The sequence below is a fragment of the Poromitra crassiceps genome (assembly GCF_964638095.1).
Source record: "Poromitra crassiceps genome assembly, chromosome: 20".
Taxonomy (NCBI): domain Eukaryota; kingdom Metazoa; phylum Chordata; class Actinopteri; order Beryciformes; family Melamphaidae; genus Poromitra; species Poromitra crassiceps.
In genome coordinates this window covers 16,601,220-16,745,398 of record NC_139637.1, presented here as the reverse complement: position 1 = coordinate 16,745,398, position 144,179 = coordinate 16,601,220, and the positions used below count along the sequence as shown (strand labels likewise).

The following is a 144,179-nucleotide window of genomic DNA, read 5'->3' as shown; positions in this document are numbered from 1 at the left end:
CAATGTCCCAACACTGCCCACCAGGGTGAGTGTCCACAGGCTCTGAGGCCGTGTCAATGTCCCAACACTGCCCACCATGGTGAGTGTCCACACAGGCCCTGAGGCTGTGTCAATGTCCCAACACCGCCCACCATGGTGAGTGTCCACAGGCCCTGAGGCTGTGTCAATGTCCCAACACCGCCCACCATGGTGAGTGTCCACACAGGCCCTGAGGCTGTGTCAATGTCCCAACACCTGCCCACCATGGTGAGTGTCCACAGGCCCTGAGGCTGTGTCAATGTCCCAACACTGCCCACCATGGTGAGTGTCCACAGGCCCTGAGGCTGTGTCAATGTCCCAACACTGCCCACCATGGTGAGTGTCCACAGGCTCTGAGGCCGTGTCAATGTCCCAACACTGCCCACCATGGTGAGTGTCCACAGGCTCTGAGGCCGTGTCAATGTCCCAACACTGCCCACCATGGTGAGTGTCCACAGGCCCTGAGGCTGTGTCAATGTCCCAACACTGCCCACCATGGTGAGTGTCCACAGGCCCAGCAGCCACAGCTGATGTCATCATAGAGGCCCGCTGAAGAATCAGTGCTCAGATAATACCTCAATATAACAACCAGGATAGAAAAAACAGATAGAACTGAATGAACAAGTAGTAGGCGGGGATGCAGTTGAAATGGCAATGCAGCAGTGTAATAGCTCCACCTACTGGGGATAATGTAAACGACAACAGATAGTGTGGCAGAGGCCCTCCCAACGTAATTTAGTACCAGAGGTGGAAAGCACTCAAGTACAAGTACCCATGTGGTTTTTGTTTGTTTGTTGAGGATTTGTACTTTTAAAGATTTTTTTTTCCATAACGCTATATTTTTATTTTACTCTTGACTTGAGTAATTTATTTAAATAATAAATATTCTACTTGAGTACTTACTCTGCAACGTTTTCAAATGAACTGACATCTTCAAATTTAGGTTGGAAAATGTTGGTTAATTTGAAATCTTGATATCCAACGTATTTTTTGGTTCACAAACGTTGGATTGTCACGTATCTGCGGTTTGCAGAAACGTAAAGCGCAGACATTTTTTTCTGGCGCGTGGGTTTGAGTATAGCTCTGCTTGCGGCTGAATAAGGTTCGGGAAGCCCTCCTACACAGTGATGATGATAGCAAACCAGTCTTCAATAAGAACACGTCCATGTTGTTATTCAGCAGGAGCCGCTGTCGGAGCAGAACCTGGACAGCTACGTGGAAACCCTGACCCACATGTTCACCAACAAAGACTGCTACCAGAACCCGGAGAACCGCGCCCTGCTGGAGTCCATCAACCAGGCGGTGAAGGGCATCGAGGTGTGACCCACCATCCCCTTCGTTCCAAACCCTTTAGATATGTGATTAATTCTTATCATTTGGAAGCAAATTTGTCATCTGTTCTTTGCGTTTGTTTCCTGTTTGCATGTTGCTTTATGAAGGTATGGACATGGACAGACACTAGAGTATGGATGTAAACGGTGTGCCCCCTAGTGCACTGGAATAAAACTGTGTTGATGTAAGCAAGGGTATCTTAAGGTACAGTATACAGAGCAAAGCACCACTTATTACAAGGGTACAGAACAAAGTTACAATGCTGTATACTGACTCATATAGCCCAAGATGACCAGATTCTCTTAGTTAGTGAACATATCCCATCTCCACTGAGTAATGTTGATAGTAACTATGAGCATAGTGATGTTGCACTACCAGGACTAGTTTGTAGATTCATTCTTACTATAAATTGCTGTGTAACTATTTGAGTCCTTCGACAATGTTGGTTTATTAATATCTTATTTATTCATGTCTGCTGTATTTATTTTTTGTTTTGGCCTATTTATTATCTATTTATGTTATTTAATTGTTGGGTTTTTTTTTTAAGAAGAAGAATGAATTAATGCTATTTGAGACGTTTTTAAAATGGCAACCAAGAGAAGGGAATCATTTCCTCTGCATTGTTGAACAAGGGGGAAATATTTTAAGATATCAACTATGAATTGTTTTATATATCTTATTATTTATTTGAAATACTGGAATCTTTTGTGCAAATATTTTGTAACTGAAACTTTTTAAATAATTTTCTAAAGATTTTTTGTTTTGTTTTTGCCTTTGTTCATATGATTTTCCTTTTTATTTCCACAAACTATTTTGAGACACCTGCAATGAACTGGGAATAATGTGCTGTACATAATTTAGTATTTATTTGGTGATGAAGAACAAAGTGATGGTGTATATTTATTTTGTATTGTCTATGTGTTAACGATGGATGGATTAGTCTTTAAGTTGCTCTTCAAATAAAGGATAACCCACAGTGAAATGGTACTGCACTGTAGTTTTACCTGTTTTTTTGTTGTTGTTTTTTTGTATTGACGGTGACACTTTTAAAGGTACACACAATTTAGAGTAGTTACTGGGGAACTAATGAGGAACTATTAGTTAATGGTCAGTTGTTGAGTAAATCCTAAATCAAATGTCATAGAGTAGCTAATCAGTAGGCTAGTTAATGATTCAGTACTAATTGACTACTCAGTATGATGCACCACTTTACACAAAAAGGGTAACTAATGTTCATGCGTGTTGTGTTGAGGGAAGGATGGACCCCTGCCTGCAAAACGGAACTTTGGTGGATTACTGCAATGGAGCCCTCGAACCCAGACAGACTGAGCTGTTTGTGAGATCATCTGGGCTGTAACAAGACAACTGGCCAGTGACCCTGATGGTCCATAAACAATGCTGCTCTCAGAGCAGATTATACTATATACAACAACAGTAATTTGCTGTTCCTAGGGAACTTTTCCTGCACCCAGGTCAAGCAATGCTGCATGCTCTCAGAGCAGATTATACTATATACAACAACAGTAATTTGCTGTTCCTAGTGTGACACTTGCCCAATAGTACTTCCCCGCAAGGAAGACAGAGACTAGTTACTTTTCTCAATAGAACAAGGTTTATTTTCACACAGGCATATCATTATGCCCTAGAGTTCAAAGTTGGCAATTCAGCTTTACAGTGTAATCAGTTTAATCGTTCTAAAAACAGTGGCATAGACTTCCTACACACACACAAGAAAACAGAACACAAAGCACAGCATTAATAAAACACATCCTATTCCTATACCTGTATTCCCAATAGTAACTGAGACCAGGGGACCTCAAAGCTAAGCTAACATACCGTTTTCCTTCATGAACCTACAGTACAGGCACAGCTCCAGCAGATACATACAGCAAGGACAGGACGGACAATGTAGACACAGCCGTGCCCTACCAGCAACACAGAATAATACAGGTTTAATACATTAATATACACAATTGCCACAGTCCCCCAAAACGTCAGAAGCAAGAAACCAAAATACATTTAATGCACATAATCCTAACCTACCAGTGCACCCGCCAACACCGCGCTGTCCCACGGCTAGCGTCCACACACTGGCAGCCAATACACCCACGATCTCCTGCTAAGACAAATTGCACCGGTTTAAATCATATCATCAACACAGCTAAAACACTATTTACTAAAACAACTAAAACAGCTACTTACATTCCGTTATGGGCGCAGGCTCACACTGATGCCAGACGACGACACGTAGTCGGCTGGCCACGCACAAACAAATTAGAGCCGGCTGCCCTGCAAGCCTGTGCTTTAAACGCTTCCTGCCTGCGTAGCCCAACGTGCTGACGCAACCCCAGGAGACACGCCCCCTGGCACGTTACACTCACCCTCCCTGAGCAAAAAATCATCGTCCCGATGATTTAACAAGCTAAACTATAAAGTGCTTACAGGTAGAAATAATATCATTCAGCGCCATTACCCACAAATGATTAGTGTGTGCCACTACCTGAGCCACAGCCCCTCTTTCCCGACCCTGGACGGTAGATTGCGGGAGGTGAAAGGGGTTGGAATGGTGACCCGCTGTCCGCCTGCTGGACCGACGCAGGGGTACCACCGATGGATCCTGACTCCCCGCTTCTGAACTAGATGCCCCACTCAGCTCATGGTCACTTAACTCCTCTTCTGGCCCACTGTCATCCATGTCACCTGGCTCCCGGGCAGCAATAGGTGACTGCCAACCGGAACTCTCTTCTGAGGGTACTGGCTCCACCTGTGGGGTCCGGCGGGCCCTTCTTCGAGTCCCTACTCCCTCCAGCACAGACTCCTCTTCCCCAGTGTCAGAGTCACTCCTGTCTGCTCGGGCTACCTTTGACTGTATCCCGCCCCTTACCGTTCCCTGATTCGAGACGCAGGGCCGGAGCTCCAAGCGGTGGACATTCTTTGGAGGCTGCGATCCATCCACGGGCACAACCGTATACACCACCCCTTCAGAACCTGGACATGCTATGACTTTATATGGGACCGGCATCCACAGATCCTGAATCTTATGTCGTCCTTTGAAGCCATGATTTCTTCGGTATACCAGCTGGCCCACTTGTAAAGCACTTTGCCCTGACGAAGGGCCATGATACTTTCTCCTAGCCTCTGCCTGCTGCTCCATCTGAATTCTGGCATTCTGGTAGGCAGCTTGCAGCCGCAACTGGTGGTCTTGAACCCACTCATCGACTGTCCCGAGAAAGTCTTCGTCGCCTGCCCCAAGCAAGATGTCGATCGGCAGGTGTGGAGTCTGCCCGAACATCAAAAAATATGGTGTGTACCCGGTGCTAGAATGTTCAGAGGTGTTATAGGCGAAGACGACCTCAGGCAGATGCTCTACCCACCTCCTCTTCTTCTCAGGAGACAGGGTTCTCAGTAAGTTGTGGAGCGATCTATTGAATCGCTCACACTGCCCATTGCCTTGCGGATGATACGGGGTTGTCCGGCTCTGCCGAATGCTGTACAGAGCACAGAGGTTCTTGATTATCTCCGCCTCAAAGCACCTCCCTTGGTCGGAGTGGATCTTCTGCGGAACACCATACCTCTGAATCCACTCCTTGACGAGAACCTTGGCCACAGTCACCGCCCTCTGATCTCTTGTGGGAACTGCCACTGTGAACTTTGTAAAAACATCTGTGAGGACGAGTACGTTTTCACGCCCATCACTAGAGGGTTCGAGCACAGTGAAATCCATCGCTACAACCTCCAAAGGACGGGAAGCGAGCAGACTTCCCCACTCTGTATTCACCTTGGGCAGGGGAGCCTTGGCGACGGTGCAGCGTTCACATTGCTTGCAGTATTCCTCTATGTCTCGGTGTATACCAGGCCAATAACATCTGGCCCTCGTCAACTGGAATGTCCGCTCCACTCCCTGATGCCCATGGTCATCATGCATCCGGCGGAGGACTTCTCTCTGCAAGCTGCTGGGCAACAGTATCTGCCTCACTTGTCCCCGTCTGGTGTCAGAGAACTGGCGGTAGAGTAGACCATCCTCCTCCACAATCTTCTCCCACTGGCGCAGCAACTCCAGAGCTCGGTCTCCCTCTGCTGCCCTCTCACCTCGAGTCGGTTTCTGGCCCCGCCTCCAGTACTTCAGGAGACACTTAATTACTGGGTCTGACTGCTGCTGTGCTGCCAAATAGCCTCCGGGATACACTGGGAAACTGGAGGAAATACTCAGTTCGTTTATTGCTGCCGGTTGCTCCCCCGCCACCCCGGCAGACAATGAGGCCCTCACCTCCCCCACTGTTCGCATTACGTCTGGGGGTAGCGGCTGCTCCCTGGGACGAGTGTATTGCCTGGACAAGCCGTCCGCATTGCCGTTCTGCCGCCCCGGCCGGTACCGCAGCTCGAAATCGAACCTGGCAAGCTCCGACACCCAGCGCTGCTCGATCGCTCCCAGCTTGGCTGTCGCCAGGTGACTCAGGGGGTTGTTGTCGGTGTAAATGATAAACTTGTGCCCCAGCAGATACTCACGGAGTTTATCTGTGACCGCCCACTTCAGTGCCAGCAACTCCAGCTTCATGGCACTGTAGTTCTCCATATTTCGTTCCGAGGGTCTCAGCCCTCTGCTTGCATAGGCGACTGGCCGCCTGCCCCTTTCACTGTCCTGGGACAACACCGCCCCCAGTCCTTGGTGACTAGCATCGACCTCCAGATAGAATGGTTTCGAGAAATCAGCATACGCTAGAACAGGGGCAGAGATGAGCAGGTCCTTTAAGGTCTGAAAGGCAGTCTCGCATTCCACACCCCAGAGATTTCTGAAAGGAACACTCCCTGACTTTGGCTTCCCGGCCCGGTGAGAAGTCAGTGAGCGCAGGGCATGCAGGGGGGCTGCAATCCGTGAAAAGTTCTTAACAAATCTTCTATAATAACCGGCAAAGCCCATAAAAGATTCAAGCTCTGTGAAGTTTTCGGGTTGTCGCCACTCCGCCACTGCACGAACCTTGTCCGGGTCGGTAGCCACTCCCTCAGATGAGATCACATGGCCCAGGTAGGAGACCTCCTGCTGGAAGAGGGAGCACTTACTCCATTTCACTTTCAACCCACTCTCTCGGAAGCGGGCAAACACCATCTGGAGACGAAAAAGATGTTGGTCAAAAGAAGAAGAGAAAACCACCACATCGTCTAGATATAACAGCAGAGATTGGAAATGTTCATCTCCTAGAATCCTCTCCATCAAACGCTGAAAGGTGCCTGGTGCATTGCACAAACCAAACGGCATGCGGTTAAATTCGTACAGTCCAAATGGAGTGCAAAAAGCAGTCTTATGTCGATCTTTCTCTGCCATAACAACCTGGTTGTACCCACTGGCCAAATCAAGAGTTGAAAACCACTGGGCCCCGCACAGGACGTCCAGTGACTCCTCAATCCTTGGTATGGGGTACGCGTCTTTCCTTGTCTTCATGTTCAGTTGTCGATAATCCACACAGAGTCTCACCGTTCCATCTTTCTTCCTCACAATTACCAAGGGTGAAGAATAGGGGCTGCAGCTCTCCCTTATGACACCCTGCTGCAGGAGCTGCCTAATATGGGCTTTTACTTCCTCATACTGACTGGGCGGCAACCTACGATATCGCTGTTTTATTGGGATATCATCAGACACTGGAATCTCGTGCTCGATTATGTTAGTACAGCCTAGATCCCCATCACTGAAAGCAAAAACATCCTCATTTTGACTTAAGACTTCCCTCACCTGAGCCAACTGCTGTTCTGTCAAGTGGGGGCATTGGAACTCAAAAGGAAAAGCGTTAGCGCCTGAGACCGTGTTGTCCCCTACTGCAGCCTCATGCAAACAAATAGATACCTCCACTTCCTGTGGCCCCACCTCCAGAAACTGGACTGATTCCCCGCCCCCCGCCACTACTTCGGCTATTGTTAACCGTGCAATGCGAGTGTGGGGGCTCAAACAGGTGTCAATGGTGCCAACATTAAGTACAGGAATCATTAGCTGCCCGCCTTCCATCCGGACGTATGCTGCTGACACCAGTAAACTGCCCGGAAGCACCCCTTCATCTATCTCCAGTGCTTCAACTAACACTGATTGACTGGCGGGGTTATGATTTTGAAGCCCTGATGCGGGGATGAAAGACATTGAGCCTGCCGGCACGATGACCGGACTGGATGTTAACACTTTTGCAAAACCCTGAATGGGACCAGATTGAGGGGGTTCACAGGGAAGACCAGGTGGGTAAGATGCATACTGTTTACATTTCTTTATTATATTCATGCCCACTATGCCTGGGACTTGTTGTCTTTTCATTTTGGTGACAGGATCTGAGGGGTCTTTCACAATCAAAATACCACATTGCGGGTGCACTGTTCCATTAATGTCAACATCCATTCTCAAATACCCAACATAAGGCATGGGGACCCCATTCGCCCCCTTTAAACTAAGCCACCCACAGGCTTGCAATGCAGTTTGCCCCATGCCTTCAAAATGTTTTTTGAAAAAACTTTCAGTTATGACAGAAACATTTGATCCAGTGTCCCACAAACAAGATAGATGGACCCCCCCCATAACAGCATTAATTACAGGTATGGGACCCACTAAAGCTTCCACCACCTCATCCCGCTCCAAATGAATGTCCTCTGAGCCTAGCTGGCCCCCATCTGCAGTTTGGCTCCTTACTGCAGAGGGGAAAAGTTTCCCTGTGGGCGTTGCCCTTGATTCTGAGTCCCCTCCTCCCTTGACTGCCCTTGTGGTGTATCAGAATTAGCATAGGGCGCTGGTACCCCTCTACAAACCCTTGCAATGTGTCCCACCCCCTGGCATTTAAAACAGATCGGTCTGCCATCAGGATCATACCTGGGTTGTTGTCTGTTGCCCCGCTGAGGCCTCCCCACCTGCATCTGCAGCTGTGACAGCTCCTTAGCCATGGCCTCCATCTTGCCATCCTGTCTCCTTATGGCTTCTCTCAGCTCAACTAATATGGGGTCAGGTTGATTAGTGACATTAATCCCACCACATTCAGCAGCTGTCTCACGTGTGTATGTGACTTTACCTCTGCCACTATCATCCTCGGTGAGTAAAATGGCTTCCTGGCAGAGGGTTCTGAGATCAATGTCAGGTTCCTGTCTTAAGAGTTTTTTTAGCTCCCTTCGGAGTGAGGGGTCTCTAACGTTTTCCGCAAATTGATGTCTAACAGCCTCATTCGTGCCCAGACCCTTCCCTCCCTTACAACGGTTCACCCCCGTCGCTAAAGATATTAACTCGTGACAGTACTCTCTCAAATTCTCTCCCTCTTTCTGTTTCCTATCAAAAAAGCATTTTTGTGCTTTTGTCAATGATAAAGGGTGGCCATAAGTTTCTCTCAACACCTGCAACATTTGATCTGGGTCCTGCCTTATCCCACTGACAGAATGTCTTATTTCCTGATGCGCTTCCCCCTCGAGATGATCATAAATGTACGCAGCTTTCTCCCTCCCCTTGTATCGATTAAAGCTAAGTGAATTCTCAATCTCATCCAGCCAGTCATAAAAGGGTATAGAACCAATTTTACCAGAAAACATACAGCATTTCTTTTCTTTAGGTAGGTAAACAATCTCCAGTGGGGGAGGTGGATCGGTTGTCTCATCGAGTGGGCTACTGTTTGGAGCTTCTGCTCCGATCTGACCTGTCAAATGTTCATTTTGGTTGCGTAGACCGTCATTTTCCTTTCTTTCTTTATCCAGCCTCTCCTCAAGGGCTTTAAGCTGCTCTTGCAGCTCCTGGACAGACATCCTGAGACAGCAGAAGACTGGTGGCCGCTCCCCGCAGTGCTGTTCTCAAAATGGCTGATGTCTTCTTTCTATGCCACTGTTTTTCTAGTGTAGCTGAACTGCCAACTATCCTGTTCGTAGACGCCAAATGTGACACTTGCCCAATAGTACTTCCCCGCAAGGAAGACAGAGACTAGTTACTTTTCTCAATAGAACAAGGTTTATTTTCACACAGGCATATCATTATGCCCTAGAGTTCAAAGTTGGCAATTCAGCTTTACAGTGTAATCAGTTTAATCGTTCTAAAAACAGTGGCATAGACTTCCTACACACACACAAGAAAACAGAACACAAAGCACAGCATTAATAAAACACATCCTATTCCTATACCTGTATTCCCAATAGTAACTGAGACCAGGGGACCTCAAAGCTAAGCTAACATACCGTTTTCCTTCATGAACCTACAGTACAGGCACAGCTCCAGCAGATACATACAGCAAGGACAGGACGGACAATGTAGACACAGCCGTGCCCTACCAGCAACACAGAATAATACAGGTTTAATACATTAATATACACAATTGCCACAGTCCCCCAAAACGTCAGAAGCAAGAAACCAAAATACATTTAATGCACATAATCCTAACCTACCAGTGCACCCGCCAACACCGCGCTGTCCCACGGCTAGCGTCCACACACTGGCAGCCAATACACCCACGATCTCCTGCTAAGACAAATTGCACCGGTTTAAATCATATCATCAACACAGCTAAAACACTATTTACTAAAACAACTAAAACAGCTACTTACATTCCGTTATGGGCGCAGGCTCACACTGATGCCAGACGACGACACGTAGTCGGCTGGCCACGCACAAACAAATTAGAGCCGGCTGCCCTGCAAGCCTGTGCTTTAAACGCTTCCTGCCTGCGTAGCCCAACGTGCTGACGCAACCCCAGGAGACACGCCCCCTGGCACGTTACACTAGGGAACTTTTCCTGCACCCAGGTCAAGCAATGCTGCATGCTCTCAGAGCAGATTATACTATATACAACAACAGTAATTTGCTGTTCCTAGGGAACTTTTCCTGCACCCAGGTCAAGCAATGCTGCATGCTCTCAGAGCAGATTATACTATATACAACAACAGTAATTTGCTGTTCCTAGGGAACTTTTCCTGCACCCAGGTCAAGCAATGCTGCATGCTCTCAGAGCAGATTATACTATATACAACAACAGTAATTTGCTGTTCCTAGGGAACTTTTCCTGCACCCAGGTCAAGCAATGCTGCATGCTCTCAGAGCAGATTATACTATATACAACAACAGTAATTTGCTGTTCCTAGGGAACTTTTCCTGCACCCAGGTCAAGCAATGCTGCATGCTCTCAGAGCAGATTATACTATATACAACAACAGTAATTTGCTGTTCCTAGGGAACTTTTCCTGCACCCAGGTCAAGCAATGCTGCATGCTCTCAGAGCAGATTATACTATATACAACAACAGTAATTTGCTGTTCCCAGGGCACTTTTCCTGCACCCAGGTCAAGCAATGCTGCATGCTCTCAGAGCAGATTATACTATATACATGCAACAACAGTAATTTACTGTTCCCATGGCACTTTTCCTACACCCAGAGGGTCCATAAACAATGCTGCTCTCAGAGCAGATTATACTATATACATGCAACAGTTGCTGTTCCCAGGGCACTTTTCCTGCACACAGGTCAAGCAATGCTGCTCTCAGAGCAGATTATACTACTATATACATGCAACAACAGTAATTTGCTGTTCCAAGGGCACTTTTCCTACACCCAGGTGGTCCAGAAACAATGCTGCTCTCAGAGCAGATTATACTATATAGATTATACTGTTGTTGCAATGTTGTCCAAATAACTCTCTGGAAGTCTGGCAAGCGAGACTGCAAATTCCATGACTTTTCCAGGCCTGGAAAAGGAGATTTTGAAATGCCACGAGTTTTCCAGGTTTTCCATGGATGTGGGTATCCAGTCCATGTCCCAGACCACTAATGGATTTTATTTTGAAGGTCCCATGTGAATGCTTCCTGTTGTAATTAGTCTAAATACAAATAGGCAACATAATCAACTCGCGGACCCATTGTGGCAAGAATAAACCGAAAAACACATTGGAAATCTAAAGAATGATTTATTGTGTATTGCTTTATGTTCTCACAACAATTAGAAAACAAGACAACTCTTTATTTTCTCTTCATCTTCTTCTAATCTATCGGGTGATAATACAAACACCTAAAGCAAAATGGATCTAATTCAACAAAGTCAAAAGTGGTGCGACCTGCATCTTAGTGGTTCTCAGAGCCAACATGAATGCAGGCGACACAACGACAGCATTGAATTATCATCTGGTAAATTGATGGGTAGAATAACTAGCCTGGCATCTCATCCAATCCTCTGCCCTGCACAGCTGCTCTGGTGTGTTCAGTCTGGAATGCGTTCCAACATCAGCATAGTGTCGTCACAGACAGTCAGTGGCTGGCTGCTCACAAACTAATGATCGGTGTGTTTGATGGCTTCCTTTATAACCATGTGGTCAGGGATGCAGTAAAATCAGGCAAATACCAGTCATGTGGTCAGGGATGCAGTAAAATCAGGCAAATACCAGTCTGTAACAGGGGTATCGGCATTCCTGACTCAGGGTCACTGAAATCAAACGACCGAAAATAACTGATGCAGGCAAGTAGCCGATCATTCCCAACTATGTACACCGCATCACTCGACGTGTGAACTCCCTGGACCAATTCAAAACCAGTTCCCTCCCTCCAATCAGGAATTTGCGATTCATTAATTTGACATAAAAGATACGGACAGAGAATTGTCGGCCGATAGGCCCGTGGCTGAATGTCGCCACGTCCTTAGTTGGGCTTACTGAAAGTTGCTGGTCTGCCATGCTTCCACGTGACACACTACACGTCACCGAGGCTGCCGCCAATCACTGTGGGAATATCAATTCGGAATGCGTTGCAACTTTTATTGGACACTAGATCCAAGAACCGAAGTTCTCGATTCCAGTCCTCGAGGTCCGGTGTCATGCAGGTTTTTGTTCCTCCCTGGTTTTTAATGAGCCACACTTGGTCTGCATCTACCGCACATGGTGCCGCTCGTTAACTAGAAGGGAGGAACAAAACCTTGGAATTGAGGACCCGGGTCCACGAGCGTATAGTCCACTCTCAATGATCTACCGTTTCAAATTATTCTGAAAATCTCTAGAGTCTAGACCATTGTCATAAATTTCGGAAGAAAAATCTATTTTTATCTTAATTAATTTTGTCCTGTCGGGGTAAAAAGTCGGTGCTTGGTATTTATGCCAGGTTTAGTGCTCAGAGTCATATCGGCAGTGACAAAGTGGTATCTGTGCATTCGAACATGCAATTGTGGAATTCTTTCCAATTGAAGTTAAGATCAGTAAACAAAGTAGCTAAACATTCCAGACTGAAAAGATGCGTACATTACGAGAATAAGAGCAAATGCAAGGTGGATTGCCAGGCAACATGGTACTTTCTTGTGCTAAAAATCATTTTGCTCTAAGCTAACCTCAATAAAAAACTATGGAGCTACAAAGTACATGTGCTTGTTCACTGACAAAAATAAAACTCTATACAGACATCTTCTCTGTAGTTAGGTGGAGAGTAACCTGTCGCTCTTCTCTGAGGTAGTAAACAAGTAGAAAAATCATCAAAGGCATGTATCGACAACAATATCTGACTCTAGCATACACTATTAGGAATTGAGTGCATACCCACAGTCCTCCAAAGTTGAAATTCTTTAACACATCTCCGTATCGTCAACAGCAGTTTAAAAACTGCAGAACTGTTAAATGTTAAAACAATTTCCGATGATTTTTTTTTTGCAGAAGAAAAATTATGAAAAGATAGAGGTAGAAAGTTTGAGTGAATTACAATGTCAATGTCTGTTTCTAAATAAAGAGTTTAGATTCATAAAATCTACTTTTATAGTTTCAATCTAATGGCACAAGAGCCAAAAATAACTAGAAGCAAATAAAAACAAACCCACAGTTCTGCATGTTTGATGAGGTACATAGCATTTCAAGAGATCAAATTCGTCCTTTTTCTTTTTTGAAATGTCATAAGTGCTTAAACCCAGTCAAGAGATGAGATACTCTTAGAGAGGCACAACAGTAGCATTTTAAGACATCGGTGCAACACTTCAAGGCTTGGGGACAATGCTAGTGAGGAAAGTCCTTCAAAATACAGCAAATGCTAAGTAAGGCAGAAGAGTGAAAGCAACCATTTCAGTAACAATCTCTCAAAAGATCTTCTCTCCAACATCACATCAATCACACTCAACATCCAACTGGAGGTTTCCTCCAGCTCCACTTGAACCGACCGACTTCGTGAAGGGAAGAGGCCTTTTTCTCGCTCTTTTTCTTTTGTTTTAGAAGGATGCTTGTTAGGATCCTTAACTCATGCTATGTTGCGGTGTGACTCCGTCACAGGAGCCTTGGAAATGCAGCTCACCGGCTTGGATCTCAACAGACTTAACGTTCATTCATCCAATGCCTCCCTGCTCTTGCCTTTGCCCGGTCTTGGCAGCAGAGTGGGGGCAAGGCCAAGAGGAGGGACGCAGCCTTCAGTCGGGCGTTAACGTTAGAAAAACCTGGAGATCCGACAACATCCCAACCGCGTGGGAATGCATGTTAATCAGAACAGTGAAATGGTTGTGGAGCTTGCGACGTGTTCTGGAACACCCTGGTGAATCTTATGCTGCGTTCCAAGTCGGACGTCAGAAAGTCCCGGCTTGCAGGTCGTAACTACATCCAATGGGGCAGCTTGGATTAAAAAACAAAAAACAGGAGGAACAAGGGCGCCCAGGACGTCCCGTTTCCCATGCAACATCTTATGTTATGTCAATATTTTCCAATGTTAGCTCGCTAGTTAGCGTAGAACATTAACAACTGCAAGTGCAACTTCACATTTCATATATGTATGTATATATGTATATACCGTATATATATATATATATATATATATATATATGATTAATCATTTACTACACATGTATTTTGCTAGATTTAAGGATATGCAATGCATAAAATGAAACTTAAGTGTATTTTGAGGATTATAAACATGTTAAAAGTAACGCTAAAATGCAATGTTAAAAATGCAATCTAGTGTTTACAGTGTATGCCACTGAACAGAACTGCATCTTGGAAACCTCTGGGTTGAGAAATCTTAACAGAGTTTCCCGACTTGGAATTCTGACGGCCGTCGCACTACATTTTTCCTGGTAAGATGCCGGACTGTAACTTTCTGACACCTCTGGAACGCAGCATAACATCTGAAATGATTTTTTTTTCTTCGTATATAGCAGCAATAAAATTCCAACAACTGTGCGTTATAGGTTTGATCGATCACTCGTTCGGTTGACTAGCCGGTAGTCTTGGGTAGTAATGGATTACATGCAATGGGATTACGGTAGACTGATGACCAAAAAAGTGGTAACTAACTGTAACCCAGCTTCACAGTTAATGTTAACAGTAATAAGATAGCAGACACTTAAAAATAGGTGACTACTTTTTGAATGATGTAAAAAGTTTTAAAAGCCAACAATTTTTCACCACTTAAAATAATGGTATGGTAAAGGAAAACGGTAAAATAAACCAAAAATGTAAACCTAATCAGTTTGTCGAGTCGGTATATTCCAGTAGTATATTACGGATTATATATATTTTTTAGCAGGTACTCACTAATCTGTGACTGATTACATTTTGAAACCAACTTTCCCCACAATGCTAGTCCTTTATTACTGATAAATGAGTGTCCACTGACTTGAGATTTAACTTTAGAAGACCAAATCCACAGTAGATTTCGACACAATCTGCAGTAGGATGAAGTTTTGTTTTGTTTTGCTGGAAAATCTAATAATTTTCCAGAGCAATGATCTGAAACTGTACGACTCAATGGCATTGTACTGCACCTGTGTCCACTTTAAGTGCATCCACTGCTGGTAACAGGTTTGACTGAAAGAAGTACTCTATTTTGGTTGCACTGAGATCATCTAGGTTCTCCTCCATCTTTCAAGCTTACTTTTTAAATAATGAGGTAATACTGATGAGGTGATTTGTTGTGTTCAACAAAAGGTAACTACGATTAGCATCGTTAGCATCAACAGGCTAAATTAGCATATTTCTTCTTTTTTTCCAATGGAAGACACCATTCCCATTTTTTGCCCTTTTCAGAAAGTGTCCGTGAGCATGTGTGAAGCCAACGTCTGTGGATGCTAGATCTTCAGGGATAGAGCTGCTCACTGCTGGAAGGCCTGGTAGTAGCGAGGTAGGGAGCTCGAAGTGCTCATAGCAGGACTGCTGTACCCCTGAGGTAGCTGGCTGTGGTTGTGGGCTCCGGGGCCCTGGGGTACATGCGCCTGGGGGGGCTGGAGGAGGGTGAAGGGCCCCGGGGCCTGGGAGGACAGGCCAGTGGAAGAGGATGGGGAGGAGGCAGCGGTGGAGGTAGACGGGTAGCCCATCACTAACCCTCCCATCCCCATGTGGGCGCTGTAGGGCGGCAGGCTGAAGGGCAGGAAGCCCAGCAAGGGCCCCAGGTCCATGTTAGCGGTGCAGGACAGCTCGGCCGCGGAGAGGGCGGGGCTCCTGGACAGCAGGTGGGGGTCGCCGGCTCCCACGCCTTCGGCCAGCACCTCCCTCTGGGGGGAGGCAGCGGCGGAGGTAGAGGAGGTGGCCGTGCTCAGGTGGGGGGGGAGGCCACTCTGCAGGTCCAGGAGGAAACTGTCCACGTCGGCGCGGGGATATGAGGTAGATCCATGCTGGTACCTGGCCATGTTGCTGTAGGGCTGCTGCTGCTGCTGCGCTGGCTGCAAGTGATGGTGGTGGGGTTGAGGAGACGGGGGCGGCATGTGGCGACCCACACCCATGGCGGAGGACAAGGAGCCCTGCATGAGGCCATGATGGTGGCCCATCCCTGCGACAGCATTGGCCATGGGGTAGGAGTTGTACATGGAGAAGGTCTCCATGGGCTCCTTGGAGGCCGAGCCCATGTCACAGGTCACTGGGCTCGGCTCTTCCTTCACTGGACACGGGGTGGCAGGGGTTGGTGTGGCCACGGGGGTGCTGGGCGTGCCGGTGGGGGTCAACCCCGACTCCTGAGCGTGGCTCTTCTTCAAGTGGCGGGTCAGGTGGTCCCGGCGGCCGAAGCGCTGCGCGCATCGCGGGCACAGGAAGTCGCGGCGGCCGGTGTGCACCACGGCGTGGCGACGCACATCCTTGCGCGTGTAGAAGCGCCGGTCGCAGCGCTCGCACGAGTACTTCCGCTCTCGCACCGGCACGGCGGCGCTGTTGGCGTTGCCCTCCGGCGGCGGGGGCCTGTCAATGTGGCTGCCCAGGTGCTCCAGCAGAGAGGGCGCCGCCCCTTCCGGACAGGGCAGGCCCGCCGCAGCGCTGTGCGCCGCCACCAGGTGGCGCCTGTAACCCAGCTGCGTGTTGTACTGCTTTCCACACTCCTGGCAGTGGAAGAGCTGCCTGCCGGCCGGGTGGCTCTCCTGCAGCTGGCTCTTCAGATGGTCCTGCTGGTGGAACATGGTCTAGCAGAAGGAACCGCGCTGGCTGTGCTGGTGCACAGGGACTCTGGCCAGGAGCCTGAGCAGACACAGACAAGACTCATGGGGATTTTCCAAGGAGCTGACCATCAGACAGGAGACCTCTTGCTAGTCGTGTTAATTCAGAGTGCTGGGATTAATAGTAAGTGCTGTTTGTTGAGTGTTCGATGGTCTCTTACGGCGATGACTAGTGGTCTGTCCTGCTATACTGGGGCAAGCTTGTGTCCAGCACTTGGTTTCTGTGACAGCAGCTGCCATAGCAACCCCAAAAGGGCTGCGGTGATGAGGAGCTTTGGAAGCTCTGACTGGCTCTGTGTTTCCTGAGAAGAGCTCTTGTGTTGGCCCACAAGTCTATTTTAGTATTCAGGCAGTCCCAAACACCAGAGATGCAGCAGCTGAATCAAATCGGCAGCTATGCATTTTTATAGTCCTGTAAAAAAAAACAGAGAGAAAGAAACAATGTCACTCTGATTTGATGATCACTGCAGAACACATCCAGACAGACAGAAATGTTTCAAATCAAGTCAATGATTAAAAAAGAAGAAGAAGAATAAGCAGAAATCAAATGTGTTGTTGATCACTTAGTTGCGTGCACATCTTTTTTTTTTAATAGGTCAGGGGGTATTGACCCAGGTTGTCAGATAACTGTTTAAATGAATTAGATGTCGAATATTTTAGGATTCTATATTTGTCCAGACTCCAGAGATATTCGATTGGGGATGTCTGCTGCTCTGCAACTTGTCTGGAATCAAATCCCATCGCAGCTTTCTCAACTCTGTATCCCTCTCTGCTTTCCAGCTGACTGACGGACGGACGGACGAATCAGAACAGGTGAGGTGAGCGAGTGGACTGCAGGGTCAGAAAGTAAGGGGGCTGCTTTCTGGGTGGAGCCTTTTTGATCAGAAAACATCTGCCCACTTGAATGAATTGTTACTCTGAATTGTTATGTAATATAGTATTAGTATTTTTGATTCATTTCAAATCAAATAAATCTTAGCTGTGTCATTTTGAACACACAGCAAATAAGCAATGCAAAGAAATGTGTCATTTTCTTATTTTATACAAAACATCCCCCCAAGTGGCCTGGCTTTCTAAAAAAAAACAAAAAAAAACACTTAAACAAAAAAATTAATTAAATAATAATAAAAAAAAAAAAATGATATGACAAACAATGTCCTGATCATCAATCTTTTGTCAGAGTGTGTGTGTGTTAATGTACACTCACCGAGCACTTTATTAGCAACAGAACACCATTATAATATATTAGGGACACCATAATACTGGGTAGGTAGGTATTAGCTTTCAGCTCAGTGTCCACCGGCTACCAAAGTGCCATCCACCTCCAGGATCCATGTGTTGCATTCTGAGATGCTTTCCTGCTCTCCACACTTATCTGAATTACTGTTGCCTTTCTGTCAGCTCCAACCAGTCTGCCCATTCTCCTCTGACCTCTGACCTCTCTCATCAACAAGGCATTTCTGTCTGCAGAACTATACCGCACACTGGATGCTGTTAGTTTTTCCGCACCTTTCTGTAATAACATCTAGAGACTGTTGTGCATCAAAATCCCAGGAGATCAGCAGTTTCATATTGAAAAATACTAGGGGTGTCACGATACACTCAGTTCACGATACGATACGATACACGATATTGGGTTCACGATAACGATACGATATTTTAACAATATCTTTTTGCGATCGATTTGTAAGTTGAGGGGGCATCCTCCACGCTAATTTGAGTCATTTCACCATTTTCATCCTCCGTGTCTGTAACGTCCCTCGTCTGTTCAAGCAAAGCAATGAAAAGGAGAGCGAGCATGCAATCAGATGCAGATCGGTGCCACCATGTTCAGCTTCTTTTTCTCGCGATATGAGATTTCATCTCAACGATGCATATTGTCACGTTTTGATATCGCGATATATCGTGGGACGATATATTGTGTGACATCCCTAAAAAATACTCAAACCAGGCCAGCCACGGTGAAAGTGACCTTCTGGTTGTTAGTTTGATGTGAAGCGGCTGACCTGTATCTGCACCATCTTATCTTATGCATTGGACTCCAGCCACATGATTGTGTGAATAGAATGGATGATGAGGGAATAAGCAGGTGTACAGATGTTCTTAATAAAAGTGTTTGGTGAGTGTACATTATGTCAGACCTACTTTGGCCAGCATTTATCTGGCTACCTATGTACACTGAGCTCCACAGGGCTTTCCACAGCAGCATGCAGTTTTTCAGTCTGGGTTCCACACACTCATGACTGGGATGTGAAATTCCAAAATAACTATTAGGTTAAGGTTCAGCCAGCATTCATTTCAGGCACGGGTCAGATACTAAAAGTTATCTAGATTTTAATTGTACCAGGCAGAGTCTCAGAAGTAAAACTGGCATGAGAAACGTATTTTGTAAAACTATTCTTACGAAAATTAGCTGGAAGAAGAAACCTGATGCAATTCATGTCCATCTTGTTGACACCTTGTTGCAGTTGTAATGATCCGAAGCTCATGCGATATCAGTCTGTGGTTGTGAACTGTATTACAATGTTAAAATGTTCATTTGTTATGATCTGTGAGAGATACAGGACAGGTCTCTTGCCAACAGACTAGCATTTGTATGAAATGTCGTGGTTTAGATGTTAGTTTATGATTGTTTGAAGTTAAGTTAAGTTATCCTTTATTTATCCCCTTGGGGGGAAATTCATCCTCTGCATTTGACCCATCCTCTACTAGGAACCTTCCTAGAACTAGGAGCAGTGGGCAGCCACTGTGCAGCGCCCGGGGACCAACTCCAGTTATTTTGCCAGTACCTTGGTCAGGGGCACTGACAGGAGTATTAACCCTAACATACATGTCTTTCTTTGATGGTGGGAGGAAACCGGAGCACCCGGAGAAAACCCACATGGACACAGGGAGAACATGCAAACTCCACACAGAAAGGACCTGGGACGGACCGGGGTTCGAACCCGGGACCTTCTTGCTGTGAGGCAACAGTGTTAACCACTGAGCCACCGTGCCGTTTTAATTTTGGCTTTTTTAGTACCTTTTTCTGAACTGTCTACCCACGTTTTGTACATAAGCAATGGTACCCGATTTTCATATAAAAACATTGTAATTACTAAAGGTATGAAAAAATGTGCAGCATTTTAACTCATAACTCCGATTGTGTCACATATTAAAACGGTCATTCAAAGATCTATATCTCATAATACTCATTTGTTTCTACATGTAAGAAATTGGATATTTAGCATCACCTGCTATTCCATCTAATGTAATGAATGTGTGAAATAAGTTGGAAAATGAATATTCTTGTAAAATTCCCTGACTTGCCCTGATAATTTATAAATCAATTTCAACACCTGTCTAAGTAACAATTGTAAGTCAATCCATACGTTAGTAATCCATACTCTTCCCCATACTTACCAATACCACTGTTGACATGTGTTGGAATTCTCGTCAGCAGCACATGTTTATATAACCGATACCGATGCATGTTTATAGCTCTCTTTTTTTAACCTTTTTGTTGTGGGGGGTCATCAAATTTGGTCTACTCTATGATATCCCCTGACTGTCCCTGTATGGAGCCTATGGTATTCCAGAACTGCCACGAGCAGTGAGAAACCTGATAAAGTGCTAAATGTCGAGTTGCCTCATTCCCAGTAAAGGTGATGGGACGTGGTAGTGCCATCTTGTGGGTCCCAGTAAGGGGCTGCCATGAAGCCTGTGGACGTCCTTACTTTCCCCTGCTAAACTGAACCCACACGGCTAGGTTTAGGCTAACGGCTACACTCGCCCTCCTGCGGGATGGCCTGGAAAGCAGAGGGGACCTTCACGGGCTGGCTGCATGGCGGCCCTGGATGGAAGTGATGAAGTCTCAACTGGTGGGAACTGGTGGCACTGGGACGTTACCAGACACAGCGGCTAAATTAGCTAGCATGGCTGCATTCAGGAGATTACGCTACAGAGATGAAATGTTAGTTGAATGGTCAGATGTTAGCTGGTTACACAGATTGTGTCTCGACCCAACGCTGGTGTGTGAAGTTAAGAGAGTTAGCCGATCCAGTTCTAAGTTGGCTAGTTAAAACACAAAAGATGTGCGGCTTCTTCTCTAAGTTGTATTGGAGTTTGTCTCGGTGCGGGCTCCTCTCTGTGCTTTGCCCCCGCGGCGTTAAACTCCCGCCCCGGGTCAACCGACACAACAACACGCCGCTACTCACCGCTGCCCGCTTCAGCCCAGCTCGCTGTGCAGCCTGCGCTTCATCTCCACATCGACATTTTGAGCTGGTTTGTTCAGATACTGTTTATTACAGTCCGCTCCGCTCCGGGCCTGGACTGCAAGGCGCCGCGCTGAGAGCCATGCATTCTGGGAGAGTGACGTCACACCCCGGGCTCAGAGGAACTACAGCAGGAAACCGCTAGTATCTACTGGAATAATAATCATCATCATCATCATCATCATCATCATCATGATAACAACAACAACTACAACAACTATAATAACAACAACAACAATAATAACAGTAGTAGCAGTAGTAGTAGTAGTAATAATGTAGTAATAATAATGATGATTAAAATAATTAAAATAACTTTTTAAGAACCACACTGTGTTATTCTGTTATTCTGATTTTTCCCAGTTTACAAATGAGATGACCCTTGAAGAATCCTCATTTCCCAAGATGTACCGTTACAGCAGATGTAAAATAACAGAGGATATCAGTGTTATCTGAATGAAAACATGGCCGAACATCTATTTATTTCTCCAATCTCCACACAAATATTCGTTTGTGTGTGCCGATTGCAAGCCTGAACAAGAGTATCAGTCTATAGACTTAAAATGCAAAGGTATTGCAGCAATCAGAACAATAATTATGTGATGTAATGTAATAATTACAATTGTATGCATGTTTGGTAATATTGGCTGTCATAATCTCCAGACAGCTGAATCCATTTCCATCTGGCTTGGAGAATCTTCCCTTTTATTTCACTATAGGATCAAACTTCATAATATAGAAAGAGAGAAGAAAGTCACAATGTGTAGCTGACCATTCAATAAGTGTATAATTTGTGTGAATATTGAGGAGGAATTTATTAGTGACATTGCCATAATGAAGATTATGTGATATATATGTATATTAATGTATTTAGCCTCACGAGTTTACTCATTCATGTAATAGATGTGAAATAGATAATTCATTAATAAATTATAAATGCTTACAGTCTTTTTTCTGTTTTTTGTTTATCCATTAGCTTTCCTGGCTGAATGTGTTCTTGAATTCAAGAACACAGAAGCAGCTTTTTCTAATTTGATCATCCCATCAATTTTAATTGTGAATTTTGACTATTCATTGATTCTATCATAACATGCAAGTATTCTGTGATGTGAAATTGCAAAAAAAAAGATTTTCCCATTCTCAAAGTGCAGGGAGGAGTGGGTAGAGAGAACATCCAACCACAGGACCGGGTTCAAACCCCCATCCAGCTAAAGTGTCCTTGAGCAACACACTGAACCCCTCAGTTCCCAGTAGGGATGTTAATGATTAATCAACAATTGATTAATCACCATTAAGAATTTGATTGATCAATCTATTAACTGATTAATTGACATATAGGCGATGTGATATTCCTCATATTTTGCTGAAATAATTTACCACCACGAGGGTGCAATTAAACTTCACCGGGTGGGGGAAAAGTCTAGTGTAGGAGAAGTAGTAGTTATTGAAAACATTGTTGAAATATGCCTGCAAGCACAAACAGGGAATGCACAAAGATCTTTAAGACAGGTGTAGGAACATGCATTTTGTATTTGTATTTTCTATGTCAAAAGCATAAAAAAGAAAATCATGATTAATCGATTAATTGGTCGTGAACGTGACTGATGGTCAGTTAAGGAAATTGTTTGAAATTTGCAGTATTCACAGTATTGTGAATGTTGTGGTTTGATGTTTCTACATGCTTCCCATTATTTGGAGGCTTATGCTCCATTATCCTGTCAGCTGATGCTATATTATAGATTTGAATTTTATTTATGGATCTATGCTTTTATTGTTGGATAGGCTCAGTGTTGTATAAATAAAAGGAAGATAATGGTCACCGGTGGTCATCATGAAGCAACGAACCACCATTCATATTACCTTTATTTACTTGCCTGTAATGCTATATGAATAGCCTAGTAATGGCTAGTATGCCTAGTGACCAGATCCCAGCAAACCAAATGTGGGACAAAGAGTATGTTTGTGTGGGACAATATGGCACATGTTACCAATGTTGACTAGGGCTGCAGCTAACATTATTTTCATTATCGATTAATCTGTTATTTTAGACTAATCGATTAATCGTTTGGTCTATAAAATGTCACAAAAATGGCGATCATTTCCCCCCCAAAGCCCAAGATGACATCCTCAAATGCTTTCTTTTGTCCTAAGAGGGGGAAAAAATCTTTAAAATGTGTCTCTGTCTCTCTCTCTCTGTGGTTTGGCTTTTGAAAACTAGAGCCAATCAAAATGGGGACATCATCTCAATATGTGGTGACATGGGAAAAGGCATGAAAATGCTGTGCAGTCCCACACAAACTGGGACATCTGGTCACCCTAAGTAGGCCTACTTTAAAACATAGCCTACCAGACGTAGAGCCTATGTGTGCAGAAAAAAAGGGAACGCTGTAGTCAGACTAATATTTAGCTTAATATTATCATACCTAATATTTCCATGTTAAGGGATGGCAGAGTCATTCAGAGGAAGATCACATTTCTGATTTACCGTATATGTAAAGGTGGGTCATGATGTGTCCATATACTGAGGTATGGACAGAATAATTCTGACGTGGACAATAATGACATATGACAATTTTCATTTTCCATGCAGCAGTGGGTAATATTTACTATTTGCATGCAGAGGGCGGGCCTGGGTTGTTTTGTTGCATTCCTGCAGAGAGTTTGACCTTTGACCTGGTTGTTGCATTCCAGAGAGGCTTGTCCTGCAGCACCACACAGCCAGCCAGCCTGCCTGCCCTGCCTGTGCCTGCATTCACACTACACCCATGCTGGAGAGAGAGACGATGTGTGCTGGACTAGTTTAAGACAAGGCGCTGGACACAGAATATAACGGAGATCATCACGGAGACTAGCAGCAGAGACTAGCGCATCGTCCACAGCAGAGGGAACAGCTTGTTTAGTGGCTAGTTAGTTAGTTAGCCATTTTTGCTAAGCCGTATTGAGGTTGCTTTGTAGACAGACAGGACAGCAGGCTAGCAGCAGACACCAGCGCAGAGGGAAATGAAGGACAAACAAAAGAGAAAGAAGGAGCGGACCTGGGCTGAGGCAGCTCGCATGGTAAATTGCTCATTTTGAACATAATAATGTATGTATGGATTAATGTGAAGTGACGGACTCCAGATGCCTTGTTGTGTGTCGGGCATTCTCACACGACAACAGCCTGGGCTTTGCTAAGATAGCAGCTATTAGCAGTGCTAGGCTAGCTAGCAGGAGGCTGTGTGTTTGACTTAGATTGAATTGCGATGGAACATTTTACATTTGCAGTGTGCCTTTCTGACTGCTGATATGACGAGGGAGCTAGGCAACGCTAGCTGCTAAAGTAAGCTAACTGGCTAACATATGCGCTTCCGTTTTGAGCCCTTTGTTTGCTAGGCAGCAAGCTAGCTAACGTAACACTAATTACCATCTGAGCAACCCGACCAACAAGCCCGGCTACTAAACGGTTAAACAGTTTGTTTCAGTGAAAATTAACTGAGTAGTAAGAGGCAATCAAACCAGCTATCCTTAAACTCGTACGGTTGTTGACCATAACACAGTAGCTAGGCTAACTAGGCTAATAACCAAAAGTAACTCAAGTATTCTCTAGCATTGAATGGGCTAAACTGGGATCATTTGGGATAGGAAATAAAAAAATAAAACCTTCTGTTATATCTCTGCTCTACCGATTATCAATCGATGGACTAGATTGGGGGGGGGGGGGGTCACTGAATTAAAAATAGTGTATTAGCTAAGCGTTTGTGAGCTAGCAACCAATTATGTCCAGGCCAAGATTTGATTGCTAACCTTTATTATTGTGTGTAAAAATGGCATTCATTTATTAAATAATGTAGCATCAAGTATGGCACGCGGTCAGGGGCTGGTCTGTGTACACCTGCGGTCAGCTGTGGTTTTCCATACTGTTTTCATTCTCAATGAGAGGCGTTACTTACTGTGTTTTGATGGTTAGATAGCCCAGTTTTCTACAAATATAGTTTAACAAGAGCTCTTATCGGTATCAGTCACTATGTACAATATTTTTGCACCAGTGTCCTGGATAGATGTTTCCCCTGTTCTGTTTTATGTTTACACCAATCAAGGGTGAAGGGTTCTTTTCCCTTGGTAGTCATGAATGAACTGCCCCTTCCTATTCTATTTTTGGCAAAACCACACATCATGTAATTTCATTCAGATGACCTGTCACTTCGTTGTTTTTTTTATTATGTATATATTTTGTTTTCTTCAAAATTAGCATATTGGCCCATTTGACTTAAATGCATCAAAGACCCCTGCCACCCAAACCTGTTAAATATGGCTGTGAAAATAACCAAAATGCACAGGGATTCAGTTGAGGGTGTGGCTGGGTTCTTGTGCCAAACCCTTTTTTTTTACAGGACCCGGCATATCGGTGTCAGACAGCATCCATGCATTGCAGTGCCACAAAGCCATGCGCCACTTTCAAGTTGACTGGGAATGCACACGCCTGTGTATTTATAAATCAAGCCCACATGTCACTGCGGAGCTGTGGTGAGGATGTGGGGGGGTTTACGAGAGTCTAACACAGTTTGGAACGTCCAGAACTACCAGCTAACCTCGCTCTGATCACAAAGCCCAAACCAGTCTGCTAGTTTGTAGTTTCACTGACATGTTTAAAGGTACAATTAGTCAGGTTTTTCCCTGCCCCATAGCATCAAATGTCCATAATATGTATAGAGCCACTATCCTTTTCTACCCTGCACAATGTTTTGGAGAAAAAACTCCCCACCCATTGGAGTTTCAAAACACACTCGATGCCCACAGGCCACCGTAAGCTGTGCTAGAGGGCTCGCAATGTCGTTGTAATTCCTGCTGGTCACAGATAGATCGCATTGAGTCATTGACTACGTTTACATCATGGACTGCAATAATCAGACAATTGGCCTTAATCTAAATAAAATATTTCGATCAAGGTGTTTACATGAGCTGCATTCGAATATTCCTTTCATATTCCCGTTTACATGGTACAGCAGAGCATGACTGAAGATGCACGCCCACATGACCTGAAACCCTTCCTGTCACATGACCCTGAAACCCTTCCTGTCATGTTGGAAGGAAGGTGGCTGGAAGATGTCTGCTAGAGGTCTTTGTTGAGAGACCATCAATGCATGCAGCTACTTTCCACCAGCCAGCCAGCCTATTTGTTGCGGAGGACAACATATTTACAGTCTTTGCATGTGAAGTTTAAAACCCACCACTCGTCTCGCAACAGATGCTCCAAGCTGCGACAGAAGTGAGGATATGCTGCTAACCGAGCTGGCTTGTTGGCATGTCAAAGCCAGCTGGTAAAGCATGCATCCTCAAGCAGTTTGACTGCTGTACGCACATTGCAAAATGCTGCGAAACTCCGATCGATAGTACATCATTAAAGACCGGTGTTTACATCTCTACAACGCACTTCAATAATGCGACTAAGATCGGAATACTCCACGTCTTAATTTGACGATTGCTTACTCAAACTATGACCGTATTCCGGTTAAGGTAATCATCAGAAAATGCTGTTTCCATGGCAGTGCCTTATTTAGTCGGGTTAAGATGCCATTATCAGCACGCATGTTGGTAAACGTAGTACTGAGTGATTACTTAAAGGAGAATTTTGGTATTTCTCAACCTGCACCCTATTTTCATATTTGTTTATGTGTAACTTGAGTCATGTGTTCAGACATTTTTGAAATCGGTGCAGTATTGACCAAGATCGCTTCTGTCGCTCTCCCACATGCCCCTCTGTGCTTACGTGCACTAAACAAGCATGTTCTTGCCAGGGATACAGGCTCAGAGTGTTATTGTAAAAGAGAGAAAATGAACACTTAGGGTGCTTTCTCACTGGTGCCCCGGTACCGTTCCCGAGCACACTTGTCCCCAAATTGACCCCAGTTTCAGAACATTTGACGAGTGTGAAGTGAACGTTGCGCTCCGTTCTGTTCCGTACCCGGAATATATCTGCCGTGCATATGGCTATATTTCCTATTTTAAAAAAATCACTGAAACGTAGCTGCCCTTGCTACGCATATTATGGGGAATAGCCTACAATTTCAATCCAATGGCTCTCACCAGCACCGGGTGAAAAAAATAAAAGACCAAACAGGGATTTGAGTTGAGCTACTGTATATGTAGCTGCTGGATGGAGCTAATGCTAGCTACTGGACAGAGCCATGGTCTGTTTGGAGACTAATAATAAGGAAAACATCAAAAGAAATCCGCAAATCTACATAAAAACACTAGTCAACATACATAATGTCACATCACATAATGTCTTTTCTTTAATCAGGTGGAAGCATTTTTCAATCAAAAGTGAGACGACACAGATATGAGGTTTATAGTGGGACTTTCCACGCCTGCCCCGCTTCAATAGAACTGGCCCCAATGCAAAACTCAAACCCAGGTTTAGTTGCCAGTAACATGACATTAAGAGTCTAAATGACTATGCCTTTTTGTCATTGTGTTTTATCGTCAGACTAAGCAGCCATAGGCTTTCGGTTCTATAAAAGCCTTTATTTTTTTTGTATCGAGTGATACACTCGACTAAAACACTCATATCAGAAGTGATCCTCCCACGCGCTGCATCCTGCTGGTGAAACTCCTCGCTGTCAGACGAAAAGAAGCGGCTGGCGACTGCACATGTATCGGAGGAAGCATGTGCTAGTGTACACGGCTCTCCGCAGATCGGCAGAGGGGGCGGAGCAATGCCCGGGGCAGCAGGGGGAATTGGCTAAGAACATAAATGTTGTTTTGTTGGCCATCATTCTTTGTGTTCTCTGCAGAGACTGCTTTCCAAACCTCGGCATCAGTGATTTGGTATCAAACCTCTGTTGCTCTTTGGCGAGAAGAGGAACACACTCTACTGCAAAGGCTCAGCAGCACCGGAAGAGAGAGTATTTTATGTGAAAGAGTGTCTTGGCTTCGGAAGGTTTACTTGTGATATCTATAGAAAATAATGACAGAAGTCAACAGCGTATAACAGTTTTGTCGTCCTTACTATCTTTGTGCCGTTAGGTTGTCGGAGCTTCTATCCACCATGTGTTGGCCCTGCTCACAACCTGCTTATACAGTACAGTAGCTTTCTGCCATATCACCGTCATCGTTGGTTGTGGTGTTCTGGGCACATTTGAGCTATGGATGTACATTGCAGTGAATAACTTTCCACACCAGTGTTTCCCCTAGAAACATTTTCAGGCCTGGAGGGATTTCGAAACGTACCCCGACCGCAACGGCGGGGGCCATCACTGGCGACCCTAAACCTTTAGCTAACCTGTTCGCATCTATGTTGGCAATGGCATCCCAAGTATCATCATACTGTTATGGGATGCGATGCGAACAGTTGTATTATGGGATGTGTGTTTTCCAGGAAACGACACATGTTGACACGTTTTGGAACAGCTGGCACAATGCTCCTAAAAGCAAAATGCTTAGTGTTTTGAATGATTTGGCATCTTCTATTACTGTCAACATTGTCAACCCCAGTATTGTTGTATTGTAATAATATGCTATAAAGGTTTATTGAAATTTTGGGGAGAGCAGATTTTATTATTATTATTATTTTTTAGGGGAAAGGGGAAACACTGCACACTTATAATTGAATTTAATATAAGGCATGATTATTTTATGGGGGGCAGGGGGGGTTATGGCTGTGAACACCAACGGATATTTCCTTTAGACTTCAATTTATTCATGGGATTATCTAAACATTTTACAGATTTTTTTTATTTATCATTGATCAATCGTTTAGACTAACTTTTATGAAGAAAATAAAAAGGTTCTCTTGCTCCAGCGCAGTATCTTTTGGCTTCTTTAATGTGCTATGACAGTAAACTGGTTCTCTTTGGGTGGTGGACTGTTGGTCAGGACAAAAGAAGACATTTGAGGATGTCATCTTGAACTTTGTGGGGGAAAAGTGATCACCATTTTCTCACCATTTTGTGACATTCTATAGAATAGAGTTAGACCAAATGAGTAATAGATTAGTTGGGATCAAGCCTAGTTCTAGACTAAAGAAAAAAATCAATGGAGATAGGCCTTTCCATTGAAAGAAATCCTTTGTCTAGGCCGAGGCTTAATCCTTGTCCAGGAAACCAGCCCTGTAACAAAAAAGTGAACACAACACTTCTCCCATCGAAATGTCACGTGTCACCGTAGAAATACAACTGTGACTAAACCAGCCTAATAACTTTACAATATCTAAACCAGCGGAATAACTTTACAATATCTAAACCACCGTAATAACTTTACAATATCTAAACCACCGTAATAACTTTACAATATCTAAACCAGCCTAATAACTTTACAATATCTAAACCAGCGGAATAACTTTACAATATCTAAACCACCGTAATAACTTTACAATATCTAAACCAGCGGAATAACTTTACAATATCTAAACCACCGTAATAACTTTACAATATCTAAACCAGTGTAATAACCGTACAATATCTAAACCAGTGTAATAACCGTACAATATCTAAACCAGCATAATAACTCTACCATATCTAAACCAGCGGAATAACCGTACAATATCTAAACCAGTGTAATAACCATACAATATCTAAACCAGTGTAATAACCGTACAATATCTAAACCACCGTAATAACTTTACAATATCTGAACCAGTGTAATAACCGTACAATATCTAAACCAGCGTAATAACATTACCATATCTAAACCAGTGTAATAACTTTACCATATCTAAACCAGTGTAATAACTCTACCATATCTAAACCAGCGTAATAACTTTACAATAATTATCTGCCAGGGAGGAAATCTAAAGTGTAATAATCAAATGAAGGATATAAATTAAATAAGCGCTTCCAGTTGCACACATCAGGCCTACATGTTTATTAAGAGATCAACAACATTACACACTGAATGCTTTCTGTTGCTGATTTGTCATGGTACTCAGTCATACTGGTGGCACCTCATGTCTTTTCCTGTAATGACCCCAGCACCACAGAGTCCCGTAGTTTCATTTTTCACAGTGTGGTGATTCCCCCAATAGAGTGGCAAATTCACACCCTCTTCCGGGTTCGGCACGGGGCCTAAGAGATTTCATTCCCCATTAAAGAGTTTTAATTGGTCAAACCAAGCGATTCAGCTATATTCAGAATCAGGAGAGACCATAGAACATTTCACTCCGAGAGAGAGAGAGAGAGAGAGAGAGAGAGAAAAAGCCGATTGAAAGGTCTTTGGAAAAATGAATGGGGAATAAATTCCCTTATTAGGCCCCATGCCGAACGCGGAAGAGGGTGTGAATTTGGCACTCTATAAAGCCCCTTTTCGATTAATCCAAAAACTACTGGCTTTTAGTTACAAAGTTACAAAGGCTTTAGTGACAGCCGATGAGACAGACCAACAAACACGCGATATAAAGAACACACCAGCTGAAAATGGTACATTTTCATTTGTATCTTGATAATGACGCTGTCACACCAGTGCTTCCCAGAGGCTGGAATCTGACTGACTTTATTTTTTTATATATTTTTTTCTGATTTCCCCCCCATTTTCTCCCCAATTGTACTTGGCCAAGTCCCCCTTGCTGCTCCGGTTGCTGCACCCCGTCTGCCGATCTGGGGAGAGCCGTAGACTAGCACCATGCTTCCTCCGACACAGCACAGTTGCCAGCCACTTCTTTTCACCTGACAGCTGGGAGCTTCACCGGCAGGACATAGCACATGGGAGGTTCGCGGCGTGAACTTCACGCTAGTCCCACCAGTTCCCTTACGCCCCAAAGAGGCGTCCCGACCGACCAGAGGAGGCGCTAGTGCGGCGACCAGAATACACATCCCTAATCCGGCTTCCCACCCGCAGACACAGCCAATCGTGCCCGTATGGACGCCCGACCGAGCCGGAGGTAACGCGGGGGCGCGAACCTGCGACCCTCGTGTTGGTAGGCAGGGAATCTACCGCTACACTACCTGCTAGAAATAAGGTGACACCAATTTCTGCCCCGATGAGCGACGAGAAATCAGAGTGAATTCAGATATCCTTGGTCTAAGTCATTGTCAAGCTGTATGGTAAAGACAATGGGGATGTTTTTACAGGTTTTAGAGAACTTCTCTGATGCCCCAATGACTCCCAAGCAAATCCTCCACGTCATCCAGACCAAGGGGCTCAAGGAAATGAGGTCAGATGAACGCATGCACTAGGGATGGGCATCGAATTTCGAATTTTCGAATAATCGTTGTTATTATCAAGGTCGACTTTTATTATTGAAATTCGAAATTCGTTTATTGATTTTTTTTTTTGTTTTTTTGTGAGTGAAATGTTGCATTGTCTCCCCTGATTCTAAGTATAGTCGAATCGCTTGGTTTGAGCAAGTAAAACAATTTTTATAAGCAACCTCTCCCTCTTCATGGGATTTCATCCGCCATTCATTTTTCCATAAACCTTGCTTAAAATGCTTATAAAAATTGTTTTACTTGCTCAAACCAAGCGATTCGACTATACTTAGAATCAGGGGAGACAATGCAACATTTTACTCACAAAAAATAAAAAATAAATTTTACATTTTTAATTTTTTTTTACATTTTATTTTTATTTTCGAATTTCAATTAAAAGTCGACTTTGGCCAGCGAATTTCGAATAGTGTTTTTGCTAGAAATGCCCATCCCTAGCATGCACACACACACGCGCACGCACACACACACACACACACACACACACACACACACACCCACTCTCGGCACGTTGTAGTTTACTGCCTATTTAATTTATCGAATACCTTTAGTTGTCACTGAAATTTCTACCAATAAATCAAACAATCAATTTGTTATTATAATGAATTTAATTGATCTAATACCTTTAGTTGTCACTGAATTTTCTATCAACAAATCAAATAATCAATTTGTTATTACAGTGAATCACTGCTAAAGTGAACACAGCACACACCTGAACTCGACCATGAATCTCTGTGATTTCATTGAGGTTTTTCTTATTTCCCCCTACATCCGATGCTGGGCTGCCGGACCACGCTGCTGATCTAAACAGGAGGTAAGTTGGAGGACCTCGGGCCTTTGTCGGCTCCACTTAACGCCGGGATCAAACCACACGAATTCAGCCCGATATGAACACGATTTGGTCGCCGGCGCCGCCACATTTCCAGCGTCGGGAACGATGAACGTCGGGAACGATGATGAACGACAGTCTGGGACGCCCCACGACACCCCGAGGGAAAGTCTAGCATCCCAGTCTTTTTGGTATTTTCTCGCCTAGTTCGACATCAAACTAACGAGGCGTTCCAAGGCTGCTTCTTGACTGGAGCTTGGAGTGCGTCTTGTTTTCGGGGGCAGAGAGACGGAGCGTCCTCGCCCCGCGTAACCATAGCAACTCGCTAGTAACTCAGAGCCGCTGACCGAGCAGCATGCACGGGAAGTGAGAAATATAGGCTACAAAATCATTTTACATTTTGTAGGCTACAATACACATCATAGATTTTGTAGCCTATTCACCTTATGTTCAGACGCGGGGGTGGGCCCAATTCTTCCGGGTCGTGTTAACACTTCCGGCGGTCACGGCGCGAAATACAAATGAACGTCATGAAGAAGAGAGTTGTTTTTGCAGGGGGTAAAACAAAGAACGTAGCCTACTACTTTGAGCTCGGTACACAGCAAGCAAGTGAGTATCCACTGTTAGCCAGGTCAGATAACGTTATCATCGACAACGACGAGCACTTTCTTGTAAAACATACCTGGACTCCGACAAAGAAAGCTTCAGGTGGTTTTCTCTCCTCCGAGCAGCAGCTCGAGCCACTTACGTCTATAAGACCCGCAGACGTTACCGTAATTCCCTGGAATGTTTTGCTTTTATTTGGTATGTTACATACAATTGGCTAAATTATTAGTTAATTCAGAGTTAGATGATATTGGAGCAGCCGGCCATTTTCTTTTTCTTCTTTTTTTGCCGGAAGTCGTCTCACGACCACAAAACCGGGTCAAATGGGCGTGGCTACATAAGGTGAATAGTTGTCACTTTTGGGTGCTGCTGTTGCGCTGTGCTATCTGTCTTGCCTGCCCGTGTGCGGTGTCGGTCATCTTTTCGCTCCGTGAGGTTATCAATTATGATTTTGTGGCGTGCGACTGCGTGTCGTTCCCTCCCGATGTTCTGTGCGAGAGTTGGCAGCCCTGGTCTTGGTCAGACTTGTCGTGTTGCGAGTTTCCCGGCTAAGACGCGTGTCACAAATTCATGGCAGTGTGATTGTCTAATCTGACTTGGTGACATTGTGATAGACACTAATTATTGTGTAGTCTGATCCCGGCATCAAACATACATCTCTGACACGTCTCTCCTGTGACTAAACGCCTCCTCTCACACTTTTTCATATGCACTCTGAATTGACTTTAGTCTAGGGCTGCATGATTATGGCAAAAATGATGATCCCAATTATTTAGCCAAATACTGTCATCACAATTATTTGTCCTGGTTTCAGCAAACCAAATTATTTTACTGTCCTTATGCACCTTAAATGATCATTCCAATTATGTTCAACCTGGGTGTTATTTTCCAAGTTTCCAATCGATTCTGGGGGAAAAAAAGTGAAGTAACCTGAACTGTAATGAGACTACATCTGATTTAGTTCTTGTTGAATTCCATCAAACTTGAGTATATTGTGGTAGAAGATCATGTTATTCTAACTAGCCTAGTTGGCAAGTAGAAAGGTCAAGTTCTGTAATGACACATTCACATCATATTGGATTTCCCATAAATACAAACTGTCGACTAGAGAGAGAGAGAGAGAGAAAGTCTACATCAATCTCCTAGTGACCATTACAAGTTGCTGGCTTTCTGACTCCTGCCTGTGCCCAATCAGATATGCTGTAACTGAACTGTGTGTGTGTGTGTGTGTCCGTGTGTGTGTGTGTCCGTGTCCGTGTCCGTGCGTTTCCGTGTCCGTGTCCGTGCAGTGGTACAGCTCCTCTAGCCTGTCTGGTCACCATGCTGCACTCCCAGGTGAGGGGAGACCGAGTCAAGAACAGCATCTTCTTCAAGCTGCCGGGACGCATGAGCCTCTTCACTCTGAAGGTACTAAGTTAGTCCTTGGCCCATAACCAGCCTTCCTATAAAGCTTTGGGTTAGGATGAGGGTTTTGGGTGCCTTTTTGTGTTTGAACACGCCCATTGCAGCGCCCCCCTCTTGGCCAGTGGGTGTGAAAAGTTGAACCACGATCAACCTTTCTGCCAAGTTTTGTGCAAATCTGTTCATAACTTTTTGAGATGTCCTGCTGACAGACAGACAGACAGACAGACAGACAAACAGAGGCGGAGCTAATAAGCTGTGTGCTGTGATGGCTGAACAGCAGAGCAACAATAAAGACGGGGTTTGTCCGTCCTGTACCTTTAACATGAATGGAAACATAGAGACACTGCATGAAATAGGCCACGCCCATCACGGGGGAAATCGCTCCCTTCACTCCCATTCACCAGCGTCATTTCCCTTGAATTAAACATAGCTAAAAGCTGTTGTGTGGTGGGCTGCGCAGACAACAAATGTAAAAAATCGCCAATTAAAGTTTTTTTGTACTCCCGAGCAAAACAAGGAAGCCATTGAGCATTCGCGAGAAGAAAATGTGGATTTAGCTGTCAAGGAAGTAAGTTGGAGTGTTCATCTTTCATATATATGATCTCTGTGTGCAACTACGTGACATACTGTAGGAGAATGCCAGCACATCTGATGCCATCTGTCTGACGTTACACCAGTGTTATTTTCATTCATTTAAACATGCCTAAAAGCTCATGTCATAGTATTTCACTTCAGGCCACTGTGTGGGATCGTTTGTCCAGCGTTGTTTGGGCAATGGAAAGGGACACTGCTCCAGGCCAACTGAGTTAATTTTCTCGATGTACCTTTCCCTCTCCGTTGGAGGAAGTGTACTGAAATAATCTTTTGACATTATCTAAAAAGAAAACTGTCCAAATCCCTGTAAAACCCCCAAAACTATTTATATCCGACGAGAGTTCCTCCATTCGCCCCGGTTAGCTGCGGTTTGTTTTGCTAGCTGCAGTCGTCAGGCAGTGGTGTGCTTCCTTGTATTTTCCCCCGTCTTGGCTTCTGAATTATGACACGTTTTGCAGTGTCTCTATTCATAGCTTTCAAGGGGCGTTACGTGCTGCCGGGAACGCCCACCTGACGGTCAAAAAAAAACTTGTTCATTCTGCTGGCCGCCTCGACTAGTTTCTCACGCTGCGTTTGTTCAGCCGATACCTGTTGTGCTATTGGTTGCACTAACCGACGAGGAGACATGCCTGGCTTGTGCTTTTACAGAATCCCGTCGGAGAAAGAAAACTCAGACAAGAGGAGGTTGTGGATTTGTGCTATTAGACGTGGTTCAGTCACTGGGGAGGGCAAATGGCTTTTTTTCTACCATCAAAGTACACACGTTTTTGCGGCCAACATTTCATCAAAGGTATAGCTCAAGTAACGTTAACGGGGTATTTTAATCATTATTGTAACGTTACTTGAGCTTCAAGTGGCCATTCGAGGAATTACAGCTTAAACAAAGACTTCCGCATCTTCAGGGGAAAGGGGGTGGGCTTGCCCACTGGTTATGATTATACATGATTTTTTTAACATAGAGATTTATATGATCCGTCTACAAATGTGTACTTGATCATTGCTGACAGGTGGCATTACTTGTTCTTCTGCATTTTGTCTCAAGATCTTTATTTTTTGTTTGAAATCGAGCCAGTGACATCAATATGAACTCAAAGGTAGCCAGTATTAGTGAATACTTGAGTGTAAGGGTGCATTTAAAGGACGGCTTTACCGTGGGGAATATGAATATATATCAATCTCACGCCCCTAAGGTTTTAGAATCCGTAGAATTTTTTTGAAATTGGAGCTTCACTGCCTGACCTATCAGGCATCTCTCACATCTTTAGGGAAGCCGGATGACGCGTTACGCGTCACCCGGCTTCCCTCCCCGCTTGCGGAACTCGAGCGCCTATGAACTACACCTCTCTTTGACACAGCTGGATGAGGAGCCTCTGCTCTTGGTTGTAGTGATCAGTCTGTCTGCACATACCGTCTCTGTACTGACCTAGATGGTCCCGCCTCTAGAGGTCCTCCACGCCCCTTCAGAGCTCTCGACGAAAAGCAAAAGGCAGCCATCTTGTTCACCCGCATAGAATACTGTAGCTAGGTTAGCTTTCCATAGCTGGTGATATCTCTGGCGGGAAACAACCAATTTCAAAAATTTCAACGGATTCGAAAACCTTAGGGGCGTGAGATTTAATATATATTCATATTCCCCACGGTAAAGCCGGCCTTTAAGTGCACGTGCATGACTGCAAACTCAGTGAATTGGTAGAAAATGAAAGCCGTTAACTCCGCGTAACCTCAACATTGCATTGCTAACCGTTCACTCAATGCTGTGTCCCCCCCCCCCCCCTGCAGAAGAACGCCCTCCAGTGGACCAAGGCATCGGCAGAGTCGGAGGCGGCAACAGACCCGGCTGGTAGCGCCGTGCCCCCGGGCTCCAGCGGCACCTCCCCGGGCCCGGGCCCATCCCTCGCCCCGACCGACGCCACCGAGCAGGAGAGCTGCGACTCCACCGAGACCACCGCTGCCGCCAGTGGAGACAACGATGGTAGCGCCACAGCGCACACCACTTAACAGCCATTTTGATTACATTAGTTCCCAGTGACCCATATTGGATGATTTAGATCAGAGGTGGGCAACATTTTTTTTTCCTGAGGGCCATACTGACTTAAGGTCCTTACACATCGGGAGCGATGCGAATATACGGCACGAAATTGCGATGCAAGTTTTGACCCACCTGTCAATCACAGCCACAGATGTGTACACGTCGGAAGCGAATTTCTGAAAAATCGACCGTGGTTCGAAAAAATAAACACCGCAATAACGCTGGGCGAAACTTCGCCGTTGGTATGCACGGTTGCATTGACTGATATAGGTTCGGAAAATATTATTGATGTGCGAATTAATCGCACGAAAAATACGTGCTCGGTGTGTAAGGACCTTTACATCAAGTAAGTGAAGGGCCACACATTGGAGATTATACCTGCCAACACTCCGGAGATTATACCTGCCAAGTGCCAACACTCCTGATTTTCGCGGGAGTCTCCCTATTAACCCTATCTCCCGTTGTGATTGGTAATTTCTCGTTAATCTCCCGATATAATAGTGATACAAATGCAATGGCTGTAGCAGATGAGATTTACTAACATAATTCTGCCTTTTATTGATTTTTTTTTTGAGGACGTTGGGGGCCGGCCCCTGGGGCCGCATTTTGCCCATGTGTGATTTAGATGTTGTTGATGTATATAATATTGAATTAAACATTTTGCCGGACCGGGAATGGTCTGGCCTCGAGGAGCCTTGGGGGCTTGCTGACTCACTCACTCACTGACTCCCCATTGTTGAAACAGGCATGCATGCGTGGTGAGCAGCTGAATGAAGCCTGGGTCACAGGTGACTGTAATCACCTGTAATCAACTAGTTGGTCACATTCAGCTGTGTCAGCCAAACTCCACAGCTCCGAGTGGGAATATTTTGGCTTTAAACCGAATGAGAGACTCAGAGGAGAGCCAACTGACCTGAGCAAGCTGGTGTGTGGACTTTGTTTCAAATCAGTGGCGACGAAAGCTTATCTAAAACATAACCATTCCATCCAGTTTTCCCCAACTGGATAAAACAGCAGTTGGAGAAAGTCACGCAGGAGTGAACGTTTTTGGGGTGATTTCATAATAATTGCAGGGATCGTCTGCAATATTGGTGATTCTATTGAAAAAGAATCGCTCGGAGCAGCACATTAAAAAATGTAAGAAATTAACTTAATTTTTGGGGATTGTGAACTTAGTTCAAAATTCAAAATTGTGAACTCATTTTAAAGCTGTGTGAACTCAACTTGGAGCTAGCTCTTTACTTATGTGACACTGAGTGGTAGCAGTCCTGGGTCTGGCTTAAAGGTTAATTGCGTTTTTTTTCTCCAACCTAGACCCTATTATTTATGTGTCTAAGGGCCTCGGAATAGACCATTTTCACGGGGGCCATTTTGTGTCGAGAAGGCAGGGGAGAAACAGGTGGAAGCAAAACACTAATGAGGGTTTCCAACTTCCATGATTGGAAGCTGGAAACCCTCATTAGTGTTTTGCTTGCACCTCTGTTTACCTTGCCTTTTTGGCACAAAATGGCCCAGTGAAAAGTGTCTATTGTAGAAGCAGAATTGTCGCGAAATGACGGTGCGCAATTGCCCGACTGGGTTACACTGGTAGTCGTTTGACGATAATGCTCGAGCTGTAAACAAGGCTATCTCGGTGAGTACTCAACCAATTTGAAAAAATTGATGTCACGATGAGTCCCTTAGACGCATACATTGTGGAAAATAGGAAATTATCCTTTGACACTGAGTGGCAGCCGTCTTGGTCCGGCTTAACTAGGATTACCTAGTCTCGTTGGGTGAACTATTCCTTTAGTTTAAATCTTACTAAACGATGACCTCAAATGAACAAGTCATTTGGTTTCGTGGTCCCCACTTTGTCAATGAGCTCAAATGAACAAGTCATTTGGTTCCGTGGTCCCCACTTTGTCAGCTACAGGATTGAGGACAATGAATTTGCTCTTAGTGTTGCTGGCAGGCTGAAGTCAGTATCTCATGTCCTCCCATCAGGACATAATGCTAAAGCACAGGTGATTTTTTTTTTTTTTTTTTTTATAAGAGGTCAAGTTAAAAAGCCCAGTCTAAAGTGCCCTGATGGCACCATTCTGCCTGGATGTTCATAGGCTGAATGGAGCCTCTCCAACTAGGACAGCGTGCTGAACCAGTGATTCTCTCTCCTGCTCTCTCTCTCTCTCTCCCTGGTGTGTATATATATATTTCTGACTATGGATGTTTGTTGCCATGGTTACATGTGCACATGACAAAGGCAGCCTTGGCCTAGATCAGAGATGTTTTATGTTATGTACAGTCACGCTTTTTAATTGTGTGTGCTTGTGTGTACCATCGAGCCCGTTATGGGGCATGGTGTGATAATGGTGCCATCCAAAATGCCAAAAACTGTTTGTTACTATCACTAGCGCCTCTGATAACAGACCAGTGTAGCATGGCTCCACCATGTCAGTTTTGTGAATACATGGACAATATTTCAGGGTTAGGTCCAGTGTAGGAAAAAAAATTTTTTTGCCCCCACGGTGTAAAGAATTCAGGCATTTTCACAATTTTGGGGGCACTTAAAAAAGTAATTAGTGCATAAAGTTGCTAAAGCGTAGTGTAGACAACAGCGCACTGTTTGTGTGACTGTTTTCTTCATCTTCTTCTGGCAACCAGCTTGCAGGTGTTGGTTGTGTGTGTGTGTGTGTGTGTGTGTTAGAGATGGAAATTAAATGAATTGAATGGAAAGAAAATTATGGAAATCTTGGGGGCAATTTTTGCCCCTGGATCATGGTTTTTAGGGACATTGAGATTTATGGGGGGGGGGGGCATTTTTGCCCTTGCCCCTGGCTAAATTCCTACACTGGTTAGGACCCAAATGTGGGTTGCAGAGAATGTTGGATCTCCACTCGGCATCAACAGAGTGAATTTGTAAATCGGATTTTCTTCTCCGCTCTGTGTAGCCTCGGTGGACGAGAGCTCGTCGAGTGCTTCCTGCTCCACAGAGCACCAGACCCCGCCCAGCCAGCCCCAGACCCGCCTCAGCAGGGCAGCAGGACAACAGGGACGCACCGACACACAAACCCAACACACCCAACACACTCAGCACGCTCAAACCAGACTGAGCCGCTCCAGACAGGTATGGCCCACCTGACATCGCGCACATGATGGAATGTAGCGCAGGACTGAACCTTTTACACACAGCAGCTTATAAGAATCCAGAGAATCATGCTTCACATTCATACAAAGAATAATCATATATTATACGGACAAACATGCATGAGCATTTGAGAGCATGGAGATTGTGCAGAATAGTTTTGATTTTCGCCATGGCATGGTTTTTGAATTGTCAATTTTTTTTGGTATTGCGGGGGGCATGGTGGCGCAGTGGTAAGCGCTGTCGCCTCACAGCTAGAAGGTCCTGGGTTCGATTCCCACCTGGGACGCTGTGAGCGCTGAAGGAGTGTGTGCCCGTCCGCATGTCCTCGAGTGCCCACCGCCCGGGTGGGGTCGTCAAAAGGGCCTTTCTGTGTGGAGTTTGCATGTTCTCCCCGTGCCCCCCGGGGGTTTCCTTCATATAGGAAGGAGGGAGGGGAACTGGTTGGAATAGCGTGATCCTCCCACGTGCTAGGTCCTACCGGTGAAGCTTCCCCTGTCAGGTGAAAAGAAGCGGCTGGCTACTGCCCATGTCTCGGAGGAAGCATGGAGCCAGTTTTGGCTCTCCCCAGATCGGCAGAGGGTGGAGCAGCAACCAGGATAAATAAATTAAAATTAGCACTAATGGGGGATAAAAATGGGACAAAAAAATAATAAATATTGGTATTGCATTATCATCTTCCAGAGTATCCCAACTCCTAAAGGCTTATTGAACGCTGGAGGAACTTAGTCTTTTGTTACCTATTTATATTTTTGGAGTTAAAGCCCCATTCAGTAAGATTTCCAACTGCGCCCTCTGCGTGCATTAGTATCGATAACGATATCGCCGTTCAAAGTCAACAAAACACAGCGCCAGAAGCTCTATGTACATGTTGTGACATCGGGTACTCACCACGTGATGAAATAATAATCCATAGTTCCGTGAAACATCATTTTCGTAGCAAATCCGAATCGAGTTACTTCCTCGTTTTCATGAACACAGCGCTTACGCTGTACAGCGCATGCGCGCATGCTTTTCTTTTTTCTATGTTATTGACACGGGACGCTGACAGCAAACTGCTTAGTCCCAGTGCTGGCCAATGGAGGGCGGTGTGGGATAAATAAAGACGAGGGTCTCCCTATTAAAAGTCAATCTACCATGTCCTGTGACTAAATAGCTGTTATATTACAGTAAAAAATGTCAAAAATCTTACTGATTGGGGCTTTAACTCAATTTTAGTGCCGTGAAATTAGTCATGTCTCCCGAACTTAATTCCTAACATCCATTTTGATGTCTGTCCTGTGTCCACCTGCTGTCCGTCCCACCATCTGCTGCTGCAGTCGGGGAGGCAGAGGAAGAAAGCTGTGATGATGCCTCGCGTGGTCCTCACTCCTCTCAAGGTGAACGGAGAGCACGTCCCTTCAGGTAAGGAACACGCTCAACCTCCCACTTCCTTTGTTTCCTTTGGAGCGTGAGAGTCCAGAGGCTACGGATCATATGCCACCATGTGTGTTCTCATGTCCTCTGTGATATTTTTGACACATCTCATTTACATTTATTTAGTTCTGAGTTCAAGTCAGAATTCTGAGTTTAAAGTCAGAATTCTGAGATTAAAGTGAGAATTCGGAGATTACAGTCACAATTCCCATTTGAGATTAAAGTCAGAATTGTTGTAATCACTGATGAATGCCCGTGAACTAAAATGAGGTTGACACCCCTGTGCTAAAGTCACGCTCTCTTTATTCCATCCAGCACACTAAATTCATCACAAATGTATTTTTTCCATTTTAGAATCAAGTTCTGTAAATCTTCATATCAATACTCAGTCGTAAACCTGTTGTTTGAGGTTTTTCAAAAGACTGGCATGTCAGTCTTTTTGACATGGTTTCACCTAGTTTGACGCCCCGGAAGACAGGTATCAGGTCCTGGGGAGACCGCTCCGCTCCAGACCGCTCCCGGCTCGATACAGATTTCACCCGCTCGCACTCACCGCTCCGCTCAAAAGAATAAAAAAGATAAAAAGGCTAGGGTGTTTTCATTTGTGTTTAAACGCCTGGGCAATAGAGAGCCGCAGGGATGACGTATTTTTGTAGGCTGAATGCGGAAGTCCCGAACTCCCTGGTTCAACACTGTTTCTGTCTATGGGATTTTTGAATGGGTTTTTGGCGTGATGCTTCAAATAAGGTCTCTGGGCAATGCAAGTTTAATCAAACGCGAACCAAGGTTCAGCGGGATAATCTTCACACATGAGGACCACTTTCATGAGTTTTGAAGCGTAAATGCGAGCCCTAGAAGTAAAATGCTCCAGCTAAGCTAATCCAGAACTACACACTGTCGCATAGGCTTCCACGTCACGTCAGCACTCAACCTGGACTGTTGTTGATGTGTGCACTGATTACCCCGGGATGAACGGGCTGAACCAGGTGAGGGAAAGAGAATTTCCGTGTTCGCCCTTTGAAGTGGTGACGTTATTGACGTATATATCCCCATCGACTCAAAAGTGTAGTCTCATTTAGCCGTTTGCTAGCTAGCCATCCTTTTAACGGCAAGTAAAAGCTTCAAAACTCGTAAAAGTGGTCCTCGTGTGTGAAGATGATGTTACTAAACACTGGTTCGCGTTTGATTAAGCCAGCGTTGCTCAGAGAGATTATTAGAAGCATCACGCCAAAAACCCATTCAAAACTCCCATAGGCGAAAACTGTGTTGAACCAGGGCTGTTAGCATCGATGATTTCCGGACTCGTTACTGCGGCTCTATGGGCATTGCTCACTACAAATAACATGAGCTCAGCAGAGTCGGCTGCATGCTCGTTTCTCTTCCTTCTCGTCTCGCAGCAGCTGGCAAGAAAATAGTGGGCGTGCACATGAAGTAAGCCAAGTCTTATTGGAGGCTGGAGCGGACATCACAGTGCATCACAGTAGAGGCTGTCACTCATCCAAATAATGTTAAATCTGCGAGGGATATACTGTATATAGCACCTGGATTACATACATGTTTCACATAGGGTTGTGTTTTGATTTCAATGTTTTATTTTGTCCAATATTGAAATGTTCTACAATTGCATGTTGTGCTAACATAAACATTATTTCTATCTACCACTTAGCCTATTTAGGCTGATTTGGTTGCCATTTCTTGTCAATGTATTAGCCTCAATGCATGCTGGGAGATTTCGTTCACAGGTCCGCCTCCCCGACGACCTGTGAACTCGCTGACGACAGCAGACGACGTGATGACGGTGGCATACGATGCTCTGTCGGTGTTAAGCGAGAATACACTTGTAGTGTGGCCAGTCTCCCGACCAAGACATGTCACAAATTTTTGGCAGTATGATGGCCTCGTCTGACATGGTGACATCATGAACGACAAAAAATATCGTGTAGTCTGATCCTGGCATTACACACACTTAGTACCTGCAAGCTGGTTGCCAGAAGACGACAAAGAACACACCTAACATACAAACAGTACTGTTATTCACACTAACTATGCGTTAGCAAATTTATGCACAATTAAAAAAATTTAAGAGTGCCCCAAAATGATGCAAATGCCCCCGTTTTGCCCCGAAAATGTTTTAAATTGCCTACACTGCGACAAGATTGTGTCCAGCCCCAGTTATATATAGGGGCGGCATTAGCTCAGGAGGTAGAGCTGTCGCCTGGGAATCGGAAGGTTCCTGGTTCGAGGCTGGCTCCTCCCCCCGTAACTGCTCCCGACGAGCAGTTAACGCCCTGCATGGCTGCGGACACCGTCGGTGTGTGAATGGGTGAATGTGAGGTATTCATGTAAAGCGCTTTGGGTAGTCGATAGACTATATAAAATGCGCTCTATAAATACTGTCCATTTACCATTTTTATATATATATATATATATATATATATACACTATGTATATATACACACATCATATCACATACCGTACATACACTGTATGGCAGCAGTCCATATAAACCAGTGGTTCCCAAACTTTTTAAATCAGAATGCCAGTGTGTGGGTCATGTGTGGGTTTAACTTTGCCGGAGGGGGGGAGAGGGGGGGTCAGATTTATTTTGGCGTACCCCCTGTAGTACCTCCACGTACCCCTAGGGGTACGCGTACCCCAGTTTGGGAACCACTGATATAAACCAATAGAAAGTGACTTTTACCACACCATCATGATGACATTTCATAGCGTCCCCTTAGATGAGTGAAGTGTCACTTCTGGCTGAGTTTGAAGATCACTGTGCCATAGTTACATAGCAGCAACATGAACTCAACAAAAGTAACTGATATTCTGTACTAAAAGTCTGTGCTAACCAGGCCTTAAATGTAATCATTTTCAGGGGTTAAGGCTGTTTCACCTTAAAAGTTACACATGTTTTTTAGGACATTAAGCCCATCTGCTGCTGCCTGGGCCACTAAGGCCATTAACTACATTGAGGACAACCACTTGGAACAAGTTTAAATATAAATGGTTGATATCTTTTCTCTATATCATATATGAAAAACAACATGGAACAGTATGAAAATATAAACATATCTAGTAGCATTTGGCTAAATATAAACATTTAGGATTCACAGTCTATATATAAAATGAAAATTAATCATTGGATTTCAACATCTTATTTCATTCACAGTTTTCAGAAAAGGAAAATGTCTCTTCACAGTCTAATCTGATCCATCACTTGAGAATGGACAACAAATATCTGGAGCCATGACTTGGTAAATCACGCAATGTAACTGTTCGCTAATCGTCAGCATCAAACGTTTGGTGACTCCTACCAAGTCTTATTTAGAGAAAAACGATATACTACAAAAACAATAGGGACTAGGGAGGCTTCGATATCCTGATCAGTAAGAGTTAGTCCTGTCAGGAAAATATGATCTTTAAGAGTTAGTCCTGTCAGGAAAATATTATGATCAGTAAGAGTTAGTCTTGTCAGGAAAATATAGAATTTGTTCATTTCAGTGAGTGTGTTTGCTGACTTAATACCTTCAGAATTACATCGGTCATCAATCGCCTAACGATAGCCAACTAACTAAAAGGTGGTCATGGTACATAATGAACATATTAGTCTGTTTGTCCCTTGTTGTAATTGGCTGCATTCTCCTCCCTTTTTTTGTTGTTGCTGCATCTCGATCATGACATTGTATCTGTAGGCTCTTTCACACCGGCCTTGAAAGCCGAAAACTGCACGGAAAATAGGATTCGCGCCTCCGATGTGAAAGTCGTGAACGCGCGTTGGTGGATAATTGTTTTATGCCTTTTGTCCCGCGACGGTAGGTAGTCACAACGCCGGGTTACCTGGCAACCCGCCTCCATTTGAAAGCGTCGTCGCAGCGAGCCAGAAAAGGTGCGAATGGTCAGCTCATTCATAAAAAAATTACAGGGGAAATCACCTCATGTATCAAGAAAGTGCACGAGTGAAAGTAAAAAAAAAGTAGCCTATACAATCATGACTGCAGGGACGCCAGGAGGAATGCTCCGTGCGGTTAGGCTTTATGCTCAAACGATGTTGACATTGGTAGATAAAAGTAACGGATATAATAATAAGCTTCAGAGGGCTATAGCTGTCTGTGGCGAGTTGGTCTGAGGATATTCCCTCTCGAAATCAGTTCATCATACAGTAGGCTAGGCTACACTAACCTATGAAAATATTAATTTGTGTGAGTGGAAATGCCTCCAGCGGCTCGCCTTTCAATCCAGGAGCAGTGGCTGTCGCCTGAAAGGACACCGCGGGGCGGGAATGTGGCCATCCTGCTGGCCCGTGTGTGAAAGCAATTTCTGTGGCGAGGCTGCCAGGCTTTGCAGGCTTTCTGCAAAGCCTTTTTTGCGCGATCTGTGTGTGAAAGAGCCTTGTATAACAACACCAGCTAATGAAAATCCAGATGAACATCAACAAATGTTTGGGTTCCAGCATTGGTGGGAAAAACAAGGACAAACACTCAAAAGGGCACTCCTGCCACACCGGCCTCAGGGTGTACTCCATCACCTTGTCAGATAGAGGGCGCCCTGACGGCCATGGCTGCATCATGCATGACCAGCGTGAAATGTATGACCTGGTGGAAACACAAGTTCACACACACACTCACACACACACTCACACACACACACACACACACACACACACACACCCCAGTGAGACTGTTAACTAGTCTGTGGGTCTCAGTTCACTCAGTAAAAACTATTTTATATATTTTTTTGCGGAGTGTAATATGTGCTCTCTGTGATTGACTTGGCATTGGACTAATTGTTCATTAGTGGATATGAAAGTCCAGTGGATGTGAAGCCTCTGCAGGCAGGGGGCTATTTTGATTTTGAGTTTTCTAGTGGTCAGAAATTCCGCTTCGTGTCAGTCTCCAGTCTCTGACTGGCCGCCCACTATGTCGAGACTCTTGCTTTTCTCCGTCATGATCTTGCAGCTAGCTTCAGCATCAGGCTGATGTGGCGAGTGGCGATTGAGTTAAAAGGCCTTGTTTCGGTTCTCGCAGGCCCCACGAAGAGGAGCCGAGGAGGGGTGGATGTTGACTTTGAAACGCCAGGCTCCATCCTGGTCAACACCAACATCAGGGCCCTCATCAACGTGAGGACCTTCTCCGCCTTCCCTGCACACGCTCAACAGCAGCTGCTGCAGCTCCTCCCCGAGGTCGACCGGCAGGTACGTGGCCATACACGGCATTAGATACTAAAAGGACAACACTGGTGTTTTGGACAATGGGTCATTGTTTCCTTGATGGTCAACAAACACCTCAGACCGTTGCTCCGCATCTTCTTCCATTGTTGAGATATTTGGTATTGGCTATTTTGTTCTGATTCCTCACTGCGGGCTGCACTGGATCTGAGCATGTATCTAAAAGCTTCATCCGTGTTTGCAGCATGTCACTCCCTGTTGAAAATGCTTGGACCCCGTTACTGGCTCTTTTTAATACATTTAAAGGTATTATTTACTTGGGAATTTAAAATGTGTCAGTGTTTCCCCTACCATTCTACAGGCCTGGCGGGCCCGCCAGGCCAACGGCGCCCACGCCAGGCCAGATTTTCTTTCCTGTTCTCCTCAAAATTTCAATAAACCTTTATGGCATATGATTACAATACAACAATACTGTTGTTGACAGTGTTGACAGTAATAGAAGATGCCAAATCATTAAAAACAATAAGCATTTTGCTTTTAGGAGCATCGTGCCAGTGTGCGGCGCTGTTCCAAAACGTGTCAACGTGTGTCGTTGCCTGGGAAACGCACATCCCATAATACAACAGTTCGCATCGCATCCCATAATAGTATGATGATACTTGGGATGCCATTGCCAACATAGAAAGTTTAGCGTTGCCAGCGAGGGCCTCCACCGTTGCGGTCGGGGTACGTTTCGAAAATCCCTCCAGGCCTGACATTTTTTCTAGGGGGAAACACTGCGTGTTGTCCGAGCATTTGATACAAGGACGGATGGTCTGTGATGTCGGTAGATGCTTGTTTGAACTCTACTCAGTGTTGTAGTCAAGTCACTATATCTTGAGTCCGAGTCGAGTCCACAGGGTTTGAATTAGGGGTGTCAAAAATAATCGATTATAAGATGCATCGCGATGCGGACGTGCACGATTCTGCATCGATTCACAAATATCAAAAATCGATTATTATTTTTTATTTTATTTTTTATAATCAAATAAAATAGAATGTAAGTACATGCAGTTGTTTACTTTAATTATGGATCATAATACAACGCAATACCAAATGCACTTTTATTTTAAAAGTAGCCACACAGTGAGAAAAAAGAAAGTGAGAAAAAAGAAATCATGTATTGCGGAAAAAAGTGATGCATCGATTTAAGATGCATCGATAATCGTAATCGAATCGTAGCTCTCTGAATCGTAATCGAATCGTGAGGCCAGTGAAGATTCACAGCCCTATTTTGAATCCGAGTCAGAGACCGGAGTCACTGAACATCAGTGTGAATCCACATGTAGGTGGAACACACGTGCCTACCCTTGTCATGGTATTAATATCTTATGCCAAATTATTATGGCCTATTACAAAAACCAAAACAAAAATTCTGTTTTTATCAATTAACAAGTCCGAGTCATCAGTGATCAAGTCCGAGTCGAGTCACGACTCCTGAAAACGAGTCCAGGACTCAGACTCGAGTACTACAACACTGCCTGTACTGTACTGCCTGGTGTACGAGCGCACACTGGATTTCCCCTATGCAGGGCTCTGCACCTTTTCTACGTACTTATGTACTAAAACATGCTTAACTGTGATTCCCAAGTAAAATGTGTACACATTTGTGAAATCAAATTCCAGCTCATTTCAAATGGGAACGTGTGTTGCTGCCCATTTGTCTATTCCATCCTGTTTTACTTTTCATTTATGTGGTGGTTCTGATCATGTCCCGTCTCCCTGCAGATTGGACCTGATAGCATGGCCAGACTCAGTAGCTCAGCCCTCAACAATGAGTTCTTTACCCACGCCTCCCAGAGCTGGAAGGAGAGGCTTGCCGAGGGTGAGTGATTTCTATCTATACTTATTTTACCTACCGTAAATTCCGGACTATAAGGCGCACCGGTCTATAAGCCGCAGCACCAAAATTGACTATTTTTTTCTTATATAAGCCGCACCGGTCTATAAGCCGCGGGTGTTTTGATGTTTAATTACCATATGAAAGGGTTCGTGCACAGAGAGGAATGTCGGGAAAGAGATGGCTGTTTGGGGAAGCTCCCATTTATTAACATTTCAACAAAACAAAACAAAAGTCAGGTCACTAATCCCCAGACAAAATCACACAACAATAGGCTATATGTGCAGCAAACGGCTGTAACCAGAGAAGTCAAGTCACTAATCCTCGTCTTCCTCTTCTTCCTGCGTACTGAAACCACCAAAGTCCTCATCTTCAGTGTCGGAAACGAACAGGTTCAGGGTGGCTTCGTCAACCACTCTCCTCTCTCCTTCATTGTCACTCAAAACCAACGAACTCCTCTTCGTCACTGTCGGCATCGAACAGCCTCTGAAGCCTCTGACGGCCCTCAGCGCCAGCTGTGGCGGCGTCATCCTCTTCATCCCGCAGCAGTCCAGCGTTTTGGAACCCGTTGGTGATTGTGGATGTTTTCACACTCCTATAATATTCCGTGATCTTCCTTTGTGTGAATTCGCCGAAGTTTGTGATTTTCTCCTGGTAGTCGGGAGGGAGTTGTTCAGTAGTTCTCGCCCGGACGGACAGTCCCTTTCGTCTCATGAATCGGAAGCACCAAGATGGCCCACCTCTGAAATGTTCAATTTTCATTTCGGTGGCGACTGTTTTGGCCTTCAGTCGGATCTGCACCGTGGAAACGCCTCGGCCGTCTGCTCTCTGGGTCAACACCCAATCTTCAAGGGAATCTTCAAGTTCGGGCCATCTGCTTTTATGACCTCTGAAGGACTTTTTGGTCTTCTTGCACTGAGACAGTTCCTCCTGCTGCACCGTCCAACGCCTCACCATTGACTCATCGATGCCCAGGTTACGCGCTGCTGCTCTGTTTCCCTCTTTTAATGCGAGATTGACTGCTTTCAACTTGAAAGCTGCGTCGTGTGAATTTCTGCGTACCTTCCCCATGGTAAGTGAGAGTGTTGCTTCTACTGCTCGTCTTGTTGTGAATATTCCTTGATCTTCCTTTGTGTGAATTCGCCGAAGTTTGTGATTTTCTCCTGGTAGTCGGGGGAGGGAGTTGTTGGCCGAGTGGCCGTTTGCTTACCGTAATTACCATATGTAAGTGGTCACGCACAGAGGGGATTGTCGGGAAAGAGATGGCTGTTTGAGGAAGCTCCCATTTACCGTATTACCGTAACATTTCAACAAAACAACATAACACAACACCACCGTTGTTTATTTTTACAGTGCACACAGTGTCCGCGGTGTGGTGAAAAGAGGGCAAGAGAGGAAATTAAAACAGAAGTGGATTTATAGTTAGAAAGAGTGCTAAAAAAGAGAGATTTTATTTGTATTTTTTTTTTTTTTCTGAAAAAATCCATAGATAAGCCGCACCGTTATATAAGCCGCAGGGGCCAAAAAACGGGAAAAAAGCCGCGGCTTATAGTCCGGAATTTACGGTATTTATTACTGCATTGGTCCGAATATGACTCCTCCCCCCCTAAGTAGAGATACCAATAGACTACAGTTTATTTTAAATTTGTGGTATTTAAATACTAGAAGTCGTTCATTTACAAATGTGATTTACATTTGATTTAATTTAGATTTTCCTTTATAAAAACCTGATTTGGTCATCACTCGTCATCTTATAAGCAGGGTCATCTTATATTCGGGGTCAATACGGTACTAGCTATGAATTCACTTGATCAAAGATTCATATTTACAGAAAAAGTAACATTGTGGAAAGTACATAATATAATAATTAACTCATTCACTGCCAATATCTGACTGGCATTTTTGGCACAGGCCAAGTATTTCCATAATGTTTGGTCATCTTTCAAGACCCACAGTAAATTCTGTACTAGGACTACAGTGATGTCCAATACCTCGAAATGAAGATCTAAGTCTCTACTTTCACCCCCAAAAAGAAAGTTAGCTTTTAGCATGTTCTGTACTCTACTTATAACCCTTTTTATACACCCCATGTTCACCAAAAAAGCCTGTCTGGGAAGAGAAAAGGGAGAAAAAAGCATTTTTGTAAAAGGGCACAATCTCAGGCATAACTCACTCTCAATTCTTTTATTTTGAACTGTATTGACATCAGACATGTAAATATTATTCGTTAGGACACAAATGACAAAAAAAAAAATATATATATATATATATACACACATGAAGTGCTTTTTTTTTACATTCAACAATACAGTTTACTCGGTGTGAGTGTGCAGACAGACAGACAGACAGACAGACAGACACACCGACAGACAGACAGACAGACAGACAGACAGACAGACAGACACACACACACACACACACACACACACACACACACACACGATCCCCCTTTTAGATTTCTAACCCAACATAGGATAAGCAATAACCACGCCCTGTGGCGCTGGGATTGGCCAGGAGCAACACTGGAGGGCGAGCAGCCCAGCGATTTCATGAATCAACTGAAGAGCTCTTGAGAAGGACAGCGGGCTGCTGTGAGTGCCTTCTGCCCGCTGCTGCCTAGCTGTTCCTGTGTTTATTTTGATTTGTTCTGGTACACCGTCCTCGTCCATGTCTCCCTGTCATATCTATGATCGTTCCCGTTTTCCCCTCGGCTATTCAACACGTCCTCACCGCCCTCGCAAACTGATCGATCATTTCCTCATTCCTCCGATGATCAAACACATCTCTTGATTACTTTCTCCCGTTTTCTCCTGGCTGGCACAGAGGAAGGCGACTCCAGCTCGGCGTTTCAATGGCGTTTCTCCTATCTGCACAAGGAAGCGTTACCCGTTCTCTGCTTTCCCTCTTGCTCAATTTCAAAACAACAGCTGCGGTATGTGTTTGATCGCGTGCTGTCGGCTACCCTTTGAAGGCAGGGACCTGTGTCTGTGTGACAGGCTGGGCAAGTGTTTGCTGCAGGCGCTGCACCAATAAAAACAAAAACACGTCAAACACGTCCTTGGCGGGGAAGGCCATTGCTGATAACACGTCAAAGACGTCATTGGCGGTGAATGAGTTAATATAATAATTGTCTGTTATCGGAATATATTTACTGATGGAGGTAGCATATGCGGAGAAAGGTGCCCAGAATATGTCCCGACAGATATGCAGAGAACATACAGAAATGTATACAGATAAGAAACTGCAACATGATGTATAGATGAGCACAGGAATGCAAAAAAAGACCGACAAGACTGAAACCCAGGGGGGCGCAGTGGTAGCGCTGTCGCCTCACAGCTAGAAGGTCCTGGGTTCGATTCCCACCTGGCACGCTGTGAGCGCTGAAGGAGTGTGTGCCCGTCCGCATGTTCTCGAGTGCCCACCACCCGGGTGGGGTCGTCAAAAGGGCCTTTCTCTGTGGAGTTTGCATGTTCTCCCCGTGCCTCCCGGGGGTCTCCTTCATATAGGAACCCCTTCACCAAAACATGCAATATCCTGGTCGCTGAAGTGGTGCCTCCTCTGGTCGTTTGGGGCACCTGTTCGGAGGGAGGGGAACTTGTTGGAATAGCGTGATCCTCCCACGTGCTATGTCCTACCGGTGAAGCTTCCCCTGTCAGGTGAAAAGAAGCGGCTGGCTACTGCCCATGTCTCGGAGGAAGCGTGGAACCAGTTTCGGCTCTCCCCAGATCGGCAGAGGGTGGAGCAGCAACCAAGATGAATAAATAAAAAAATAGCACTAATGGGGGATAAAAATGGGATAAAAAAAAATCTGGATTATTATTTTTTATAAAAAAAAAAAGACTGAAACACAAATCTGCATCGTTTCTGTAGTAGTGTAGTCTTCTTGACATCTTTGCCATGTGTTTGTCCTCTTCAGGTGAGTTTACCCATGAGATGCAGGTGCGTTTCCGGCAGGAAATGGAGAAAGAGAAGAAGGTAGAAGCATGGAAGGAGAAGTTTTTCGAAGAGTACCATGGCCAAAAGTAAGAAAGCAATGCATTTCATTCAAGTCATTCTTGAGTGTTGAGGGTTTTTGAGATAAATATAACATTAACAACATGGAAGTAGTTGACTTAAAATCAACGTTACCTAACGTTACAGATGGGTACACTACTGGTGTCGGCTTATGGTCCCATCATTATAGTTGCTGTAGCCTGACCTTGAGTATGACATCAATCTATTCTGGCCGCTGTGTGAATACAGCGAATAGCCATTGTATTTTTCCAGTGTTGACTCAACGTGTTGATTCTTTGTCACTGTACGTGCAGGTCTGGCCTGACGCGAGAGGAGTCCCTGAAGCTAACTGTGAGCGAAGCCGCTGACGTGGCGGCGAGTGTGCTGGACAGCGACGTGGCGGTCGCGGCGGCCGGCGCCCCCAAGAGGCGCAGCGTGGGTCGACGGAGGCGAGACGGCCGGATGAGGAGACGCACCCGGGCCGACCTTCGTCGCAGGGCGCGCCGGACCCTCTGCAAGGCCGCCACGCCGGCCCTGCAGTCCCCAGAAGCGGCAGAACCCAGCGCCTCGCTGGACACCTCGGCGGTCTCCTTGGGCTCCCCCATGTCCGACAACACGGTGGTCCAAGGTGAAGTGGTGCTGCAGGACGAGTCTGGCCTGGAGCTCCCCGTCGAAGGTGCCTCCTTGGAGCCGGAGCCGGAGCCGGAGCCCTCCCCTGCTGCGGAGCCGGCTGCTGTTCCGCCGCCCACCCCCACTCCCACGCCTACACCCACGCCTACACCCACGCCCACCCCCACCCCCAGCCCCAGCCCGAGCCCCAGCCCCAGCCCGAGCCCCAGCCCCAGCCCGGCCTCCACCAGCGCCAACGAAGAGCCAGAAGTCACGGCCCGCCTGCTCCCCGAGGAGGCCGCCCCCGTCCTTGCTTCCACCTCCTCGCCTTCCTCCTCCTCCCCTTCATCGTCCTCGGCCTCCTCCCCGGCCTCCTCGCCCTCCTCGCCCTCCGACACACAGGGAGCCTTCGCCGCGGGCCTCGACTCCTCTTCGTCCTCCTCGGCGTCCTCCAGCACGGCCGCCGCCGCCGATCCCCTGGATGATACCGCCTCCGTGGCCACCTCCATCACCGGGGGCACGGCCACCAGCAGCCGCGAGAGCAGCCCCTCTGCCAGCCCCGCCCCCACCCCCGTGCCCGCCGCCCAGCCCAAGGAGCAGAAGAGGAGGCCCGAGGAGGCCCAGGCCGTCTCCAGCTTCCCCGAAAAAAGGCCGAGGCTTGATGACCGTCAGTCCTTTCGTACCACAATCGACGGTGTGCGTTCGGAGAAGCCGCAGCCGACAACCGAAGAGCCCAAGGTCCCGCCTATCCGGGTACGGTCCACTTCAATCGGTCTTGGAGGTTCTGGGTTGTGGTTGCATTTAGCTGGGCTGTGCCGTTGAATTATTCATATTTACCATTTTTAACAAGATGACCTCCAGTGAGAGATATCAAGCTAGAACTATTAACTAACAGTCCAGCCTATATTTCTTTGTAGGCGGTAGGCCTATGTTGCTATAGTTTATTAGCTGACTCAGGTTCTTATTGTTACACTGTAAACTTGAATTCAAAATGAACCTATAGATAGTATTCGATAGGGATGCATGATATATCTGCAAGCATATCGGCATCGGTCCGATGTTGCAGTGGTGTTATCGGTATCAGCCAAAAATTCCACATTGAGAGGAAACAATGCGGTAAATCTATGATTTATGGGCTTTTCCAAATGTTTTGGAAATAAGGAAATGCATTACTTTTTCAAATTCAGTGTTTACATGCGTTTTTCAGTATGTACAAAATGTGATTATCATAGAAATGTGTTTTTATATAGATCATATCGACATTGGTAAATATCGGTTATCGGCCAAAACGGCAATGGTAATATCGGTTATCGCTATCGGCCAAAATTTTCATATCGGTGCATTCCTAGTATTCGATCAGCATCATCACGGTCGCCGCGGTCATATTGTTGACATACCGTCCTGCAGCTGACAATGAGTAACAGCCTTATTGTCGTTTCTGTTGCGTTATGGTCTAGTATAGCGATGGTGATGACGGCAATAAAAAAACCAGGGTTATTGTTTGTATGCTGCCATTAATGCCTGTAATAAACAAAAAGAAACTAGGTGAACAGACTTTGCTGTGAGGAGTAGAGCTGCCGAAAATAATCGATTCAGAGATGCATCGCGATGCTTAATAGGACGATTCTGAATCGATTAACAAATATCAAAAATCGATTATAAAAAAAATAAATAATAATATAATCAAATAAAATAGAATGTAAGTACATGCAGTTGTTTATTTTAATTATGGATCATAATACAATGCAATTCCAAATGCACTTTTATTTTAAAAGTAGCCACACAGTGAGAAAAAAGAAAGTGAGAAAAAATAAATCATGTATTGCGGAAAAAGTGATGCATCGATTTAAGATGCATCGTATAATCGAATCGAATCGTAGACTTGTATAATCGAATCGTGAGATCAGTGAAGATGCACAGCTCTAGTGAGGAGCTGACAGAAAGTTTAACCTGTCTCTCCTAACTATCCACACGTGGATGTGTGGATAGTTAGGAGAGACAGGTTCAACTTTCTGTGCTGACGTATCCTCATTCTCGCTCCCTTCACGTCTGCAGACGGTAGAGATAGCATAGAAACAAACCACGGGGGCTTAATTGCTGTCATTACTACAGCATGTATAACGCAGGCCATCATCCAGGAACACAACAGGAACAGTGATAGACGATAGAGGTAACGCTAACGGCGGCTAGCTTCCTTTTAGCGCTGCTCTCACATAGATTACATTACATTACGTCATTTGGCAGACGCTTTTATCCAAAGCGACTAATAGGCCGTCGCTAGTTGAGAGCCGCAGCGCTATGTCAACAACATGGCCGCAGCGACCATGATGACGCTGATCGAATACTATCGCATTATTTCCATACACTAGATCTGTGCCTCTGGTTTGATTTACATCAATGGTGAAATAACAGCCAGCACTCGGATATGATTTTGACTTGCTGTCTGTCTGTCCCTGTCCCAGATTCAACTGTCCAGAATCAAACCGCCCTGGGTCAAAGGTCCCCCCACCTACCAGATCTGCCCCCGGATCGTGCCCCCCGGGGAGGGCTCGCGGCGGTCGGGCACGGGGGGCGCGCGCACCCTGGCGGACATCAAAGCCCGCGCCCAGCAGGCCCGGGCCCAGCGCGAGGCCGCTGCTGCTGTTGCAGCCTCTGGCGACGGCCCGGGCGGGGTCGGGCTGCGGCCTGCTGCTGGGCTACCGGATCGCAGCAGTGGACGACGAGCGCGAGAACATCCAGGACCTGTCGAGCCCGGAGGAGGAGACGGAGGAGGAGGAGACGGAGGAGGAGGAGGTGGAAGAAGGGGAGGTGGTGGGATGGAGGAGCAGGGATCGTCTGCAGGCGCTCATTCGTCTGGAGCACAACTACAGCTTTCCAATGTAGAGCCTACACCGCAGCCCTCCCCTTCTCTGTCCACTACCTCGACCTCCCTGTCGTCAGAGCCTCCACAGACCCCGACGCCGACGCCCACTCCGACCCCACCTCGAGAGGAGGCAGCTGGGGAGCTGATGGCTGCAGAGGAGGCGGCAGCGACAGCAGCACAGCTCCTAAGCTCCTCCAATGGGCTGCCAGACAAGGCAGCTGCATCGCCGCCTCTTGAGCCAGACACTATATCCGAGTCTGTGGCCGCCCGGCATGCGAGGCAAAGCCAGGTGCCGGACCCTGCTAGCGCCGCCTCGGAGAGGGCAGAGCAGCGTCGCCAAACTACCGCACTGGTCGCAACCTCCATCCCCGACTCTCTTCCCCGGTTTGGGGCCCAGGGCGTAGACGTTATCCAGACGCTGGCCAGCGCCTCTCAGTCGAGGGAGCGAGAGCAAGGGAAGGGACCCGGACCAGGAGGTGTCATCCAGCATGGTTCCCACCATGTCGGCCACCAGGAGGCGCCCTCTCCCTCAGCTATAGAGAGACAGCCGACCGGCGCCTCGTCTCCTCCACACATGGCCTCCTCAATCAGAGACAAGGAGGATGAGGCCGGCGGCCACAGCGACTCTACCGAGACGGCTTCCGACTGTGAGAATGAGAGCCAGGAGGATGAGCAGCATCACCCTGACCAGAATTGGCGCCACCACCACCTGAGCTCCCAGAGAAACGGCCAGCCGGTTATTTGCAACCCCACTCCTCAGAACCAGCAGCCAGTCATCCAGGCCCACGTGTCCAACCGCCACGGTCAGACGGTCATCCAGCCCTGCTACCCCAACGGCCTGGCTCACTCGCAGACTGGCCGAGCCCATCCCCACGACCCCCAGCCTCTCGCCACAGCCCACCCGCAGGGCCTCAGGGGCCACACTAACGTTCTGGCCAAAATGGAGCCCGGCGACGACTCCAGCCAGAGTTCTGCAGAAGAGGAGTGTCGCGGGGGCTCGAAGCCCTCGGCCATGCCCCCCACGGCGGCTGCAGCCTCCAGGAGGCCGGCCAGCTCAGCCAGGCCGGTGTCCAGCGTGGAAGCAAACAACCCCCTGGTCACCCAGCTGCTGCAGGGCAGTCTGCCCCTGGAGAAGGTCCTTCCTCCCCACTCAAACGCCAACAGGCTGGAGATCAGCCGCCTGCCGGGGCCCCAGTCCAGAGCTCCAGTGGCCAGGACCCCAGGGCCCCGCGGCAGGCCTGAGCTCTCAGCCCAGTCTGCCAGCCCAGACCTGACCCTGGCCTCTCAGAGCCACAGCAAGTCTCCAGCCAGCCGCGGGGTCTCCTGTCTGATGGAGGCTCCCGCCATGCCACAGTTTCAGTCCCAGCAGGCTCCGGGGGCCGTGCCCGTCATCACCTCCCTACCGCCCTCCTCCTCATCCTCCCGACGCACCTCGGACCACAGCTCCCAGATGGCGGTGGCTGTCGAGTCTGTGGTTATCAAAGAGTCTCTGGGCCCTCAGCCCCCACACGGGGGCGCTCCAGATGCGCCTCAGCCGGCCAACCGGACCACGCCCAATGGCCCCTCGCCTTCCCACCTCGACCCCTCGGAGGTGGTGCCCACCATTAAGATCAACTGGCGCCACCCCTACCAACAGCAGCCGTCGCCTGCGGCCAGCGTCAAGAACGAGGTCAACATCCGGCCCTCGTGCCAGGCCCTCGCCAAATCCTCCCCCCTGACGCCGATGAGTGTTACCAAAAAGGAGCCCGGGAACTCTATGGACGGCTACCTGAGCGGAGGGGCGATGGAGGGACTGCTCAATATGGAGATGACTTTAGCCAGGATGGCCAAGAAGGAGCACGGCAAAGCGCCGTACTCCTCCTCTGGCTCTCCCTCCTCCTCCCTGTCGCCCTCGCCCTCCTCCTCTCTTCTTCCCTTCCAGCTGTACGGGAAGCTGCCCAAGCAGGGCGGAGGGGGAGGCGGAGTCAGCTACACGGCCAACGTGTCGGTGATGGACGCCGGCGGCGGGTTCTCGCGGAGCCTGGCCGACGGCGTGCTCCAGCTGCGCGGCCCCCGCCTGGCCGCCAGCCAGGCCGCCGCGCTCAGCAGCATCCAGGCCTTTGCCGACAGCGCCGCCGACGAGGTGGCACTGCTCAAGTGCTCGTGCCGCCTCAAAGCCATGATCATGTGCCAGGGCTGCGGGGCCTTCTGCCACGACGACTGCATCGGGCCGTCCAAACTGTGCGTGTCCTGTCTGGTGGTCAGATAGTGTGTAGTTGTAAGAGAACTACAAACCTGTACAGTATTAGGCCAGCAGGACATGCGGGGGACTCCGGAGTGTACAGAAGCCTTGGTTTAGCTCGAGCAGACGGGAGGCAGGCAAAGTTTTGCCTTGTATATAAAAAATTTGTCTGTATTTCTTTGTTGTTGCAGATTTTCTTTTTTTTTTTAAGCTGTATGATGTTATTATTGTATTATTATTATTATTATATTATTATTATTATTGTGAATTTGGGGCATGGTTGATTGTAAATTGTGCCTTTTCTTTTGTTTTCTCTCCTCAAAAACATTTACCTCATCTTTATCTTGATCCACCTGTCATCATTTGAGTCTGAAAATGGTGGCCATCATTGTTTTGGTCCCTCTTCTGTTCAGTAAGGAGGGATGTATTGTTCTTGTCTCGTTGCGCAAAGAAATATTTTTTTAACCATTAAAATGAGTAAATTACACAGTTTCCTTGGTTTGTGTTTTGGCTCATTTCACTAGTCTGTGCTCTGCAGTTAAGCACAGTATTGTGAACAAATAGTCATAATAGAGGGTATGCATGTGATGTCACAGAGGCAGAAGTCACTGTGGGGTCACGCCCACTGAGTCACAGCAAGACTTGAGCTTGAATGCAGTAATCAGCCTAGATAACTGACACCTGCTGCTCAGGGAGGAACTTGACACTCATTTTGATACTCATTCCCGATTGAGGGGGCGTGTTCCAGTGTTCCAGCATACCCTCTATTGAACGGTGATTTTTCTTTTTTTCCACCCAGGAATGAGATTTTCTCTCTGGATATGCTAGTAGAAGCTTTACACCCAGCATAGATATTTGAAATTTGAAACATATTTCTGATTAACTTTGTTTTCATTTCTAAGCTCAGCAATGCTGAACAAGCTGCAGAGCAGAGGGGCTAGCTGACCCGGTAGAATGCATTGACTGCTCTGCTGTGGTGCCAGCAACAATGGAAGCACTTCCAGTGTGCATGCTCATAAAAATAATACAACATCTTTGTACAACTTAAAGACCCCCTAAAGTCAAAAATCTGTTTTTTCCTTCCCGTTCCTTCAGTTGGATGTTTGAGTTTCACTGTAGAATGTCTGGACAGTTTGACATTAGAAGGCTGTTTTCACAATTGTCTGCAGAAAGTGGAAAGTTTCTCTGCTCTCACTGAAAAGGCGATTTTCAATTAGCATGATTTGTGATATCACGAATACTGGAGCAGCCAATCCCTGTCCAGTATGCAGCAGTTAAATCCCTTGTTTGTATTCTGTGATTGGCTAGTTATGTTCTAGTAAATCTAGATCAATGTGTCTCAATCATTTTCATGTCAAGGACCCCTAAACTGACACACCCCCATTTAAGATTTTGTCCCAGGGACCCCCATTGCATAAGCTTTTTGCTTTTACATGTTTTATTACAGAAATATGAAACCCATGACCAAAATAGTCCTACATGTACAGTATATTCTGTCAGTGTTACTTATGGATGGAATTTTAGTGAAAATAAATTATTCACGTTTTTGCTGGGACCCCCCAACGACCCCTGGGGGTCCCCAGCCTCATTTTGAGAACCACTATCTAGATAAGCCTGATTGGTTGCTTTGGGATTTTTAATGAGGCAGAAGGAGGGGAACTCATTTTAAGGATTTTAACAAGATAATTTAACCATTCTCGTGTGTGTGTGTATGGTGGGGGGGCATCAGACAAATTATTATTCAAAGTAGAGTATTTTATATACATCTTAAAACATGACCTTGGAAGAGTACTGACATTGCCAAAAAAGATGGTGCACATTTTCTGGGTGAACTGAGCAAAAAGAACAATTTATATTTAGATCATCCTTAAATGTTTTGCAGGGTAAACAGTTATCTGATTTCACGTTCGTTAATTCCTTAATTCCAATGGTTAATTCTTATATTTACTATCAATGGTTTAATTCCCATTGACTCCGGACACCCCGGTCCAGTAGGTGGCGATGTGCACCCATTTTAATATAAATGCTGGTTTGTGACCCTACTTCTAGCAACTTGGGAAGACATCTCGCATCTCGGCACAGGTGCAGAGCAGACAGAAACAGGATAACGTAGCATGATCGTATTTTGCTAACACAAACTGCTGTCTGGCAAACCCAGCGAAAACAACCAGCTCGGCAAATTAACTGCATTCAGTCACTGCCCTTGTCGCAGACTTCACGGTAACAGCTTCGTATCAAGCTTTGTGCCCACGCTCAATGATGTGACGCCCCCTTCACTTAAGCAGCGTTAACGTTATAGTTACATGAAGTGTAACAATTCATCTCGGTGCGTAGTATTATTATTCTGATGTTAGAATCACTCCGAAAAGACCCAAGATGCAAGAGGACTGTTTGTAAATCAACTCTCATCTACGGTGAGTCACGGAGATGTTATTTATTAGCCAGTTCGTTATGTCGTAATGCTAACAGGAAGTAGCTAGTGGGAGGCTAGCTAGCTAGTCACTCGCCTCATAGCTTGACTGGAGCTACGCTGTCCGCTCTCAGACAGTGGCGATATCATGTCAGGACTATCTAATCGATCAACTACAGAATGTCTTTGGACTCGCAACTGTTAACGCTACGTTAGCTAACGATCTACGAGTTGAGCTATTTGTAACGCGGGTCTTGTCTTGTCATGAGACAGGACAGGGTTGCTAGCCTGGTGTCATTTTGACTGTGCTTGCCCTTCGTTCCAGCCGATGAGGAGATATTGGGGATCTCTAGCTTTCACATACATGTACTCTGTCTCATCTGGTTAGTTAATCTTCCCTGAGTGACCAGCCGTGTTTTTGGACTTCTCTAGTCTCCCGTTGACCTGGGAATTCGTATGAAATTATATTGTTTTAAAAAGAACGAAATACCTTTTACAATTCTGCGTTAACCTCCGAAAATTGTGTGAAAGGTCACGCCGAACTCGAGTGGTGCTGATGGCCGTGCATTAACGTTTAGCGAGATAATTTAGCTCCTGCATTAAGAATAATTAACCCCCACCCCCCGAAGAGTGACCCGAGACCTAAAGGTAAGCTTCTTTTCAGCCTGGACAAGTTGGCATGCATAGTTTTGTCTATTGACAGCGAGTTGTGTGACCCACCACATTCCTCTGATAGCATTGTTGCCTAAACGTTATGTATGTTATGCTCCAGTACATGGGGAGAATGGCATGCCAAAAACTGCTTTTGCTAAACCATACACACCTGGTTGCTAGATCATGGTGTATGGCATGCCCAAAACTGCTTTTGCTAAACCGTACACACCTGGTTGCTAGATCATGGTGTAAGACCTGTTTTGAATTATTCAGGTCTTCTGGTAAATCTGGCAAAATCTCGACTTTTAGAGGACTTGCTTCAGTGCGACCAATAATTCAGCAAATTCCTGGTTTATATGCGTTTGCCCATAAGGAAGAGTTTAACCTGTTCACTCCATGCACAAGAGAATGGAATCGAGTGGGGCTGAACTGCCTGAAGCTTTACGTCACTTCATTTCATGTTAGGAAGAGCAGAAGGCAGGTGCTACTTCAGAGAAGACTGTGGAAAATTGTATTCTTTATTTGTGTGCGTGTGTGTGTGTGTGTGTGTGGGGGGCGGAGGATAGAACAGTTACTATATTTTGTCAAGGAACTACTTGCAGGATTTACCACTTTAAATCAAACAGTGGTCCCTCCACTACCTTAACCCTAGACATGCATAATATCACAGTTATATAATATCACAGTTATTGTCCAGCAGTGGTTTTGCTGTTGGGGTTTGAACCCTCTGACAGCGTCTGTTGGAGTGACACTTGACACGCGGTGTTTCAAAGCCAGTGGCTCTCTGCACGTCGTGCATGACTCAGGGTCACTTGTCAAGCAGGAGAGTACCGCATGTATCTTCACACACTTCATATTAGTATTCAGGACATGAAATAATATGAAAATGGGAAAAGTCTGAACCAAGATGCAACCCAGCTGATCAGTGTCAATGTCTTCAACATTAAGACTTTTCCCCACTTGCCTGATATGGCCAGTAGGCTAGTAGTATACTAGAGCCTCCAGTCTAGTATTTTAAAGTGGGGGCATTTTTGTTGTTGGGAGTTTAGGGCAAAACTCTTCCACCCATCCACCATCCTGACCACTATCCAGTCCACTACACCTTTACATTACTGTCCACTCACTGCACTCTTTCAATGTCAGACTGCTTCTCGTTTGTAGTTTTCCCACTGATATTCACGGTGACAAAAATACTTGATGGCATACATACTGTAGAGATGGTAAAATCGGGAGAGAGAAATCCTATGTCTATAGACGGTTTTAACTTGACAACAAAAACATTCTAAATTGAACCCCCGCTCACTTCCTGTTGCAGTGTTTGCTATGGACATAAAAGAAAAAAAAACATTCAAGTGCAGGACTGACCATTCCGTGAAAACCGTCTATACAGCTGAGCAGCGAAAACAAAAGTAACGATCTCGAGTGAATATTTCTGCAGTTTGCCAAATGCTGAGAAAAAGGAAGTGCTGCGGGGTTGCGCTCTGGTGAAAACCGTCTATAGGAAAACATTTTCTGAACAGAATCTATGGTTTCTAGATTTATAATAATGAGGATTACAGTTTACTTAGACAATATTTCAAAAGCAGAATTCCAAAAATATTTTTCAGACAATAAAACCCTAATAAATAAAAGACAATAATATAAAAATAACAAGACATAAAAAATTTAAATAAAAGAGTGGAGACTTGGGCGCATTTGTAGGATAAACTACAGTACATAACAATGGTAGAATTGCACTATTCCGAGGGTTGTATGGCAGATATTGATCAGGAATTGAATCAAAGATATGAAATTCTTAGCAGTGGTACTACTCGATTGTACACTTATCCAGTTGGCGGTCAGCCAGTCTGCTTATACTAAACAAACACTTCCTGACACTCCGTAAGCCTTGGTTCAGCCTGCGTCGGCTCTTGTTGAACAGGGCTCTGGAAGCATCATCTGTGAAGCTTGTGAATGTGTGTGTTGTCCAGCTGTACGCCCGCTTTCACACCTCACTCGCTGATCAGCATTTTACACCCAACAGCTGACAGCTAGAGGTTTACTCAATGTACCGAGTCAACAGCTTGACGGTCAGATTTTTATTCAATATTTCAGCTTTTTTTTCTGTACTTCCCACAGTATTTCAAAAGTCTCTCTATCTCTAGTTGATAGAACACTGCCTCACAGACGGTCGTCATTGCGATCATCAGTGCCAACAAGGTGTAGGCAATCCACTTTAAAGTTACTCCCAAGTTGAACTTTGTACTCTTGCTCTCCCGTCGACTCTTTCGAGTGGCGTTTGACAATGCGTCAGTGCGGAGGTGAGCGGCATTGTGATTTTTGTTTCTCTTTTCCGTTTGTTTCAGTGCCATGTCTCTGGTTTTCCCGCGACCCAACACCAACGCAGTCCACGGCAAGAAGGATAAGAGACTGATGGCGGAGGTGAACGCGTCGCCGCTCAAGCACTTTGTCACCGCCAAGAAGAAGATCAACGGCATCTTCGAGCAGCTGGGAGCCTACATCAAGGAGAGCTCGTCCTTTCTCGAAGGTTCCCCCTCTCTACTTAATGACATGTTTGTCCTCTCCAGTGAAGCCAAAGGTGCCGGGAGGGGGGTGGGGGGGGCGGAGCAGGAAGCAACGGGCTTTATGGGAAATGTGGTTTTAATTTTGAGAAACACTAGCAGCGCTAACAACACCACTGGCATGAGACAGAGGCTACCAATCGTCTTCACCGTGGTCTCATTTGTTTACAGTAATTGGGTATGGTTGGTTCCCACTGTTCATAATCAAAATAAGTACTGCTTAGTGTCGTGTACACTGCTTAGTGTAGTGGGGTAGAAGTACAGCAGGTGTTCTCTAAATTCACTGTAACACTGTAGGCAGTGTAGAAAATTTGCAAAATATTTTGGGGGCAAATTTTGCCCCCAAGGTCTAAAGAATGGGGGCATTTACAAAAATTTTGGGGCACTTAAAAAAGTAATTACTGCATAAAGTTGCTAAAGCGTATACGAGGGATCAGCCGAGCAGCATTTTTGTAAACAAACCGCGTCACTGGGTGGCAACGGCAATGGAGCCCTATGGAGCCCAAGTGGTGCGAGGCTTGAGTGTCTGACTCTAGCCAGCTAACTCTGTTTACATTTTAAAAACTGCGATAGTTCACACAACTTTAACACGACATGCATATATTATACATCAATCTCTTGAGCTACTTCTGCTCTCACTCAGAATGTCAAAATAGAAGCGATGTCATGTATAGTTTTTGAGATATTAACGTTTGTTTGGCACAACTCATACTATTAACTGCCGCGGGGTTCCGCATTTCTGGGTGTCAAGTGACGTCACGCTGATTCGTCCTATTGTGGACAACAGCACACCTCAAAGTGATAGCAATGTTTGCACTATTTGAAGAGCATGCATGAAGTGGCTTTACTAGTCAAGTCACAGGATTGATCATAAACCCTGGAGAATGTCTGTGTATTTTGTGGAAGCCAAAACGTTTTGAGTGAGTGCAGCAAATCCAGCATGTTAGTGAGTTTAGTTGAATCAAATTCAAATCACGTGGTAGATCTCATGTTAAGCTACTGTCGTTCTTGTGACTGAGGAGTGCAGGGCTTTCATGGGATGTGGTCACATGTGGAACATTTAGTCTTAGTGTTTTCACAAGATGTGTCCCAGTATGGAGTAACGTTTCTGTACTGGTGCTGAAATGAACTAAGTTCGATTGTCACTGTTGTGAGCATTCTTGATTCAAACCGGTTGGTGATGGAGACAGTCCGCATGTCTGGGAACGCCCGCAAAATGTTAGACGGCTGGCGCGCGAGTGGGGTAAAACCGCCGATATATCTCATGGGCTGACTCAGCAAAAAACGGTGCTGCGGCTCTAAACTACAGGTTTGGGGATTCTAGAGCAGAACACAAGACGTCTGCTCAGATGTGCGTTTACTGCGGTGGTCAAATCCCCAATCGTGTCTGCCTGGGCTGGCCTATCAGCTAAATTCTAACTTTGGATAGAACGGGGGGAATTTACCCCATCCTGACCCCGCCCCCAGGCTAACCCAGCGTCTATTGTGGGCGTTCCTAGAGCCTGTATGGGCGTTCCCAGACATGCGGGACTGTCTCTATAGTGGCTGCGGTTTGTGTTTTATGTCGATTTTTCACTTTGGCAAACTCGATATCGCTGATGCTTCAGCCCTAACCGGGTGTCAGCCATTGAGATGGTGTCGGTGTGTGACTCTCTGTTGCCCTCTACCTGTCAGACACGTACAAGAATGAAGAGCTGGACCCTGTCACCACAGAGGAGCAGGTCCAGGAGGTCCGGGGCTACCTCGCCAAGGTGGCTGGGATCGGAGAGGTGCTGGCCCGCAGGCACATGAAGGTGGTCTTCTTCGGGAGGTAATGACCCCATCTTATCGGGCACGACTGAAGACCCAGCCAGATTAAAAAAAAAAAAAAAACACATACAGATTTCTCAGCTTTCCAGCGGGCCTTTTTCCTTATTCTGTCCGTTTATTCACCTTATGTAGACCCGCCCACTTGACCCAGTTGTGTTATATGACTTCCTGTTCAAAACACAGTCTGTTTTTCCATGGTCACTAGTACTGTACTGTCACAGGAAGTGTAAACACAACAGGAAGCACCTGGCTGACCCCTGTGTTGGAACATAAGGTGAATAGTTTCAGTATTTTCTAAGTTGCCGTCCATCAGAAATGGCCTGGTTTTGCCAGGTTTGTTTCTTTATTTTGGTCTTTAAATTGGTGTTATAAGTCCAGGTAGCATTAACCCATTGGTACCTGATGGAGCATTTGCGTGTATATCCCTCATTTGTGTCCTGTCCATTGTGGGCGGAAAGATATGGAACAGTCTCCCCCGGCCGCAGTAAGGGAATGCCCCACCTACCCTACTTTTAAAGTCAAAATCAAGGAATGGCTCGACAAACCGTGCACCCATATTCAATAGCCTTCTCTTCGACATTTTATTTTTCTATCATTTTATTATCTTATCTGTTTGTGTGTATTGCTTTTATTCTGTGTATGTATTGTTATCCCTTGTGTATGTTTTTTATCCCTTGTGCATTTTTATTATATTGCTTTTTTATTCCCATATTCTGTAATTTATCTTGTAGTTTTTAGCTGTTTATGTCCCGAGGACTGCGGGTGAAAATTAGCTTCGGCTAACCCCGGCACTTTTACCGTTGTCACGTATGGATGATTCTGTACATGTATAACTGTCTTATTAATGTGCATTGTCCTGTCTAAATAAACAGTAAAGTAAAGTGTGTGTATCCCTTTAACACTTTGAGTGCCACGGCCCTTGGGCAAAAGGTGCTGTACTGTGCCACATAGGCCGCAATGCATTTTAAAACAGTCATATAATTTCTTTAATAATTACTATGTAAACACTGAACACGCACAAATAACGATGAGACTCTCTTCTATCACCTGCAAAAAAAAGTTTATTGATCCCATTTTCCGTTCTTTAGTTATGAGCCGGAGAAGATAGCTTGATTTGACCAAAAACAGCCCTTTTTTTCTACGAGCTGAGATAATGACCCTTTTGTGAAAGGAAGCATTTCAAGCACATCATTGACTCATTGCTAATATTTTCTGATGTAATGCTGCAGCTGCCTGGGTCTGTTGTATGCTGTAGTGTCCTGCGTGCCCCGTGCCCCGTGGGAGGAGTGTCTCTCTGCTCGGCTCTGCTGTGAGTGCGTTTGCTCTGCGTGTGCTCAGCACTGAAAAGTCCGCTAGATCCAGCTTTTTTACAGCCGCGTGTATGTCACCAGCTTCCAGTTGAGAACTCCATGGCTGATCATGCGAATGGGCTGTTGCAGCGGACACGGAGGTGCTCAATTGTGACAGCAGATTGGCTGCTGCAGGGGCACAGCTACGTTATGCTTCAATGAAGCAGCTGCATACGGACGGATGCGATGCGATTTCCTTTTCCCCAACGACTTCTTCTGTGTGTTTTACTCCACTTTCTCTCATCTGGAGTGCGCTGTCGCCACCTAAGGGTTCTGTAAAATAGGTTAGACACATTCAATAGCTCTCATATTGTAAGAGGCGATGTAAGAGGCATAGATCGACACCCCCCCGTCAAAAAAACTATTTTGAGTTATTGACGCCATTTGGCGTCGCTGGCAGCCTACGGTAAATTTCTAATGATGCCATATGGCGTCGCTGGCACTCAATGTGTTAAGTCTTAAAGGCATACACACACAAATGCTGCATCAGGTATCAATGGGTTAAAAGGGTCTTACAAACTTACCTGTGTGTCCTCCAGGACGAGTAACGGGAAGAGCTCCGTGATCAACGCCATGCTCTGCGACAAGGTGCTGCCGTCGGGTATCGGACACACCACCAACTGCTTCCTGCGAGTGGAGGGAACGGACGGCAACGAGGCCTTCCTCCTGACCGAGGGCTCGGACGAGAGGAAGAGCATCAAGGTCAGCGTAACGCACCGTGCGTTCTGGGGGGAGGGGACACCGCTGATCCTCGTATCGCCATAAAAATAGGATAAGCAGGGTTAAAGCAACATCCGCCAATTTTCAACCAGTTTTGTATCATTACATACAACATCGGTAGTTTATCAGAAAACTCATCCGTTTTGCAGTCATTCATTTAGTTTGACAGTTGAGTTGATTTGAGTTAAGGTGTGGACCAGTGATGTCATTCATGCATAAATGACATCACTGGTGCACAACGTCATCACTCAAATCAACTCTCAATAACTGTCAAACTAAATGAATGAGTGCAAAACTGATGACAGTTTTCTGATAAACTGATGATGTGATGATACAAAGCTGGTTGAAAATCGGCGGAGTGTTCCTTTAATGTGGCACACACACACACACACGCCCCAAACACGGGTTATTTATTTGTGAAGAAAAGAAATAAACTGGGTATTAGTTGGAGTTGAGGGCATGGCAATCGCTTGCAAGACTTCCCAAGCCATAACAATCATTAAATCTATAAGCTGTAGAGCCAACACAGGGCTGAAAGATGAGCAACAGTTTTGGTAGTCACTAGTAGTGCCGTGCTGGGCTCTGTACAACAGCACAAACACGCAACACGTGTTTCCAAGAGACATGATGACGTTAATACTGGAGAATTTCAGGCAAGTTTGACTTTGTTGTTGGTATCTCTGCACCTTTAGGCCGCCACAAATAACAGCTCAAAAATAGTGTAAGACAATGGAATCTCAGCAGAGTGGCACATAGAAGGATTGAGAGCAAAATAACATTTTACGAGTAACGGTTAAATTAAAATTTACATTGCAAGATTCAACCCATGGTAATGTTCAGCCTTGCGTGGAGGAAAAGAAAGAATACAACAGAACAAAACTCTTCCGCCTGTACAGAAATAACTTGTCACCGTGAGCCATGAAGTAGTCTGGTATGGTGGTAATGTGGTGTTCACATGTGGCCTAGATATGGTGGCCCACTTCTCATATGATACTATTTGACCTGGGGGTCTTCCACACCGACCGACCGACACAAACACAAGCACACACTCAAAGTGCCAAGTTTCCAACATAGCAACAGGAGCAAAGTGACACGGCACTCTGCTCTCGGTTCTGACCGGTGGCTTCGTTCCAGTGGCTCCACTTCATATCCTGACACTGGGTCTGACACTGGGTCTGACACTGGGTCTGACACTGGGTCTGACACTGGGTCTGACACTGGGTCCGACACTGGGTCTGACACTGGGTCTGACACTGGGTCCGACACTGGGTCTGACACTGGGTCCGACACTGGGTCTGACACTGGGTCTGACACTGGGTCTGACACTGGGTCTGACACTGGGTCTGACACTGGGTCTGGCAGAACAGAACGGACACCAGGCAGTTAGGGCCCAAATATGGGACTCAACCATGACTAAACAGGAGCTCATATAATATCAGCAATAGCTTACATAATGTTGCAGAAGTGGGTCGTCACACACTGTCCTCAGCTTGTAGCAGTGTGGGACATTTTCAAGAATATTTTGGGGGGGGGGGACTTTTCTGTCTAAAAACCGGGGGCATTTACAAAATGTTGGGGGCACTTAATTTTTTTAAAATTGGTGCATAAAGTTGCTAAAGTCGCGTATAGTGTGAACAACAACAGTGCTGTTTGTGTGAGTGTTGTTGGTCGTCGTCGTCTTCTGGCAATCAAGTTGTGTGTGTGTGTGTGTTAGAGATGGAAATTAAATGAATTGAATGAAAATAAAATTATCAAAGTATTGGGATCAATTTTTGCCCCTGGACGATGGTTTTTAGGGGCATTCTGAGATTTCTTGGGGGCATTTTTGCCCTTGCCCCTGGCTAAATGCCTACACTGGCTTGTAGTATAATTTACCTTACCGTTTGCATTGCTGGTAAAGAAAAAAGTTTCTGAATTACTGTACTGTAGGGTCACCGTCCCTTCCCCTTTTGCGGTTTAGACCAGTGCTGCCCTGCAAAGGCAAAATCAGCAACTGCTCAGAGTGAAACTGAGAATGAAGGCTTTGCTCTTGTTCTTTTGTAAGACGGAATGGTGACGTTAGAAGAACGATAGAAGATTGGGTGAACTGTCCGTCAGCCTTGGCATAAATACAGCATTGAAGATGAGTGTACTGTAGCTCTGGTCGGTACAGAAGAGGGTGGATTTGGGATGGCAGAACTTCCTGTTCCTTCAGGAGATGTGGTCAGTCTAATTCCACGAGACATCTATAATGGCAGCAAGCTAGGTCTTGTACCTAGGTGCTCCAGCACAAGGTTACAGAATGTTGCAGTTCCTGTTTGGGAGAATAGGGGGTGGACAGAGCAGAGCCTAACATCTTGTCAGGAATGAACTAGACTAGAGAATAGGTCATGTCTTCTGAATGCTCACTGGGCTAGCTGTTAGCAAATCGTAAAACCAGAACAGGCGCTTTGCATATAGGTTTGCATATAACTCCTATGTTTATATTGTTATGTCACTGTGATAAAACAGTATCTGGTGATGATGGGATCCGTTCAGCACACTTCTGCTCTTTCCTCAGTCAGTCATTTTAAAATGGACTTTCAGAGATTCATTCGCTTTTTTTAAATTCAGTTCAAGGGGATATATTCCATCATAGGTTGTGTTGCATGCTACACCATAAAGAACTGTTCATTTTGTTTTCCAAGCTGTTCTTATAATCCGCCCAGAGTCAAACCCAGTCAAAGTACAAAGACATTTGGGGTAGACACACCGCAATATAAAAACTGTGTCCACAACAAATAGGTTCCCAAACAACAGCATTATATTATGTGTCCGGTTGCACTAGCCATCATCAGTACAGTAGTAGCCATATTTCCGTCCAAATGTCAAGCCATTAAAAAAATTAAAAATAATTTTGGACAATGCCTGTTATAGCCATTCTTCAAATGGTGCAAAAAAATAAAATGTGAATTTATTATTCATCATTGTTGACATGGCATCCATGCTCTGATCTCAAGATTCTGCGCGAATCCAGCTGCCTTGCAAGGTTACTAGAGTAATGCTCGACACAGTATATCTTCACGCTAGACAATTTGACACATCTGACTACTAAAAAGTGTCACGGTCTACTCCAGCACACCCCATTGCATTGTAGAATACAAACGTTAGTTTCTCTTTTCGTTTTCATAACAGACCGACTGGGTAGTCAGTTGTGATCTGGATAGCTGCCTGCCACTTGTGGAGAACATGTTTCTTCTTGTGAGAGGAAGCCTCAGCAACGGGGTTTTATTGTAGAGATTTTAAAATAAACAAATAAAGGTTTGGGGATAAATAAAATTAAATGAAATATGTGGGTTAGCCAGAACAGATAATAAGAGTTTTTTTTTTTTTTTTGGTTTGGGGGCATGGTGGCTCAGTGGTAGAGCTGTCGCCTCACAGCTAGAAGGTCCTGGGTTCGATTCTCACCTGGGGCGCTGAAGGAATGCGTGCCCGTCCTCATGTCCTCGAGTGCCCACCGCCCGGGTGGGGTCGTCAAAAAGGGCCTTTCTGTGTGGAGTTTGCATGGTCTCCCCATGCCCCCTGGGGGTTTCCTTCATATAGGAACCCCTCACCAAAACATGCAATATCCTGGTTGCTAATGTGGTGCCTCCTCTGGTCGTTAGGGGGCGCCTGTTCGGAGGGAGGGGAACTGGTTGGAATAGCGTGATCCTCCCACGTGCTATGTCCTACCGGTGAAGCTTCCCCTGTCAGGTGAAAAGAAGCGGCTGGCTAACTGCCCATGTCTCGGAGGAAGCATGGAGCCAGTTTCGGCTCTCTCCAGATCGGCAGAGGGTAGAGCAGCAACCAGGATAAATAAATTAAATTTGCACTAATGGGGGATAAAAATGGGATAAAAAAAATCGGGGGGAAAATAAAATAAGAGGTGGTTTGCTGTGCTTGTTCTTAAGACCTTACTCAAACAGTCATAAGACACTTAACTGCACCAGTGTGCCCACATGTATTTCCAGGTGTCATAATCTGTTTTGGTTGCATTTGTGACCAAAATGGCTGCACTTAGAGCCGTGCTGTATGTAAACCCAGCTGCTGTCTGAAGGCTGTTGACTAACTTGTGTCCCCCCCCCCCCCCCCCCTCCTCTTGGCAGACGGTGAACCAGCTTGCCCACGCTCTTCACCAGGATGAGGACCTGGATGCCGGCAGTCTGGTCTGTGTCATGTGGCCCAAAGCCAAGTGTGCTCTGCTCCGAGACGACCTGGTGCTGGTGGACAGGTCAGACCTACACACAATCACGCATGTACACACACGCATACAGTACTGCCTCCATGTACACACAGGGCTCCTACTGGTCTTCACTTTGAGACGTGTACCAGTCGGGGATGGTCAAGGAATTTGATAGATTCTGTGGGGAAGTCAGGGAATATATCGGGGATATTTTTTACACATGGATCTCTTTGCAGAACTATAGTTGAATGTATTTTTTATTTATTTTGCAATTAATTTATTTAGATGGTAGTGGTATTCAGCCCAACTGTAGTGTAAACCGGACTGTTCACCCCTTGAGAGACACGACATGAACAACCCAGGACGGAAGAAGATTTGGAAGCACTCCTATACCCCGTTCAAGACAACTCGGACCGCCGGAAAAAATGGGTTCCGACCTGTAAAAAGTGAATTGAACGGTCGTTCAGGCCGGAATTACAGCTCGGAAATTCGGGTATCATCCAGAGCTCCGGTTTCTCCGAGTTGACGTCACAGCCACATCAAAATGGCAACTTGCACCGTTAATGATAATCACAGAATTATTATAAAAACGTTTGTTGACGTTTTAACACACAATTTGAGGTCTTAATTATGTAATGTTAACATTTCATATGCGTTTGTGTCATCTGTGTTTCGCTCTGTGTAAAATTCAGCATTCAGCATGTTCGGTTAGCATTGTTCGCTAGTAGGTAGCTACCATGCTAACGCGGGTTGCTATAGCAACAGTTTTTGTTTAGGTGCAGCGTGAACGCAAATCTGTCCGGGCCGGAGGTTCCGTGTTGAAACTTACGGCGGTCCGAGTTGTCTTGAATGCCGTACTAGTTATGGAAAATCATGGAAAAGTGATCTGTATATTTCATCAAAATACTGTTGGCAGGGAGGAATTTGGCTTTACCCCCCAAAAAATGGTCACATCCGTTTCCATTCTTTCCTGCTTATAAACGTTCATACTAACTGTTACATGCCCCGAACTACTTCTGGCTTGTTTACTCTCAAATTCAACCAATGGGCTTACTGTGTTTCTCGACAGCCCGGGGATTGACGTGACCACAGAGCTCGACAGCTGGATCGACAAGTTCTGCCTGGATGCGGACGTGTTTGTTCTGGTGGCAAACTCTGAGTCGACGCTGATGCAGACGGTGAGACACCAGGTTTTCTACTGCTTTGTTGCTGGTACAACTAATCTCATCGGGCAATCCACTGTCTCCTGTTGAAGATCTCTGCGTTTTGTTGCTGAACCAAATGGATTGGACACACACACCACTGGACGGCAGCATGAGGAGGGTGTGTTGGACACACACACCACTGGACGGCAGCATTAGGAGGGTGTGCAGAATCACAGCAGTCATTATCAGTAGATGTTCCTGAAGATGGTACACGGCTTAGGCAGGACCTGCTAATGTCTCCAGTGTGTGTGTGTGTGTGTGTGTGTGTGTGTGTGTGTGTGTGTGTGTTGTGTTAAGTGTTGATACATTTGATAACCAATGGGAAACCTGTCTTTCTGCAGGAGAAGTCGTTCTTCCACAAGGTCAACGAGCGTCTCTCCAGTCCCAATATCTTCATCCTAAACAACCGCTGGGACGCCTCGGCCTCGGAGCCCGAGTACATGGAGGAGGTGGGTTAGCTTCTGAGTACATGGAGGAGGTGGGTTAGCTTTAGCATTGGCTAAGCAGTACATGGAGGAGGTGGGTTAGCTTTAGCATGAGTACATGGAGGAGGTGGGTTAGCTTTAGCATGAGTACATGGAGGAGGTGGGTTAGCTTTAGCATGAGTACATGGAGGAGGTGGGTTAGCTTTAGCATGAGTACATGGAGGAGGTGGGTTAGCTTTAGTATTGGCTAAGCGCTGAGCATTTGGAGCCGCATCGCGTCTTTAATCGGTCAAACTGAATCACATCAGGTCGACCACACTGACTGGACAATGTCAGATTTTTTTTAAATAAGAGGACATCCACGAGCAACGAGGAACGTTTAACAAGTTATTGAGTAAATTGAGGATGATCGAAGTGCGTGAGATCCGTCTCGGCGGAGCATCCGTCTGCGGTTTGGGGAGGTTTCGGGGGAGTCCGGCCTACGCTCGGCTTCGACAGACCCCCTTACTTCTAGATACCTATGCAGGAAGTTAAAAAAGGACATATCGACATGGGTCATTGAAAGTGCTTGCATTTATGTTTTGTGGCAAAACAAGAATAGAAACTCAAGTTCTTTTGAATTTTTTACTTAAGGTTCGTACTAGGGATGTCAATTTTCGGTTAATTTCACTTTCGATTAACCAACGCTAATAATCGATTAACCTATCGGTTAATTCATAATTTTTTAATATTAAAAAAAAAAAAAAATTTTTTTTTGTCTATTTACTCAATGAGCTCATGCCCAAACAAGGCGTGTCTATTTAGATGCTGAAATGTTAATGCTTTTTGTGTTAGAATTTCTAACACAAAAAGCATTAACAAGCATTAACAAAAAGCATCAACATTTCAACACAAATTCTTTTTGTGTTAGAATTTCTAACACAAAAAGCATTAACATTTCAGCATCTAAATAGACACGCCTTGTTTGGGCATGAGCTCATTGAGTAAATAGACAATTTTTTTTTTTTTTTTTTTTTTATATTAACTGATAGACCGACAGCAATAACCGAACAACGACGTTAGCGACGGTTAATCGATTGACGGTTAACCGTTGACATCCCTAGTTCGTACATACTGTACGTAGGTTACGTCCTGCTGCCTGCATGTGTGTCTCCCGCTATCTGTGCGTCCTTGTTTCACGCGCAAACCTGACTCGACAAAGTGCGACGTGCGTGCAAGAGTGGATTGAAGTCGTTTGATGCAGGTTAAACAGCTTCTGTAAAGCCCGCTAGTTTTCATCATAAATATTCAGTGTTGTAACAGTAATTAACCTTGATCCGTGTCTCAGACTATGCCCTGTTGGGTCCTTGAGTTTGAGGGAATTGGGCTTGGAAAGTCCTTGAAAAATCTGAATTTGATATTGAAGAGTGGAAACTCTGAACTCAAGAGTGAACTCAGCTGCTGGAGTGTTTGGTTGAAATGAAAACCTGCAGACTCTCCATGGCGTGCGTGCATGCGTGCGTGTTGAGCTGTAGGACACCATCAGCTTGATGTTGGCTCAGCAGTAGTGGTAGATTAGGCAGGCTGCTGAGCAGCTTAGCCGGTATTAGTCTGGACCTCACCTCGTCTGGGCTCGTGGACTTGACCCGGGCTGACCTCCTGCTGCACAGCGTCTCTGCACTTTGTGGAAAAAGTCTGATATTGTTGAAGCTCAAGGCCTTAAAAGTGTATTGAATACAGTTAAATATGGTCTTAGGTTTTAGATTTAGATGTTAAAATAATACACTTCCATGGTCCCCCCTAGCCACCAATGGCACTCATATCCACACTGATAATCACTTGTTAATCTGAAATAAAACCTCATATCAGCTCAGATTAATTGGCCAAAACAAATAGATTTGTCGAGCTCTACCTCTCTCCCTGTGTGTATGCTCTATAGTCCATGATCCAGGGATGTGATGAATGTGCTGTTGGTGTTCCAGGTGCGCAGGCAGCATATGGAGCGCTGCAGCAGCTTCCTGGTGGAGGAGCTGGGTGTGGTGGACCGAGCCCAGGCCAGCGACCGCATCTTCTTCGTCTCTGCCAAGGAGGTCCTCCAGGCCCGGGTGCAGAAGGCCCAGGGCATGCCTGAAGGAGGTAGAGATGGAGGCACAAAACACACACATGCACTGCACTAGGGCTCCACATATAGGGGTTTACACACATGCACTGCACTAGGGCTCCACATATAGGGGTTTACACACATGCACTGCACTAGGGCTCCACATATAGGGGTTTACACACATGCACTGCACTAGGGCTCCACATATAGGGGTTTACACACATGCACTGCACTAGGGCTCCACATATAGGGGTTTACACACATGCACTACACTAGGGCTCCACATATAGGGGTTTACACACATGCACTGCACTAGGGCTCCACATATAGGGGTTTACACACATGCACTGCACTAGGGCTCCACAGATAGGGGTTTACACACATGCACTGCACTAGGGCTCCACATATAGGGGTTTACACACATGCACTGCACTAGGGCTCCACATATAGGGGTTTACACACATGCACTGCACTAGGGCTCCACATATAGGGGTTTACACACATGCACTGCACTAGGGCTCCACAGATAGGGGTTTACACACATGCACTGCACTAGGGCTCCACATATAGGGGTTTACACACATGCACTGCACTAGGGCTCCACATATAGGGGTTTACACACATGCACTGCACTAGGGCTCCACATATAGGGGTTTACACACATGCACTGCACTAGGGCTCCACATATAGGGGTTTACACACATGCACTGTACTAGGGCTTCACATATAGGGGTTTACACACATGCACTGTACTAGGGCTTCACATATAGGGGTTTACATGCATGCACTGTACTAGGGCTCCACACAGGGGTTTACACACATGCACTGCACTAGGGCTCCACACGGGTTTACACACATGCACTGCACTAGGGCTCCACACAGGGGTTTACACACATGCACTGCACTAGGGCTCCACATATAGGGGTTTACATGCATGCACTGCACTAGGGCTCCACACAGGGGTTTACACACATGCACTGCACTAGGGCTCCACACAGGGGTTTACACACATGCACTGCACTAGGGCTCCACACAGGGGTTTACACACATGCACTGCACTAGGGCTCCACATATAGGGGTTTACATGCATGCACTGCACTAGGGCTCCACACAGGGGTTTACACACATGCACTGCACTAGGGCTCCACACAGGGGTTTACACGCATGCACTGCACTAGGGCTCCACATATAGGGGTTTACACACATGCACTGCACTAGGGCTCCACATATAGGGGTTTACACACATGCACTGTACTAGGGCTCCACACAGGGGTTTACACACATGCACTGTACTAGGGCTCCACACAGGGGTTTACACACATGCACTGTACTAGGGCTCCACACAGGGGTTTACACACATGCACTGCACTAGGGCTCCACATATAGGGGTTTACACACATGCACTGCACTAGGGCTCCACATATAGGGGTTTACACACATGCACTGCACTAGGGCTCCACAGATAGGGGTTTACACCAGTGATACTCAACTGGCGGCGGCGCCCCCTGTGTGGCCCGCGATGGAATTGCAAAAAAAAAAATGCAATGCACATGCAAGATACCCGCTGAATAAGTGTCCAAATGTTCATGTCATTCTGGCCAATACTCCACTTCTGTTATAGCATTTCAGCCTGGAATATGGAATATCTTTCAATAATCTATGATTTAGCCGCTAAATTGTCAAATACCGCCGTCTGCTCGCTACCCAGGCACTTATGTATGTAGTTAACCTAATTAACTATCCGGTGTGCACAACATTGTCAGACTAAACTTCAACTGACACCCCAAAAACCTACAATCCCCCACAGAAAAATGTATATTGATTGTTTATTAACTGGCCCCTGGCCTTCTATCATTTCACGAAAGTGGCCCCCGGGCAAAGCAAGTTGAGTATCCCTGGTTTACACACATGCACTGCACTAGGGCTCCACATATAGGGGTTTACACACACACACACACTGTACTAGGGCTCCACATATAGGGGTTTACACACACACACACTGCACTAGGGCTCCACATATAGGGGTTTACACACACACACACTGTACTAGGGCTCCACATATAGGGGTTTACACACACACTGTACTAGGGCTCCACATATAGGGGTTTACACACACACACACTGTACTAGGGCTCCACATATAGGGGTTTACACACACATGCACTGCACTAGGGCTCCACATATAGGGGTTTACACACACATGCACTGCGGCTCCACATATAGGGGTTTACACACACATGCACTGCACTAGGGCTCCACATATAGGGGTTTACACACACATGCACTGCACTAGGGCTCCACATATAGGGGTTTACACACATGCACTGCAATAGGGCTCCACATATAGGGGTTTACACACACATGCACTGCACTAGGGCTCCACATATAGGGGTTTACACACACATGCACTGCACTAGGGCTCCACATATAGGGGTTTACACACATGCACTGCACTAGGGCTCCACATATAGGGGTTTACACACATGCACTGCACTAGGTCTCCACATATAGGGGTTTACACACACACACACACACACTGTACTAGGGCTCCACATATAGGGGTTTACACACACACACACACACTGTACTAGGGCTCCACATATAGGGGTTTACACACACGTAGGGATGGGCATTTCTAGCAAAAACACTATTCGAAATTCGCTGGCCAAATTCGAATTTAATTCGAAATTCGAAAATAAAAATAAAAATGTATTTTTTTTTTTTTTTTTTTTTTTTTTTTTTTTTTTTTGTGAGTGAAATGTTGCATTGTCTCCCCTGATTCTAAGTCTACGGCTTTATTAATTAATATAAAAAGCTTCTGCTGTGGATTTTTAGCTCAAACAAGCATTGCACCACTGAAGTAAAGAACATGTTACATGACATTGACATTTTCGAAAATAAAAAACAGTTTTGACAATCATGAGTGGTTCATTAAATATTTAGTAGGCTCAGGTCTGAGTGCCAAAGGGGTGCCAAAGTCACCCCCTCTCCCTCTTCATGGGATTTCATCCGCCATTCATTTTTCCATAAACCTTGCTTAAAATGCTTATAAAAATTGTTTTACTTGCTCAAACCAAGCGATTTGACTATACTTAGAATCAGGGGAGACAATGCAACATTTCACTCAATTTTTTTTTTTTTTTTTTTTTTCGAATTTCAATAATAAAAGTCGACCTTGATAATAACAACGATTATTCGAAAATTCGAAATTCGATGCCCATCCCTACACACACGCACTGTACTACTAGGGCTCCACAGATAGGGGTTTACACACACACACACACACACACACTGTACTAGGGCTCCACATATAGGGGTTTACACACATGCACTGTACTAGGGCTCCACACATAGGGATTTACACACACACGCGCGCGCACACACACACACACACACACACACACAAACACACAAAATGTGACCAAGCTAAATTGTTGCCCTGTTTTAGGTGGCGCCCTTGCAGAAGGATTTCAAGCCAGAATGTTTGAGTTCCAGAACTTTGAGAGACGATTTGAGGTACAATCTTCCAACATAAAGATCTAATCACACACACACACACACACACACACACACACACACACACACACACACACACACACACACACACACAAATTGAATAATGACATGAGTTTTGGAGTCAAGTTCAAGTCTGCTTGACAGATTTGTGGTGCAACGGTGAAGCCATCGCTTTCAAGCCCCACCTTGAAAGCGATGGTGCTTTCAAGGTGGGGCTTTTCCATTCACTAGCTCATGCCAGCTTCCAGGCTCTCACTGGTGACCACTGAGTCTAGTTCAATGACCCTGCCGTGCACATCAATTCCTATCCAATTGACTGTTACCCACCCATCACAATCCTTAGCCAGAATTATTTGAACATAGGACCATCGACCAGTGTACTCTAGACCAGTGGTTCTCAAATGGGGGTCCGGGGACTTCCAGGGGGTCCCCAGCCAAAAGGGGGGTAATTTATTTCTGCTATATTTCCATTCATAAGTAACACAATGACTATTTTGGTCATGGGTTTTATACACTTTCTGTAATAAAACATCTAAAAGCATCAATCTTATTATCATATGGGGGACCGTGGGACAAAATCCTCTAACTTTGTCAGTTTAGGGGTCCTTCATGTGAAGAAATGTGAGAACCACTACCCTAGACAGGACCTTTATTTGACTGAAGTTAATAATGATTCCTATCAAAAGTTAGTAATTATTGTACCTCATCCATTGTATAAAATGAACTAAATAATCCAGATGTCAAAAGTCTGTTTGTGCTCCATTTTGGAGTAATCATGCCCGTCCCTGCTGCCTGCCAGCACATTTGCCATGCCTTGGTTTGCTGCCTGGTCTGGATGCTAATTATGCTAATGCTAATGTTGCTGTGGCTGCTATGTGTAGGAGTGCATCTCCCAGTCAGCGGTGAAGACCAAGTTTGAGCAGCACACCGTGAGAGCCAAGCAGATCTCCGAAGCCCTGCGCCTTATTATGGACTCTGTACACATAGCTGCACAGGAGCAGAGGTGAGTCATCTACTGCACTGTTTCTCAACCACCGGGCCGTGGGCCTCAAGAGTGCCATCTAGTGGGCCGGGGAGGACCTCTCACATCAAGATGTCAGAAGGATAGCCTATCATTTTGTTTGGGAAGGTGGTCCCCTGATCTACTGGACATTGACTGGCTGTAGTCCATACAGTGCTGCCTCACTCATCCAGCATCAGTCCAACATGTATAGCTACTGAGCAGTTATTTTATAGATTTTCAGTCATTTGTGTTATGAAAAGATGAACAGGAACATATTTGAATTGCGCGTGTTTGCGTTTGTGCGTGTGTAGAATCCACTGCCTGGAGACGAGGGAGGACCGTCAGGACCGTATGGAGTTCATAGACAAGCAGCTGGACCTGTTGACCATGGACTGTAAAGCCAAGATCAAGAAGATCACCGAGGAGGTGGAGAGACAGGTGAACCTCGACGCAACAACTCTAGGACTTCTGCAGTCCTTCAAGTCTGAGAAACGCCTCAGTAATATGCTGATAGGTTGATAGTTGAGCTTTTCTAATAAAGAGGGGAAACTGTGATTTAGGAGTTTTCATCCAGGCTGTCTGGTTGTGTTTAGGTGTCTAACGCCATGGCAGAGGAGATCAGGAAGCTCCATGTGCTCGTGGACGACTTCCACCTGGACTTCCACCCATCACTGGTGGTGCTCAAGGTCTACAAGAACGTGAGTTTACACACACACATTACAGCATCCGTTTCTAAATACCATGTGGGTTCGTATGGAATGATAATGCTAGTTGCAGTGTTTCCCCTAGAACAATTTTCCCTGGAGGGATTTCGAAACGTACCCCGACCGCAACGGTGTGGGCCCCCGCTGGCGACGCTAAACGTTTAGCTAACCTGTTCGCACTGGCATACCAAGTATCATCATACTGTTGTGGGATGCGATGCGAACAGTTGTATTACGGGATGTGCGTTTCCCAGGCAACGACACACGTTTTGGAACAGCGCCGCACGCTGCCACAATGCTCCTAAAAGCACAATGCTTATTGTTTTGAATGATGTGGCATCTTCTATTACTGTCAACACTAGTATTGTTGTATTGTAAAGATATTGACAACGCTGAAGAAGGCCTGCTGGCCGAAACGTTCGTTGTAACTGGTCTTGACGATGGAATAAAAACCTTAAAAAGGACATTCTGTGAGTGCTGGCATTCTTCGTTTTTTAGTATTGTAAAGATATGCCATAAAGGTTTATTGAAATCTTGCGGAGAGCAGAATTTTTATTTATTTATTTTTGTTGCAATTTTTTGCAAAAAGAATTCTGGCCTGGCCTGACCAGGCCTGTAGAATGGTAGGGGAAACACAGTTGTAAATGTGAGTGACAGGCCACTCACTGTACTGTACCTCTGCTGTTAGTGCAGACTACAGTGTCCCCGCCTCCAGCACTATAGCCCAACCCCCAACATCTTTGCTGTTATCTCTGCTCAACACTCACTAATGCTCATCCCTGGCCTCCTATTGGCTCACTGAACCCGTGTAATGCCCCCGTTGCCCTGTTGGATGTGCTGTTATGTAAGAGCAGTCTACATTGATTATTGTACTTGTTTAAACCCACAATCGCATTTGAATGGTATAAACTAGAGGCCCAGTCCTACCTAAGCCTTTCTGTTAAAATCTGGGATAAGATCAGCAAGTCTGACCTAAACAAAATATGTCTGTTCTCACTTAGCAAGGCGTAATAGCTTCGTGTGAACCAAAACCTGACTTAAGCTCCAACGGTTGTTTAGTCTGTTTGTCAATAGATTTAAAAGTACCAAGTACTGGTACTGCATGGTGTCCACTAAGATACCATCACCTCGGAATGAGATGTTTGGAGCGGGGGAGTCTGGTGCAGCGCACAGGTCGTAGACCTGGTGAGACGAGGGAGGAACCCGGCCGGGTGGCAACCCACAGAGCCCGGTCCCTCTACGTACCAGAGCCCTCTCCCGGTCCCGGCAGAGTAGTTCCGGAGCAGCGGATTGAGTGGCCCTGACCGCATGACCACCTTCGACCCTCCCTATAGGGCTGACCGTGGGTAGCTACTGGGACGTAAGTTGGGGCTTGGCCAGCCCCGGCTGGGTCACCTGGGCGAGGGTGTATGATGTTGCGAGACCCGAAACATCCTATGACCCCAGGGTACATCACTGAGGATACGTCCCAGTTATGCATCCTTGCGATGTTTTTTTCTTTCTTTATAAACCTCAACCTGAGTGAGATAATCATTCATTTAAATTAATATTTCTTACCCATTTCATGCTCATATTTTTGTTTATTTGTTTTCATATAATAATAATAATAATTATTATTATTGTTATTATTATATTATTATTATTATTATCTCAGCTGTTTAGTACTTTTCTCTTGACTGATTGCTATATCCTTTTGTATCTATATCCTATTTGCTGCTCAAACAGTCTGATATCTGCAGCAGCAGGAGTAATTAAAGGTTCATCTGATCTTATTTGAACCTGGACCCTTGCTTGAGGTTCAGCGACTGATGTTAGAAAATGTGTTGACTATCACATTCTCTGCCCGGGCTCATTTCACACAAGTGGTACTTGCGATACTGCAGTTATTAATGTTGGGTATTAATGTTGCTTAGTAACCTGAACAGCCCCAGGTGTTTGTGACGCTGTGACGGCTGCGTTGTTGTTGTCCTAGGAGCTCCACCGGCACATCGAGGAGGGTCTGGGCAAGAACATGTCCGAGAGATGCTCCACTGCCATCACCAGCGCTCTGCAGTCCACGCAGACGGACATGATCGGTAATACTCCTTCCTCCTGTCCACATGAGTCCTCCACCTGAGCACACCTGAGCTCAGCTAACTATCACATATATACAGCCTCACTAGCTTTACTTAACCCACCCTTGCTTGCTTTGATCCCAAACACGTATACCCCTCCCACATATTAATGCAATGTGGTCTCCAACCTGCACCATGGTCTTTAAGTCCTCAAATCCATATCACAATATATTGTCACGTTTACCTCTAACAATATTACACTCATTTCCTCTCCATGTCTCCTTCCAGAGGGCCTGAAGCCGCTGCTGCCCGGCGTGGTCAGAGAGCAGGTGGACAAGCTGGTTCCTCGCCAGTGCTTCAGCCTCAGCTACGACCTGGCCTGCGACAAGCTCTGTAGCGACTTCCAGGAGGACATCGGCTTCCACTTCTCCCTGGGCTGGACCATGTTGGTCAACCGCTTCCTGGGGCCCAAGAATACCCGGCGGGCCCTCATGGGCTACAATGACCAGGTAACATCATCCACCGGGTTTATCACCTACAACTAAGACGGTCCACAACATCTAGTTCAGCTCCACTTCAACTAACAAACCAACCAACTTTATTGTCCTGTGAGTCAATTTCGTTTTCAGACAGGATTCGCAGTAAACAAGATTAAAAACACATAGCATACTAAAGCACTTAACAGATTGCAATAAACTATACCAACAGGCCAACATCAGAGGAGTCCATCACTTAGTCAATATTAATTATCCCATCAGGGAAATATTCTGAATTGCTGCCGCTCCATATAGAGTTGAATCAAAAATCCTTGCATTTCTGAGTCCACTTTGTGGTTTGGTATTGTAATTTTCTTAGTCCTGTGAATAATCATGGGTGCAAACTAGTCAGGTGACCGTCACCTTTCTCATCCCCAAATAGGAGCATTTCTGAGTGATTTTGTGTTGGCCCTGGTATCTGTCACCTTTCTCACTATCCATTATCCCTGATAATTTGCCAAACGTAGACAACCTGACATTAGCTTGAGATATTTCCAGCGCAGCTACCCTGGAGATATGATCTGTGTGAAACTTCACGGCTGTCTGTATTGTAATAACGTCATATTTTCCTGCAGGTTCCTCGGCCCATGGCCCTGACCCCGGTCAGCACCAGCATGCCTCCGTTCCCCCAGGGCGCCATGACCCAGGAGGAGCTGATGGTCTCCATGGTGACCGGCCTCGCCTCCCTCACATCCCGCACCTCCATGGGCATCATCGTGGTCGGCGGCGTGGTGAGGAGACGCATGCAACCTTTGTGAGCCCTGTAGGGAAACTGCATCCCTGCAGTAGCAATTAGTAGGTAGTTAGATACTTTATTGATCCCGGAGGAAATTCAGTTACCAGCAGCGTACATAAAGTTAATAAAAACACTGTGTACAAATAAAAATTTAAATACACCTAGTAATAAGATTCAGCAAAGAAAAATAGAATGTTCCAATTCCAATATTGACAAGAACATCAACATTAAATTGAAATGTATGAATGAAGAGGAAAATAATTAATAATAAGAAAAAAATATCAAATATCAATATACCTTCAGTATGACAATGTAATGAACATGAGAGTAAGGGAAAAGCCGATGACAGCATATACATTCACATTAAAGGATTTACAGGACAAACTAAACTTGCTCGTCTGGATCTGAGCTAAACATTTCTTGCCAAGTTGGTGTTGGTGCCAAGAGATGCTGTTCCATACTGCTGTTTAAGCATATTTTTACGTTGAGTGAGCCTCAGCACCAGCCCTTTCCCCCGGCATGCACCAATGCTAAGTCACTGAGCGGGTGGTTCTGTGTGTAGATCACACTAATGCTAAGTCAATGAGGGGGTGGTCCTGTCTGCAGATCACACCAATGCTAAGTCACCGAGCGGGTGGTCCTGTCTGCAGATCACACCAATGCTAAGTCCCTGAGCGGGTGGTCCTGTGTGTAGATCACACTAATGCTAAGTCACTGAGCGGGGTGGTCCTGTGTGTAGATCACACTAATGCTAAGTCACTGAGGGGGTGGTCCTGTCTGCAGATCACACCAATGCTAAGTCACTGAGCGGGTGGTCCTATGTGTAGATCACACTAATGCTAAGTCACTGAGGGGGTGGTCCTGTCTGCAGATCACACCAATGCTAAGTCAATGAGCGGGTGGTCCTGTGTGCAGATCACACCAATGCTAAGTCACTGAGCGTGGTGGTCCTGTTTGTAGATCACACCAATGCTAAGTCACTGAGCTGGGTGGTCCTGTTTGTAGATCACACCAATGCTAAGTCACTGAGCTGGGTGGTCCTGTGTGTAGATCACACCAATGCTAAGTCAATGAGCTGGGTGGTCCTGTGTGTAGATCACACCAATGCTAAGTCACTGAGCGGGTGGTCCTGTGTGCAGATCTGGAAGGCGGTGGGCTGGCGTCTGATCGCCCTGTCGGTGGGTCTGTACGGGCTGCTGTACGTCTACGAGCGGCTCACCTGGACCACCAAGGCCAAGGAGCGGGCCTTCAAGAGGCAGTTTGTGGAGTACGCCAGCGAGAAGCTGCAGCTTGTCGTCAGCTACACCGGCTCCAACTGCAGCCACCAAGTCCAGCAGTGAGCACTAACACACACTCTCACTCTCTCTCTCTCTCTCTCCCACACACACACACACATCTGTTTCTATGTGTTTTTACTATGGCCGTGACCTGTAGAGCCAAATACCTTTACACTATCACACACATCACTCCTTTTAACACATTCACTGCCAGCCTTTTTTTTTTTACTGTAGGTAGCTTTTGCCAGAGGGTTTTTTTTGAGGATTCTGGCTCATTTTACAAGAGCCAAGGATAATTTTCTGCTTGGAGTTTGTCAACACAAAGTTCACAAAAGTACTAATAGAATGTGTGCTTTCTCTGTCTAAAAGAGTTAGTTTGTAGAGTTAGTAGTTATGTAGATATTAGCCGTTGAGTACAGCATGGTTTCAGCGTCTGAGACAAAAAGCTGAGATAATCGCAGTTTTGTGAAATTCAATATCAAACAGTCACTTTAACCATTTATTTTTGGCATCAGTGAGACATCAGACATAAACAATATAGTTCTGAACAGTAATTTCCTCCATAGCAGCACCCGCACCCCCTCTCCTTACAACTCCTCCCTCCGTGGGCGTGTCTGGTGGATTTCAGCAGCGTTTGTCAGTCACAAGCCAGTCTCTCCTGCCTGTCTGAGCAGTGAGCAGCAGCCTCTCTCTGGCGGCCCCTCGTCGGCGAGCGTGGATGTGGCTTAATCCGTTCTTGGATTTTCGGTTGAGAGCTTTGACGAAGCCTTGTGTGACTCTGGCTTTATGCTGCGCGCTTCAAAGTGTGCTTTCCACCCAGTCCACCTGTGGAAGCCCCCACCGCCGTGCGCCCGTGTGAAAGGTTTTCGCCTACAGTATGAGAATGAGGCTCGTTCGCTTCTGGGTCCTCGGTTGAGCTCAGCTGGAATGCGTGCGTTTCTGGCCAAACAACACTCAATAGTCTGAGCACCGTCGCCACTCAGTGGGTCGGCGGAATGGATTGCACACGCCCGGCGGCTCTAACAGTATAATAGAAGATGCAAAAGGGCCAGATCAACGATCCACCGTCAAAAAAAAAAAAACGATTTTTTTGACGTATCCATACGTCGCTGGCAGGCAACGGTTGGATTCTGCTTGACGTATCAGTACGTCGTTGGCAGTTAACGTGTTAAACAGGCACCGTTCTTTGGATGGACTCTAATTAATACAATACTATCTCAATAAAAGGAAGATGCTATAAGCTATATTTGCTAACGTTACTCAATGTCGTGGTGGGCCTGGACAGAAGTCTAGACATGACTCTGCCTCTCCGCCCCCAGTCTTTCACATCACTGGCTGGTTACATAATGCACAGGGGCGGCTTTAGCTCAGGAGGTAGAGCGGGTCGGCCAATGACGCAAGGGTTGGCGGTTCGATCCCCGCTCCCTCCCAGCTGCTGTCGCCGTGTCCTTGGGCAAGACACTTAACCCTCCTTGCTCCCGATGGTGTGTAGGCACCCTGCGTGGCAGCCTGCCGCCATTGGTGTATGAATGGGTGAATGTAGACTACCTACTGATTGTAAAGCGCTTTGGATAAAAGCGCTATATAAATGCAGGCCATTCACCCGCTCTAATCCATCCAGCTTGTGCACTTAGCAGCAATGTGAAACGTGCCGGGGCCAGATAGTCCTACTGCTCTGATGTCAGGGCCGTTTCAATGCAAATCACAAGGCGTTTTTCTCTGCACTGTCGTATTGCTCACTAGTTGCCTCTGGTGGTGAGATTGGGAAATGACACAAAGAGGCTGGAATGTCAGTATTTACCCTTTTCTTTTCACCATATTCAGTGTTGATATTAACACGTTAATTGCCAAGAACGAGTTGAGTCGTCAAACACAATCCAGCTGTTCACTGCCAACGACGAGTTGAGTCGTCAAAAAAATGTTTTTTTTTTTTTTGACCGTGGGATGTGCATCTAACCCTTTTACATCTCTTATATAATTATTGGAGCCACCGAACGTTTACAACCCATTCCACCGACCCACTAAGTGGCAACAGTGCTCTCCTGACTAGAGGAAGGCAAGCATTTTTTTAACTTGTCACGCCATTCTCACCCCAGCCATTCTCATGAAAATGGATGGGGGAAAACGCTTTCTTTTTCGCGCTGATTGCTGGCGATGCGGGATTGCAAATTTACATAATAGATTACAGTTGGAACACACTTTGAAACACGCAGCATAAATATGACCAGAATCGCAAAAGCTTCTCTCAACCAAAACTCCAAGAAGCGAGCGAGTCCATGCCGACTTCCTCAAACAGCGGCCGTGCAGACAGGCACAGGACAGCAGCTTCTTGGCTGCAGCGGCCGTCACAGTCTCAGTGCTTTGAACGCCCACGGAGGGAGGAGTTGAAGCAACTCTCCCTCTCGCTCTCTCCCTCTCTCTCGCTCTCTCTCTCGCTCTCTCTCTCTCCCTCCCTCTCTCTCTCTCTCTCTCTCTCTCTCCCTCTCCCCCTCTCACTAGGATTAAACCTAGTGCGTCTCCCTCCCGAGAGGGAGGGAGAGAGAGAGAGAGGGAGGGAGAGCAAGAGGGAGGGAGAGAGAGAGAGAGAGAGAGAGAGAGGGAGGGAGAGCGAGGGGAAGGGAGAGAGAGAGAGAGAGAGAGAGAGAGCGAGAGGGGGAGGGAGAGAGAGAGAGAGAGAGAGCCAAAAATGAATGGTTAAAGTGACAGTTCTATCGAATTTCACAAAAAGCCGTTTATCTCTGAATATTTTTTCTGATGCTAAAACCATGCTGTATTCAACTGCTAATGCTTACATAACTACTAACTCTACAAACTAACTCTTTTAGACAGAGAAAGTACACATTCTATTAGTACTTTTGAGATATTGTATGTTCACAAACTCCAAGCAGAAAATAATCCTCGGCTCTTGTAAAATGAGCCACAATCCTCAAAAAACGGCTTGGCAGAAGCTACCTACAGCAAGAAAAAAACGGCTGGCAGTCAATGTGTTAAGATTAAGAATATATATGGATTTTTGTAGTGTGATATTTTTAGGTTCCAGTCGCTTATTTTGCCATTTTGGTGCCAAAACATTCCAAGTATTCAGCGTTGGCACTTCTTGTCAGGGTCAAAACAAATGTATAACGGAAATCAAATCAGTCATGAGCACATAGTTTTTATGACGCCTTGTTCTCCATCAGTTCAGAGGGGGACGACACTGACGGAATAACATTTATATTTCATAAAAAGGACAATAACTTCCTGATATATCCCCAAACTGATATATCTGTCTAGCCCCAGTTGATATTGACTTTCAGTGTACAAAAATGTGTGGAGTGTCTACAGCTCACCGGGTTGAGAGGTTTTGCTAAAGGGGCTGGAGAACCAATCAAATTGCAGTGCAAAACACTTTTGATTAATTCAAGTTACATATATTATTATGCACCATGTATGCCCTGATAAAGGTCTGTTATCATAAGCTTGGCCTGATAAATCTGAACAGCATGGATCTATGTGTGGAAAATATTTCTGTGCTCTCTCCATGTCATGTTATGCTGCCTACACACTAGAGCAGTGGTTCTCAAACTTTTTACACCAAGTACCCCCTGAGAAATTAGTTGGCTCTCCAAGTACCCCCATATATGACCGACGTTAAAATACAGTCTATTCAGCTGCACAGTTTACACAGGAGGCACATTTATTCCTAATAACATCATTTATTGGTAACTTTTGTCAGCCACAGCCACAATGTACAAACGGGCAGCACTAGAACTAGCAAACTCAAACAAAAGAACATTAAGAACTGTATTTGAGCAAATGTAGGCTTCAAACACACACACACCCACCCACACACACACACACACACACACACACACAAAATAAGTGAGATCATTAAGAACACAATGAATAACAACAATAATAATAACTGCTTCATTCTCAAAAAGGCAAGTGAAAAAAACAAGATTAACAGCAGCATTTCAATTGTGCTTAATTCAAACACACACACACACACACACACACACACACACACACACACACACACAATTATCATGCAATGCAAGGGGCAGCACCTCAGGAAGTGAGAACATATCTATCATTTCCACACATCAAATGAGAAACCTAAGAACTGTATTTCAGCAATTGTACTTCAAACACACATACAGAACATGTTGGTGTCCTGACAACTCACATAAGCCTAATGTGAAGGATGTGCCTGTCTCTGTGAACACAGTCCTTTGATGTCTGGGGTGATTGAGCTGAGCTTCAGTCTCAGGTCTGGCTCAGCATCCAGCCTGCTCCTGTACTTGGTTTTGATGGCAGCAAGTGAAGAGAAGCCTTTCTCGCACAGATATGTGGTCGCAAAAGGAAGGAGAAAGCGCACAGCTTTGTCAGACAGGACAGGGTATTCTCTGTGTTGTTTTATCCAAAAGTCCAACAAAGACTGCTTTCTGAAAGCAGGCTTCAGTGTTTCATCACAAGACAATTCAATTAAACTCTCCTGCTCAGCCACAGTGAAGTCCTTTGGCAGTTCAGAGGCTTGCATGTTGAAGGGGCTTCTCATCCAGCTGTTGGCTTTGGTCATCACTGGGAAATACTGGCGGAACTGTTGTCTGAGCGAGACGAGGTGTGCAACCATGTTGTCCCTCACTCCATCATCAAGGCTCAGCTCGTTGTCAGACAGAAAACTCTCCAAAGCAGGGAAAGCTGAAACATCACCTGCCTTGACTTTGATTTCAAACAACTCCAACTTTTTCAACATTGTGTTAATTTTGTCCTGCACATCAAACACATTGATGGAGAGTCCCTGTAATCCCAAATTCAGGTCGTTTAAACGGGAGAAAATGTCTGACAAGTATGCCAGCTGACTGAGCCACACTGTATCCTCAAACACATCTGATAAAGGGAAGTTTTTGTCCTGCAAGAAAATGTTGACCTCTTTGTGCAATTCAAAAAGCCTGGAAAGCACTTTTCCTCTTGATAGCCATCTTACTTCTGTATGAAGCAAGAGTTGGACATGCTCACTGCCCATCTCATCACAGAGCACTTGGAATAAGCGAGACTGCATCGGCCGGGCCTTTATGAAGTTCACAGTTTTTACAGCAGAGTCCAGCACCGATTTCAACTCATCAGGCATCCTCTTCACCGCCAGCGCCTCACGGTGGATGCTGCAGTGACTCCATCGCATCTCCGGTGCCACCTGTTGAATCCGAGCTGCTACTCCGCTGTGACGGCCCGTCATAGCCCTCGCGCCGTCTGTGCAGACTCCAACACACTTTTTCCATTCAAGCCCATTCTCTTGCACAAACGCATCCAGGAGCTGGAATATGTGCTCCGCTGTAGTTCTGGTCTCAAGTGGTTTACAGAAGAGAAAGTCCTCCTGAGCTGCACCATCATGTTCATATCTGACGTAAACCATCAAATTGGCCAAATCTGCAACATCAGTACTCTCATCCAGCTGGATGGAATAATAGCGACTACTTTTAATGCGCTCAATCAGTGTATTTTTAACATCATCTGTCATGTCTCTTATTTTCCGTGCCACCGTGTCGTTTGAAAGCGGCACCAAGTTTAACTGTTTGGCAGCCTTCTGGCCACACATGATTTTTGTCATCTCTTTGGCTAATGGTAAACACAATTGTTCGCCAATTGTGTGTGGCTTACCGGCTTTTGCTATGCGGAGGCTGGCACAATACGAGGCTTCCTGTGCCTTGGCTGTGGGTGTACTGCAGGATTGAATCGTGGATTTAGCCTTATTCAGTGCATCACGTTTTCTTGTGAAGAAATCTTCTGGTTTGTCTTTCAGCTCGGCATGTTTTGTTGTAAGGTGCCGTTGGAGGTGCGATGGTTTCATGCAGTCATTGCTAAGCACTTCACCACAAATCACGCACTGTGGCCTGTGCTCTTCCTCCGTCCCACCGCAGCTGAATCCAAACTTAATGTAACTGAGGCTGTATTTGCGTAATTTTTTACGTCGTTTCTTTGTGGATTCCACACTTGCGCTGCTCACGGAGCCACTAGCAGCACACGTGGTGCTCGGTTCAGCACTAACGCTGTTAACGTTAGCACTGGAAGACGTTGTTGCGGCTGTGAATACCTCTCGTGGTGCGCCTATGGCGGAGCCTGCACTGGTGCCTGCTTCGCTGTCCTCGTTCACTTGTTGAATGTCATTGCTGCTGGACTCCTCCACACGTCTCTTTCGAATACTTCCCGTTTTCAGCCAATTTTGCAACATGCCTGCAGCTTCTTGCTTGTAACATTAGCAGCAAATTGTGTGTAGGCGCATCGTCGCGCAACAGGTAGTAGTGTCCGTCAGAAACAACGCCAGAAACACATTTATTTAATAATGTTGTTCCTAAATCTACAACAACAAAATGAATGTAGATACAAGTTATTTTAAACCCCATTTCAATTCTCAAGCTCATTTTCATTCGTAGTATATTGATAGTATTATTGTACAACATTTTTAACGTTGGTTTTATTTCACATAAAATAACATTGAGATTCCAGGGATCCCTCCGAGTACCCCCAGCAGGGGGCGCAAGTACCCCCGGGGGTACGCGTACCCCAGTTTGAGAATCACTGCACTAGAGGATTTTAAAATCTTAACCGATTTTAAAAACATGAGAGACCACAGACATAAGGACAATTTCATCAGATTTTAACATTAAAATCGCCTGAACGCACACACTAGACGATTCGGCCAGACTGCGAGACCACACACCCACCAGCCGTTTGAAGTACAGACTCAAAGCGATTACAGCAACTAGACTGTAGGCTGTTTATATCCCACAAAACCGCAGATGGCTCTCCAAACATGCACCGAGCGGCGGGTCCACTACAAGCAGGCGGACACCCTCGCAAAATGAGCTAAAACAACGTCCTGTCTGAGAGCTCATATTACAGCATATCCGCTCCCTTGAAGCAAACAAACCGCTCCGCTCGGCACATGTTTGGAGAGCCATCCGCCGCTGTCCACCCTGTTTTAAGCTGTGAGGATGCTGGGGAGAGAGGAGCTACATGGCACTGCTGTTGCTCGTTTGTTGTGAGCGCTGCATTAACATCCGGGTATGACGCGTCGACAAGTCCCGGTCTGCTCGCTCTCATTGGCTATTGCGGGTTCCGTCGGGAGACAGCCATCGTAAATATCAAACATGTTTGATATGCCCGATTCGAGATCGGGCCGGCTCCGATTCAATCAATAATTTATTGACACCAGACACTTTGACAATTATTTTGACAAAAAATCGGTTGAGACTAGCCTCGAATCGGGCCACGCCCCCCCGAGGGGAATCGGGCATTAAATCGGGCCTTTTATCCTCTAGTGTGTGGGAAGCATTAGTGTGATCTTCTCTAACGCAGTGTCTCTCTGCCTGTGTGTCTTTCAGGGAGTTGGCGGGTGCCTTCGCCCAGCTCTGCCAGCAGGTGGACGTCACGCGGCAGAACCTGGAGGACGAGATCACCGACATGAACCGCAAGATCGAGCTGCTGGACTCTCTGCAGAGCAAGGCCAAGCTGCTGCGGTAAGAAGCTCACTGGACTCACAGCACCCGCCCTCAACACTGTGCTGTGCAGGCAGAGAACATGCTCATTTAGAAGAACCAGTGCGGTAGCTCTTTCTAGGTGCTCAGGTGGAGGGGTGGAGGGCTGTGGGGTGAGGGGCTCTGCTTCATTGTGAGTGAAACCATGTCGACAGCCTCCACCTGTTACCACGAAAGTGCTGTAGTATGATTCACGCGTGACTTCTACCATACTGCCTAGTGTACGAGCGCACGAGAATATCAAGAATATGCAAGACGAGAAATATGTGTGCAGTATGAAATAGGTTGAACCATTAAAGTGTCAGTATGTATAGGGAATTAAAAAATTAGGTCGTACTGGGAATCCGGGGGGAGGGGGGGGGAGTGCATTTTGCTTTAATTGGACTTGAAATTGGTTTGTTTGTTTGTTGCTCTGGTTGAGAATCTAAACAGTTCTGCCTTCCTTCCATGTGTGTGTTTTCTTGTGTCAGGAATAAGGCCGGTTGGCTGGACAGCGAGCTCAACATGTTCACCCAGCAGTACCTCCACCAGGGCCGGTAAAAAACCATCTGACACCACCCAGACAGCAGATCCACTGGACACTCGGACCACCTATGTTTTACGAACACAAGATATAACAGTGTTTCCGTTAGAAAGAATTGGTCCCGGTCAACGTGTGCTAGAAGATTTCAATGTGCCGGACGAATGGGAGAAATTCTTGTCAAATAATATTTGTGTTTATTGAGCTTAAAAACAATCGATAGTACGGTATTTGATCAGCGTCGTCACGGTCGCAGGCTGGCACCTGTCAACTTGTGCGCTAATAGCTGATAGCTGTGCTAATAGAAAGCTAGCAGGCGTTAGCGTTATCCATTAATGTTACCGTTTCTGTTGCGTTAGGATCTATAAAAAAAAAATAGAGATGGTGGCCTGTGTTATACACGGCTGTAGTAACGTTTAATGACTCTCTGCTGTCCACAGACGTGAAGGGAAAGTAAGATGTGGTACTCAGACTCCACAGTGTAGGTGACCGGCTTCCTGGCTCGTGGCGTCTTCTCCCTCTGAGCAGTTGAAGGTCCTCGTCTGACACCTGGAAGCTGTCGTGGTCCCAGGAGGGACGGCTGCTTTACATCTGCAGCCTTCTTCCTGGCCACACGGGGTTTCTTGGCAGCGGCAGATTTCTTTGGGCGCCGCCTCCTTCTTGGGTACCGCCTCTTTCTTGGGTGCAGCCTCTTTTGGCCTTGGCCTTAGCTGGAGGCTTGGATGCAACCACCTCATCATCAGACTGAGAACTGGATTTGCTTTCTTTGACTATTTCCGAGCTGCTCTTTGCCGCTTCACAGGTTCTGGAGCTTTACGAGCCGGGCCTGGCGAGTCCGAGTCGCTGTCACAAATCACGGCGCCGGGCTCGGCGGTGAAGCTGGTGTCGTCATCACTGATGTCCGCTTTCCTTTTTGGAGAATCCTCCTCCTCCCAATCTTCACCCTCAAGATGAGAAAGATGTTCGCCCAGCAGTACCTCCGCCAGGCCCGGTAAAACCATCTTGACACCAGCCAGACAGCAGATCCACTGGAAAGACCCACCTATGTTTTATGAACACAAGATATGTCAGTGATTCCGTTAGAATTGGTCCCGGCCAACGTGTCCTAGAAGATTTCAATGTGTAGGACGAATGGGAGAAATTCTTGTCAAATATTGTTTATTGAGCGTAAAAACGATAGATAATATTTGATCAGCGTCATCATGGTCGCAGGCTGGCAGCTGTCAACTTGTTATCTAACTTGGTGACAGTCCGTGTTACAGCTGTGCTAGTAGAAAGCTAGCAGGCATTAGCATTGTCCACTAACACTGCCGTTTCTGTTGCGTTAGGATCTTTTACATCATCATCGTCATCACTGAGGACCGCTTTCCTTTTTGGACAATCCTTCTTCCCCCAATCTTCAAACTCAAGATGAGAAAGTGTGTGGATAATTAACGTGAGGGGAAACATGGGATAACCTTCAGCCAGCTCCTTACAGCAGTCTGTTCGCCTAATTTGAGCACAGGTAACGGTGAACATTGTGTGGTGTAACTTAGTTGCTTCTGCAGGTTCTCCGCCACCACCTCTGCCTTCTAGAAATGCTAGTCCGGATCATGTGTAATGGTGGCTAGCTTCATATTAGCACTAGGCTGTGACTAACAGCTGCAACGAATGCTATGTCAACAATGTGGCCACGCGACCGTAATGACGCTGATAGGACACCATAGTTATAAAAATGTGTATAATATCTATGGAAGGAAACGTGGAAATCACCAGACGTTGAAACCGGAGAGATTTAGATGCGTCAGACTTTTGCTGATTTTACCAGTGAAAATCGGGCAATTACCGGATAACGGAAACCCTGAGATATAACTAGTTTCTGTGTTAACTAGACAACCATTTCCTCTCCTTCCTCTCCAGTTGACTCTTCACTTTTGCTTCCTTCAGTTAACGAGGACGAGAGCTCTGCAGTTTTTTTCTATGGAAAAGGTGAAATTAATTTGATACCAAATTATCCCTCTGTCGCATTGAACTTGTTGAGAAGAGTATACATATATGAGCTGTCTTTTGTTTTTGCGTGTTGTAATTTGATGAGATGCCTTTTGAACACGGAGGATAAGTGCCACTTATCTGAGTCAAAGGCAGTCCAAAGGAGGGAATGTTAGAACAGGTCTTATGTAAATATAGGGTGCTATAACCCATGAGAGACGTGCAAAATTATTTATTGCTCCGAGTGTACTACTGTGTTTGGGCTAGGTGAGAAATCCAGTCGCTCTTCAGAGTCGGAAACAACACTAGCTATCAGGAGGAGGGGCTGGAGATGGCAGCCATTTTGAATGCACTGGCCTTTTAGCGATAGGCTATTCCATTGTAATGCTCACATACTGTTTGTTTTTTTCTCTGTTATAAATCAGTGAGTGACAAAAAAAAGTAAATACGATTCACCACTTAGTTTGAGCCGTCAAGATCAATCCGTGAATCTTAACCTGGTTTCCTCAGACACACTAGTTGGGGAGGACTCAGGCCATGTGGCTGTGAGGGCTCTGAGGATGGAGACGGGATGGAGGGAGGTTAGTCTAACAGATCTGTTAGAGGATGGAGGGAGGTTAGTCTAACAGATCTGTTCGAGACTGGTCCCATCCAGATGGCACCAGATCTACAGTACGTATGACCCGTTTGCCATCCGTGCAGAGTAGCTCCGACTTCTACATTTCACTAAGTGTAATTCCTATGGCGTTACTATCGGGAATAAACGAGACCTTCACGTTTGCAGGGGTGACATTGATAGGGGAGCGAGTGACGCAAGTTGAATAGTTTTAACCCTTAAAACACCTAAGACACAGACCAGTTTATTGGATATTTTAAATGGGTCCTCATGTCGACAGTTTGATTCATTTGACACATTGTCATATTTAGGACTAGTATTTAACAAATGAATGAAGGTTTGCATCCTTGAAGCCTTGAATGCACAATTTAAATAAAAGAGAAGGATAATAGTCACCTTATGTAGAAGGGACAGCCTGGCTTGGGAGACTTAACAGGAAGTGTGAACACAATCGGAAGGTCTGATTGTGTTTACACTTCCTGTGACTCATAAACCTAGTCTGACTCATAATGTGAGTCAAACTAGGTTTGACCAGGTGAGTCAGACTCGTCTGAGCAGGTAAAACAGCCGGCGTTTTGAACAGGAAGTCGTGACACAATGGGTCAAGTGGGCGGGGCTACATAAGGTGATGAATACCTTTTTAATTGATAGCCATTTGAGACATTAGCAGCACTACCGATTTAAACGCCTATTTATCCGCAAATGCCTCACTCACAGCCTCAATGTCTTGTGATGTCACTGCTGCTCAGTTTGTCTTGTTCTGTGTTTAGCCGTGCTTTTATTGTACAGTTCGGTTTGAATGGATACGTGGCCCACAGTTCCTCATATCAAACAGCACTGTTGCCCTCTACCAGTTCATCTGTCTCTCTTGGATGTTATTACTTAGTTGACAAGTAAGTGACAATCAAGATCTACAATCATGATTAGCAAGTGAACAGTGACATGGACACTGATCTGGCATTTTATAATTGGCTTCTCAAGTACGTTTTGATTTCATGTCACTTCTGTCGTAAGGAAACCTACAAAACAAACATCGCACGGTGCGTGTCCGTATTTAACCCCTCGTACGTTAAATGCTCCTGTTAAAATGGCCGCTGCGCTTCAGCCGGACTGTAAAATAAAGCCATATATATGTTGGGTTGTGCCAAGTTGGAAGGCTGCCGGAAGACACTTAACTTCGGCGTGAAGACGTGCACTTTATATTTTTGCTGCTTTTGTTTTTTTGTTTGTGGTTCCTTTGTTGTTTTTCTAATAACAGGTAGTTTTGCCCCAAAATGAAAATCCAGAAAGTAGATGGAAGGTTGAGCTCGACGTCAGGAGGGCTGGGGTTGACTGTGCGTGTAAAAGCCTGCATGCAGTGACTGTTGCAGTTTGTTGTCCTGTTATCTCTGTAAAATGGAAAAGATAAATAAAGATTTACCATGCAGAAAAGGTCTGTAGAAGTATTACTTTTTATTGTATTGTGTTGAATTGAGTTGATCACACTGTGAGAAACGTACTCTATTTGTTGGAGGTGCTTATTTTAAAGTTATACTTACAATTTTATATTACTAAAGCGTAATAGGAATGTCAAATTAGTGCTGGTTATTGATGAAGTTGAATTGCGTTTCAGTCCGTTGTGTGAGGTGGGTGGGTTGGGGTATTACTGTATTACGCCATACTAGGTTGCCTGGTTCAGACGTTTGGAGTTAGTATTTGCTGCTTCTGCAAATGCATTTTTTTTTTCGGTTTTACCAGCGATTCACCAATCAGCGCCAAGGAGGACTAACAATTGGCCAATACGCATCAATGAACAGCCCAACGGGCGGGACTAAGCCGCGGTCATGCGTTTGTCGAGTGCGCTGAGGAGTAATGACAATGGCTGCGGCCGCCACCTGTTTTAAATTGATTAGAAGTATCAATTACTTTGAAATCTGAATTCAGGCCGATACATTAGTCTCTAGTGATTGGTTAGGAGAAATGGAATCCCCTCCCCTCATAGAAATGCCTTCAAAAGAGTGCAATCTCAGACTAGAAGACGGGAAGGAGTGTAATGAGTTGACAATTCAGTCTGAATATCAGGTTACCGTAACAGCACTTTCTGACCAAAACCGCTATCTGTGGCGATCTGCCTTCAAATAATCCGAACTATCCCTTTAAGACCGTCCCAACTACAATACTAACGTAACGTAGATAGGGCTGCTCGATTAATCGATTAGTTGTTTGGTCTATAAAATGTAGCAAATGACGAGCACTGTTTCCCAAAGCCCATGATGACGCTGTCAAATGTCTTGTTTTGCCAACAACTCAAAGATAATATCAGTTTACTGTCATACAGGAGTAAAGAAACAGAAAATATTCACATTTAAGAAGCTGGAATCAGAGAATTTAGACCTTTTCTCTTAAAATTGTACTCGAAACGATGAATCGATTATCAAAATAGTTAATTTTCTGTCGATCGGCTAATCGATTAATCGTTGCAGCTTTAACGTAAACTAGATGCATCTCAAGCAACTGCTGCCCTCCACTATGTATGAAATTAAAATTAAAATCTAACTATTTCTGGAATCAATACTAAACGCATCCCTTTAGTATACCCATTACACTGCATTATCATCCTGTCCCTTCAGTCTGAAATCATGCAAACTAGCTCTGTTCCATTTTTTATATACCCCTGTGTCTTATGACAGTAAATATTACTTCAGTTATCACTGACTTCCATGGCACAACCACTGCAATGAATGCAAAGCAACTTAATTTATCAATCTCGACTCCTCCTCTCTTCTACTTCCTCTGCTTTTGTGACGGAATCAGTCTGGACCAACCTTACTTTCTTCACCTCACTCTTTCAATTTATTCCCCTTGTGAGTGCGGTCTGCTCCTTGTCATGGTGCAGTTGATAATGTTGCCAGCAGATGGCAGCACAGTACCAAAAGCTAGGAGCAGGCTCCATCATAAAGCTCAAAAGGGGCACCAAAGTTCCATCAAGGCCAACTTCTTCATGTCGCAAAAGTTCCTAGAAAGCCGGGGATTAGAAAACAAGGGGATGCAATTACAGTTGCTCATATTGCACCAGTTGATGGGGGAGACCGGGGCTTTGTGAGTATGGGGTTGGTTCTAGTTCAGTGCATATTACATGGGATGTTCTGCACCAATGTTGAAAAGTTATATCGTAAATATTGTGTAAAAATAAAAGCATAGTAATCTATGATTATTTTTGGCCAGCGCACGCAGGCCCTATAACAGGGTTTGTCCACCAAATTTAGTCACCAATTTGCAAGCCGATTTGGTCCCACTCAGAAACCATAAGACCTGCCGCTACCGAACTTGGTAGGTAGGTTCACAGTCACCTTTTACTATGGGCGGAAGAATTGTGCTGCATGGTTGTGTGCTCCTTTTTATACTCAAATCACTTAATCATGTATTCAAGCTATAGGCCAGACTGACATAACGTATACAACCATAATGACATTTTTTAATAAAGAAATGTTTTATGGCCTCAAGTATACCACGCTCCATGTTCGGACATGTACTGTATGTACTGTCACACGTGGGAATAAAAAGACAGTTGAGCAATCAAGCTGAATTAAAACTCCAATGACAAGATATGTGAAAGGCTCACAAAAATGTGCTGTAATTCGAAATGATGTCCCACTCCATTCATATTCACACAAAGGCGCCCATTCATTGCCACAGACAGAAAGTGTCTGGATGATTTTGTTATTAAAGAGAGCACACTGTGATGACTTGCATCAGTTACATTAGGATTTCACAAGCATTTTAAACGGCACTCCGTATTCGCTCGGGGCCTAAATATTGAGACCTGCAGTACCATTTAGAAGACACTAGCTCAATACAAGAGAAAAAAAACACTATTGCAAAATCCAGTCATTATCTCTCTACTTACCCCCATGCCGGTGGAAGGTGAAGAAAACATGTGTGGGGCTTCCCAGGGAAACGGTTACAATGTTCTTCTAAACAACTTTAAAACGTTAAGCCTCCATACTGCTTATCTGGATTAATCCAAGTCTCCAGAAGCCCTGAGATGCCAAGTTGACTTGAAAAGAGGTCATTTACACCCTAATTTCAATTGTTTAGGAGAATGCTGTAACCCCCTGGAAAACTGCACAAATGTTTTGTGGACGAAAAAACGTCACCCCACCTTCCACCAGTAAGGTGAGTAGATCATACATTTTTCCCAGGATTTGTCCCCTGGTGACAAAACCCAAGCTGTTTGGTTCTTTTCAGACGCAAACATTGTACCCGAATGGATCTCGTGCTGACTGGAGTTGATCGTCAACCAGTCAGTATCGTCATCGCGCCGTCAACTTTGACTCCTGTGAAAAATCAGCCAATGAATAGGCGCTTCAGATCACTATTTGGCAAACCAAATGCATCTTGCATGGTGGATCTGCATCGCTTGATGAACAAAACGACAACATTGATCCCGGAGGTGGTCCTCGGCCCACGTGAAGGTCCCGTGCTCTGCCGGCCTGTGAGACCGTCTGTTCTCGCTGGAATCGCCTGTGAAAAAACAAGTTAGCGATGCTCCGATGTGCCCATAACACACCGCCAAACAGTCGAAAATACCCTGCCATAAGAAATTAGCTATGTTTCCAAGGCCTGTTTATTTTGAAAGAACTTGACCTTTATTTTGGTATATGCTGTCACTATGACCAAGTTGTTGTCTTTGTTAGTATGTTAACTTCAGTAACATTAAACTGTCATACTGTATTACTCATTCCTATGCGTTCAATGCAGATTTCTTCATTAGAATGTATCACAGTCAGTCTGCTTTTGAAACTACTTTACCAGTCACCATTGACTTCAGTGCAGTACAACTGAACTCAATAGTGACTGGTTTTCTCTCAAGTTATCCCGGCAACCTCCCTGTGGTATATGGACAAACTTTACCTGTGTTTCAACCGGCATGAGGGTAAGTAGATGACATCATTTTCATTTTTGGATGAACTGTCCCTTTAAGTCTGAACCGAGGCGTCCGCTGCACATACGGGGTCTGGCACACTGTCGGCGTAGCATTACGTGAAGAACCGAAGTCATTTGCAAAGTGACAGCTCTTATGCACCATCTCTGTATCAAATGCCCACTCGTAATCTCATAATCACTCATAATCTATAATAAGGGAATCCTTCTTTCTCCATTTGAAATTGGATTAGCGTTTGAGCTAACGTTTGTGTTTCACTTGTTTAGTGAGACCTCCATGCTTAAATTCTGACACAGAACGCTAAACGATGGGGGACAATTTTGCAAATTCAGTCGAAGAATGTATAGCTTCCTGTCCAACACATTTGGACAAATAGATGCGATTGAAGTTGGTGTTTTGCTTTGCTTACCATCTTGGTTTCTTTCTGAGATGTGGTTGTTTAAACCAAAACTAGCTTTCTTTAACAGTTCTGATTTGCTATAGCAGTGTAAAACGACGTTTAAAAAAAAAGGGGGGGGGTTGAGAAAATGAGTGGTTTGATGTTCATAATTTGAAATGTCAACAACAGTAACTCTTGATAAAGAACACATGCTTGAAATAAAGGAATTCTTAGTAGAATAACTTCATAACTTAGTAATAACTTAGTAAGTATGTAGAGTAACTTTGTACAACAGTGAAGCTGGGGGCAGGAGATGGTGGCTGGGTGGGTCTGGGGCATCAGATGCATCACTTTTCATGGGTCGGTCACCCGGATTAAGTGAAACCAATGGAGACGGCATGTAAAATTGGGGCTGCTACTTTCATCTGGGTTAAACAGAGTCTTTTCTTTGTGACATTTTCAAAGGCGAACCTGATCGAACGGATTAATGCAAAACAACTGACCGGTCGGTCACATGATGGGGGAGCTCGCAGGAGACCCCGTGTCAGCAGGGACATGCTGTCGTGACAAACTCACGAGTGGTGAAAGTTGTTGAAAGCTCGCAAAAGTAGGCTACTAAGACATCAGTCGCTTTTTAATGACTTTAATAACTTGATCATCTTGTGTCCAATGAAACCTCTTCTCCTTCTCAAAGCTTATTTATGGTTTATTTTTTCAAATACTCTTCTGAAAGGAGGTGTTGTCACTGCCTAATTAGCATTTGACTTTGTTTAACAGCCAGCCGACCTTGTAAAATGAGTTTACAAGGCGCTAAACCTCTGCGTTGTCAGAAGAAATTCAGCATTGTCGGGGTGTCCACTCCATGCTGGTTAGATTGAATGGAAAAGATTTAGCCATAGATGGACAGGCACATCGGCATTTTGTAAGCCTCTTCTTAATTCAATTAACGTGTTAAATTTCAAATGACATGTCGTTTTATTCATTTTACATGGTGGGCGGTGATTGAAGACCCTTTGTTCTCCATTATATACTGTGAAGCATCCCAAGTGACGGTATCTATCATGGTCAGTGTTTGCTGGAATCAGGTTGCTCGAAATAGACTTAACTTTTTTTTTGTTAAGAAACGATTTAATTGATCTTTTTGTTAAAATATATTTAGCTGATCTTTTTTATCCAAATATTATGAGATAGCCTACTTTAATGTTATGAAACTATATTTAATTGATATGAGCTGCTTTCTCTGACCTCGTTCTCACAGAGTGCCTCTGGTCTATCTGTGGGTGAAAGGACGCCACACTGGAGGTCACCATCCAACCGCTGTCGTGACCTCAGCTCCTCCCATCACATGACCTCAGCTCCTCCCATCACATGCTCGTCCAACCAGGCTGCTCACCAGGGGGTCTGACCCACTCATAAGGTCTACACAGCTCGTCAAACACCAAGTCAACAAGGTGTGTGTGTGTGTGTGTGTGTGTGCGTTCTTCTCTTTTATTAATAAATGGGAAACCTATAGTGGTACAGGACATGGTGACATGTCAGTGGTGATACACAATGAGTTCCCAGTCAAAAACAGCACTGGAAATTAACCATGCCTATTGAATGTCTGTTGAGACGACCGTACTGTATAGTTTAGGAACACGATCAGCTGTTCACATTTATTGTTGCCCGAGAGCTGAGGACGTCCAATATGGCCGCCGGTGGGTATGTTACATCACTTGAAAGGCCTCTCTGGCTGGACATGCTGCTTTGACATCCTGGACATTCCTTGATGTTAATGCTGGTGATAAATGGTGACTGTTAGTCTCTGTGGGCCTCAGTGATTTAACAGCTTTTTACCTCATGCAGCTGCAGTCGCTCCTGGTCGCCATGCTAAATACATCATGTGGTTTTTATCGAAGGGAACACACCTGTTATTTCTGCCTTTCCAGATTCTGCTCTCTTCTTCATCCATTTTTTTTTCAAGGGCAATGCGGTTTGTTTTTTCATTACCTCTGCCAACAAATCGTGTCTTCACCCCTGTTTGTCTGTTTGGCATCAGGATATTTCTTCTTCTTCTTCTGTGGCGTTTTATGGCAGTTGGCATCCTTTAATGTTGCATTACCGCCTCCTTCTGGATTTATCCATCCACTGTTTCCCTACATTCTGTCCGGCAGGATATTTCAAACAGTTATGAATGCCCACTGTCCTGAAAATGAGTCACTCCAGTACTACAACACTGCTCTCTACTTGGCACCAGACAGAAGACACTTCTGGGTAATGCAGGCATAAAGAGTGTACGTAGTGTGTATGTAGTGTGTAAACAGTGCGTATACAGCATGTACTTAGTGTCGCCAATCTGGAGTGTATAATTGGAGGGCCTGTGGTGGCGTGACGTGGCGCACAATTGCTCAACTGCCATTGCATCAGTGATGTCATAAATCCCTCTCTTCTCATGCATTGTGACACCATCTGTGATGTCATAAATCGAATAGTGACATGACATCACAGATGATGCCACTCACAGGAGATGTGAGGCCATTGGATGGATAAATCCAGAAGGAGGCGGCGATAATGCAACATAAAGGATGCCAACTGCCATAAAACACCACAGAAGAAGAAGCCGTCACTCACAATCCATGAATAGAGAGGGATTTATGACCCTAGTTTTTAACCAATATTTTAACCAGGCAAAGTATTGGCATCTGATTTACATCCATCCCATGTCAGTGTATAATAGCCTACTACAAGGCAATCTCATGTATAAACAGTTGCGGGGATGATGTGTGTGTGTGTGTGTGTGTGTGTGTGTGTGTGTGTGTGTGTGTGTGTGTGTGTGTGTGAGTGGGTGTGGGGGGGGATTTGCCATATTGAATCATGAAACACAGTCTTGACTTTTTGATTGCTACAATTTGTTGTCTCTGAGCTGTATAGTCTGGACCACTGGATCTGGACCTGTGACACCCTCTAGTGCTGAATGTGCAAAACTCAACACTCACCAAGAGCCACAACCATACAAACGGACAGTTCTGATCCTGTAAAGATCCCAATGGATTCTATAGAAACACATGTTAGGGACGTTATGTGTACAGAAGAACACTATAGAGAAGTTATCCTCATACACAACGACTATACCATCAAACACTGTAGCAGCATAGCATGCAGAGACAGACACTCCATCAGGCTTGCAGCCTGTCTGCAAATCAATTTGCCTGTTAAGTAAGGCTTGTTTGAGCTCAGTGGTTCTCAACACGGGGTCCGGGGACCACCAGGGGGTCTTTGACGGGGGTTCCAGGTCCCCCCCCCCAGCAAAATGATGAGGTGAGAAACATCTTTGTTACTTCATTTATGATTACTATATACTTCATATTATAAGTGAACACAATTAGACAATGACAATAAAGAGGACCGTTTTGATCATAGCTTCACTGTTATCTCTACCTGCAATGAATACAGATGCAGTTGTGGACAAAATCACAGCAGTAACAATATTCTCACATTTGGGTCAGAGACCAAATAGAACCAAATTGGGTGGCGTGTGGCTCTAGTGTGGACTAAATGAGTGGTCCTTGATATGAAAAAGGCTGAGGATCACTGGTTTAGCTTAGACTAAAAATATCTAGATTATTAGATAGACCTATCTATCTATATCTGTCTGTCTGTCTATTTGTGAGATTCAGCATACAGCCATTGAAAATGATAGAGAGAACAAAATAATGAGTTGGAGAGAAAGAGAGAGATTAGCCTACTTCCCTGGTGTGACAGGCCCGCAGGCCACTTCAAACCAAACTGAACTAACCAGTAGTCAGTCTGCTGGTGTGGGGTTCTCAGGAAGCAGGTAAACAATATTGATTCCACTCGGTGGCGTTTTGGATTTTTTTTTTTTACTATCTATTACTAGAAAAGACGTGGGACATTTCTTTTGGGGCCCTCCTCTCCTCTCCTCGACCGAGGCACAGGACTCTGAAGCTGGCACATGCCTCTAACATAAACCAAGCAGCCCTGGCTGTCAGGCAGAGAGCCCTGCGGGACGCCCGGCGATGATATGGACACACGCTCTCTGAGATAATCAACTTGAAGAACTTGAAGTTGCGGTCTTCTCCACATTATTTGCATCATACAGAACTAGACAATTGACTGCCTCATTGTTTTCCAGGTAAGACATTGGCTACTGTTCAAAACGTTTGAAAGAGAAAAAATACTTAATTTTGAGGTTGTAAGGATAATAGCCTATGAATTTACAATACCAGGAATCTATCATTTCTTCATATGTATTTAGAGTAGTGTGTGTGTGTGTATAGTGTGTGACGTGTTCATGTGTGAGTGATATTCTATTCACCTTATGCCCACTTGACGCATTGTATCACGACTTCCTGTTCAAAACGCCGGCTGTTTTACCTGCTCAAACTAGTCTGACTCACCTGGTCAAACCTAGTTTGACTCACATCATGAGTCAGACTAGGTTTATGAGTCACAGGGAGTGTAAATACAATCGGAACTTCCGATTGTATTTACACTTCCTGTTAGTCTCTCAAGCCAGACGGTCTCTTCTACATTAGGTGAATAGGGCAGGCAGATTTGGCTTTGGTAAATGAGTACAAAAGCAAAATGTGTGTAGCCCTAGTGCGTACTTATGATGCATCACTAAAATGTAACATAGGCACACTTATAATGCATCACTAAAATGTAATATAAGCACTTGCCAAGCTCAAGCCATGATTACAGATCTTCATTTGAGAAAGAAAGTCAACTTATTTATTCATAACTTCACTTGGTAACATATTGACGGTAATGTTGTTGATATTTTGGGGCTGTCAGGATGGGGGCCTACAGCCGATATCGCATGGCATTTTTTAAATCAAATTTTGATTTAATTTTGACACAATTATTTAATGACATTTAATAACGTATGTATTATTAATACCGGTCTCTAAGGCCATGTTCAGACTAAGAGGCCAAATCCGATTTGTGAACTTTAACGACATATTAATGATTCTATCCAGATTGGTTTTATGAGTCTGGATGCTCCAAGCCTGATTTGTGTCACTTGTCCCAAACCACATATGGAGGTCTGGACACACAGATCCGACTTGAACACTTGCCCAAATCAGATTTGTGGCAGTGCGGACACACTCCCAAATCAGATTTGGGAAACCAATCAAGATAATGATGATTAAGGACTTTAGCAGCAAATCGGATTTGCCTGTAATGTGAACATGGCCTAATTGATATCTAAATAATCTACTCTTAAGTCCAGACACGACTTTCTGAAAAGTATTCCAAATGTACAAGGACACACCTTACATGTCTTCCTGAGGTATATAGTGACATACACCATGTGGTTCAGATCAAATGATTTTTCAATAGACCCTTTTCACGGTGGCCATTTTGTGTCTACAAGGCCATTAGAAGAAGAAGACTGGATGCCTTGCTGCCTCTCACAGTTGGATGCTCTCCCTCTAGACCTGGTTCTTCTTCTTTCAAGTTTCCGTTATTATATATATTCCGGTAATAGAGATTTCAGCCCAGGGGCGGAAGCCATCGTCTGGTTCCTTCCCCCCCGAGCAATTGTGATGTCATCAGTGATGTCACTCGAGCAACTGTGATGTAGTAGGGCGGTGTCTGTCCGTCAGTCATGTGGGCGATTTCCATAACTGCAGCCATGGCGCATCATCTCCAGAGTCTCCACCCATACGCGCGCAAGCTTCCTAGTTATAATAAAATAGCCTATAGTAAAAGAGTCCTGGGTTCATAAGCTGTGCAGGCTCCAAATGCTCTGTACCCACTGGCACTTCAGCAGGTAGCCCTCCTGACAAATCAATTTAATTTTATTATAATAATAACTGAGCTGGTGGGATCACTATGCGGGACAGTAGGCTTTAAGTCATTTTAGCTATTTCAGATGCGCATAAATTAGGTAGCTATTATTGCAAGGAAATGGTTTGAAACGGCCAAACATTTTCTGGTTTAGATTTTTTTTTTTAGCTCACTAAATTCTTTGGTGTGGCAATGGTTAGTGTAGTGGGCCTAGGCTATGTGTTGTGTAGAAAGTGTATCCCTGTGTAGACAAATTGGGAGGCGGGCCTCCCCAGGGAAGCTCAAAACGGTTTCAGGGGAGGCTCAGTGAATGGAAGTGAAAAAATATTCTACTCATTACATTAGTTGTGAAAAGGAAATCATATAATAGCCTAAATGTGTGGGACCCTCAGAGTCAGAAACAAATAAATGCCTTCAGAGAAACCTTTTTATGTACCTTGTGTAGTATGAAGTCAAACAGCAATAGCTGTTGGCTCAATTAAGTGTCTATGGGATCAAATAACATAATCAGGATCCCATAGGCATCTAGGAATTGAGCAAAACTAAGCAAGACAACTGGGGGCTTTGTCCGAGGGGAGGTTCACAGTGTCAGACTTTGGAAACCCCGGCCTGGTGTATCCTATGTATTGCATTACCAAGGTTCAGTTCAGTTACGTTTATAGACCCTTATCACACAAGTATGGGGGCTTTAGCATCATCAGAGTATAGTAGCTACATCATATAGCTACACACACAGGTTACATACATCCATGGACTGTACTAGATGACATTACGATGCTAAACACAGCATATCTTCAGGAGGAAACCCATGCAAACACGGTGAGAACATGCAAACTCCACACAGGAGATTCGAACCCACAACCTTCTTGCTGGGAGGTGAGCTCAGGCGACAGACAGACGTGCTAACCGAGCCACCATACCACCCCAAGATGTAGGCTACTGTGTGTGTGTTAGTGTGGTTTAGTTTATTGTGTTTATTTGTCAGGGACCACATGTGCAAAAGATGACATTGATCTCAAAGATAAAAGATGCTTTTGCACCAGATTATAGAATTTTTCTATATCCTCCTGCAGCCCCATGCAGGGCATGTTGACATAAAATACAGCACTAATAATATACAAGAATACAATCAATTACACATTCTGAAGTAGAAAAGATCAGAGAATAGGCTACATATTATGCAATTTATACACCACAATTCATACACATCACAATTTATAGCCTACTGCTCAGTATATAATATATCACATTGATGCTCTGAATAGTAGAAATGTTAAAATCTGTACAGACGTTCAGGTTAGTGGGAATATAGTGTGTGTAGTAGCCTAGTATGCATGTGTTAGTGTTTATTGTGAATACAGTGTTAGTGTGTTGGTGTGTATGTATCCCTTCATTCCTATTGGCTGAGGCAACTCTTCCCTCGTGAATCAAAGAAAGCTGCACTAGCCTATGGGGGCGCGGCCCGGCCCGGCCCCCTCCGCCTCCTCCTCCTCGTGCCCGGCTGGTCCAGAGTGGGTCCAGTGGAGACAGTGAACTGGTCCAGTCTGCACAGCAGTTAGCCTGCATGACCTCCAGCCAGTAGACACAGCAGTTAGCCTGCATGACCTCCAGCCAGTAGACACACCAGTTCCATATCCTCAACACACAGTAAGGGACCCCCTCTCTCCACACAGACAGCACCTGCACTGCACCACTAACTTGACTGTTCATTGGTTTGTTTTTGTTTCGTTTTGTTTTGTTTTGGTGGCTTTCGTGTTTATAGTTGCTTCCTTTTTGCTTCTCCGTCACACGTTGGACCGCCCACACATTTTCCACCTTTAAAACATTTTGTCACTAACAAGTCTGGACTCGGTTTGGACGGATAGAAACGTGTTCGTGTTGTTGTTTTTAACGGTGCCATGCCATGTCGTCTTTGCCAGGAACGGTACCGCGGATGATGCGCCCGGCGCCCGGACAGACCTGCTATCCCCGCACCGGCTTCCCTCTGGAAGGTAGGTCGCTGCATGGGTCTCTTGCTTTTCAGAGAGCATATTGCTTCAAAAAATGCGAAGGAATGTTTGTGTAGCCTGGAAAATAGTATAGGCTATATATTTTAGAGTTGCTATAACTTTATGCCTAAATGTAAAAAAAAAAACATTAAAATTATATAGCCTATTAAAAAAAGCAATGTAAGGACTAAACTTTAAACGGAATAAATTAAACCGTTACGGGAAGCTCCTTTGTTAGAAAAATAAAATAAAAAATAAGGATAATCTCCGGGCTTCATACACAATATATTTCCATTTATTAATAATCCAAGTGAGCGTTTCGCCAGCAAACTTCGTGCTCAAGTGGCCCTTACTAAACCAGGAACACCGAGAGACAGTTATAGCCAAGATCATGGGATTTCCTCAAGTGTCCCGCTGCTCCAAATTAAAATAAAATACACCGCAAAACGAAGAATCAAGGGATTACATCAATATTTGGACAGCGTGGCGGTGAATAATGAGAGCGGGCACACCATGGCTCTTCACCGCCTCTCCAGTGTCGGATGGGACAGTGGAGTGCCTCCCGTCTGCTTAATGACAGGCGGCAGTCAGCTGCTGCATGTGGTGGTGCAGCCATTTCTACTTCACACAATAAATTACCGGGCTCTTTAAACTTTACGACTGAACACGATCTGACTGTGAATAGAGCGGATACTTCACTTGGGCCTTTCAGTGATGCTGCACAATTTGGCCGAGTTGCCTGTGGAGGATGCATTTTAAAAGACAGGTTTTTAAATGCATTTTAAAAGTGCATATTGCATGTAATGGGATGAGTCTTCTTCATGTGTCGGTTTTTTAATAATAATAATAATAATAATAATAATAATAATAATAATAATAATAACAATAACAATAATAACAATAATGCATAAATCTCATACCTGAGACCAGATTGGGCACATCATTATTTCCAGCGAGCTCATGGAATACGAATCCAATCCAATCCAATTGCCAGAATAAAACGTTGGGCTACAATCTGTGTGGGAGTTTCTGAAGGACAGGCGTGTGTGTGGTTGAGTCAGAAAGCCTATAGCTTGTGTTGTCCGCTGCAGTGTCCACCCCTCTGGGCCAGGGCCGGGTCAACCAGCTCGGCGGGGTGTTCATCAATGGCCGGCCACTGCCCAACCACATCAGGCACAAGATAGTGGAGATGGCCCACCACGGCATCCGGCCCTGCGTCATCTCCAGACAACTGCGTGTCTCCCACGGCTGCGTGTCCAAGATCCTCTGCCGCTACCAGGAGACTGGCTCCATACGGCCCGGGGCCATTGGAGGCAGCAAACCCAGGGTACATTAACGATATTGGCCTATAATTATGAGTTTACTATGCTAATTTTAAAAAGAAAGAAAACACATTCAAATGAGAATAAGAGTAGCCTAATCAAAATAAACACAATTGTTTTGTTTATTTTATTTTATAATTATAAATGTTCTTGATTATTTAGGCCTATTACATTTTTACACAATATAATTAATTATTTGTAGCCTATAGCCTATATTTTTCATACCAATTCTAATTTAAATTTCAAACAGCCAAATCTGTTCAACATCGTCTTGGTTGCCAAATTTGGACATGTTTAGAAAAGTTCACAGCCGAATTGTTTCTATATCCAACCCCGTCAAGCTGTATTAATTTGATTGTTTTTGTTGCACTGGTGTCCTTTTCCTTATTTGTCGGTCTGATTTCGCCCCTGCAGCAGGTAGCCACGCCGGACGTGGAGAAACGGATAGAGGAGTACAAGCGGGACAACCCCGGCATGTTCAGCTGGGAGATCCGGGATAAGCTGCTGAAGGACGGCGTGTGTGACAGAAGCACAGTCCCTTCAGGTGAGGCCTCCTCCGGTAAGCCGCCTTTCTTCATCCTCAACTATTTACCCTTAGAATCTGGACCAAAGTTAAAAGAAAAAATACATTTATAGCCTATTGTCGATAAAACCCTACAAAATGGAGTGCCATCCAAAGGAGGCAAACGAAGGTTGTGTTGTTGTTGTTGTTGTTATTATTATTATTATTATTATTATACCGTAATAATTATTGTTATTGTTGTTATTATTATTAGTAATTAATAGCTGCAATAGGCCCATGCGTTATCACGATGGTTATTATTAACATATTATTATTATTATTATTATTATTATTATTATTATTATTATTATTATTATTATTATTTATTGAGCCTATGATTATGATGCTTATTCTTATTATCTTAATTGAGCGCCATGAAACGCGCTGCCCTTCTGTTTGCAGTGAGTTCAATCAGCCGTGTTCTTCGGGCTCGCTTTGGGAAAAAGGACGACGAGGACGACTGCGATAAAAAAGACTCGGACGGAGAGAAGAAGACCAAGCACAGCATCGACGGTATCCTGGGCGACAAAGGTAGGCCAGAGCATGGGCCTGCACTGCTGGCGTGGTCCCGTGCCCCGTGCAGCAGAGCATGGGCCTGCACTGCTGGCTTGGTCGGTAGGCCAGAGCATGGGCCTGCACTGCTGGCTTGGTCGGTAGGCCAGAGCATGGGCCTGCAGGCTGGCGTGGTCCCGTGCCCCGTGCAGCAGGTTAACATATAGCCAGGCCTGCATGCATGATGAATTACAAATGGGCCCTAACTGTCGTTTTGTCGCTTGGTTTTCCTCTCCTCTAAGCTGTTTGCCCACATGAGACAGGAGCCGCTTAATTATTTATGATGAGCTTTGATGGATAGCGCTGGAGTGCATCGGGCTCCTGTGGCGCTGCTGCTTAAACGGTCCCTTGAAACTGATGCTGACAGATGACCGATGTGACAGTCAATATCAATTAGCCTACCGCTCTGCAGCACGCCTATATAATATGCACGACCTATAGGCTATGAGGTTGGCATTTAGGAACTATGTTACCCCCCCCCCCCCCCCCCCCCCCAAAAAAAGGATGAAGGAAAAGAAACTCTAACTTGTCCCTCCTGCAAAAAAAAAATGAAAAGAAAAAATGCAGAGATTATTTTGTCCTTCTGTTGATTATGGAGATAGTTGATGCAAAATGTGTATAGTCCTTATGGTTGTTTTGTTTGTTTATCGCTGAATTGTGATGTTGGTTTTGCACATGCATTTCTCAACTCCTGTTTGATTTTACCGCTGAGGCCCGCTGTGATCTTAACGTTGACAGACACTGTCCCGAACTTGGCTGGACCACTGGTGTGACTGGTTAGACTGTGACATGTATTTATGCCGCCATGCACGTTTTGACACGCTGCTGAAAGCAGCAGCATATCAGCTGTCCCCTTTTTTAAATTTTCAAAAAAAACGATCAGTGTTGTTTCATTCTCTCATCTGGCCTGGCATTAATAACGCTAAGACTTATTACAGCGCGTAATGAAACCGGTGTCTGCTGAATGGGCTGCGTCTGTGTTGCAGAGCGGTGTAAATAGCTCGCAGGCATGGTAAGAAATGTATTTATCCGCTATCAGCCCTCACTCTCGCAGTTTCCAGCACTACGTTGTGTCGAAGGGCTTTAGAGCAGATTAAATTGAGCGCTTTTATTTCTTTTCACTTTCATCTCTAAACGGCTCACTTCGTGGCTGCAGCCCGCGGCGCAAATTCAGGAGATTTTAGCGTTCCTCTCTGGTTGTTAAGATTGTATTTTCTAAATATTTATTATTGCATTTGTATGTTTTTGGTGTTGCCAGGACCTTGCAGAAAGTCGAGACATACATTTTTCGCAGCAGTGTTAAATTAAATAGACAGAGAGAGAATCTTATGCCTGCCTGCTGCCTCTTTCCGCTAGACAGACAGGAGGCTGGACTGGGCCTGCCGACTTTAGCGGTGGTTTGCTTAAACTGGACACTGATGTGGGAATTGAGGCTATATCAGATGTTTAACTGCAAGGGTAGCCTATAGTGACGTCACGTGTAACCACATATTGTACATACATTAGTGGCTTTTGCATCAGGAGGAGCACCGTTTGCTTGGTGCATAAATTCAAGGCCCTAGTCATAAGCTATAGGATCAGAGCTGTCGTTTTTCAGACGCTGTGACCTCATTTTGAAATAACAAGCTGCATTGAGAAAAGACGGGCTGACTGAGGACAGAGCACACCAAAGGGCAAGACAAAAATCTCAAGTCACAGTGCAAAATAGCCTACCCACACTCTCACTAAACGTTTTTTTTTTTTTTTTTTTTTTTTTTTACTACTTAATTGGCTACCAATGCAAAATACAATTTGACAAAACTATTACTCGTGAAATAGGCTATTTATTAACAAAAAATAATTCAGGAATTAATTTGAAACTTTGTCAAAGCAGCAACATTTATACCAGACAGGTCACACAATTCACTCATTGTTTTATTTGCAATAATATGGTTGTCACACAATCCCATAGAAATCCATATGTTGTGTGATGCAAGGCCAATGACACCATAGGACTAGTTCACGGTCAGCTGACAGAATTTGCACTTTGTGCAGGTGTAATCGATAGGTCAGATAACCATGGCATGAGTCATGTGCTGCCAGGTCCGATATAGCATTGTAAAATAAAATAGCATAATATGTTTTCATATAAAAGCGTCTGATATGAAAATAGCAACATAAACAACAAGTCAGCACCCGCATTTTCATGGCAGCATTTCTTCGAAGTGATGTTTCTCAATACGATCAGAGAGAGAGAGAGAGGGAGAGGGAGAGGGAGAGGGAGGCAGAGAGAAAACGGCTATTCTTGAGTCCAAAATAAGCCTGCATGGTTGAAAAAAAAGGGTCGACGTCGAGGATGGAGAGAGCACTTCAAACAAATCCAGGCGCAGTGACGAGAAGCAGCTTTAGTGAGAGAGTGTATGGGAAGTTATTAGCTATTAATAACATTTTCCCCCGGGCATCCACAGTTTTAGTCAGCTCCATCTGCACTTTCTCCATGCAGCTATTTTGCCGGGTTGAAATGGAGGGAGACCCAAATGTTGCCTGGAGATAACACAATCATCACAGCCTCGGCTGGTCCTGGGCTGTGCATCAGTATTAAACTCGGATTAACCTCCCCTCTCCCCCCTCATGCCTCGCACCAAATTTCACTGGAACACCTTTTTTTTTAAATGGGACATATTGAAAAATAGACAAAAGGCTGCAGAGCCAATATGACTGTAGCATAATAATAATAATAATAATAATAATAATAATAATAATAATAATAATAATAATAATAATAATAATACAATTCATTGTTTTAGCCCATATAACAGTTCAATTTAGTCATCATGCTGGAAATAAATTTGGCCTCCTGCTTAAAATAGCAACAAATTAAATGTGGAACTTGACATTTATAGTAATTTTGACAATTCAAAACCTTTGAGATATATGTGATTCAGTGTTTTTAGACCAGATTTCAAAAACAATTTATGGCTGTCAGAATTTCCATATAATTCATTGCCCCGTCATGCCTCTCTAATTTGCATGGAACTTGCTTCTCAGATATCAAACCATAGTCACAGGTCATGCAGGTTCATACTGTGTTTTGTGCTTCATCTTAACACATGTCAAGTCAATTAAGCACACTGACCAGACAATATCTTGTCAGTCCCTCTGTCTTAACAATTTATCAAAATAAAAATGTCTTGTAAATCATCAGGCATACATGATCGTGGATAGTTGTGGTGTGGTACATGATATTAGATGCAGGGATTTTGCCACAGCCTTGGGCTTATGTGAATGGACTCCTCTGGGGACTAAGCTGATTGCCAAAGGAAATTGTCACCCAGCATGAGCACAGCAGTGCCATGGAATTTTACTCCTTTATAAATACACACATGAATGTAAAAACATAAATAATGGCATTCTCCATATGAGTCCAGAGTGGGGGAGGGGACGTGAACACATTTTCTCATTGGTGTTATATCTTGTCCCGTCAATTCAAGTGCTGACAATAATAAATAGGCTGAATATTAATGCTATATGTGACCTGCTAACCTGAGGCGGACCCTGCCGTTGTCAGGAGGAGGAGGGGGTGTTTCAGAGTGTTTTTGAGTGTGTTTCAGAGTGTTTTAGAGGAGAGGACTGTATAGGAAGAAGTAGGTGAGGAAACGTTGAAGCGGCTGTAGGAAATTGAGCAGCTTAGAGTCTTTGATCCTCGGGTGCCTGCGCTTATCAGAAACATTTGGGGTGACACCGCCACAATGGAGAGTTCATCATATTAGCTGGTGCCAGCGCTGCTTTCAAGCCTGCCTGTCTATTAATTAAGCCCTATTTGCCATGTGGGACAGGACCTATCTGCACGGGCCTACATGCCACCAGCAGCACGGCTCCCATCGCTCGTCTGCAGTGTGCACAGGGCTTTTCTCTTTGAAGGGACCATTTCTCTTTCTGGAATACATTGGGGGGAAATTAAAAGGTCTACTGTAGACGGACACCCCCCCCCTCCCCCTCTGGAATCTTATAATCCCCCAATAACTTTAAAGCAACTACTCCCGCCCCCTCACCCGTGCACCTCCACAAGTCCACATCTCAAGGATGTATATAGTAGTGAAATTCACTACATTACAATGCTAGAAATTGCCATTGTTTTTTAATTTTATACATTTCTTTTCATCCATTTATGCAAAACTAGGTCTGTTTGAGTCTCTATCTTATGTAAAATGAAGGAGTTGGTGATTTGATCAGTTTGCTCAGGCTGGCATGCAGGACAGCATTATAAGATCAGACTTCTCTATTGGAAATTGGGTCACTAGCAGATAGTAGTCGGATATATAGAGCAAAGAAAAAAATACCATAAATGGGATATAATATAAGAGAATATTAGGTAAACATACACAACCAACAACTGCAACACTAGAGCATGTTAAATAGAATCAACACTCTATTGGCAGCATGGCAAAATATAGGCATTACTGAGACTATAATGCACAATATGAATACCAAAAATATTAAATATATTCAGAAAGAAGGAAACATTATTTTAAAAAAAATGCTATGTCCAATATGAAGAAAGAAATATGAAGAAAATGTACATTACATTCACATTATCAGACAGATGGCCATATAGGGTGTAGAAAAACAAATCATCACATCAAGTACAGTCTATTCATTTTGTAGATATACATAACTGGATGTGTGCATGGCTGCTCACCCATCAAAGAGGGATCATATGCAGGGGAAAATGGCAAGTGTGATGGGACCGAGGAAGAGGGGACTCTCTTCTGACACACAACAAAGGAGGCTGCTGACACCAGTAGCTCCGGGCTCCCACTCCACTATCAGCCTCCAAACACTCTTTAAAAAAAACACAAGTGCCAGGAACTCTCTGTGACCCCGCTGTTCACCTGCTTTCAGTTCCTCCAGAAATGGAATTCAATTGACCTATATAAGCTTTTATCACAGAAAAAAAATAAAAAATAAAATCGTATTATTATTGACAGCCTTGAGCATCACAAATCCAAATATTGTGTCTCTAATTGCAATTGAAATCAAAATCCACCCCAAAAAATAGGGGCTATTGAGTGTTTCTTCTCTTTTTCAACATACAGTACATCAAGACTTCATCCATTTTGCTGCGTGGCCTGACCTACTTGTTGATTTTCTTTTATCCCTCTCGTCTTTTCGGGACCGCTCAATGATGTCCTTTGAGAAAACAAATATATGTAAAAGAGGAGAGCTACTAAACTGCGGAGGGGGTTTTTTGAATAGGAGAATGGCGGCCCACTTCTTTGCCATGGAGTGTTCAGTAGCCATCCCTTAATCCCCCTTTCATTTGACCGACAAATGCCAAGAATCTTGTCTGGCAACCCAATGGGAGGCTGATCAGCCAACAAAAGACAAGCGGCTCACAAAGAGCAAACGGGGCAAAGCGGGGTTGAGGGCAGTCAGAAGCCTTGGGCTTCCCATTAACGCCCCGTTTGCTAACGGCACAATGGGAAACATATAAATCACAACCCTCAGCACAAACAATATGGCAAACACAAATTAATAGAATGTCAACACTTGTGTTACTCTGTAATTGAGCCCTCGGCGAGCCTTTTGGAGACCCCCAGTCTTTAGAAACCCCAATGCCTTTGTAACACTGTGGCTGTGCATTTTGCACTGGCATTGAATTTGTTGTATAGTCTGTGATTCTCCGAGGTAAGGAATTGAACATAGATGGTGTTATTATCGGTGCAGGGTTAACTTGATACTTTGTGCATGGCTGGTTTATTAGTCGCCACTGTTGGAGGGATTTGGCACAGGCTGCAGGGGCCTGGTGGAGATGTCCGGTTAAATCCAACTCATTTAGCTCTCCCATGGAATCCAACCCAAGACCCCGCTAGAGAACAAGATGGAAAAAACGATCCGGAAAGCTTTCATCTACACCTCGTCTGAGGCCTCTGCACAGCAAGCTGCAGGATCAAACACAGGAAACACTGAAAACAAAACGGCTCCCTGAAAGTCGTCACAATATGAGTCGGATTTTTTTTTTTTTGCTGCTTTGTGAGAAAATGTTTTTAGTGTGTTGATCTATAACTGCTTTTATTTTGAAGCCAGCAGTAGCATTAGCTGTCACTTAAAATAAACGACAAGATCATCTGCATATATTTGACACAGATTTGCATAGCCTTCCTGTCACTTGTATTGAATAGGAATACATAATGTAGCCTTTGATCATTGAAGGACATGGTGGATGAAATTAAGAAACAATTCTGATTCCACTTTACAAAAAAAAATATCTGGCTGCCTTTTATATTTTTTACAAACATGTAAATAAATGTAAATAATTAAACCGTGTAAATAAATTGCTTCAAGATACAGTTTTATACAGTGCCACTTTATGACATTTGCATAGAAACCGCCACATATAAAATAAAATAAATTACTACATCAGTTGTATAAATTATAATAGTGGCTGTCAACAGAGCAAGAATCACAGGCCTCTATATTGTAAGTGTTTACGTTTTATCTCAAACCGCACGTCTTTAGCTGATTTTTTTGGGCGGTCACTTTTTAGGAAAAGCGAATTAGCCAAAAAATGACAGAAGAGATACACGCATAATCAAATTGAAGAGTGCATAACTGATTATATTATTACCTTTCTCATGTGAAGATGGGTTGGGAAAATAGAATAAGGAATTATTTTACAAAGGGAATGCATGTCTAAAATCCTGTTTGAAATTCCCAGACAAAGGTCTCTCTCCTTGCATCTATTAGATTGGCTTATTCATGCTTTTCTCTATCAATCCATGGAGTAAATCACATTCACCAAATGCAACCATCCAATGTAATTGGCTAGGAAATGACCTTAAGTATAACAGAGATTACTGGCCCATAAAGGCCTTGCAATTTTTTGGGGGAGAGTTAACGTTCACGCTACTGAAAGGTATGAAAGTGGATTAATGGGCATTTCTCAGTCACTGCATTGGAATAATTTGAGCCACATATTTAACGCGCTATCAGGAATAATGTGAACTGTGTATAGTTCAAGCTGAAGAGCCAACCACTCGTGCTCATGGGAGTCTGCTATTATGTCTGTTCTGCGTTAGTTGGTGCTGTACCCTCAATCTTGCTGCTCAATTTACAAATGATACTGATGTTGAAAACGGAGGTGGTCGTTACTCCAGACTCTCTAGACAACTGCAAATCTTAGAAAATATTTGACACATTTTGAGCTTGCAATTACAAGGTCCTATCTCTATACCTTAAAATTCCCAGCTTGTAAAATTATAAAATGATGAAGTCAAAAGTACGCAGCAGTTGATTAAAGGAGAACTCCACCCAAAAACAACGCTGATTTATTTTGCACATAAATCAGATACATACTGTATCTGAAAATTGTAAACAGTTTTGCAAGCATTCAAAACTGTTGCCCAACCCAGGTTGGGTTTAAGCATTGGGTATAGGTGGTCTTTAGTTTTAGGCATTGGGTGGGTGGTCTTAGGGTTAGGGTTAAGCATTGGATAGATGGTCTTAGGGGTTATGGGTTAGGCATTGGGTAGGTGCTGGTCATATAGGGTTAGGGTCTGGAGATGGTGGTGGGCTTAGAGTTAGGGTCTCCAGGGGAGACGCAGGGGTCTTCAAGCCCCAAGCCCCTTAACCAAAACCAGGCAGAGAGAGGGTCCCCTCTTCCCAACTCATTCTGGACAACGAGCTCGACACCTTACTTGACCGGTCTGCCCGTGGTGCGTTCCATAAAACGCTCAAGGCGCCGGGGCATGTTACCTCAAACGCAAAAGGCGCCTGACAAAGCAGGGCTCTGGTACTAGTTCGGAGTGAGAACGGGCTGGCCTCACCAGACTTGAGCAGACTTGAGAACTCATTTTTTGAATTTCAGCCAATTAAAAAAAAATCTCTTTCTTGTTCGGTGTGGATCGCTCTTTGCTCTAAGTACAGTATGGAATACATGTTGTCTAAATAACAACAGCTAACATAAAGAGGTTTTATAGCAGCAGCATGCTGATTTGGGGTAGATGGAAATCTCAGACACTTGTTTACATCTCTACATATTTTGTACATGTATTTTATGAAGGATGCATTCGATTGCATTGAAGTCATTCTGATCTAAATCTAGCCCACAGCTGAAATGAGGATATGAGTGAAAGTATTGAATGCAAGATATCATGTGTATATGTTTCTAGGTTGAAATATTCTACAAGTGCGTGCATGTCAAAAAATGTGAGGACATATTACATGACAAAATACCTTTGGCACGCTTAAATGAAGGAACCATGTACAATGGTCAATGCATTTATTTAGCACTTTCACCCAAAGCACTTTACAATGAGTAGGTACATTCACCGATGGTGGCAAGCTGCCACGCAAGGTGCTGGCACAGCCATCGGGAGCAATCTGGGGTTCAGTATCTTGCCCAAGGACACTTCGACATGCAGACTGGAGGAGGCGGGGATCGAACCACCGACCTCTTTTATTCAATGTTCAAAATACATTAAAAAAAAAAGAGGTCTCTCCGAAGGCATGAAAGTGGGGAAAACGGTAAAATATGCTACCCCAAAACTATTGTATCTTATATCTCTTTAACCAAATCACACACATTTAGGCTATAATATTTTTTCACTCCCATTCACTGAGCCTCCCCTGAAACTGTATGGAGCCCCCCCTGGGGAGGCCGGCCCCCCACTTTGAAAACCTCTGCTTTAGAATATTCCTCTCTTTTCATCCTAAAATTGCCCATTCCTAGAATAATGTCGAATTATTAACTTTGTTATTGTTCAGGATGTTTACACACACAAGAGTTCTGGCATCACACATATGATTCCAAGAACCAAAAGGGCACCAGCGCTCCAGAATGACTGACATTCAACTGGGCAAACTGTGGAACGAGCTGCAAAAGTAAATGTCTCTCGTCCTCTATTGTCCTTTTATGCCCATTGGCATATTTCCCTCATCGACTCAAGACACCTGCTGGCCGGAGTGGGCGTAGGAAAACACCAAAAAACACCAGTAAAACCCACTGCATTGACTGGACCAGGGCAGCCCCTCCCAGCCCCGCCCCTCCCGCTGCAGCCCCTCCCACTGCAGATGTAGGTGAATGCAGAGAGATCCTGCTCGGCTCGGTGGAGAGGAGAGGAGAGCCCTTTGCTTCTCAGCGTTTTGCCGTTGTCTCGCTCAATCGTGTCACTGTGAGGGAGTCTATTCAGAGGTATTCATGCATCTGTCTCTGGGCCACAATGGCCGCCTCTTTATAGACTGTCAGCCTCTGCTCGCCTGAAGCCTTTGGTTCGTATTGTTTGCCTTCCCCTTAATAAACTTTTGGAGGAGTTCATCAACTCCCTGAATAGCCGAAGCAGACACAAAATAACAGACGGGCCTCTCTCCTCCTTTTCGTACTCTTTTCTCCTTTCCCCCCCTTGTTAGCGACTGCCTGTCTGTCAGTAGAGCTCGCTGCAAAGCAGACATAACAGTTCAGTCCACATCCCTCATCTTCCACAAATGCCTTGCTTGGTCCAGACCTTCCAAATCACCCACTCCATCGAGTCGACTGCTTCCGAAGGAGGACATGGAGTGTAACAAGTCAGGACAAAGTCAGTTGACTAAGGGCATCGGTTGTTCAGACCAAAACCTATTCATAGTTGAAAACTCTCCTCTTCGTTCCTATTAGAATCAGGCGCTATAATCACAATTTTATCTCAGAAGATGACAATGCTTCTGGACTCGGCCAGAGCAACATCATTTTCATAATGATAAAAAAAAGTTTTACCTTGTTAGAACTACACTCAATAATAAATATGATGCCTACAATAAGCTCCAGCAATTTTTCAGGCTTTGCACCTTTAAATATTTGATAATGGTGTAGTCTAAAGTATGTCAAACAGCAATATCAGGCTATCTCTTGCCTGGCTCAATATATGGGATCAAATAATATAATCATAGGCATCACCATAGGCATCCAGGATTTGCGCAAAACGATCGGGGGCACCGGGGCAGTCTCAGATTTTAAAAAAAAACCTGTTCTAAAGTGTAAAGCTATTTTACTTTAGACGGGTGAGTTATATCAAAATTTGCCCCCGTACTGTTGTCATGAAAGGTGAAGTTTGCTATAGAGACCAAAACCTTTAACCAGGCTGTAAATTTATTATTCTTTATTAATTATTTCTGCTGTAAAGGCGGGCATTTTAACATGGGAGTGAATGGGGAATGCCTCCCTTTTGCAGCCAGCCTCAAGTGGCCAATCGAGGAACTGCAGTTATTTCCGCATTGGCTTCATCTGTCCAACAAACAACCCCCCCCCCCTCCCTCACTCAAAACATTGCCGGCCACTGGCCAGTAACTTTATTTGCTAAAGACAGATTTGACCAGCAGCAAGTAGAGAATTCCTCAGGACCTGCTGGTGCCCACAAAAAACAAAATCAGAAATTCAGCGTTGATTTAGACAGAGCCAGGTTTTGCCAGGAGATGCACTTGCTGCTTGCTGCCCATGACTGATTTGTCTGGGCGAGATGATGACTTGTGGCTGAATGCGGGCGGCTCCCAGGGGAAACGACCCCACAACACCCTGGATTTGCAAGGAAACAGGCTGCGACTGTGGTCGTCCCGGTGTTAGGATGACGTCATCATCCCTACTTTGACGTCATCATTCCGACTATGATGTCATCGATCACTGATGATGTCATGGTTCATAAGTGTCTTTCATGCCTTTCGCTAGTGATGTCATAGCACAGGTGATGTCATGTCTCTGATGATGTCACAAACGGTATGATGTCATAGCACAGGTGGTGTCATGCTCGGATCTATAAAGGCCTGTTCCAGCAGGCTCTGGCGAGTGATTCATAATCTAAATTAGGATCATACCAATCTCAAGCAACGTCTGCAACCTGCAACCAACTGTTCCCAAACCCCGAACAGTGCAGCTCCCAGCTTTCAAGCTACCAAGTTCCACAGCACCCCGGCTTCTCCAGACCTCATCAACTACCCGCGATTAGATCCACACTTCTCACCCCGATCCTGACAGTATGAATCACTCCGAACTGGATCTAGCGGATACATCTCCGCCAATCAGGGAGGCCTTTCGAATGATAATTGAGCTCCTCGCAAGAGCAACCCAGGCTCTGGCTCTCGAAGCCACTGATCGGCACGCCCAGCAGGAAAAAGCAATCCAGGCTCTGGCTTCCGAAGCCGCTGGTCGGCACGCCCTCTTGATTGGCCGGCTAGATCGTCTCGACGGACTGAATCCTCCTGAGGGTGTCACCCCGCAGCCTCTGCAAGACCTCGCACTTGAGTCAAGACGCCTGATTGCCCACCAGGAAAAAGCAATCCAGGCTCTGGCTTCCGAAGCCGCTGATCGACACGCCCTCTTGATTGGCCGGCTAGATCGTCTCGACGGGCTAGGCCCCCAGGGTGCCATTCCGCAGCCTTCTGCCCCTCCTGCCCCAGTTTCCGAGCGCGCCGCCGTTCCGGAGGTTTCCAGACCTGCCACTCCCCCGTCCACAGCGGCCGTTGCTTCTAGCTCTGCCTCTCGGCCGCCTCCAGCTGCTAAGGGCATATTCTGGGGGGGAGTTCGCGTCATCCCAGAGCAGGGGCAGCCACATTCGAGTCCCAGCAGCCATCTGTACCGTGACCTGACCGGCAGGGTTCGCATCACACCAGAGGAGAGGCAGCGCCGTTTGGACACCCGGAGCTGCCTGTACTGTGGTCGAGCCGGGCATTACCTCTCCTCCTGCTCCCGGCGTCCAGTAAGTGGTCCCACCGCTCGCCGGCCCGTGGTACTCTCTCTGGATCAAGACTCTACGTGTCCAGCCGAAAGATCTGTACGGTTGGGTAGCGCTCCCTGCAGGACCCAGGAGTGGCAGTGTGTCTCCAAGAGGGTTAACGAGTTGGAGAGGACTGTCGACCGTCTTTTTGGGAAGCTCAATCGCTGCCTGCAGATCGGCTCCGTCCCCCCGCAGGGGGCCTCCGAGTCTGCTGGCCCTGAGGCACAACCTGAGGCACAACCTGTGGACCTGCCCCTCGCCGAGTCTGAACCTGTACCTGAGGCACAACCTGTGGACCTTCCCCTCGCCGAGTCTGAACCCGTACCCCAGCAGCAGCCAATTCCTGTCCTTGACCAACAACTCATGCTGGACCAACAACTCATGCTGGGAGGCTCCCGTAGTGTCGTCAGCCCTCGGTCAAGAGCAAGAAGAAATAAGAGGCGTTTAAAGGAGGAGACGGTGGGTGTCCTGCCCAAACTACAGGTCGGGAGGGCAGGCCTCGCTGTGTCAGATCCCCCTGCGGCTCTGCCTTCGGAGACGGCGGCATTTGACCCTTTTGATGGTCCCCAGCCTCCCATGTTTGGATCGTGCCCCGGGGGATGGCCGGTCCCAGAGGATCCACCGGACCCGGTGGAAGTTCTATCCACGTATCGGTCCATCTATGGCTTCGATATCCTGTATTAGGGAGGAGCACCTCCACTGTCCTGCACCCCCTTTGGGGTCTGACCACCTGCATCTAACCACCTGCTGAAGAGCACCTCACTCTCTTACACCCCCTTTGGGGCCTAACCACCTGCGTCTAACCACCTGCGGAAGAGCACCTCCACCAGAACCTACGGTTTTTTGTCTCCCAGATGCCATCTCCCAGATGCCATCATTGGACGCCAGGTGACGTCCGTTGAGGGGAGGGTACTGTTAGGATGACGTCATCATCCCTACTTTGACGTCATCATTCCGACTATGATGTCATCGATCACTGATGATGTCATGGTTCATAAGTGTCTTTCATGCCTTTCGCTAGTGATGTCATAGCACAGGTGATGTCATGTCTCTGATGATGTCACAAACGGTATGATGTCATAGCACAGGTGGTGTCATGCTCGGATCTATAAAGGCCTGTTCCAGCAGGCTCTGGTGAGTGATTCATAATCTAAATTAGGATCATACCAATCTCAAGCAACGTCTGCAACCTGCAACCAACTGTTCCCAAACCCCGAACAGTGCAGCTCCCAGCTTTCAAGCTACCAAGTTCCACAGCACCCCGGCTTCTCCAGACCTCATCAACTACCCGCGATTAGATCCACACTTCTCACCCCGATCCTGACAGTGTCACCCATAGGGTGTCACCATTAGCAGTGGGATGGTGGTGGTGTTGTGTGCCCCCACCTGGCGCTCACCTACAGGCAAGCTGTGGTCCTGCAGCGCACAGGGCGACTAAACACAGGGTGCTGGGTGCTGGGTTCTGGGTGCTGGTTGGGGGTTGGGCACCGATCTAAGGGGGAGCAGATTACAGGCGGAATTGCATTCAGACCGCTATTAGAGAACATCAGGTATTGAGAAACAAAGAAGCACAGAAAAAGAGAGAATAATGTGTTTTTGAAGTGCAGATACATCACATACGAGGAGGTTTTCCATGTGAAATGATCAAAAAGCACATGTCATGTTGTCGCTCCCTCACCGGCCAAGGCATCTGTTTCCTTGCTGTCCAATTCCTTGGTCAGCAGCGACAGTGAAGGCACCATGGTCAGTGAAGGCACCGTGGTCAGTGAAGGCACCGTGGTCAGTGAAGGCACCGTGGTCAGTGAAGGCACCGTGGTCAGTGAAGGCACCGTGGTCAGTGTGGTCAGTGAAGGCACCGTGGTCAGTGAAGGCACCGTGGTCGACGGAGACTTTTTACTCGCTAGTTTTCTTGGCAGAAAACCTGGCGTTGCTGCTTTGTTTTGCACGGTTCCATTGCCAGTCGCAACATTTCCTTATTGAAACATGTCCATCGTATGAATACTATCTTTTTTTTAATAAGTAAAGATTTATATTTCATTATACATGTGTGATAGTACACATGTTGGTGCCATGGGGGTGTTGACATCTTAATGATGGTGGTGGTGGGAGTGGTGGATAAAGTGAGGATATGGGCGGTTTTGGGATTTGACTCTGAAGAATTTCTCTCTTGACAAGAAAAGTGTTCTTGGAAAATGCCCAGTAGGCGGATACATATAACTTGTAATTGCTGTTGGAAACTTTTAAAGACGTACATTAGTACGAAGAAAAAAGAGTTATGTTCTAATCAACACCTTTTACACTTGAAACAGAGATGTCTGAAGAATCACTGTCACTCAGCTACATGTAATAGTTTGGGGTTGGCCTGTATGACGACCTGCTATTAGCCTCTATATCTTTCCTCTCCACTGCGAGCTCAACAGAAATCCTCAAAGTGAATGTGCAGGTGCTGTTTATTGTAATAATTCATATACGCATCATGTGCTGATCAGATCGGATTGTCGACAGGCATCTTAACTGAAAGGTGTTTATTTGACCGTAAACCTGTCTGTTTAAAAAGGTGTTTATGGAATAGATCCTTGTCTTGACAGTGAACAGACAAGACGACACAGACAGTTACACATCAGTGGACTTCAACAGCATCTTTTGGCTTGAGGTTGTTTTTCGCTTGACTGTTTTTTTTGTATCTTTGTTTGAGTGGGTTTAAGGCACAAAATGGCTGACGCTGGCATTATCTGTGACGTTTAATACAGTTGGATCTAAAGGTCTCTGTGTGGCTGGCTTATCTTGACCTGGGGGTTACGATTATAGCTGATACTGCGTCTCTGCCTATGAAAACCACCTTAACTTGTTTTTTTTTGCCTAAAGGGTCAAAGAACTGAGAGGAGAACTGAAAGAGGTATAGATTGGCTCCTTCTGTAGCTTAAACATCATTTCCGCTGTATACATTCAGGCGGTGTCTCGTCATAGACGTGTAGTCAGTGGGTCAGCGTGGGGGAAATCCTCCCGTTTTCCCCCACGGCCCTATACTCACACAACGTTGGCATTTTGTGGGCGTTCCCACACAGACCGACGGTATCGATGTCATACGTAGCCAAAGTTCAGTCAAAAATAAAATTCAATAAAAAATAATCAGTAACCAACTGTACAAATCGTCTGTAAAATTGTAAAAACTGTAAATAATTGTGGGCTAATAATTCTATTCCACAATGGGGCATGACATCAACTAATGAATCACACAGGCTTTGTGTCCAGTGTTGCAGCAGGCCTAGTTAGTAGTTAACACCACGTCCCAATAGCTTAAACATCACCATCGGCCCACGCCACTTACCGCCATAAAATCACCCATTTTCTGCTCTTTAGACGCATTGCTCTGGAATCTCTCTGCCCGCTTTATTTATATATATATATATGTGTGTGTGTGTGTGTGTGTGTGTGTGTGTGTGTGTGTGTGTGTTTTCGCTCTCATACACAAAGGCAATAAACATGTTTCCCAGAGTGTTACGAATCAGAAATTTGCTCCCCCCCCCTTTCCTCCCCACCAACTGTGAATGTGCTGGCCAGTGTGAGTGCAGCCACTTTGGGGCTGGCCAGCTGCGAGAGAGAGAGAGAGAGAGGAGGGGACGCGGCTCAGCTTCAAACAGCATGGCTTGTCTTACACTTTTAACTACTGGGCTTATTTCAACATCCACTGGCTCGATCTCCTCAGGCGACCCCCTCCCCTCCCCTTCCCCACCAACCCATCCACCCACCCACCCCAACAACACACACGCAACCATAACACAAGACCACTACTCTAGTCCACATCGAACGTCTAGATTCTAGACCAGGCATGGGCAACTTTGATGATAGAGAGGGCCACAAAAAAATGTCCTCGCTACCAGAGGGCCAGATTTGGCTGAGGGCTGGGTGGCCGAACGGCGCCGGTGCGGACGTTTCGGTCCGGACGTTTCGAAACGTCGAAACGTTGGTCTACACCTGCTGAATTAAATTAATTTCCAGTGAATCGAGTGCTCCAGGTCCTTCCTGGGTTCACCCATTTATTTCTGTTGTTAATACTGTCCTGTCCGGAGAGCACCGACCTCCCTCTGTGGAGGGGCTGAAGCGCAAGAGACTCCTCTACCAACATGACAAAGCAACTAATAGGCCTACCTAGGGGAAAGGGCTAAAAATCCAATCATTGTCAGGTCCAAAAATAGTTTCTAAAAAGATGTATTTTCGAGTTAAGGACGAGTGTAGGGAAACATGGATGGATAAATCTAGAAGGAGGCGGTAATGCAACATAAAGGATGCCAACTGCCATAAAACACCACAGAAGAAGAAGAAGAAGAAGAATGTCTTTTCTCTGAAGTCATAAGTTGACCAGCTGTTCCAGCAGACGTCAAATCTGCATGAAGAGGGACAGCAGAACAGGCAGCTACAGTATATACTGTAGGGAGGAAGCAGGCTTTCTCCAGGCTGGTATTAAGAGCAGCCTGCCCCCCCCCCCGTCCCGCTGGAGTGACAAGCCACCAGATCAAGTGCTCAGCTCTCTCCAATAAACGTATCAGGGTGCATTTCAAAGCACCTTTTAACCATAATCTGTAAAGAGACTCAACAACACCAAAATCACGTCATTTTGTTTGCAGGGGGAAGAAACTCCACTCCTATGATTGTTAATCTGCTTTTTTTTTTCTTTCTTCTTCTTCTTTTTCAAAATAAGATTATTCTATTGCTTTTTAAAACTTTTCGCAATTGCTTTCTTAAGCCTCGAGCTGTCCACTAAGGGCTTTGGTGTTTGTACAGTATATCTCAAAAGATGCCTCTTATTATTATATTTGCTCCCAGCCATAATCTATATCAGTGTTTATATTGACAGTCAGCAAATTTTGTTTATGTGGCTATTTTTTTTTTTTTTTTATTATTATCAAGACACTCGCACGGCACTGCCCGAGGAAGAAAGGAGATAAAAGACTTTGCATTTAATAACTGTTAGTTTGCTAAGACATAATGCCTTGATAAGGCGAGCATCTTTGGCGAGGGGCTGGATTGAGTTCAGTTCTGGCTCGATGTAGTATTTACCGAGAGGACACAATTTGTTTGCCGACAGTAGTTTACCGCTTTTTGTGCGACCGTGTGCTATTTTTCGTGATAGTGTATTTTCTTCCACTGTAAAACAACAACAAAAATTGCACCCCCCCCCCCTTCCCCCCCAACCACTAGTTTTGCCTATATACTTTCCTAACATGATCCGCCTGCAATGTTTCTAAATCTTTTGGCAAATATTTTACCCGTCGCTATAGAAACTGCTTACATTGCACACTCCACTTCGGGTGCTTGCCATACATTTTGTTTTTTTGCTCTGCTTGTTGTGACTAAATACCATTGTGCTCAAGCTGTTTGGAACAATGGCTAGAACAATATTGAACTGTCTGAATGGGAAGCGTGTATAGCCTGCAGAAGCAGCAGCGTCTGTGGAGCGCTGGTCTAGGCTTCGGCTGAGTTCTGACTCTAATGGGCCCGCTTGGACTTGAATTTGAGGCCCCTTTGTTGATGGATTGGCTTCTGGTGCCAACTGGCAGATTTTGCTTCACTTTCTTTTGTGTTCGTTCATAATTTTATAAGTTTAGCTTTGACCTCAATTAGTCAAGTCTACAAACCATGAAATCACGGCCCTATATTGCCAGTGTACAGGGACGAAGAAATGCAAGTGAAGGGAAAATGTGGTATTATATTATATATATATATATATATATATATATATATATATATATATATATATATATAAAATATTTGGAGCAGATATTACTTCTCTATATCTGGAAAACATACACATTTAATCCAAACATTTCTGCAAAAAACAAACAAACAAACAAAGAAAGAAAACAACCTTGTATGTTGGAAGGTTAAATGCGCCTGAACAGCTAATTTGCTGTTAGCCTAACAAATGTGCTTCTCCAAAGAAAACCTTGTGGAAATTATTAATGAAAATAGTAAAAAAGAAAAGAATTTTTCTTTAGTGAATAACTCTTTCTTTAGTGGATGTATGCAGTGTATCTTTACTATTAAACACATGTAGATTTAGAGAAATTAGTGACTATGGGAGTTTAGGAGTTGTTATGTTGAAAGATCATTTTCATTATGAGAGAAGTCTATTTTTCATTCTGGATTTCTGACAAGTCCCTGGAATTTCTTTTATATGACGTATTCTTTTAATCTGCTGAAAATGTGTCGTCCTCCAATAGCTGCTGCAGGAATACGAAACGTTTGATTTGTTTAATCGTAGCAGCGTCCAATCAGAAAAGCCCCAGGCATGTTCAGACAGCCCCCCTCCTCCAACTATCTCCTCAATGTCACAGCTCCGCCACATCTGACCTTTTTAATGCTTAAATATGCGGGCGGCACTTAGCCCGCGCCGCCCGGCCACAGAGAGTCAATATGTCAGCGTTTATTGAAGGCCCGCGGAGCTCGGCGTGGTTGGCAGGCCTCCTTTTCATGCCCGACGGCCCCCTGAGGTGCAGCCTCTATGGGCCACTGAAAGGACTGCGAGACCCGCGGCCCCTGTGTTGTTTAAGGTGAGCCCAGCGCTCCCATAGAGGCAGCCGACCAGAAAGGGGCTTCCAAAGAGACCTTCAGTGCCCATGACAAGATGGCTAAAAGAGCATCACCCATCACCTCTCCTCTCCATGACACTCTATTCATTCTTTTCCAAACCAAACCTCTTGGAACTGCCGAGGACAGAATGGCGCTCATAAGTGTACGTTTTGTGTGGAGTGTAGCGTTAATATCCTTCTTGCTCTCTCCCCCCGGAAAGCATGGAGAACTACTAGCCCGGTTGCCCGAACAAAATGTCGACTGTTTACGTTTCTGCAAACCGCGGATACGTTGAATTGCAACATTTTCGAACCAAATATGTTGCATGTCAACATTTCTAGATAGCCTACGTGTATATCAACGTTATAGAGTCAGTGGCAGTGGCCACTATGGGGTGTTGTGGCCCGGGTGAGTGGAGGGCGTAAACACGAACCAACCCTAACCTTAACCAAGTTGTTTTATTTGCACAAACGTCTTTAAATTAACTGGAAACTAGGCAATTCGTTTGGGAAATTCGTCGATTAATTTAGTAATAGGCAACATATTTTTTTTTGCTTCACAAACGTTGACTATCACGTATCTGTGGTTTGCAGAAATGTCAACTGCCAACATTTTATTCTGGCAACTGGGTCGAGAACTATAATGTTCTAAAAACTAAAAACCACTTCAGCGCTGTAAATGTTACACGCAACAATAGATCTCTTTATGTCCTGATTCAATCAATGCAGCATTTAATATGAAAATATTCACTACTAGTCTACTACTGCTGCTGCTACTACTACTACTACTAGTAGTACTACCATCAGTACTACGACTACTACTCTGGATTTTCTATACAAATCTCAATAACTTGAAATCTTTTGCCATAAAGAGGTTCTTACCCCCACTGTCTGAAGTAATAATTGACGACTTTGAAGGCTCTGTCATTAACATGTGTTATAGATTGCATGTACATTATAAAATAGATGTAGCCCGTCAGCTAACCCGTCATGGTGCCTGGTGTCAGAACTTCCCGTCCCGGCAGTCAGGAGAGCAGACAGGTTGGGTTAAATCCAGCCCCGAGGCCACGCAGATAGCAGAGGAACAGATGCTTGTCAGAGATAGCACATCATAATAGGCTGTTTGTACGAGACTCTCTTTCTCTTTCAACTCTCACACACACAAGAAGAACGGCTGTGGAACCACTACGGCTATACATTTAAGCATCAACAGGCGCTGTTGCAGGCGAAACATGCGTTTTTGTTTGTTTGTTAAAGTAACACATTTGTCACTGACCGTCTGACTGCTGAATAGATTTATTCTGTTAGAGGAGGACTTGGTCAGTGCGCGCACGCTACCCAACTGAAAGCGGGGCTTGATTGTAATTATACTGGAACTAATATGCTTTTTGAAAATGACCCATAATGAGTTTCATGCAGCTCTCCAGAGCTCTGTCAGTCTTTGTCTCTCCCTGTTTTGGTCAAAGTCCAGAACGAAACGGCCACTGGTGTCAACATTCAGCACCAGAACCCACAAATCACTGTTTCCACAAGAGCATTATTGATGACAATAAACTGATTCTTCCTCGAGGGGTTTTTGACAAGAGGTCCTTTAGGGAAAGCTGAATCACTCTGGTCTAACATGATACCATCCAATCTCTATATGGTGTTGAAAAGCAGTAGATAACATCCAGTATCCCTACATGACACTGTATCCCCTGAGACAACAGCAACTATTTTACATTGAAAGATGTTTGCAAGATATGGACATCAGTTTATTGAATATTTTAGGACTCATGTTAAAAATGTAGCATGCATCTGAAAATGATCAAGGGCACAAAAAGTCCCAATATACTTTTTCCATTCTTCCTTCAGGCTTAAAGCAGATAGACGGTGAACATGTGTGAATTGTAAGGGTTTAGTGGTAGCTTGACTTCAGATTCAAGCCATACGCTATCTTCTGTAGTTGTGTCCTGCTATCACAACAAGTCAAGATGACCCCCCACTCACATTCAATATTAACAGGCTTATGTAATGTTACAATATGTTACAATATGTTACAATATAACCATACAATTTGTTGATTTTGATTCCATTTTAGATTGATTCTTCCATTAGGAGAAGAAGGTCAGGAATGTATCCAAATCACTTTGTTGTTGCGAAACATTGCGTTTGTGAACGGGCCCCCGAAGGAGAGTACACATTCTGAGATATGATTTAATTAGCCATTCATTTGGTGATAAAAACGCAGCGACTTCATCGTGGTTTCCTTGCGCTCTCTCTCTAGAACATTCAAATGCAATTACAGCTATCATTATTTGGTCATCTGAATGACCCTTTTTTTTTGCTTCAACAATGAATAACTGGCTTTGAATTGGACCATAACATTTTATAATTAGGTGTGTGTGTGTGTGTGTGTGTGTGTGTGTGTGTGTGTGTGTGTGTGTGTGTGTGCGTGTGTGCGTGCGCGTGCGTGTGCGTGTGTGTGTTTTTGGAGAGAGAGAGAGAGGGGTAGAGCGAGCTTGTAGTGGCTGTGCACGATGTGCCAACGATAGCAGACAAAAAAAGGCATGCCCGTATTTCTACACCAATATATTATTCACAGTCTGTATTTGTATTGTGAGAGCCCAGGAGCATGTGTTTTTATTTATGTTCGCGGCACATTTTGCACGGCCCCCTGCATGTGAGCAGCTTCGCCATGCTGCGGCCCGCTCGCCTGATAAGACCGAGCGTTGCCGATCGTGGGATCTGCCCGGAGACAAAGATGAGGTCCAGGTTGAGCCTCTCTCTATCGGCTCTCGGCGTCTGTCTCATTAGCATAATCTCTGCTTCCCCCATTCTGGGCGAGAGAGTCTGGGGAGAGAGAGGAGCTGACCTTCCCCATCCCTCCACCGGGCTGTCAAACTTTATTTCATTCCATCCCGGGGATGCTCATTGTCCTGCTGCCATCCGAAGCTTTGCAGGAAGCCGCTGTTAGCGTGCGATACCGAAGCGTGACTGGTGTTCGGGTTGTCAGCAGCGGCGCCGCCGCCTGGACACTGACGGCACAACACCGTGGCACAAGTAGGCTACGACATGCACTCCCCTGCAGCGGGCCTGCCAGCTCCTCTCATTTACATTCACCATCACTTCCTAGGTCTGCTTACCGAGCCACACATATAATGGCCCGTTGCTTTATCGCAAAATAACTTGGATGTGGAGGCTAAATGACGTCACGTCCGTTTTGTTAGCCTTCCATTTGCAGAAAACTGGAGCTGGGAAGTTCACTGTTGATCCGGTCAGATCCAGTCGCTAGCCAGGCTAGCCATTGTTAGCAATAACAGTTGATAACAAGGCATTTCGTGGCATTTTGGGCATACAAACACTGCAACAACATGTCCACACAGATAGAAGTTAAGCAGCGCTGTGTGTACCGCTGATTTAATGAGACACAAACAAGACATATGTGCTAATAAACAACATTTACTACGATTATAACTACTGTTGTTGCAGCCATCTTGGATTTTTGAGGTTGGGGCTGCTGAGGCTCCTACGAGTTTGGAATGGGAAATACCAGCTCTGGTGACGTCACCGTCCCAGCTCATGACCTTTGAACTGTAAGATTGACCAGTTCCCAGTGATAAAGGAATGCACGATAACACCAACGAAGAAGAAGTAAGGAGAGAGTTCAGTTCGGTTTATAGTCCCTTATCACAAGCATGTCTCAAAGGGCTTTACATAGCATCATAACAGTCATATCTATCATCAATCATATCAATCATATCTACACAGAGTAGTGGGTGGAGTCTTTTCGTTTGGTTAGTTAGCTTTTGAACATGTTGCTTGTTTCTCTCGTCTTCTTATATTCTTGATTATTCTGTAATGTTCATTTATGTCATGTGTTGCTGTACGTCCTGTTTTTAAGACCAGAGACCATGTTGGGAATAAGTGTTTGCACTTTTACATGTACATCCCTTGGATTCTGCCATCTTTTATATCCAAATAAATGTCAATTCAATTCACACAACATAGGTTGCAGACATTCTACACATTTGACTAGATTACATTAGGATACTACACAAACAGCATATCTTTGGACTGTGGGAGGAGACTGCACACAAACATGGGGGGGGACATGCAAACTCCACACAGAAAGGACCGGGGTGGAGATTCGAACCCACAACCTTCTTGCTGTGTGTGACGACAGTTTAGGGATGCACCGATCCACATTTTTTCACTTCCGATCCGCTTCCGATACGTGAATTCGGATATCTGCCGATACCGATATTATGCCAATACCAATATCTTTCTTGAATATACAGTATAGGCAAAGATTTGGCTAATTAAAGATTTTTTTTTTAAATATACCTTGCAAAAAGCAGACAAAATTAAGAAAATATACAAGGCAAAAAAGGATACTAAAAAAAAAACTAAGGCAGCCCTCCTCAGACACAAGGCCAGATCCATGCAACGTGGGCTTACAGAGAGACGGAGAGACAGACAGACAGACAGACAGACAGACAGTAACGCGGGAGGCGAGGAAAGCATCATTTTGCTGGCGTCCCTCCCCCACACTTGTGCCCCTCTCCTCCCCTAAACCCAGCAGCATGTGGAGGGGAAACAAATCAGGTCCATGCCGCCGCCGCCGCGCCGCAGCCCCCCGAGGACTCGAGGTGCCTTTTGGAAAGTGATCCCAGCCCACCACACCGGCCTCAAGTGTGGTCACACTGCGTTAGCGCCCAATCCCCCCACCCCTCCTCCTCCTCCGACAACCCGCCAACAACAAACAAGATATGTATATGAAGGCATTCTTTAAAGGCTGTGCGTGTGTGTATATATATATATATATACACATGTATATACATATATATTTCACCTTCGTTTTAGGAAAACAAATCTTAGCGATGACTAAAATGGTTGGAGGAATTGATTTAATTAATGCAGCAGCATGTCCTGCGGCCACATGTAATCCGTTGAGAATTCTCTAGCGGGAGCTTTGGAGGGGGGGCGGTTGGGGGGCGGTTGGGGAGGGGAATACAAAAAGATCTCCTCCGTGAGACTCTTCCAGTGGCCTGTAATGGGAGACTCCGTCTAATCCCATAATTCCTTGTTTAATTAAACTACAGAGCCGACCCTGTAGTTTTCTAAGCCAGTTTGACGGGCCGCTTCTCTCCCCCCCCCCCCCCCCCCCAAACTGTTTTGTTACTTCATAGCAACTTTTACACGACATCGTGAATACAGTCACACACACAAACAACCACATAACCAACGGGAGGACTTTGGACCACAGTATCCACCACTCCACTCGTCACACGCTTGCCGCAGTTAATACCCAGAAGTCATTGCGTCACTATCAGCTGTGTGTATTTTATGACTTTTCACATAATTGTGTAAAATTCTGATCTGTAAAATTTGCAAACCATTGGCCCGTCTGAGACCAAAATAGTTGGTTGTAGACTTACACCGATATGTAGTCGAGTCGAGGGTAAACCTTAAAGCCATTTTACGTCCCCACCTTTTTACATCTTTATAAAGTGAATTCATACATCACAGCACGTTTACAAGCTATTTTTAAAATAACAAAAAACAATGTTTACTGAAGTGAAAAGCTGATTTGACTTCTGTTGGTTGTTATTTCCCTTATTGCCTTATGGCTCGAGGTCATATTTTACCCTCCCTTTAACCACGAGCCTACATCACGTGCGTGGATGTTAATTGCTGTAAAAGGTGTCTTTGAAGGGCGTCATTATGTCAAAACTGTCACTTCCGACATAAATGCCCATTATTAGGGCTTTAGGCATACCAGCTTTCAAGTGTTTCTTGCAGCAAAGTGGAAAGTTTGGTACCACACCCAGCTAGTCTCCTCTCCCCCTCCTGTCCCCTCAGGTCCTCTCCTCTCCCCGCTGTCCCCCCAGGGGTTCTGCTGGAGTCGAGCAGCAGCGCTGACATTTCTAGTCCGGACCAACCATTCCCACACTGCTACTGTCTGCATTACAGCTGTCAGCCACACACCCACGGCATGCAGTTATTGAACATGCTCACATAGTGTTGAGTGGACACAGCACTTGGCTCTGACACACGAATACCCCGTACACACAGTTCTCTCACACAAATAACCCGTACACATAGAGGCTGTTTACACCTGACACTAACATGGGTTTTATGTGATCAGATTGCAATCGGAATAGTGCTTGACCACATTAACCTGATTGCATTTACACCTGGTATTAATATGTGTCTCCGGTGTCCACATTGAGATCCGATTGCGATCTTCAAGCTCGGGCAAGCTCCATAGGGTAGAGCAGCAGAAAAACAGCAGTGACTGTTGCTGTATGTGGTTTGAGAGGACGCGTTGCATTTTACACTTGTGTGTTCAATGTGGTCACAATGCGTCCCTGACCACCTCCGGAGGTGGTTTGGCCGATCAGATCGCAATCCGTCCTCAATGTGTCTTGGGGGCGTTTACACATGTACATTCAAGAGGTCAAGCACTATCGGATTGCTATCTGATCACAGAAAATGCAGCGTGTAAATAAATGGTCTCACAGATCTCTCTTGTTACCAGTCTCAAAGCAGACTGCAGCATTATAGTTGTAGAGGAGCATTGTTTGTGGTATGAAATTAAAAACCTGAACTTGAGATATAACGTTCTAGATCAATGCAGTCATGATGATACTTTGGATTGAGCTGGGAACAGTTCTAGACAACGGAAAGTCATTTTCATTCATTTGCTCTCAGTTTCACATCAACTTTACGATATATTTCAGTCTCACTACATGTTAGGATAACAGCAACTCAACTGTCTTTTTCCCCCGTTGACCTTTATTCAGAGAAGGTGAGCATGCTTGCTCGAGTGTGATTCCACTAAGGGCACTTAGGGGTTGCATGCTTTGCTCAAGGGCTGCATCCGTGCACATTTTCCTGGTTGGTCTGAGAACTTGAACCTGCAAACATCTCGTCATTAAGTTGAAAGTCAAATACAATCGGTGGCTAGAATCATTCTGTTTGGGGCTGTGTTGAGCTGTTCTTAGCCGGCTCTTGTAAGCCTCAGTCCTTCACTTATTGCCACTTGATCTCTCTGTGAAGTGGACGCCTTCTCCTGGAGTGACCACCTGAACTGAGACACATGAGAACTGAAGGCTGCTGGCCATGCCAAGCAACATCAGAGCTCCTCCATGTTTTCAAATGACCTCCATTCTCCTCCTAATCTCCCTCTCCAGCAAACATTTTGACGTTAAATAGATGCCGTGACTAAATACAGTGACTGCTGTGCCCATACCCGTTGCCACTTCTTTTGGAGATACTCATTGGGGTCTTGATGAACCACTTTTTTCTGGCTCCTTGAGACCAGGTTTGCATTGGGTGTCCCTCCCAGGAGCACGAGGCTTCGGACAACATCACTCCCAGGGTCGCTGAGGCTCACAAAACCCCAGTGCAAGGTGTGGAGGACACTGCTCAGACTCCAGTGCAATGTGTGGAGGACACTGCTCAGACCCCAGTGCAAGGTGTGGAGGACACTGCTCAGGGAAAGCCTATGTCAAGCTGCTGGAAGCAGACGAGCCACTGGTCGAACCTCAGATTCGAAGGAACAATGTGCATTTCACCCTGGTCATCCAGTTATCTACCCTATTAAAGAGAATTGGGTTCATTTGCTAATCTAGTCTATGTGCCTTTTTTTTGTGCCAAATATGAGCAGAGTTATAGAATAGAGGCCACTGCTGCAAGCCATTCATTCCTTATACACGTGGAGTGAGTGCTGCATGCTACAGCGACATCTCTGCTGTTTGCAGATGATGTGCTCCTATTTGGCTTCATTGGAGTGTGATTTGGACGTGCAGTGCACTGCCACTGGAGCGGGTTGGGATGAGGAACCATGGTACTGACCTGGAGAGAGGTGGCCTATCCATTCACCTGCCAAATGATGGAGTTCTTCAGGTAGTGAGGGGTGAAAGGGTTCATAAGTTTGACTGCCCATTAGTTGCAGCATCTGCTGTAATGTACGTGTTGTATTGGAGCATAGTGGTGACGAGCTGAGCCATTTACCTGTGAAAGCTTCCATTCTGACCTCACCTGTGGTCGTGTGCTCTGGGTAGGTGCTGCAAGAATGAGATGGCAGATACGCATCCCCCAGGATTTCTGATGAGTAGCTGGAGGGGACTACATCTCCCAGCATGCCTGAGGAGTTACTGGAGGAAGTTGCGTGGGGAAACGATGTCTCCCTGTTGTCACGATGACCTTGACCAAACTAAGTGACCATATAAGTGGCTAGAAAATGGATCCATGGATGGATGTTCGAAAGAGAGTATGCACCGACATTGAAAACCTGTGTAAATAAGCACCAAATTGAACTGATTTAGATGACACCAAATTTAGATGATGTCTGTGGTCAAAATCAGGGCCTAAATATCCTTCTAATATCAGCTCAAAACAGCTTCCCAAGCTGTTTTAATGAGTTTTTACCCCTGCCATATTGTGAATCCTCTCTCCTCTCCTCTCCTCTCCTCTCCTCTCCTCTCCTCTCCTCTCTCAGGGCTATCATTTCCTCCAATCTCCTCCTCTCCACCCCCCACCTCCTCTTCAATCCCCCATCCCTCCCTGCATATCTATGAGGTGCAGGCTAGAGGCAGGCTAGAGGCAGGCAATGCAGCGATGACTTACAGTAAAGCAGAGGGGGAGAAGCCATGTTCTGGGTGCTGGATTAGTTGTGGAGAGGAATCAGCCCCCACTCTGCCCTCAAACCACTGGCAAATAAATAAGGGCAGTGCTAAACGCCATGCGGGCCAGATGAAGTGATGAGGGGGGGAAGTGGATACGAGTGTCCTCAGACTGGCTTTTCTGTCACCTCCAGACACTGGCGGTGTGGCGATAGCTGAAAGTGGTTATGGGTATAAGGCAGAGATGGGGACTTGGACTTCAGACTTGGACTTGAGTCGCACTTAAGTCACACACACACAGTGACTTGAGACTTGACTTGAGAGTGAGACTCATCCTCAAAGACTTGAGACTTGACTTGGACTTGAGGTTTGAGACTTGTGAACAATCTTTACTTTGTATTTATATTTTTTTGGTGCATTAACATTAAGGAAATGTTTACTGATGTCATCTAATCAATGCTGATACTGTATTCTAATAGATAAGGAGTGAGGATAATACAGTACATGCTTTGAATTCCTTAGTTGTTGCTATGCAGTGTTCTAAGCAGACCAGATTGCATGCAGCAGATGATAGAACGCTCATCCATAAGAGACTTGAGACTTGACTTGGACTTGTGACGAAAGACTTGAGACTTGACTTGGACTTGCCCCTCAGACTTGCAAAAAATGACTTGTGAGCATCTCTGGTATAAGGAGACTGATGTTGACATCCGATACCTTGCCTAGTTTAATAAAATCAGGGCAAAGCAAACGTTAGAGCCCGACTAGTCTCGCTGGCCAGCCTCCTCTCCCTTCCGTCCGAGGAGTCTGGCGCCGCAGGTCTCCATAGTGGGATTGCGACGGGCGGCGCTTAGCGGCAGTGCCCTTGGAAAATAGTTTCCAACAATCCAATTTGCCGTTTTCAGCATGTAGCAACGAGCTAGCGTGTAGGTTTCTGCCGTTAGCTTGCTAGCTAGTTAGCGTTGTTGTTTTCACTGAGGCGGCAGGGCACTATTTACAGCGACACACAGGGAGGAGGGAGCGGAAGCCGCTCTGATTGACATGGTCGGAGCCAATGACAGAGCTTGTAATAAGCCGGGAGCGGACATCCGGCTGCCACTGAAACAGTCGCTCCAATGGGAGAGCAGAGTAGAGCAGGGGAGGGTTTATCCCAGTTATGGAGACCTGTGGTGCCAGACTCCTCAGACGGAAGGGGGAGGAGGCTGGGCAGCGAGACTAGAGCCAGACTGATACTGGAGTTTTTGAGGCCGATACCGATATTAGGGAGTAAAAAAATTCCGATATCGATATATCAGCCGATATTCTTACATTATATATACACATTATATTACACAATGTTTTTGCGATGCTCCCTCAAATAACAAACACTTGACAAAGATATGACTTGACATGACTTGAGATATGTAATGTAGGCAGGATATCTTACAGCTTATCAATCAACTTTATTGTCCAAAATGACATCAATGCAATGAAACACTAAACCTCACTGGGAATTTAATAATGATAAATAACTAGAAATACAAAAACACAAATAGAACAAATACAAAGTCTAACTTGAGTTAAGGAAAAAGATCAAATATACACAACATGCTGTCTATAACTTAAAAAAGTACCGGCAATATCGGCCAACATATCTGCCTGATACTGATATATCGGTTATCGGCCAATATCGGCCGATAGCCATTTCTTCATGTGTTCTTAACTGGTATGGACACCAGAGAAGGTCAATCAAGGCAAAGAGAGCAGCCAAGTCCTTCGTGATTGAAAGTGACAGAGACTTGTCTTAACTAACCTGCTCCCGGGCTGCAAAAGCTCTCAAAGTTGGCAGGCTCACAGGTTACCCAAACGCTGTCCGAAAACAAGCTTGATTCTGGTGAGTCCATTTGGCTTTTGTTTACATGCCCTGGTTCACTCGTAACTGGTTCTGTGAAGCTTGATCCAACGATCCAACAAGCAAAACACCTACAGTAACAAACGCTTTCAAGCTGAAGGAACGAAAACACGTTCTTCTGCTTCTAACAATATGACATGAACGCAGCAGGACAAGGACGTGTGTGAGCAACACTACAAGGTTTATTATATTGGCCTATTATAACTAAAATATCATGATAATAGTTAACCCATTGAAACCTGATGCAGCATTTGTGTGTGTATCCCTTTAAGACGCGGTTCGCGGTCGTAAAGGGATACACACATAAATGCTGCATCAGGTATCAATGGGTTAAATCACAGCCACTTACTGTGTGACTACAGCGTGAGTGATATTGCGTTGAAAGTTGTTTGAAAGAGAAAGTTGCTTGTGTGTATGGTTTTTGTTTGCTCCCGGAAATGTTTAATTATTGACATTGGTGAGGCCAGTTTTACTCAATTTCGTGTCCTTTGGTTTGAACTGCTTGAGCTGATGGACTGTACTGTGTGTGTGTGTGTGTGTGTGTGTGTGTGTGTGTGTGTGTGTGTGTGTGTGTGTGTGTGTGTGTGTGTGTGTGTGTGTGTGTGTGTGTGTGTGCGCGCGTGCGCGTGCGCGTGTGTGTGTGCGTGTGTTGGGGTTTGGCTGGATGTGAAATACTCTCTGTCCCGAGTGTCCTCTGAGTCAGTGCAGCAGGGATGTACAGTCATGGGGGGATTCTCTATCTTAGTCTGAGCTGATGCCCTCCTCTCTCACCACAAGAGGAGCGGCATCTTATCATGGAGTCATTACGGCACAATTAGTTGCCATGCCATTTGTGAATAAAGCTTGCTTGTTAAATTTTACCCACTGGTCTCTCATGATTGAAGCATCATACATCTACATTCGCTTTAACTCACCAATCCTGGCAAGACAGTATAGGAGCTATATTTGAAATGGATACTGTAGCTGTGTGCATCAGATAAGCTTCCACGGCTACTTAAAAGAAGCTGCGCAGATACATTGTGCACGAGGGTTTCAATGAAATCAGCTGCACAATAAATATATTGGGAATATTTACACCCTGCCAGTTTTTTTTGTCTGGGCTGCCCTGGGGCCTGTAGTGAAAGAATGGTGCTACATAGATCGCCAAGGTGGTCGGGTGAGATTAGCACCCCTCCCCATACGCCTCCAACTCTCAGCTCCATGCCTCAGGGGATCCTGGGACATGTGGGTACTGATGCAGGATTGTATGTACCAAGAAAAAAGCCTCAGTCGTATAAATAACCACACAGTGAAATAATATAGCCCTCAGAAGAGCTGTCAGAGGAGGCTGTGTTATTTGAAGCCCGTCCTTTTCTCTCTCAATATTCACCCATTCTCGTCAGTAATTGTGAACACACATTTTGCTGCTGGAAGCGTTTTTTTGCAACTGATAATGTAATCGCTGCCAGTTGATGTCATACATTTTCCAAATGTAATAACTTCTCCTTCTAAATGGGCTAAAGAAATGATCTGTAAAATATATGTTACAGCCCTTATAAAGTAATAATAGCCGGTTAATGCAATGATATGAAGCTAGTACATTATGTCATTCATTTAATACATTAACACGTTTGATTACTTGTCCATCCCATTTAGAGGTGATATGTGTTGTATTTTTGACAAATTATTCCATTATCAGTTGCTACACTTGATCAGGAAGCTACACATTCTCTTGTTACAATTGGATCAGTGCTAATACTTTTTTTTACTTTGATACTTTATTACATTTCAGAACCTGTGCTTTTTTTTTTACTTTTATTTGAGTAAACAAGTTGAATCAGTACTTCTACTTCTACCAGTCTTTTTTTTTTTTTTTTTTTACAAAAGGATGTGTGTATTTTTACCCCTCTCTGAGTAAAGAGTTGGAAAGTGACTGTCCCCTGACTGTCTCCATGTGTCTGTCCCCTGACTGTCTCCATGTGTCTGTCCAGGCAGTCGGATGGACGAGGGCTCAGACGTGGAGTCGGAGCCCGACCTCCCCCTGAAGAGGAAGCAGCGGAGGAGTCGCACCACCTTCACAGCGGAGCAGCTGGACGAGCTGGAGAAGGCTTTTGAACGGACCCACTACCCTGACATCTACACCAGAGAGGAGCTCGCCCAGAGGACCAAGCTCACGGAGGCTCGCGTCCAGGTAAACACCACGGCACGGACCCTTTTCACAGCAACCGTCTTGAGGTGGTAAAAGCAAGAAGTAAAGCAGGTGTAACCAATACTATTAATTATGGTTCCATTCCATTATGTGTTCCAGTGCCAGGGCCCTCATTAATGTTATTAGTTACACTTCCTGCTATATACCACCTCAAAAGGTTGCTCTGAAAAGAGCCTGTACCAACTCATGCGTGCCAGTACTCCTGTATCGCCATTTCTGGCTTATTGGTGAAAGATGGACAGTGGTTCTCAAACTTTTTTGGCTTCAGTACCACCTTTCCCTGATTTCTGAATCCAAGTACCCCCTTTACCCAACTACAACATTTTGCAAATCTATTTGAATGTTTAATTTAGTTTTTCAATTTTTACATGATGCAGGTAGCAGCTGACATGACTGAATTCATTGAGATTAAAGTAGGCTACACAGGAGGCTAAAATGTGTTTCTAAAATGTGGCTCTTCAAATCACAATGACAACTGCCAACAAAACAAATCAAACAGAGATACAAAACGATGATTCAAAATGTGAGCAATAAATACAAACGGAAATTAATCAAATACAAGGCGATAAGAAAGGGGGCACAGAGTTGACAGCCTCATCTGGTTGGTGCCTCGCTCGTTCCAGCGCTATTTACGAGTTTCCTGGTGAGACCGTGGGCGCTTCCATGACACCCTCCCTCCCTGTTTCCAGCTGCCGGTTGACTGTTTCCGCCCAGGACCGTTCATAGCGAAAGAGACTGAAAATAATCATACTAATTGTTGTGACTTTGTACCTACCTGTGTCTTGTAATGGAGCCCCCCAGCACAATAATTTCACATGTGCATAATTGTACAACAGAGTGACAATATCTTGAATCTTGAAAGAGAGAGACCGCCAAAGCTTCGTTCAATGACCAAATAATAAGAGTTCCGGTTTGGACTTAATAGCCTTCAAAACAAAAGCGGCCGCTATGCAACCACAACTATTTTTAGCCATTTCGGCTAAAATAAGCCCGTACAGTACAAGTGAATTGACATTCACCTCATTTTTGTAAAATATCGCCGCTATGCAACCACACAACGTTACTATTTTTAGCCATTTTGGATAAAATAAGCCAAACGTTCCCACTCTTTGCTAGTGAAAAAAATGTAAACAGGAAGTCGACAACCGGCAACCGCTGAGAATCATGGGAAACGTAGGTCCAGGAATAAGGTGAATAGAACGCTCCACCGGCATTGGGCCGTGATCACAGGAGGCATCTTTGAATGCGGCTGCATTTTTTTCAATTCTTTGTTTGTTTGTGGCCAAACTCTGTGCCTGGTTTGCATGGCGTGGTTGTGGTGAGCTCCGTGTGTTCAACAGGGCTCAACATTAGCCGCATTGTGCATGACCTTAATGTGAAAAAGGCCTTGAAACTGGCGCTAACTCTTGGTGACGAGATGCTAAAAACTCTCCTCCAAGCAGGACGTCACGTAGACACATCCTCCATTGCCTCCTCATCCGCCTCACAGCAATTGCTAAGTTTCCCTCTCTCCCATTTCAGTGTTATCCTCTTTGTTACTTCAGCTAACGCTAATTAGATCGCTTCCAAGTTTCTGTTAAACTTGAGAGTTCCCTCGGAAAACAACAATCCCGTTAAGATTCAAACTGTAGACTACACACAAATTAAATTCGCCATCATCACAAGCACACATGTCCAATAAGACACCTTACTGTATTTCTCTGCGATTACAGCGCCATTTCCCTTCCTCATATTTTCAACACTAGCATTTTTTTTTTTTTTTGCGCACTCCATTACATATTTACCCGCTTCTATTCACACGTAGAGAAGAAAATGCTCTGGAGAGTCTGCCAGCTGTTCGCATCTTTGCCAAAGAATCCTCTCTTTCTTCTCACGTCGTTCTCTGACAGCTCCACTGTCTCCACTGTGTAGCGCCGGGGGAAAACACGCTCGAGTTCTACCAACAGCTGTGAGGTGTGCGGTGGGTTTCGGGGG

The 144,179-nt window shown here is 45.2% G+C and overlaps 5 protein-coding genes across 9 annotated transcripts in view; 4 read left to right on the top strand and 1 right to left on the bottom strand.

Moving 5' to 3' along the window:
* The window catches only part of myt1a (myelin transcription factor 1a), a gene marked incomplete at both ends in the record, with an annotated part of 29,592 nt that extends 28,251 nt beyond the window's left edge, over window positions 1-1,341 (top strand). Inside the window, one exon of the mRNA XM_083656938.1 lies at window positions 1,198-1,341. Coding sequence (XP_083513064.1) covers window positions 1,198-1,341 — 144 coding nt within the window. The remainder of the gene's footprint in view (window positions 1-1,197) is intronic.
* A 14,036-nt stretch (window positions 1,342-15,377) lies between these two features.
* On the bottom strand, window positions 15,378-16,667 carry LOC310794754 (zinc finger protein PLAGL2-like; the record flags this gene model as incomplete). The annotated part of the gene is made up of 1 exon (XM_083656783.1): window positions 15,378-16,667. The coding sequence occupies one exon, from the start codon at window positions 16,665-16,667 to the stop codon at window positions 15,378-15,380; it is 1,290 nt and encodes a 429-aa protein (XP_083512909.1).
* A 17,201-nt stretch (window positions 16,668-33,868) lies between these two features.
* asxl1 (ASXL transcriptional regulator 1) lies at window positions 33,869-58,306 on the top strand. Its single transcript, XM_083656759.1, has 9 exons — window positions 33,869-33,973; window positions 36,344-36,536; window positions 39,524-39,699; window positions 41,037-41,121; window positions 46,161-46,327; window positions 48,068-48,164; window positions 52,096-52,201; window positions 52,487-53,534; window positions 55,244-58,306. The coding sequence occupies exons 1-9, from the start codon at window positions 33,887-33,889 to the stop codon at window positions 57,890-57,892; spliced, it is 4,608 nt and encodes a 1,535-aa protein (XP_083512885.1). The 5' UTR covers window positions 33,869-33,886; the 3' UTR covers window positions 57,893-58,306.
* Window positions 58,307-60,075: 1,769 nt separating this feature from the next.
* Window positions 60,076-97,136, top strand: LOC310794740 (mitofusin-2-like). Of its 3 annotated transcripts, XR_014553589.1 has the most exons (19): window positions 60,076-60,279; window positions 63,275-63,456; window positions 65,165-65,300; window positions 67,188-67,350; window positions 71,472-71,596; window positions 72,618-72,726; window positions 73,095-73,202; window positions 75,140-75,293; window positions 78,707-78,774; window positions 79,656-79,777; window positions 80,089-80,215; window positions 80,371-80,475; window positions 82,454-82,556; window positions 82,824-83,044; window positions 83,647-83,802; window positions 84,947-85,143; window positions 92,449-92,583; window positions 93,072-95,670; window positions 95,706-97,136. XR_014553589.1 is itself a non-coding variant. In XM_083656765.1 (18 exons), exons 2-18 carry the CDS (start codon window positions 63,279-63,281, stop codon window positions 93,139-93,141), a joined length of 2,277 nt encoding a protein of 758 aa, XP_083512891.1. In that variant the 5' UTR covers window positions 60,076-60,279; window positions 63,275-63,278; the 3' UTR covers window positions 93,142-97,136. The 3 variants fall into 3 exon arrangements, 2 of the variants coding, with proteins under 2 accessions (XP_083512891.1, XP_083512892.1); XM_083656765.1 differs by having other exon boundaries at window positions 93,072-97,136; XM_083656766.1 differs by lacking the exon at window positions 60,076-60,279 and adding an exon at window positions 60,827-60,923 and having other exon boundaries at window positions 93,072-97,136.
* Window positions 97,137-108,704: 11,568 nt separating this feature from the next.
* Window positions 108,705-144,179, top strand: part of LOC310794749 (paired box protein Pax-7-like) — a gene marked incomplete at both ends in the record, with an annotated part of 98,871 nt that continues 63,396 nt past the window's right edge. For 2 of the 3 annotated variants that reach the window (XM_083656777.1, XM_083656776.1), the window contains 5 exons: window positions 108,705-108,792; window positions 109,881-110,116; window positions 110,526-110,670; window positions 111,076-111,204; window positions 141,988-142,187. In XM_083656777.1, coding sequence (XP_083512903.1) covers window positions 108,705-108,792; window positions 109,881-110,116; window positions 110,526-110,670; window positions 111,076-111,204; window positions 141,988-142,187 — 798 coding nt within the window. The remainder of the gene's footprint in view (window positions 108,793-109,880; window positions 110,117-110,525; window positions 110,671-111,075; window positions 111,205-141,987; window positions 142,188-144,179) is intronic. The other variant, XM_083656778.1, reaches the window with a different exon arrangement.

Excerpts from the sequence above, each read along its gene's own strand:
- asxl1 (XM_083656759.1), top strand. The coding sequence starts at position 33,887 with ATGCTGCACTCCCAGGTGAGGGGAGACCGAGTCAAGAACAGCATCTTC. Across the intron at positions 36,537-39,523 it reads CGCCAGTGGAGACAACGATG|CCTCGGTGGACGAGAGCTCG; the intron begins GTAGCGCCACAG and ends CGCTCTGTGTAG. Across the intron at positions 41,122-46,160 it reads CGGAGAGCACGTCCCTTCAG|GCCCCACGAAGAGGAGCCGA; the intron begins GTAAGGAACACG and ends CGGTTCTCGCAG.
- LOC310794740 (XM_083656765.1), top strand. The coding sequence starts at position 63,279 with ATGTCTCTGGTTTTCCCGCGACCCAACACCAACGCAGTCCACGGCAAG. Across the intron at positions 78,775-79,655 it reads ACTTTGAGAGACGATTTGAG|GAGTGCATCTCCCAGTCAGC; the intron begins GTACAATCTTCC and ends TGCTATGTGTAG. Across the intron at positions 92,584-93,071 it reads AGCAAGGCCAAGCTGCTGCG|GAATAAGGCCGGTTGGCTGG; the intron begins GTAAGAAGCTCA and ends TTCTTGTGTCAG.